Source organism: Staurois parvus, unplaced genomic scaffold (assembly GCF_062004578.1).
Source record: "Staurois parvus isolate SC_StPar_1 unplaced genomic scaffold, SC_StPar_1.0 ptg000059l, whole genome shotgun sequence".
NCBI classification, from domain to species: domain Eukaryota; kingdom Metazoa; phylum Chordata; class Amphibia; order Anura; family Ranidae; genus Staurois; species Staurois parvus.
This window is the reverse complement of record NW_028317855.1, coordinates 10,426,944-10,571,122: the sequence shown is the minus strand read 5'-3', so window position 1 is coordinate 10,571,122 and position 144,179 is coordinate 10,426,944.

The following is a 144,179-nucleotide window of genomic DNA, read 5'->3' as shown; positions in this document are numbered from 1 at the left end:
TAGAAAAATAATTGTTATTATCAACAGCTTGCTGATCATACCATGAGCTGTACATGGGAACATTATTTCAGGGGTTCACGAGATCTCAAACTTTTTGCCAGGGGTTCCTGAAAAGGTAAAAAGGTTGAGAAACACTGGTATAAACTGTAACAACTTAAATTTATTGACTATGTGTCAGAACTACTATATGTTATGATTGTGTAACAAACCTATACAAAACCTGGTTTTGCAGATATATGCACCATATTTTACTGTTCCATGGTATGATGTCAATAAAAAGAAATCCCTGTCTGTCTAAAATTCATATCTAAACATGCGTTAATTTAACTGACAATTGGGCGGTCATGCAACACTGTACATAAATGACATTTGTCTTTTTTTCCCACAAATCTTTACTAAAAAAAAAATGCAATACATGTAAATTAATTGGTTTACGTGACAGTTATAGTGTCTACAAATGGCAGTATATATACTGTAATTTTTATTTTTTTATACTTGTAATGGCTGAGATCAGTGACTTATAGCGGAACTGTGGGACGGTGTCAGGCATTCTGAAACTGGGTGGGAAATCAATAACTGCCACTGACATCCTAATGACACTAATACAGTGAACAGTGCTAATAAAAAGCACTGACACTGTACTAACGACACTGGGCAGGAAAGGGTTAACATGTGGGGCGATCAAAGGGTTAACTACAGTATGTGCTGTTTTACATAATGTGCTGTGTGTGTTTTACTAGAGAAAAATGCTGCTGTGTATTTCTCTGCTGTGCAGAGAAATACACAGAAGCATGTTATTGATGGCAGCAGAGAGATCTGTGTTGTTTACACATAAGTCTCTCCCCTGTCAGTGTTACTCAGCGATCGCCTAGTGCTGGCGGGGAATCTCTGGCTGTGACCCGGTGATTGAGATCCGTAGTCACCAATGGCGCCAAGGGTAGGGAGGTGAGCGAGCGCGCCCCTTTTCTGGAAAAAGCAATTCACATATATACGAGAGTTTGTGCAGCCCTGCTGCCCTGTAGCAGTAATACTACTATAAGGCTGCGGGCAAGCTGTTAAAAACCTAATCCGTGATACTTTTTCCTAAATACTACTCCATACATTGGAGAAATAAAAAGATAAAAACTGTATGTCGATTACCAAGATAAATTACCAATACATGGTAAGTGTTTCAAAATATTTAAATTGGAGGACTACTATTGCAGTTAAATGTAACAAAACTGGAAATTGAAGCACCACACCACTGCTAAGAGGTTCAAACACAACTTTATACCAATATAAAAGTCAGGTGGCAATCCAAAAAGTATCCAACATGTTTCAGGTGTCCAAGAGCTACTTCTTCATCAGGGTTAGAAAAAACAAAAGGAAATATCCATGTCAATTCAGTATCAATACAATATCCCCTCCTTGGCATCATATTTAAAATAATAACAATAATAATGGTATTCTTCTTCTTCTATATATTATTATTATTCTGTATATATTTTTTACCTAATTGATCAACTTAAATGGTATGGTTTAATATTCATGTTCCCAAATCTGTCTGAGGTTTTTGTATATTGATTATCTTTTCAATGTAACCTGACATTAATAATTATACTTCCATTACTGTTGGTTATTGGGTATTTGGCTTTAAACATGACCACAAGGAGGTGATATTGGGGTTGATTTGCTAAAACTGGAGAGTGAAAAATAATGTGCAGCTGTGCATGGTAGCCTATCAGCTTCTAACCTCAGCTTGTTCAATTGAGTTTTGGCAATAAAACCTAGAAGTTGATTGGTTTCTATGCAGTGCTGCATAAGATTTTGCACTCTCCAGATTTAGTAAATCAACCCCATTGCACTGATATCCACACACGTTGGGTACTTTTTGGATTGTCTTCCTGACTTTTATTGGAATAAAGTTGTGTCTGCACCTCTTTGCAGTGCTGCAGTTTCCATGTTCATTACATTTCGCTACAAGCCAAGGAGACCATGGAGATCCTCCAGGGTGTAGAAACTGTTTGTCTGGAAAGCAATACCAGTGAGATAACTCTGCAGGTCCAGCACTATTTTGCCACTTTCCTTAGTTAATATTGCAGTGAGGTAGGATACATTTGGCAACATTTGTTATGCAGAGGCCAGGTTTTGTAGGACAGTCAGAGCAATATTATAGTGTTTCTCGCCATATTGCATTTTTTTGCATGCATAATTTTTGAGATGCCCTGTCTGTAGGAATGAAAGCTGGTAAGTGCCTCTCAAGCAGCCTACTCACTGCAGTGAATTGAAGCCTTGGAGGCATATAATCTGCTTGATAAATTAATGATGGTATCATCTTTTGTAGGTATTTCAGAAAAAAGATAGACTTTCCTGAAGATTGTTAAATGAATTGGTAATTGAACACAGCGTATTTATATAAATAGATAGCTCGTAGATCAAAGCACTGGTACACAAAGTGTCTATCAGGTAGGGTTTCATTTTTTGGTCATTTAAATCTTCCATCAATGGAATGAACTTTTGGATGCATTGGCATTTTTTTTATAACTACAGAGTTCACTTGCACTGGCACTTAGATTTTAATGCCAGTAGTTCCTGGCTCTGCAGTCTTGATGACGCTCACTTTCAAAAATTTGTATTAACAAGGACTTGTGAAAAGTCCTTCCAGATTTGTTATATGGTACTGCAAGCCATGTTATTTTTTTGCAAACAGGTTTCCTAAAAGAGTAAAAATCATCAGCGTAGAGGTGATGATATCCGAGATGGAAAAAGTAGAAAATGAGTTCCCACACTATCTCTCTGTTGACACCAAGGTAAGATGGACATTTGGGTGGCTCCTTCTAGCTCTCTTTACCTTCATAAATTTTATAACAAAAGTGTAACCTCTGCCACACTCACATACTTTATGCAGCTTAACACCATATCTGGCATAGTTTCTGAGGATGTATTGTTTTATACTGAGTTCACCAGTAAAGTTAATAAGGAAATCATCTACAGTGATAATGTTTTGAGGAATGTAAAGTTCTCTTAGAGTTTGTCATATGTGGGGTCACTGCCGGAAGGGCAAAGAGAATTGTTATTAAAATGTAAAAATTGCAATATAGCTTGGTAGCATGTCCTGCATTTGACTGTAGATTATATTGCCACCATGTGGTGGATTGGGTCTGTGGATCACTATATTGACAATTGATTATTTTTAACTATTCTAATGTTTAGTGTAAGGCTTAAAAAATGTTAGTTCAGTTAAAGTGATAGGCCTCCACATACATTTAGTTGCATAAATTGATGGTGTATTGCTAGCAATAAACTGTTGGGCATAAAAGTACAGTTGGTCTGTTCAAAAACCAAAATTAAAAGCTCATCAGTAAAACATATATCAAATTGTATGGGGGATGACTGGTTGTTCTAAATTGGGGGGTGCCAACAAAGGGTTTTCAAAGACATAAGGAAAACTAGCATGGACTCTCTGGAACAGTATTGGTCTACTACTTTTTGGTTGGTGTTGCCACACCACACTACACCACTGTTGGTGCTTGCTAGCCTAGTGTGTCTGAATGTTTTTTCATGGACTGCTAAATCTTCAGAACCGGAGGTGGTAAAGTGTCACTGTAAGCCTTGCATCTAATGGGGTTTAACACAGTGATACTGATCAGGGAAAACCACTGATGATAGCTGCCTGTCATCATGGTGTAATGCCTGCTTCTATACAACAGGTCAGAGAGTCTAGCTGGTTAGTGTAGCTTCACCTATAGCATCCTCTGTTAAATTAAAGGATAAGTTCACCTTTGCAGGAAAAAAACATGTGCATAGGAGCCTTTAAAGCATTGCACCAGCGATCAGCAGATCACTGATGCCATGCAGGTCTCCTGCAGACCTATCAGTGTGTCTGCTTGCTCGTACTCCAAATGGGCAAACCGATACTGACAGGAGAAATCAATGAACTACCGCAGTGATCATTGCACTGGATCAATGGTTTGGTAAAAGTTTAGGGGGGGGGCACACTTCCATTTTTGGGGGGTGGGGTTCCACTTAAAAGTCCTACCAGGCCTAAAGGGTCTTTTAGGGGAAACCCCATGCACTTTAAAAAAAAAAAAAACATTTTACTGTGGTGTCCTTCCTAACCTTCCTACCAGACCTAAAAACGGGGGGGGGAGGGGGCGGCCTGTTGTTTTTTTAATAAAAATGTAATTTGTAAAAAAATGTCAGCCCTGCTGTAACAGGTTCTTAACATCATGCAGATGTGCAACTTTGCAGGTAGTTTAAGGGGACCCCTAGGCATGATATTTAAAGGAATTTTTCTTTTTTTTTTACTTTCAGCAATGAATAGTGACTGCCCCCTTAAAAACTGTACTTTTTGCATTTTTTTTCACTGATTTATGTCTCTTAGGGCAGTACTCGAGTTCCCATACTCCTATTATGGCCAATAACTTGCATATAATCCTTAAAAATGGTTCATGTCCCATAGACTTGCATTGACTTTGAAGTTCGCTTTAGAACATTCACTAGGTTCAAGTGTTTGACCGCGAACTGAACATGGGGATGTTTGGCCCATCACAATTCCCCACTAATTTGCAGTTAGCTCCCCTGTTTATGGTGGTACCTATTAGGTATACATGGTTTCCAAAATAAGGATTGTAGATTTAATATATTCGGATACTGATACAGATACTGATCTGTGCCATAGAGAGACCAGCCACTTAACAGATACTAAATAGTAAAAGCTAGAGTAATAAGAAGGTTATTTAAGAGAGAAGTAATTTATATATTTCAAATAGTGATCCAAGCAGAGCAGACTAAAGCAAAAATTGTTGGTTGTCAGGGGTAGTTCAGAATTAGGTGTTTACGGTATTACTACCCTACAAGAAGATACAAGTTCTCTTACTGCTGACCCTCTCCTTGCTCTGCTGAAGAATGTATCATTGGAATTATACAGGCACAACTGAGCAAAAAATTACTGCACATAGATTTGCCTACAGCAACTGCAGAAGTAGCATCTTAAGACCCTGAGGAAGTCACGTGATAACGAGACGTAATGCGTAGGAACGTGGTGACGTATTTCCAGCGCAGACGCCATCTTGAATTTCTTTTTCAGCTTTATTCTTTATATAAATACTTTTAATTTTTTGTATATATATTTATCATTATCCAAAATTAAGGGATAGTGATGTTTCTTATGCATATTTGGTATAGCTTATTGTGCTGTGTTTGAAGTGATATCAAAGGATTTGTGACACTCTTTTATTTATTTTTTTCACTTTTATTCAGTCCCATTTGGACTGTATAGATTCACAGTATTCTCTTATCACTATGTTTTTCCACTTTTTGGATATCACATTGGATTCCTGAGTGGATCAGTTCATGTTATACAGCTAATCTCACTCCTCCTTTGAACCTGTTTGATTATATCACTTATTGATATCACATTGGCTCCCATTGTGGATCAGTTCACTTTGTACACTTGATTTTAGTCCCATTTGGATTTATTGTTTAATCATTATGTTTAACCACCTATTTTTCACTATAAGATCCTATTAAGGATCAAGTTCACGTTTTTTCACATTTATTTTACTTATTATAGGTTAAGAGTTTATTTATAGGTTAGCGCTGCACCATTATATTTAAGATCTAATTGCCAGAGTTGTCAGAAGACCCAGGAAACTGAGCAAGAGACTCTGGCACATGACAAAGGTACCCAGGTCCAGTGTATCATATGTTTCATATACACTCCAAAGATTTAGCATATTGTTTAACAATGTAATTAAAGTGTTACTAAACCCACAAAAGTAAAATCAGTCTGTATAGGCAGTAAAGCATGCTTGTTATTCTCACTGTGGAACTTAATCCTCCACATTGTGTAAAAAGGATGTTTTATCCTGTCTTCTCTGATCCTCCCCTTCTTCAAGTGTCTCCTAAATATCTCTTGATCGAGCATGTGCAGCTTGCCCCTGAGCCTCTATTCTGTTTGGCGTGTATTGCTAGAGAGTTTTTTTTCTTATTTCTTGGAAGAGTGCATGTGATCAGCACAGGGCCAATCAGCACTGTCCAGACAAAGGTCAGGGGTTCTGCATCTTCCTACAGGAGAATGAAAACTCCTACTACAAGCTGTAACCAGTGCTCTGCTGGACACAGGTAGAAGTCACACGACTTCTCTAACTGCTAATGAGAAAAGGTATTTAACAGTTTATATTTGCTATAATAATTGCACTTTCGTGTTCTATGTACTGTAGGAGACCAGACATAGTGAATGCAGGGTCCTGGGTTTAGTAACACTTTAATTCCTTCAAATTACCAGCCTGATAGCAGTGCTTAACACACTTTTTGAAAACACTCCATGCTTGTCTTTAAAGTGTTACTAAACCCACAACAGTAAAATCAGCCTGTATATGCAGTAAAGCATGTTTGTTATACCCACTGTGGAACCTAAGGAGTTAATCCTCCACATTGTGTAAAAAGGATGTTTAATCCTGTGTGGAGTTCACATATACTTTAAAGTGTATTTAAAGTCAAAACTCTTTTTTTTTTAAACCGCTGAGTTAGAACAGCTTATTTATTTCTTTTGTCTTGTGTTTTTTTCATAACTATGTATCCATGTACCACTGTAATCTTTTACTTCTTACTTACTCAGTTGGAAAGTAGCAAATACTGTATGTGGTCTTCTGTCTGACACTATGAAAATGTTAGTACCTCTGCCAATCTCCCGATTATTATATCATGTTAACTGACAGCCTAGCTCATAAAACGCAAAGCAGGTGAAACAAATATAGCATAATTTCTGCTTTAGATCTATGCAGCTAGGTTATGTGATTGTGTTAAAATGAGTGAACATGCACACCATCTGTATTTTTAAACTTCCTTAAATCCAACAGGTAGGATTTATTTTTTTTAATTCTGCCTGTGAGGCTGCCATATATTGTTATACAATTTTTTTGTTCAATTTCCTTTAGATTTACCTACAACTACTGTATGTTTTACAAAAGTCTGTATGATTACATACAAATTTAAAGTGTTTAGATTTAACCCCATATATTATATGGTTTTGGTAAATTTAAAGGAAAATTGTAAACTAAAATGGTATAATGTATGGCCAGCCTAAGGCCTAAAGGATCCTTTCTGGGATTTTTTTGGGGAAACTGGTTTTTTAAAATTGTTTTGGAGATATGTTATATTTCCAATTCTCAGTCCACCAAAACTTATATTTCAGTTTTGCAAAAAAAATTATGCTTTGTTATATCACTTATGTACTGGAAGACTTCATCAAAATTTCATCATAAGGAATGTGAAAGTATGTGGTTTTGATGAATTTATAGGGTGCATTAAGTTTTAACATCTAAGAATACTAAGACTTGAAATAGTTCATTTGGACCAAGCTGGCTCAAATGAACGATATCCCTTACTAATACTAAAAGCAGTCAGCACTGTATAAATTATATGTAGCACCAGCTACATACAGAGACTTCCTGTCTTATTCCTAGAACAAAACTAAGTCAGCCTGAGCACTGCACAGCCATTCACAAGAAGCCTTGTTTTTATATGAATGAAATCTAGCCTTCCTCTTATTGGCTGAGGTGGAGATTGTGACATTGTGCACCTGCCTCTTCAGAAGAGATGGTAAAACACACAAAGGTGGATAAGAACCCTGAAAATGCCTAGAACTCCCCAAAATATGGGAAGGGGATCTTATTGTTAGAGAATACAAGGTATATAACTACTTATATTTTAGTTTTTATGGGACCTGGAAGTTGTATAACTGTTACGAGGACTAAACAGAAAGTTATTTTATCATTCATAAATTTAATAACAATCCATAATACATACAAATGTACTGTATATGCATAAGGCATTACAAATAAGCAAAATTGAATTTAAAATTAATAGGATAAGTTCTTAAATATCAGCACTAACATGTTGTTAGATTTATAAATGGTATCATTTATTTTGTCGCTCAAGGTAACAATATTTTGTAAATTACGAAACAATTTATTGAGTTACTTTTGCTCTATAAAAGCTTTAAAGCTAAAATTAAAAATTAGAATAAATCATTTTTCTATGAAATTAGACATATAATAGATTGAACACAGTCACTGTTAAGACCTTCAAAATTACCCTGAAATATTATTGCTTCAATTAAACATATTAACCCTTTGGCATTATGACTTAGTAAAGGCACTGTTCCTAGCTTGAATTTAGAAATTTATATCCTCTTTCAGCACTGGAAAGAGATTTCCGCAATATTAACATAATGGGACCTTTTCATTTAAATGATGAATTGTACCTATTGCAGACACGTGAAGTGAGGATAATTTAGTGTAGATAATTTAACACAAAAAAAGTAATTTTCCTTCCCACCAATGAACTGTATAATTGTTACATTGCATTACTAAGGCATTCACTTAATACTATTTACAGATGCATATATTGTGTTTGTATATATATATATCTATATCTATATATATATTTATTTCAGCTGCAATGTATGTGTCTCTTTTGGTGGTTTATTGTTTTTAAAGTCTCTATTGGCCCCTGATTACCTCTAGGGTAAGAGCTGGGATTGCTTCACCATTCATCTCTTCTGTGTAATTCAACTTTCTAGCTTCAAATTTCACAATTTTCTGTAGAACACAAGCATCCTATTTGATAAAGATATATACATTTTTTTAATCTATAACATTTTCTGTCCTATTGCTACAGACAAAATCGGGGCTAAGAATAAAACTACACAAATACACTGTAAACACCCCATATCCTAAATACCCTTGCATCTCTCTCTCTCTCTATATATATATATACACAGTATATCTATCTATCTATCTATCTATCTATCTATCTATCTATCTATCTATATAGAGAGAGAGAGAGAGAGAGAGAGAGAGAGAGAGAGAGAGAGAGAGAGAGAGGGGGGGAGGGAGAGAGCGATGCAAGGGTATTTAGGATATGGGGTGTTTACAGTGTATACATATTTTTCAGTAAAATGGTTTTATTCTTAGCCCGATTTTGTCTGTACCATTAGGACAGAAAATGTTATAGATTCAAAAAAAGTATATATCTTTATCAAATAGGATGCTTGTGTTCTACAGAAAGTGAATGTGAAATTTGAAACTAGAAAGTTGAATTACACAGAGGAGATGAATGGTGAAGCAATCCCAGCTCTTACCCTAGAGGTAATCAGGAGCCAAAAGAGGCACATACAACATTGCAGCTGAAATTATTATTACAGGTACTTATATAGTGCTGTCAATTTACACAACGTTTTACATATACAGGTGAAACTTGAAAAATTAGAATATCATGCAAAAGTTCATTTATTTCAGTAATGCAACTTAAAAGGTGAAACTAATATATGAGATAGACTTATTACATGCAAAGCAAGATAGTTTAAGCCGTGATTTGTCATAATTGTGATGATTATAGCTTACAGCTCATGAAAACCCCAAATCCACAATCTCAGAAAATTAGATTATTGTGAAAAGGTGCAATATTCTAGGCTCAAAGTGTCCCACTCTAATCAGCTAATTAAGCCATAACACCTGCAAAGGGTTCCTGAGCCTTTAAATGGTCTCTCAGTCTGGTTCAGTAGGAATCACAATCATGGGAAAGACTGCTGGCCTGACAGTTGTACAGAAAACCATCATTAACACCCTCCATAAGGAGGGAAAGCCTCAAAATGTAATTGCAAAAGAAGTTGTGTCAGGGATCCAGGTATGACCAGAGATGTGTGGACTGACACAGAGAAATGCAGGCTTCAAGTATGGTGTAAAACAATATATTTTATTGAGAGTATATAGTACACACAGTGCAAAACCCAAACCTCCAACAAATCACAATATGTGCGGGAACACAGATGCAGCCAGGCAGGCCAGGTCGGTAACTATCCGTCAGACAAGGTACAAAGGAGCAGGCAGGAGAGTGGTCAGGAATAGCCGGGGTCGGTGCAGGCAGAGTTCTAGCAGAGTCACGATCAGGCAGGAATATCAGACAGGAAGCAGACAGGATGCAGGTACAGGGGCTCATGGGAACAAACACCAAGGCACTGACTGCAGGCCTGGCCATTGCTTAAATACACCTCCTGCAATCAGCCTCAGGTGATGGCTTGACTGCAGGAGTGAGATTCTGGCTGCTGAGAGCACCCGCTGGCCAGCACTGGTACTGCAGGCGACAAGGCAGGTGAGCCCCAGCACCACCTGTGGTGAGTCCATTCCTGACAAGTTGGATGTTCCCAAAGTGCTGTATCAAAGCACATTAATAGAAAGTTATGTGGAAGGGAAAAGTGTGGAAGAAAAAGGTGCACAAGCAGCAGGGATGACCGCAGCCTGGAGAGGATTATCAGGAAAAGGCCATTCAAAAGTGTTGGGGACTTTCACAAGGAGTGGACTGAGGCTGGAGTCAGTGCATCAAGAGCCACCACACACAGATGGATCCTGGACATGGGCTTCAATTGTCGTATTCCTCTTGTCAAGCCTCTCCTGAACAACAAACAATGTCAGAAGCGTCTTACCTGGGCTAAAGAAAAACAGACCTGGTCTGTTGCTCAGTGCTCCAAAGTCCTCTTTTCTGATGAGAGCAACTTTTGCATCTCATTTGGAAACCAAGGACCCAGAGTATGCAGGAAGAATAGAGAGGCACGCACTGCAAGATGCTTGAAGTCCAGTGTGGAGTTTCCACAGTCTGTGTTGATTTGGGGAGCCATGTCATCTGCTGGTGTTGGTCCACTGTGCTTCATTAAGTCCAGGATCAATGCAGCCATCTACCAGGAGATTTTGGAGCACTTCATGCTTCCTTCCGCAGACAAGCTTTATGGGGATGCTGACTTCATTTTCCAGCAGGACTTGGCGCCTGCCCACACTGCCAAAAGCACCAAAATCTGGTTCAATGACCGTGGGATTACTGTGCTTGATTAGCCAGCAAACTCGCCTGACCTGAGCCCCATAGAGAATCTATGGGGCATTGCCAAGAGAAAGATGAGAGACATGAGACCGAACAATGCAGAAGAGCTGAAGGCCGTATTGAAGCATCCTGGTCTTCCATAACACTTCAGCAGTGCCACAGGCTGATAGCTTCCATGCCACGCCACATTGAGGCAGTAATTGCTGCAAAAGGGGCCCAAACCAAGTACTGAGTCCATATGCATGCTTATACTTTTCAGAGGTCCGATATTGTTCTATGTACAATCCTTGTTTTATTGATTGCATGTAATATTCAAAATTTCTGGGATTGTGGATTTGGGGTTTTCATGAGCTGTAAGCCATAATCATCACAATTATGACAAATCACGGCTTGAACTATATTGCTTTGCATGTAATGAGTCTATCTCATATATTAGTTTCACCTTTTAAGTTGCATTACTGAAATAAATTAACTTTTGCACGATACTCAAATTTTTTGAGTTTCACCTGTACATTGTGCATTCACATCAGCCCTGCCCTCGAGGAGCTTACAATCTAAGTTTCCTAACTCACATTCATACATACACATACTAGGGTCAATTTAGACAGAAGTCAACTAACCTGCCAGCATGTCTTTAGAATGTGAAAGGAAACTGGAGTACCCAGAGGAAACACATGCAGGCACGGGGAGAACATGCAAACTCCAGGTAGTTCCATGCTTTGGATACAAACCAACGACCCTATTGCTGCTAAGGGGAAGTGGTAACCACTTAGCCACTGTGCTTAAATAATAAGGTATGCAGGAGATCAGTTCTATATTTACAGTATGTTAACCTACAGTAATTATCTGGGAGACAGAGTAAAATGTCAGATCACTATAGTACAGCAAAGCTTTGCTACATAAAAAGTATGATAAAGCAGTGTGAAAATTGTAGTGACATATTCTTGCTTAGTGTTTTGTGCTAGATTTTATCACATGTTTTTAGTATGTAATTGACATCATTTTTGGAATAGGTCCTAGCAGACTAACAGGGCAACTAACATCTAAGAACTTTGCTAGACAGGTTTCAATGGTGAGGCAAACCTTATCAAAGAATTCTGATTTTAATATTAACCACTTAGGGATTTTACATGTAGAAAATACATTCTGAAAACTTCAACAATGTTTCTAGAATGTATCTACTGCAGGCCACTTGTTATTGGTTGTCAAAATTACAGCAGGGAGCACCTATGTATTCTATAACAGGGGCATCTGTCAAAATAAAGGAGCTCCTGTGTAAAATGACAGTTGCAGATAACTTACAAGTTTCATTAAGTAATATAAAGTATTGTTTTGTATTTACTATTTCCTTCATATGTAGATCAGAAGGGTGACCTTTTATCTGCATATGATGTCTGTTAAGGAAACCTTTACAAGTAAAAAACAAATCTTTAAATAAAATGTATTCCTATGGAACCCCTTACTAACCTTAGTTGAATCACCCTGATTGGTCAAATGGAAATAAATACCTGGAAGAGCACTTCAACAAAGGAAGTGTGTGTGGAACTTCAAACAAAAATGCAACCTAAAATAAATAAAATCGGTCACTTTTCCTTCTGGATTTACCAAGGGAGCTTTCAAATTAGACAGTAAATGACAAAAAGAGGAAATAATTATTGCCCAAATGGTAAATATCTGCTCACTTCATTGTTATCCTACACGTGTGTTGTCCCAAGCATGGCTAAGAGGCCATGTTGAGAGTGTGTCTCCACTTTCTTTATCTTCATGTGTTTGTTTATTTCTTTTCTGTGTTGCAGAAAGAAAGTGCAAAATTAAAAAAAAAAAAAAAAAAAAACAAACACAATTTTCATTTGGCATGCTTTGCATCATAAACGTAATTTTGGTATTATTTTAAATTGGACAAATTATAAAATAAGTTGTATACTTTACATTAAAAATAAAGCTACTTTTCATCTCTTGCTGTCCACTTATTCATGAACGGAGCTCTGCGATTCTGTGTAGAGTGCATGTCAGTGAAGAAATCACCAACAACTCCGAGTCACTGTTGCGATCAGATGTGGCTGCTGTGGCAGTCAAACACATGATCAGAGAGCCACCTTTGCCTCCCAGCATTAAACCCACATAAAGGGCTTCTGGGAGGCAGCAGGAAGGGGATAAAAAAATTAACACTGTTCAAAGTAGAAAAAACACATTTTATACACCTTTTTGTCTACAGATTACATAGAAAATAAAATAGTTTTTTGCAAGACAATATTGCCAAAAGAAAGCCAGTTTGTCTCTTTAAAAAGAAATGTATTTCTTATTTAACCACTTGCCTACCAGGCACTTATACCCCCTTCCTTACCAGGCCAATTTTCAGCTTTCAGCGCTGCCGCACTTTGATTGACAATTGCGCGGTCATGCAACATTGTACCCATATGAAATTTTGATCATTTTTTTCTCACAAATAGAGCTTTCTTTTGGTGGTATTTAATCGCCACTGGGCGCTTTACTTTTTGCGCTATAAATTTAAAAAAGTGCAAAAAATTTGAAAAAAAAAAAAAGTTTATTTGTTTCTTTTATAAAATTTTTCAAACAGGTATTTTTTCTCCTTCACTGATTTGCGTTGATGAGGCGGCACGGATAGGCGGCACTGATGGGCACTGATAGGCAGCACTAAAGGGCACTGATAGGCAGTACTAATGAGGTGGCACGGATAGGCGGCACTGATAGACAGCACTAATTAGGGGTCACGGATAGGCGGCACTGATATGCAGCACTGATAGGCGGCACTGATAGGTGACACTGATGATGGGTACTGATAGACGGCACTGACTGGCATCACTTCTGGGCACTGACTGGCGGCACTGACTGGCACAACCCCTGGGCACTGACTGGTGGCACTGACTGGCAGCACTGCTGGGTGCAGTGGTGGGTGGCACTGGTGGGCAGCACTGGTGGGTGGGCACAGGTGGGTGGCACTGGTGGGCACAGGTGGGTGGCACTGGTGGGTGGGCACAGGTGGGTGGCACTGCTGGGCACATGTAGGTTGCACAGGTAGGTGGCACTGCAGAGTGGCACAGGTGGGGGCACTGCTGGGCACAGGTGGGGGCACTGCTGGGCACAGGTGGGGGCACTGCTGGGAACGGGTGGGCGGGGCTAGTGGGCGCACTGCTGGGCGGAACTTGCGGGTGTCACTGCTGGGCACCGATCATCAGGGCACTGATCATCAGTGCCCTGATGATCGGTGCCGATCCCCGCTCTGACAACTGCCGGTTCTCGGCAGTACTTTCCTCACGATCTGACAGCGTGAGGAAAGTGCAGACGAGAACCGGCACTTGCATTTCCCTGTGATCAGCGTGTCTTTGGACACCGCTGATCACGTGGTAAAAGGCCGGTGGGATCGGCCTTTCACCACATCACGTGATCAGCTGTGTCCGTAGGACACAGCGATCACGGAGATCGCCGGGTGCGCGCCCCCTGGTGCGCGCAGGAGAGCGCATCCTGGGAGGACGTCATATGACGTCCACTCAGAACTGGCCGGCCGCGGTGAAGCCGTCATTCGGCTATGCGCGGTCGGCAAGAAGTTAATTACAATGTATGTATGTATGTATTACGTTGTCTTTGTTTTATTGCTGTCTGTGTTCCTGATGAGTGTATTTCGATTCACTAGCTCTCAGGGCAAGAAGTTATGGGGAATCTTTTCAGTGGGGACACAAAAAAACACATATTTTTGTAGAATGAGAAGCTTTATTACATTAGAGCAAACTGCGGCCCTTTTATCTGGCTCTTCAAGCACTTTTTTTTCCCACTGATGCAAGACACTATTCCTGTCACTGACACCAACAAAGGGGCATAATTACTGTTATTAACATCAACAATGGGGCACTATTTCTCCCATTGACATCAACGTTGGGACACTATTCCTCCCCCTAATGCCAAAGATGCATTGTTTACTCCCACTGACGGCAGTACAATTTATACTCCCAATGGCCACAGTCTGGCCCCCCTAAAGTATGAAGGACAGTAAACTGGCTCTTTATTTAGAAAGTTTGGAGACCCCTGCTTTAGAGTATGCTTTTTGCTGTCTGTACCTCCATGTCTTGTGCTTTCCAGGTGTCAATGGGACAGGAAATGAGAAAATATCCCCCAGATAAGGTCATAAAAAGTATTAACTCTTACTCACACTATCTTATGTACAAAAAAATGCCTGGAGTTAGGTTTTAAGCTTGGTTCAAACAATTTTATGAAAAATAGTATATACATTTAATGGTGTAAACCAACTTTGACATTAATATAAAGGTCATCAAAAGACTTAAACAATGAAGTTGTAATAGACCAGAAAATCACACTTTAGGTATCTAGGATCACTGATAAACTGATGTTAAGCTAAATAGTATGAAACAAGATTAAAAGGATAAGTGTTCACCTTTGGGAACATGTTAAATGTTCCAACCATTTCTAGGGTGGAACATGTAACATGTTCCTGATTCTGCAGCTGCCGCCCAATCCTCCCCTTCCTCCCTGGGACAGCAGTATAAGGATAAGTTCCCCATACTAGCTGTCACTTTTAAAAACCATGTGGCCATGCAGGGTTCTGCCCACATGGCCACCTCATTCATTCCCTGGGTTCTGTGAATAAATGAACTACAAGTCCAGAGGGCCTTAGTGACTGTCTGCTTGTAGCTCTTAATGAACTACCATGGCACTGTGGAGCACCCTGGAAGCTCATTAAATCTTCCTGTCAGCATAGCTGCTTGCCTGTACTTCCCATACAGACAAGTAGATATACTGACAGGGCTGCAGGTGACCTGCATGGCACCAGCGATCTGCTGATCGCTGGTGCAATGCTTTACAGGCTCCAGCAACCGAAAAAAAATAACTGCACAAATTTTATACCTGCAAAAAATGTGCATTTATTATTTTTGGTAAAAAAAAAAGGGGAACTTAACCTTTAATAAAATAATATGTAACAGGAAGTACTTAGGTTATCAAAACACACAGTCCCAGCAGAATCGTAAAATGAGTGGTGGCTCAATGATCTGGATAATGACATCATCAAATGTGGATCTACTAAGAAGATGCTAAAGGCAGATAATAAGGATATTTTTTAGATCAGATTTAGTATCTGAAATTAAAATTAAAAGAACAAAAGCACTTAGAAAGGATGCAAGAAAATAGGTATTAATTTGTAAATCAGAAATATACATGAGAAAGACAAGCCTAGGAGGAAGTGAATGGAAGAAGATGAAAGATTAAAGGGAGGGATCCTTAGATCAATGAACAGGAGGTCTGGGTTGGAATTTATCAGGGGACCGAAACTGTACTGGGCTTCAGTGCCAAGGAGCATATAAGTAAACTAAAAACGAGCTTAAAGTGTTACTAAAACCACAACAGTAAAATCAGTCTGTATATGCAGTAAAGCATGAATTTGTTTTCACTGATTCATGTCTCTCAGGGCATTACCCGAGTCTCCATACGCCTTTTATGGCCAATAACTTGCATATAAGCCTTCAAAACGGTTCATGTCCCATAGACTTGCATTGAGTTTGAAATTCGAGGTCGAACATTCACTAGGTTTGAGTGTTCAACCACAAACTGAACACGGGGGTGTTCAGCCTATCACAATTCTCCACTACTTTGCGGTTAGCTCCCCTGTTTATGGTGGAACCTACTAGTTATACTTGGTTTCCAAACTAAGGATTGTAGATTTAATATATTCAGATACTGATACAGATACTGATCTGTGCCATAGAGAGACCAGCCACTTAACAGATACTAAATAGTAAAAGCTAGAGTAATAAGAAGGTTATTTAAAAGAGAAGTAATTTTCAAAACAGTGATCCAATCAGAGCAAACTAAAGCAAAAATTGTTGGTTGTCAGGTAGTTCAGAATTAGGTGTTTACAGTGTTACTACCCTAAAAGAAGATACAAGTTCTCTTACTGCTGACCCTCCCCTTCCTCTGTTGAAGGATGTATCATTGGAATTATACAGGCACCACTGAGCAAAAAATTACTGCACATAGCTTACAGCAGGGGTCCTCAAACTACGGCCCGCGGGCCACATGCGTATCTGCCGCGAGGCAAGGGACTAGGGTTTGGCAGGTCGGGAGAGCTCGGCAGGGCTCGGGCGGGAGGCAGGAGGGCGGCATCAGCAATTCTAGAACAGGGGAAGGTGGGCTCGGCTTATGAACCCGCACCACTCACCTGGCCTCTCTGCAGCCAGCCGGTCATCTATTCTGATCAGTGCATGCAACCGTCATGGCCGGAGGGCGGGGCCTAGAGCTGATCATGAAGAGGGGGAGCAAGAGAGGAGACTCCATCGCTGCATGTCGGGTATCACAGCCACGGACCCTAGATAAGTGCAATAGATTATCAATCTCCTCCCTCTCTCTTTCCCCCCTCTCTCCTCTCCCTTCCTCTCTCTCCCCCCTTCCTCTCTCTCTCTCTTTCCCCCTCCTCTCTCTTCCCCCTCCTCTCCTCTCCCCCCTCCCCTCTCTCCCCCCCCCTCTTTCTCTCTCCCCCTCCTCTCTCTCCCCCCTCCCCCTCTCTCCCCCCTCTCCCCCCTCTCTCCCCCCCCTCTCTCTCTCCCCCTCCCCTCTCTCTCTCCCCCCTCCCCTCTCCCTCTCCTCTTTATCTCTCTCTCTCCCTCCTCACCCTCCTCTTTCCCCTCCTCTTTATCCCCCCCCTTTCTCCCCCCCCTCCTCTTTCTCTCTCCCCCTTCCCCCTTCTCTTTCTCTCTCCCCTCCCCCTCCTCTTTCTCTCCCCCCTCCCCCTCCTCTTTCTCTCCCCCCTCCCCCTCCTCTTTCTCTCCCCCCTCCCCCCTCCTCTTTCTCTGCCCCCTCCCCCACCTCTTTCTCTCTCCCCTCCCCCTTTCTCTCTCCCCTGCTCCCTCCTCTCCCCCCCTCTCTCCCCCCTCTCTCTCCATCCCTCCCTCCTCTCTCTCTATCCCCTATCCCCTCCTCTATCTCTCTAGCAATAAAATGCAGGTCCCCATTTTTTCTTTCCCACCTTCTCTTTCCCATATCCCTCCCTCCCTCCCTCCTTAACCACTTGCCCTCCAGAGGATTTACCCCCCTTAATGACCAGGCCTCTTTTTGCTACTCGGCGCTGCACTAATTCAACAGATAATTGCACAGTCATGCAATGCTGTAGTCAAATGAAATTTACGTCCTTTTTTCACACAAATAGAGCTTTCTTTCAGTGGTATTTGATCACCCGTGCACTTTTTATTTTTTGCGCTATAAACAAAAAAAGACTGAAAATTTTGAAGAAAGCAATATTTTTTTTATTTCGGCTATAAACAATATATAGTGTACTCAAAGTTAATTATAAATTTAGGCCAAAATGTATTCTGCTACAAGTTTTTGGTAAACAAAATCCTAATAAGTGTATATTGATTGCTTTGTGTGAACTTTATAGCGTCTACAAACTATGGTATAGAAACTGCATTTTATGCCATTTTTTTTGCTAGACAGCGCTGCACTAGTTTAACAGACAATTGCGTGGTCATGCAATATGGTACATAAATGAAATTTATGTATTTTTTCACACAAATAGAACTTTCTTTTGGTGGTATTTGATCACCTGTGGGCTTTTTATTTTTGGCGCTATAAACAAAAAAAATTTTGAAGAAAAAATATTATAAAAAAAAAATATTTTCTCATTTCGGACATAAAAAATATTCAAAAAAACTAAATTTTTGTCTTGAATTTAGGCCAAAATGCATTCTGCTACATGTTTTTGGTTAAAAAATCCCAATAAGTGTATATTGATTGCTTTGTATAAAAGTTATAGCATCTACAAACTATGGTATAAATAATGGAATTTACACAGCTTTTACTTTCTAACTGCTTATCACATTTCTTGAGCAGCTAAAATACCAGGATAGTACAAACACCCCCAAATGAACCCTTTTCGGAAACTAGACACCCTAAGCTATCTGCTGAGAGGCATATTGAGTCCATGGACGATTCATTTTTTTTCCATAAGTTTCTGGAAATTGACAAAAACATTGATTTTTTTTTTACACAAAGTTGTCATTTAAGTGATTTATTTCTCGCACAAGCCACGGGTATATCTGGAATTACACCCCAAAATACATTCTGCTACTTCTACCGGGTATGAGGATACCACATGTGTGAGACTTTTAGGGAGCCTAGCCACATACAGAAGCCTGAAATCCAATGACCACTTTGAAAGCCTGAAGGTGCGTAACTTCCTCATTTCTCTTCCTCACTACCTATCACAGTTTCGGAGGCCCTGAAATGTCAGGATAGCACCAAACCCCCCCAAATGACCCCTTTTTGGAAAGTAGACACCCCAAGGAATTTAAAAAGAAGAGGCATGGTGAGTATTTTGTAGATCTCATTTTTTCTCACAATGTTTTGAAATATAAAAAAAAATAGAAAAAATGTTTTTGTTTTTTTTTCTTCATTTTCCAAAAACGTGTGGCAACAAATGAGATCTGCAAAATACTTAGCATGCTTCTTATCAAATTCCTTGAGGTGTCTACTTTCCAAACAGGGGTCATTTGGGGGGGTTTGGTCCTATCCTGGCATTTCAGGGCCTCTGACCCTGTGATAAGGAAGTGTAATGAGGAAATAAAGCCCTTTTAAAAGCCTGATGGTGCTTATTGGATTTTGGGGTCCTGTACTTGGCTAGACTGCCAAAACGTCTCTCACATGTGGTACCCCCATACTCAGGATAAGTAGCAGAATGTATTTTGGGGAGTAATTCCACATATACCCCTGGCATGTGTGAGCAGCAAATCATTTAATTGACAATTTTGTGAAAAAAAAAATTGTAATTTTCCAAAAACTTGTGGTAAAAAAATAAATTATTCTACTGATTCAACATGCCTCTCAGAAAATAGTTTGGGGTGTCTACTTTCCAAAAAGGGGTCATTTTGGGGGGTGAGGGCATTTCATGCCCATCATTAGAAGTTTATACCATACATCACTCACTCTTCTAACTACTGTACCTGAAGATCAAGACTTTTCTGACACTTTTTGTTCACATAAAAAAAATCAGTATTTTTTGCTAGGAAATTAATTTAAACCCCCAAACATTATATATTTTTAAAGCAGACTCCCTAGTGAATAAAATGGTGGGTGCTGCAATTTTTTATGTCACATAGTAGTAGCGCAGCGATTTTTCAAAAGCAAATTAAAATTAAAAACATTTTTTTTTACTTTTAATGCACAAAAACACAATATATTGGCCAATTATTTGGTAAAATATAAAAGATGCTGGTATGCCGTATAAATACATACCAAACATGACATGATTTAAAACTGTGCATGCCCCGTGCAATGGTGACAAACTGCATACAATTCTAATATCCATAGGCAACGTTTTGTGGCAATACCTCACAGGCATGGTGCAACCACTGTTTACATACTGGCACAGGGTCAACGCTCGTGCACACAGGTGTGCGCACATGAAGAGGGCAAGGGTTTTTTTTTTCTTTAAGTTATTTTGATTTTTTTTTTTATTATTTTTACACTGTCCCTTTCATTTTTTTTTTTTATCACTTTTAATGCTATCACTATAATGCTATATTTTAATGCTATAACTTAAATGGGCATTGTCATATATTCTTTTTTGAGAAATCTGAGGTCTCCTCTGCCCTAATAAAACCAAGATCGGTGTGATCAGATGTTTTCCCAATTTACAAATGGCACTGTTTATATCCTGCAAAACTGAAGTGATGAAATGCTCATAGCTTCCGATTTCTTAGACTATAGAGATAATTGGCACCATTCTGGTCTCCAATCAGCTCTATGGTCAGCTGGCAGAAACACTGCATTCTCAGGTTCCCCCAATGGCACGGGACTCCCCGAGAAGGCCGTGGAAGGCAGCGGGGGAGGTGGGGCATCATCTCCCGCTGCTTGTAAAAGCAATCCTGCAGCTAATTACACACTAGGATTGCTTTTACATAAAAGTCGATTGCCAGCTGAAAAAAATTATACCAGGGTGATACCTGCAGCTGTAGGCATCATCCTGGTATAACCATTCAAAGTCCAGTGATGCACCAGTACATAGCTGATCCTTGTTGGGTATATATGCTATGTTCTTTTTTTCTCTGTATGCAGCCTGTGGGCTGAATGAAAAACAGAGAAGAAATCTCTGCTAGAAAAAGTGTATTTTATGCCCATTAGAATATACCACCCTGCATCCACCCACTTCTAATGGTGGGCACACATTAGGTCACACTTTGCCACATGCGTCAGTTCCAAGATTGTACAAATGTCTAAATAGTGGCACGCTTGAATAAAAATTGTCTACGTATAAGTGGTACCCCATATGGAAAAAGGATGACAACAAATCCCAAACTATCTTGCCACTGCTCCCCATGTAGTCTGGGCATCCGGGGGCTCTACATGACTATCTTTTCCCTCGTAAATCTGAAACTTATAAGTAGAGCCTGTTGCCCTCTCACAGGTCTTCTACATCTTGACCTAATATCTGGCACACTTGCTGGGGAGAAATTGTTTGAATGCAAGGCAGCCAGAAAAATTAATGAGGGGCTCACCAATGCAGATTTTTTGCTAGGGAGTATAGACATCTGCAAATTTTTGATTAAGGTGATTTTGTGCAGCCGATCAAATTCAGGGTCACCTTGAGGACGACAGAGTGTATTGTCGTTGAAATGCATAAAACACATTATACTCTCATATCTATGCCTGGCCATGGCAGCAGAGAACATAGGCATATGAAGAATCGGGTCTGTGGACCAATACAGCCGCAATTCATTTTTTTTAGTAATGCCCATGTTGTGGGTTAGGTCCAAAAAAAATGTAAATTCAGAAACTGCAATGGCTTTGCATGCAAATTGTCTGGCAAGGTTTGAATTTGGGTTGGCGGCGATAAATTGTTGAGCATATAAATTGCTTTGATCCAAAATCAATGCATACAGATCTTCCATGAAAAACAGCTCCAAAAAATCAAGGGGAGTAGTAAATTTGCTGTTTCCACCTGAATTCTGGATTGGGCAGTGAATGGGGAAAGTACAGGTGCTGCAGAATTGGTGGGCTGCCAATCGGAATTTGCAAGCACATCCATAAGGATATTAGGGGCTCTACGGGCCTGTGTGCGAATTCTTGGTGGTTGCGGGACAATACTTGTGCTCGCCACCGCACCAACTTGTACTGCACTTATGGGACTCGTCACGTCGCAAAGTCATACTGCAGTGCTGGTATTATTATTATTATTATATAGGATTTATATAGCCCCAACAGTTTGCTCAGCGCTTTACAATATACCAGGAGACAATACAGCAACAATACAGTTCAATACAAGATGGTTAGGAGGGGCTGATCCTGGGAGCTTAAAATCTAAGAGGTATGTGAAAGACCAGGATGCACTAGGCCACTAGTGCTCACCAACAGTGTGCTGGAAACTGACAGGGAGGAGAGCTGCAGTGTAAACACTGCAGCCTTCCTCTCTGTCACTGTTTGCCTGTAATTGTCGGGCTTCGGTGGGTAATCATAATCATGTATATATATGTGATTTTGCGCAGCTGGGCTGCCCTGCTGCAGTATATGCACTGTGGCTGGTCAGCAACCGGTTAACCTGCCTAATCTTCCTCCCCCCACACATTATTCACTCTATGTTCCAGTTTTGTATCTTGAAATATTTAACCCTTTGCTTCAAAGTTACAGAATGTGTATATTTTATATACAGCAATGTATTGAAACATATGTATACTTGGAGCCCTCTTGTGATTACTTGTGTTGTGAATGCAGTATATTGTACTTGTAAAACCAAATAAAAACTATTGAACAAAAATAAAATGCACATCCAAACAATCAAGAGATACAAGTAGGGGCATCCAAAGTTGTATGAAACCTCATGTTTTCCTGTACAAAATAAAGTGGAGCTTAACCCTCTGTGACAGTGTGAGACTCTCACTGCGGAAAGGTAAGGAAAAGGACACAGGGTTTGCACATTTTCGGAGTGCAGGACTACAGAACATTTATTTTGAGCAAAGAAAATTGCTTTTGCAGCTTTCTCTGGATTTTGGTATTTCCAGATGGGACTCCATAGACATTTCAATGTGCCTTGGGAGGAAAGAAATCTCCAAACCCAGTTTCCAGGTTTTGTGGACAACCAGCAGGCTGTGTGCCCAGGTGGGCTGGTGAGGCCATTTGCATGTGAAGTCGGTATTGGAGTTGCAGTTGCTGCAGTCAGGAGGGAGGTGTGCTCCTGTCTAGAGACCAAGGCAAATCACTCGATGCAGCACTCCATATGGGAGAGGTTCCAGGTCAGTGAATTGTAAGAGTTTGGCCAGCTGAGAAAGTCTGGGAGACTAGAGCTGAGGCAACTGTGAAAGCTCAGGGGACCAGAGGAGTCTGGTAGTCTCAGAGAAGTGAAAGAGCCTGGGGTGTCAGTAAATCACTACCTAGGAGGCCAGGAGTGGGCATGTGCAGTGAGGTACTGTGACCGAGGCTCAGTGAGCCTCAAGACCCAGGTGGCTTGGCATTTTCACTGTTGTGTATTTTGTGTGAAGCTGAAACTACCTTGAGTTGGAAACCTGGTGTTGGAAGGATTTACCTTTTAATAAAATTGGACTACCAGGCCATTAAACACAGTTTGGTGTAATGTGAAGTCACTGGAAAAATGGATCTACCACTAGAGCTAAAACACTCCTCCTATATGCTGAAAACTGTACCATTTTATCCTCTATCCAGATCTGCAGGTATCATGTTTTGTACAAGTGACAAGTTATGACACTAGCCATTTGAGGGCTAGAAATGAGAGCTGATATGAGCACACTGTCAAATATGACATTTATCACTAGAGGCATGCTTTAAATGTAGCATAAACTGCACATGCACTAGAAGGCAGATTTTAAATAAGAACACTGCAGAAAACAACATTGGTATTCATATGTATGTAATAACATTTATTGAACATTTCTAACTTGTGCTTTTTTTTGGAAACAGATAAATTGGTGGGTTTTGTTCTGCTTTGAACTGGATGCTACCTACGCTCTCCTGAACTTCTTTATTTGTCCTTTAATGTAACAACGGTCAGCCCCAAAGACTAATAGGAAGGCTTGGAAGACAGAAGGTGACAGTTCTGGGTCAACCCTTACAGAAAACGTCAAAGTATATACACCACTTAAGATAAATGCTGCTCTGTAACTTTATTTTTGTTCTGTAATAAAAAAGGATGTTTCCCCTTAAAAAGAGCAAAATTGTATTTTCACTATAGATTTCATTCATCTATTCATTAAATACATTCATTAGTTTCTATATACAGCAGTATAAGTGATACCTTGCTAAACGATGGGGTTGAAATAGAAATCATATTACGGTATATATCATTTAAAATATTCTAAAAATTACTTAATATAAAATCTTGTATGTTCCATGGATATTTATTGCTTGACACCATTTATAGTCTCTTTTTAGGAATGTGGAACCTGCTTAGGTTTGGTTTGTGAACAGTTTTGCAAATCTTGTTCGAAGTCTGACATCTGCAGACTTTGCAGCAACCCCTAATAAAATCTATGCATGCAGAGTGAAACCTTTTATTCAATTTTAGCCATTTGCAGGGTTATTAAGCAATCTATTGTCAAAAAAGGGAATGGAAAAGTGGGCAAAGTGTGGCATGCACCAATGCCAACATTAAAAAATAAAAAAAGTATCTCTCTCCACACAGAAATTGTCTCCCTTAAGAATTCTAACACACACTGACAATGGCTGTTGTGAGCTCACCCTTTTATAGAAGGGGATCTGGGTTATCCATTCATTTAAATTATTGGACTCAGTTTAACAGAAGCAGTCTATGCATTTCATTAAAGGTTTTATCCTATTTCTGGCAGTGAACTTGCAAAATTTTCAGCCAAAAGTACACATTTTCCAAATTTTGCGAATACTTGGGATTCGCCGAGGACCCAAAACTCACCCCTATTGCTAGATATGCTTGTACTTATGGTTTTATAGAGACTGGAGATGCATTATTTGTCTATTCACTTATTTGTCTGATATTTATTAACTTGATCACAATTTGTTTACCTTTCCTCTGATTCTTTATTCTTTTCCACTGTTTGCCACATTTTTTTTACAGCTCTATAAAAGTTGAAAAAAATGGTGAATCCAGGTGAAAGTACTAATAGTGGATTCATCTGCTATGTTTAAATAGGACCCCTTTAGAACAGTTGTTTTCTATTTTGGAGAGCGTAATAGTCCCAAGTTAGGTACTAAACTAATAAAGATGCAATGCATAATAAGTGTACCTTTATGGCATTTACTGTATGTAAATGATGAAATTTTTTCACAGATGTGACTTTTGATATGAAGCTCAACACTTTGAATAGTCTCATCCCCTGTCTTAGGTTTTTACTGTTTTTACCTTTAGGGTTTCCATTTGTCAATTTTTCTCTTGGCAGTTATTGATTCATACAGATCATTTTGGGTATAACAATCTATGTTTTTATTATATCTAAATAGCAAGATTTTATTGTTCGCAGGACAAAGCAAGACAAAAATATATTTAAAAAAAAGAAATGTGCTAAATCACAAGCTAATAGTACATTTTGATATTTATTTTATCTGTTCATGTGTATAATTTTGGTTAAGTGGATAGCCTGCTCTAAAATATTTTGCTCCCTGACACAATAAATTCAAAGTCAGTCATGGGCAAAAGTCACTGCATAATATTGTGGTTGTGCTACATGATGCACTTGAAAAAGAGTAGCAGAAGTTCATGTCTCAAAGCATAAACATAGATTCTGTTGCTGGGGGGGTTTGTGTATGGATCAGTGGTTTATTTTGTGTTACACGGCCACCGAACTTAAATAACTACAGTCAATTGTAAAATGTAAAATTAACATAACGTTAACCTCAAGTTGTATGTATGTCTGTAAAGATATACAGTACTATGCAAACATTTTAGGCAAGAAATGCTGTAAAGTAAGAATTTTTTTTTTAGTTTTTATCAATTTACAAAATGCAAAGTTATCAGACAGAAGAAAAATCTAAATCAAATCAATATTTGGTGTTACTACCTTTTGACTTCAAACCAGCATAAATTTGTATACTTGCACACTTTGTGCACTTGCACAAAGGCAGGGATTTTGTAAGGTTAGACGCAGGTGTATGATTAACAAATTATACCAAGCAGGTGCTAATGATCATCAATTTCATACATAGGTTAAAACACAGTCAATAACTGAAAAATGTGTAGGAGGCTTAAAACTGGACGAGGAACAGCCAAACTCTGCTATTTAGGTGAGGGTGTGGAAGACAGCTTCATGTCACAGGTCATACACCATGGCAAGACTGAGCACAGCAACAAGACACAAGGTAGTTACACTGTAGTGCATCAGCAAAGTCTCTTCCAGGCACAGATTTCAAAGCAGACTGGCATTTCAGGATGTGCTATTCAAGCTCTTTTGAAGAGGCACAAAGAAATGGGAAACATTGAGGACCATATACACAATGGTCAGCCAAGGAAACATAATGCAGACACATCATGCTTACTTCCATTTGACTTCAGAAGATAACCAGCAGTGCCATCAGCATGGAACTGGCAAAAACCAGTGTTACCCAGGTACACCCATCTACTGTCTGGAGAAGTCTGGCCAGAAATAGATTTAATTGAATACCTCTGACGTGGAAGTAAGGCTAACTGATTCAACTATGCATGAAAACATAGGAACTGGGGTGCAGAAAAATTGCAGCAGGTGCTCTGACTGATGAGTCGAAATGTGAATAATTTGGCTGCAGGAGGAGGCAGTTTGTTTGTCAAAGGGCTGGAGAGGTATAATAATGAGTGTCTGCAGGCAAGAACATCTCAGTGTTCCTAAATATGTGAATTCACAGTTCTGAGATAGAAGGTTGGTTTACTAGTAATTCTCCTAGGTGAGAATGTTCACAGGATTGCAAAAGTTGACTTCAATTATCCAATCATGTGAAAAGAAAAGCTTTGTTTACTTAATTATTTTATCTTCACATGTGTGAATATTCATTTCAGTTATCCAGTCAATTTTCATGTGTGAACATTCGCTACTCCATTAGTAAAATCATCCTCAATCAACAACTTAACGCTTACCTTACACAAACATTATCTGATTACTCCCCAATGATATTGACTTGGTTAATGGGTCATAAACCTATCTTATGTATTTTGGAGTCCCATCTGGATCTCCACTCAAGAAATCTTATACCAAGTTCTTATAGATATGTTGGACTACTGAAAGCATAATTTATATACAGACCATTAAGGCCCCATCTGGGACACTTTAAGGCAGTAGTCTGAGATTCGTATATCAACCGTATAGTATCTCATTGCACCCCTAACTGTGAAAACCTACATGTAGAAACAGTTTTGGAAACCTCCCACACTAACTATCTCTTTGATAAACCTGGATCAGTCTGGTTTTATGCCAGGAAAGAGCGCATATGACAACATTAGACGCCTCTACTTACATATTCATAGTGCCATTAAACACCAGAACAGTAGACTTGTGTTATCACTGGATGCCCAAAAAACTCTGATATGGATATTCGGGCATTTTTGTGGGTAACTATGTCATGTATGTGTTTCGGTCCATTCGTTATCAATTGGGTTCACCTACTATATTGTAATTCCCAGGCAATGGTTTGTACTAACAATGATGTTTCTTTATTTTCCCAGCAAGGGTTCCTGCTGTCTCCAGTTTTGTTTGAAATTGTTACTGAATCTCTTGCACTGTCAATCTGACAGACTCCAGAGGTGTTGGGTGTATGCTGGGGCCCTCTGGAGGAAAAAAATTCCCTATACGCTGATCACTCATTGATTTATTGAATGGCTCTGAGAATTCTTTTCATATTTTGATGGGGGTGGTGGAGAGCTTCGGAGAAGTCTCAGGGCTCAAAGTTGGTTGGGGCAAGTCTATTGGTTTTCTGTTGGCCCCAAGATGTCCCATGCTTAATTGCACACCTCTAATTTTGAGATTATCTGATACATTATTTGGGGGTCCATATTCAGCTCTTGCTGATTATGAATCACTCTATGTTACTTCCATAGTGACCAAAATGAAAGGGAAATTACATACCTGGTCCCCTTTGCCAGTTAATCTCATAGGTCGTATAAATATTGTAAGAAATATTTATTTGCCTACATTACTGTATGTTTTGAGGGGGCGCCCCCCATTTTTCTTCTTGAAAAGTTGTTTTTTTTTTATACGATAAAATTATCCAGAGCCTAGAACATACATGCACACCAAGCACATTTTCATCGAGAGACAAACAGTATGGTACAATAGAGCAAAGTGCAACAGCGCTAGGTGTCTGATGATTAATCGGATGAATAAATGAATATATAAATAGATGAATAAATTAATTAAATAAGCTGCTAGCATAGAAAGTAAACCTCAAAAAACTTCGGATAGTATGTAATAAAAATATGCAGCGCTCATATATTAGAAATTAACCTGATCGCATAAATTAAACATAAATTAAGCAAGATTCATGATTAAAATAAAGCAATAGGATATTAAAATATTAAACTTGTGACTCCTGTGGTGCATCCGAGGTTGAGAAACCAGAGGGAAGTTCGTGACTCTTGTGGTGAAAAAACTGAGAATAGCTTGCACTAACCAGATGTCTCAGCACATGGAGCATGGAGTAATTAAGACCTACTCCTGGTACTCTGAAAGGAAGCCACTGAAGAGGATGATGTCATCTTATCTCTCGCCAAAAATTCAAATTGCAGGAACCATAGGGCAGCTAAGTAGTAAGTCCAGACAGTTGGGGGCACCTCACTGACGCGTTTCGTGTGACACACACATTTTCAAAGGGGGTGCATTGCAGAAAAAAGATCAAATTTAAAGCCCGCAGTGCGCATGCGCAGTACGCACCGATGACGTCATTGCGGCACAGCCGCGCATGCGCAGTACGCTCATGCGGCGGCCATTTTCTTGAAGTGCAGTACAAATAGACACATTGAACCAGAACCCCATGTTAAAGGATTCAGCAGGGGACATTATGCCTGTGCACCATAGAAGCGGCCACAATATAGGAGAATTTCTATTTGGCATATGAATTAGCATTCTTGGAACAATAGACCAGACACCTTACTAATTAGAAGTGCCTATATGTAATCAAAAAGGATAGATACTATGAAATTAGCATACATAGCAACATGTCTAAACAGGTAGACCAGGTACCTTGCCAATAAAATACATTCAGGGAGGTATTGCACCATATGAGTATATATAAAAAAACGCATGTAAAATTAAAATTAAAAGATCATCCAGTCAATGGAAAGATCATAAAATATACAGTAACAGATTGGTTGATGAAAGACCACATATACAATATATAACCGTGTGTTAAAAAACATACTAAGGATATATAACAGACATAGTATATATCATTTTACTCCCTAAAACATAGTCACGAAGTGGTGATATTGGAAAAAGGTGGAATAGTACCACTATAACATCAAAAGTTATATCAGAAAGTGTCACCTTCTATATATGCATAAACACATGTGACCGAAATGTATACATAAAAAATTAAATGAGATAAATATATGTGATAGGAGTAAACAAGGGTGGAGAACAGGAAAATCCGCTACAATAGATAAGCTATAATAAATTAGATAAAATCCACATAAAAACGCATCAATATACAAAATATGAAATAGCATAAAAAGCAACCAAACCTCATTTAAGACTCATTTAAAAGAGCAACCAAACCTCATATAAATGAATTAACAAAAACGCATGCCACAAATATATATGGTAAGAATAATAAATTATATTGTGACGCAGATTAACTGGTATCGATAAAACAATTAATTTCCAACTCTATATTAAGGCCTAAAGGAGATGATGTACGTAACAAATAGATCCATTTTGTCTCTAACATGGAGACAGCCCTTCACTTATAAACTCCTCTCCAGTGTCTATGAACCATATCTATGCCGATAAACTTGAGGGAATGTGGATCCCGATTGTGTTGTTGGCGAAAATGCATTGATAAAGAGTGTTCTTTAAAACCCTTTTTAATATTTGTAAGATGCTCACGCAGCCTATCTCTTAATCTCCTGGTGGTCCTGCCAATGTACTGTTTCCCGCAGGAACATTCAAGGAGATAGACTACGTGGAGGCTATTGCATGTAATGGTGGAGTCTATTGTATATTGCTTACCAGTAGAGAGAGAGCAAAATGTAAAGATCGGTGTTTTGTGGGTGCCATTGTGGACACACAACATGCATCGGTTACATGGGAAGAATCCTTTCCGATTAAAGAACGTGAGTTGTCTCGGGGGATTTACCACATTTGGAGCAAGTTTATTCCTAAGGGAAGAGGCTCTCCTATAGGTGATTTCTGGTTGATCGGGTAACGAGCTTCCCAATACTGGGTCACTTTTAAGGATACACCAATGTTTTTTAATGATTTCACAGGAGAAGTACAGCCAATGGAGCTTAAAGAGGAGAGTATCAGTAAGTTATTATTGGTAATGACAAGGGAGATCCTAGCGTGTAGGTGCAGGTCAGGTATAGAAAGATGTAGAGCGTGTAGGTGCAGGTCAGGTATAGAAAGATGTATGGACTTTAACTTTATCAGTGTCTCATTAATTTTATAATTTGTCACGTTAAGATTGATTTTTGCTCACAGCGCCACTGAATCACCTAGGGTTCATTTATTGTTTATATGGTGATTTAAATGACTGGAGAATGGCCAGGGGTTGTAATCAATAGAGAGAAGATGTATAGTTGGAATATGGGAGCATTCTATTCAGGCGTATAGTTTGGGGGAATCTTTGGCATATTTCATTATATTGATAATGCACCTAGTGGCATCAGGGGACTGGCAGCCTTTAACGAAATCTACCTTATCATCATGAATTAGAAGGGTAATATCCAAAAGTCTTTAAGAAATTATTTTGGCATAAACTTTTACATCAACATTTAGAAGAGTTATTGGTCTAAAATTAGAGGGTGAAATTGAATCCTTATCTGGTTTTGGTATAGTTATAATCACTACTTGTAGCAGTACTTTGGGAAAAGATTCAGTAAGCATTGCTGTATTACAGATTTCTGCCAGGTGGGGTAATAGTAATGTTTTAAAATGCTTGTAGTATTCATTAGGTAGGCCATGTGATTTCACTGAGGGAAGATGATCAATGATTTTCTCTGTGACCGTAAAAGGGCTTGATATGCTTTGGATCTGATGAGGAGTGAGTTTATTAAGATGAGGAACTGATTTCATTGGTCAAAGATGGGTTGTGGGGTTGAGGTGTCTGATTGAAGACAATTGGCTCCATCTGGCGGTGTGTTCCCAATGGTCATGGACAAAGGAACAAATCAAGAGACAGGACTTAATAAAGGAAGAGTACCTAGGAATTGGCTTAGCTAGTTTCCTAACAAGGAATAACAAACCAAAAAAACTAAACCATTTAAAAAAGAACCAGAGAAAATTCCAGTAAACATGAGCAGTATCAGCTGCTTGAACATCAGGGGTGAAGAACTCATTCAGCTAATGAACCACCAAAAAGAGAAAGCTCCAAGAGTAGGGAATCCTGGAATAAGAGGCCTGCAAATACAGTTTGTGTCTGAGTAGGAGATACCTCAGGAAAGTCAAACTGTGAGGATGTTAAGACCAGTCATCACTGAGCTTTTAAGGTGCCTGCTTTCATGTGAATTAGAGATTCTGGTGAGAGAATGCACCATTCATTTAGGAACTTAAAGCCCTTCTGGTGGGTAGACAGGGATGGACTTGCCTTGATGTGACACCATCAATGTTGGGGGAAAACCTCACTTGTAGGTAATTTTATGATTCCTTAGAGCCTTGGTGACTGTGAAAAATTTCTTCCAGTTTTGTATAGTGGCTTGTGACAAAACCACATAAAATGAGATTCCTGTAAATTTTGCCAGCTAATTGGGGATTTTTCGTAGCCACAGGCAAGGCTTTATCCTTAATAAGGTAGTAATGGATTCTAGACAATGCATAACGTGGCACTTCATCAGGTAGGAAGGAAAACCTAAGTAGTCCTTGAACCCTGGCAATAATGAGTTTGAAATCTTTTGTGTCAGGGACCAATTCTGATAGCAGCTGGGGAAAGGTGCTAAGAGTTAACAAATAACTGATTCTTGGAATGCCGCAAAATTTGATATTGTTGCACCTTGACCTGTTCTCAAGATCAGCAAGTTTGGATTATATAGCACATATATCAGACTGTTGGTCAGAGTATGCACCAACAAGATCATTGTGAACTTTGTACACATCAGACATTTTAGATTCAATGTGGGAAACTCTTTGCTGTAAGTCCTGCACCAAGGAATTCTCTTTAGTAATCACTTTTACCATATCAAAGTGCAGAGAGTCACTAAGATATCAGCATGTCCTTGAGGTCTGATATAAACACAGGCTGTGCAGAGGCAGGGAATTGCCCTAATAAAGATTATTGAATAGGTGAGACAGAACTCACAAGGGGAAGCAGAGGAGTGGCAGAAATCAGTGCCAGTGGAAGAGGAGGAAGAGCTAAGGAGGTATTTCCTAGTGTCTGGCAGAAGAGATCCATAGAGCAGTAACTACTCATTGTGACAAACCTTCCCCAATGGTTCTGTGTTACTTGACCTGGATATCACACCACATGTTCCCCTGTGGTATAATTGTAAATTCAAGGAACTCTATGGACAACCCAATGCACCCTGGTGGCTTGACATGGGGGTCATGCATACATCCCTGTTTAACAATAACCAGTTTCTTTCCTTTGAACTTTTGAGACATGACATTAAAGCTCAATTTGGTGTTGGCCAGGCTGAAGTATCTCTCTCCCTTCTGCAACATCTCATGCATGTCTCTAGTCACGAAAAAGTGTTTACCACCATCTATAAAAATCTATTACATATTGAGGGCTCAAATCTATTTGCAACTCCCCACAGAAAATTACGTCTTTATATACCTGATCTCATGGAGGACGGATGGGAGGAGGTTACCAAAACATGCTTCAAAGATATCATCAGTACAGCTGACTGGTTCATCCAGTTCAAAGTTGTCCACCACCTCCACCAAAATCCTGAAAAACTCTGTCTCAGGCTTGTTGCCTGAGGTGTGGCAAATCATCGCAAACCTCCTGCATATGTTTTGGACTTTTCCCTATAAAACGGCACTTTGGTCCACAATCTGCTGAAATCAAATCTGGATTTCCCTTCACAAAAAATTCAAGATGTGTGTCTGCTCTATATCCCTGATTATTGCTTCACGTACTCATAGTTGCTCAATATTCAGTCTGCTCTTTTTCTATGCTCTGAAAGCCATTCTACTATACTGGGAGAAGGTGATCTTACCCACTGTGCAATATGTTTGTTGTCTAGTTAACTGATCTGCCTAAATGTAAAATAATTTACGCTGGCAGACATTGCTGGATGCTTCTGCCTCCCCGATAGCTGGCCTATCTACAGTGAAGGAAATAAGTATTTGATCCCCTGCTGATTTTGAATGTTTGCCCACTCACAAAGAAATGATCAGTCTAAAATGGTAGGTGTATTGTAACACTGAGAGACAGAATAGCAACAAAAACTTCAAAAGAAATGCATGTCTAACAAATGATGCACTGACTTGCATGTTCATGAGGGAAATAAGTATTTGATCCCCTATCATTCAGCAGGATTTATGGCTGCCAGGTGTCTTTCATACAGGTAACAAGCTGAGATTAGAAGCAGTCGCTTAAAGGGAGTGCTGCTAATCTCATTTTGTTACCTGTATAAAAGACACCTGTCCACAGGAGCAATCAATCAGATTCCAAACTCTCCACCAGGGCAAAGACCAAAGAGCTGTCCAAGGATGTCAGGGACAAGATTGTAGACCTACACAAGGCTGGACTGGGCTACCAAACTATCGCCAAGCAGCTTAGTGAGAAGGTGGCAACAGTTGGTGCAATCATTCACAAATGGAAGAAACACAAAGCAACTGTCATTCTCCCTAGGTCTGGTGCACCATGCAAGATCTCACCTCGTGGAGTGTCAATGAATATGAGAACAATGAGGAATCATCCTAGAACTACACGTGAGGATCTTGTCAATGATCTCCAGGCAGCTGGGACTACAGTCACCAAGAAAACAATTGGTAACACACTACGGCGACAATAGTATGCATTCATGTGAAGGATGGCATCTGGGCCCCCCTTATTACTAAGGGGGGGTTTCCAGATTTCAGTTAGCCTCCAAATACCACAGCCACTATCCAGGATTGTAAGGAAGAGACCCTTGTGCTCATCAACATAAGGTGCTTTGCCTTAGGCTATATATAGGCTGTATGCTTGGATTATGGGTCTGGTATAGATTTTTAGGGGGTCTCATACATTTTTTTGCATGGTTAATCTTCCAAAAATCCAATAAAATCCATACCAAATCCAGAAAGTTTGGTATTGAATTTCTGTGAGATCTTATGTATTTTTTTGGCATGAGATACTACTTTACAATCTATACCAGATTAAAAAAAATATTTTTTTTTTCATTCTTGCTGTAGATTCTGCAAAGGTAACATCTACAAAAAAAAAGCACAGACATGTTGAAAGGTCTCCCCAGATACATAACAGATCCCTAGAGGGTGTGTGCGTGCGTGTGTGTGGTGTGTGCGTGTGTGCGCGTATGTGTGTGCTGTTCTTATTTATTTAGTTTTTTATAGACAGGCAATGAGATGTCATTTGCTGGTAATTTTAAACACTTTTTTCCTTTGTAAATCTCAAAGCTGCAGCAGCACTGTCTGTACATCACAGAGATGTGCCCCTTCACAGACAGTGTTAGGGCACCACCCAGGCATTATATTTAAAGGGATTGGTAATTTTTAATGTTTCAGTTTAATCATGTAAAAAACATATCACTATTACTGGCAAAATGGAATTAAAAAATGTTTTTGCATTGGTATATGCTGCCCATTCTTTTTTTTTTTTTTACACACCCTTGCCCATTAGTCCAGAAAATGTGCATTTTTAATTTGACAGATTCAGCTCCAATTGATTTCAATGGGATTCAGGTTCTGCAACCAAACTTCTTTGAATTTCACAGAACAACGCTCAAACCAAACCCAGGGCAGTTTGGCTCATCCCTAACAAAGACAAGCAATACTATCTTCAATATTATCTAGCATATTGAATATCTGTATCATCATACAAATTATTTTCAATACAATCTCAATATACACTACTAATTCCTCTGTATAATCCATTTATTCCACTTCGAATGGATATGACTGCATTTAAATGGTGGCTAGATAAAATATGTACAAAACAGGTAATTTTATTGATCATAAAGGTATTCTCACAAATGACCATTTAAAAAACACTTATTTCATGAAAAAAAATTCCTTAATGCTAAACATTTAGATCAAATCAGATTATGCAGGTTATACAGAAAATTCATGAAACAAAGACCATTTCTGCTATGACATTTTGAACATGGGTACTTCACTTCAACGGGACAAAAAGGGAGTATTTAATTCCTATACACTCTGAAAAAACTACAGAAATCAAAGAATTGCACAAAGGGCTATACAAGCCGACTATGGGATAACTATTATGTCTCTCATTGAAGCAAACTTTAAGGTAATCTCCAGGTGATATACAGTGTATTCAAAAACATCCTTCCAATTGCAAGCTTCCAGAGCTCCAAGAATAGCAGTGATGGTCAGGTGATACACAGTAACAGGGAAAGATGATACCACGCTCAACAGCCTTGACCACTGCTCAGAAACAACAGGATACTGATGGCAAAGTATAAGACCTATGAGGGACCCTACAAACTGGCTAATTTTTTCAGTACAGCTTTTGTGCATGAGACACAAAATGGAGCCAGACCAAGACAGTCTCCTGCATCATCAAGAGCAGGAGTCTCCAAACTATGGCCCTCCAGGTGTTGAGGAACTGCAAGTCCCATGAGGCCTTGCAAGACTCTGACAGCCACAGTCAAGACTCCCAGAGGCAGAGGCATGATGGGACTTGTAGTGCTTCAACAGCTGGAGGGCCATAGTTTGTAGACCCCTGATCAAGAGCAAGGGTCTCCAAACTATGGGCCTCCAGCTGTTGAAGTACTATCATGCCTCTGCCTCTGTGAGTCTTGCCTGTTGCTGTCAGAGTCTTTCAAGGCCTCATTGGACTTGCACTTCCTCAACACCTCACCCAGGTGAGAATCTTTACAAAATACAAAAGGACACTACAATGTTAACATCTTGTATAAAATGTCAGCAGCCTTGCAAAGACAAGGGTCTGCAGATAATTTCCTAGTTTATACAAGGGAACACATGGAGCACACATATAACTTTCCTATGATGGTACAACAATTGCTGGTCACTAGTGTAATCCATTGAAATGTTATTACTTACAATATTTTTTTTTTAAATGGACATTTATTATATGGCTGTGGTCTGCCATTTAGGATCACTCACAAGGACAGAACTTGTATGCTGCACAGGAGGACTCAGCTGGTGAGCAGGGCAGGCAAGGACTACATATCCCAAGAGGGGTAGCATGTGGGCAGGGGCATATAAATATCAAAACCTGGGAGATTGGCCAGGAGAGTGCGGGAAGAGACTGAAGGAGAAGGTAGTGTGCTGACGGCTGAGGTGCTGGACTGGGCAGCAGAGCCAGGGTTGGAGAGAGAGGAGGAGCGGAAAGAGCCTACTGAGCACCCAGCCTCCCACGCTGCCCAGCAGGCCAATCTGACAGATAGAGACTAGACAGGAGGCTGAGACTGAGCTGGCAAGTCCATGGACTGACCCTGTTTGCAGAGAAAAAAAAGACTGCTATGATCTGACAGATTACTTTGATTGGGTGAGAGAGACCCATTGTCAGGGCTCCCGGGTATGACCAGAGGTGTGTGACTGACGCAGGGAAACGCAGACTTCAGATATGTTATAAACAATGTAATTTATTAACACTAACCATACAAACATAAACGCAGTGCAATACTAAAACATAACACAGTGCAAACCAACCAACCACCCACAGATAACAGTACATACAATGCAAGCGTCGTCAGGCAGGCGGGGTCAATATCAGTCGGGCAGGTAGGTACAGGGGGAGCAAGCGGAGAATGGTCGGGGTCACAGGCCAGGTTCAGCAGGTAGCGGGCAGCGTGGTACAGAGGGTCAGGCAGAGGAGAATGGTCAGACAAGCCAGGGATCAGAGCAGGGTCAGCAGAGAATCAGACAGGAACAGAGAGCAGGAACAGGATACAGGGCCCAAGAGAAACACAACACCAAGGCAGAGTCTGCAGGTCTGAATGTCCCTTAAATACACCAGTATAATTAGTTCCAGGTGTTTGACTGGCTGCAAGGTTGAGTCTCTGATTGCTGGGAGCACCCGCTGGCCAGCCCTGGTACTGCAGCTCATAAGGCAGCTGAGTCCCACTATTGCTGGCCAGTCCATTCCTGACACCCATGCACTCACTAACTTAGTGAATACTGATAGTTTGCCACCTCAGCTATCTACCTACACATAGTTGAGAACTTTACATATAGTTGCCTCAGTTTGTGGCCTACTTCTCGCAGCCACCATCATTGAGATACATCTACATTGCGGTTTATTGTACAAGCTAACTGCAGGACATACAGTTGCAAGCCAGGATATAGCAGTGCCAACTAAAACAACAAGTTTCCCTTCTAAAACCAAGCAGGATTCCCATGACTGTTTATTTTTGCCTTTGATGTACAAAGGGAGCTGTCTTTACCTATAGACATTTATGCTAATTGTTGCTATTCATTGCTTCAAGTCGGCCCCATGTTTAGTGCTTTAAAGAGGACCCTGCTTTAATTCGCTACCATCTCAAGGAACTATATGGCACACCTCAACTCAACTTCATACCAACTGGGCCCCAACGAGCGTGCAGAAGGCACTGTAGTGTTTTTACAGGGACAGTGCTCAATTTCAAATGAGAATTCTCTTTCCTTCACATCTAATCCTTGTCATCTACTTCTGAGGACCCACAGTGAGCTTACCTGTTTCTTGATAGTTGTTTTCTACTCACTGGGGATTCAGCAGTCCCCTCAGATTGGAGGCAGTGGATTACTTATAAAAGCAGGCCTGTTAACAGTTATTGTTGCTTTATGGTGAATGTTGTTACTTTTGCTCACAATTACCAAAAGTGATTATATTTTTTGCATATATTACAAACTAAATAAAAAAAATTGCAGCTTTTAGTACCAGAGTTCATCACATAGAACATAAAATGCAGGAGTTTGCCAAAGCTCATAATGAGCTAACTGATGTGCTCAAGAAATAGATGGCAATTTCCAAAAAACTATACTGAAAATGGCGGATATAGGAAACAGATTCTGCGGAAATCACAAATCAGGGGAATTACTGAATCTGTCTCACTAGCAGATCTCAGGCAACATATACAACACATGATTACAGCATTATTGTCCTCTACTGCTCCTCAGGAAGTAATGGTAGACAGGGCCAGTGGACTGCCTAAGCTTTCATACATCACTAAAAGATTACCTAGGGATATTCTTACTAAAATAAATTTTTACCACCTAAAGGAAAAACGAATACAAATTGTTTATAGATGGGGTTATCCCTCAAAGATTATTAGTACCAAAGATTAATCCACACACGCAATCTCCTCTATGAAATACTGTCTGTGCCACATGAAAAAATGGGGAAATCTACTACCACCTGAAAATAACAACCCTCCCGAATTTTCCCCTGGCAGAATCTCTCCACAATAACAAACATGTCCTGACTGCACAAAATTCCTTTTCTAAATTGTTTTGAAGCTCTAATCTTGATGTTTGTGAAAAAGATATACTGTAAATCCCCACATTTTCATTCCTCTAAACACATACAACAATAAAAAGTTCCTGTCATCCAACGTGATGACATCACAAGCTCTGTATAAAGGCATTTTGTCACAGATTACATGACTTCTTCAAAGTGTACCAAGATACATTTTCAACTGCAAGAATTTTGACCAAACAGACTATTATACGGCTGCAATCACCTCAACCAAACAGACTCAATGGAGATGTGGGACTCCCAGTTCTGAGGGATTATTTTAGGAAGCCTTTATTAGACCAGTAAGCATATGGTTTTATCTAACAAAAAATAAATTGTGGAATGCGCATGCACGAGGCCTCAGGGACACATGTTGTCAGGGGCTACCACGATCCACGGCTCGGAGCAGGCGAACTGTGCCTGTTCACTCTAGTGTGCGGGCACTAGGTCCTGGCCAGCCGCGGCGGAGACGGAGTCCGCGGATGCGCACTCGGAGCCACGGGTGCGCACCTGGCACCAATGACAGCGCAGGGAGCAATATTTATTTCAAATAGTTTTTATTGAAACATTTTTAACATCTAAACAGTATATACAAACAGTCATATGGAGAGGTTCACATATGAAAAGTTTACCGCATATAAGGGGTAAGAAGGGGTGACAAATCCCCACCATTTGGCTGGGGAATCAATTATCGTAGTCATATTTACAAGGGAGCAATATTTAAATCGCCCTGCACTGACAGCTGCTGCCGTTTGGTCTCCCTGTGTTCCTGATCTTGTTCTGTGTTTCCTGCTGACTCGGATTTGTTGCTGACCTGGCTGTTCTCTCCTGCTCTGACCCCTGGCTTTCCTGACCTCCCTTCTGGATGCCCCCTTGTGGATCTGTTCTTCTTTTGCTGACCTGGCGTGTGACCCGACCATTCTCTGCCTGCTGCTTTGTACCACACTGCTCCCACGGCTACCGACTCGGCTTGTCTGACCACGCTCTTGCTCATCCATCCATCCACCTTGCCTTGGCATATCCGCCTCTTCACATCAGGCTCTCACCCTGCAGGAACCTCTGGCGGATTCCTCTACCACGGGTGGGTGTACTCAGGAGCCGCGACCTGGTCTCGGTTCGCTACAAGTCCATCCCCACCATCAGGGGCCCTGGTGAACAAGTGGACCGGGACTTAGACTCCGCGCTCTGGGGAAACCTGACCAGTGGGCTGCTAGAGGTACTGCCAGGCGGTTCCTTACACATGTAGTGACCAAGGTCCACAACTCACCGCATTACCTGCTTGCATAGTCTTTGAGGGACTGGGGTTACTTTCTCACACACATCCCTAAGATCGAGGGGCAGCGATGCACTGCAGGATGGAAGTAGAGGGGAAAAAGAAGCCCAGCCTGCCCGTTTAGCAGCCCCTATCCACGCGTGCTTCACAGCCTCTGGCAATACTAGCAAAGATGGTGCTGGGGCAGCTGGCTGCAGCACACTGACCCGCCGACTCTCACCATGGCAATCGTCCACTGCACATGAGAGGGGTTGCAGGAGAGAGATCCTGGCTCCTCACCCTTCCAGGACAGAATGGCTACCACACAAACGTTTGAGAGGGGGGTGGAGCCTGAGCATGGCGGCACGGGAGAGTGTGGTTTAAACACTCCTCGCAGCCTCCCCCCGTGTATCCTCCCTGAGATGTCCCTTCTACCCTGAGATGTCCCATCTACCGTGACTGGCTGTATCGGAGAGTGAGCGCAGTGTTGCACAGCTGGAGAAGGGTCTTGGAGACGGCGTGGCGGCGAGTTCATAGGGAGACGTCTGAGCTCCTGATCCCCTGGTGATTACTGCGACAGCTCCGGACGAAGAGCAGGGTTGCCTAGGAGACGGCAGCACAGCTGAGCAGACACGTGGGCTACCGCGGAGGAGCTCTGGGAGTGGGGGAAAATGCCGGCGTCCCGGCGTCCAAGTCAGTCGGGTGATTGAAGGAAGGGGGAAACGCCGGCATTCCGTCTACATATTTAGAATACAAACCCCACACTGGCTCCAAAACTATATCCAGACCCATACCATCGTCTCCATAGTGTCGACATACTACCTCCATACCTTAACAACGTCTCCACATTGCCTCCATACTATCTTCATACCTATACCAGCATCGCTATATTGCCTCCATATTGCCTCCATACCTATACTACCATCCTCATATTGCCTCCATATTACTCTCAGATTGCTCTTATACCAACACCTCCATACCAACACCTCCATTCCATCTCCAACCATATTACCATCTATAACCCAGGAGAATACGGAAAGGAAGACAAGGTTTAAAGAGACTCTCATAAGAATCCCACCAAGAGAAGATAGGAGAGGCCAGCATACCCCAACGTGGAGGGTGAGTGATTAATGGGACCTCCCTGCAGGTCTCCTTGAACTCCTTATACATAACTCTCCATATACACTGGATATATTTGCTGGATTCTTTGTTTTTTTCTTTTTTCCTTCCTTCTCACATATATGGGATTTGTGCATTGGATTTCCTTGTGTTTGTAATAAGACATTATATATATATAGCAGCTAAGTGGAAGTAAGGAAAAAGTGGTCCCCTGGGGAGGGCCTGGAAGAGCTGAAGATGAAAGGTAAAAATATCAAAGGGAGCGGGCCTAAGAACATCCAAACTGGCACGATTAAGAAGTATGTGTCACAAGGAAATGTTACCCCAGAAAGAAGTATGGATAATAGTCAGAGACTTTCCCTGGGCCCAGTATACAATAATCAAATGGAAGGTATTGAACCGAGAGAGTTGGAAAGAGATATGCAAATACCTAATAAAAAAGAAATGGCGGAGATGTTTAAAGGTTTGGAAAATTCAATAAAGCAAGAGATGGGGATGATCCGGGAAGATCTGGGACAATTGTTAACTAGGGTGGAGGAAATGGAGGAGAAGGTACAAGCCCAAGCTCAGACCATCCCAAAATTAGAGAAATGGATAATTGAAGATAGAAAAGAAGATATGAGATTGCACTATAGGATGGAAGAACAAGAAAATAGAGAAAGGAGAAATAATATCAGAGTAAGAGGAGTTCCGGAACTAACACAGGGGGAAGATCTAAAAGAGCTATCTGGTAAAATCTTGAACTTTATAATGGATAAATCGGATGAGGAGATGTTTAAATTGGATGAAGTATATAGGATTGGGAAGTATCAACAAGGAAAAGGGGTAGAAAAACCAAGGGATATAATTGTTAAATTCCATAACTATGGAGACAGAGAAGAGATATGGAAAAAGATTAAAGGAAGAACAAATATTACATATGGAGGGAAAAATATCCAAATTTTTGCAGATTTGACAGCAGAGACTCTGAGAAGGAAGAGATCACTGAAACCCCTACTAGAAGAGATGAAAAAACAAAGTGTGAAATACAGATTGGGCCGTGACTTAAGTTTAATTGGGTGGAGGGATGGAACTACAGCTATCTTAAGATTGCCGGAGGATATGGAAAAATTTTGTGATAAATTTGGACTGCAGAGACAAGTGATACCTGGTTGGGAAGTGGAGGAGGGAGAGCTGGACATTTGTGGGTCAGGAAAGTGGAAGCTGGTTAAAAGGGGAAATAGAGAATCAATAGATAAGGGGACATTGGGGAGGAGGGGGGGGGTAAGCGGTCATGGGCAGAGTTGAACCCCTATAGAGGGATCAAAAGTGGAACATGATCCAAAGGCATAAAAGGCCTGGGGGGGTGGGGAGGCGGGAGGGAGGGGGGGGGGGAGTTGGCAGGGGGGGAGGGTTGGGGAGGGTGGGGGTTGGGGAGAGGTGAGGGTGGGAGGGAAATGGATGATAAGGGTAATACTCTGCAGGATAGAGAGAGGTACTAAAAGCAAGGGTAAAGAGAAGGAGGATAGTTATGAGATCTCTAGTTAAAAGGGAAAAAAGATGGATATAAAAAGGATGGAAGATTTACAAGTCATCACTTATAATGTAAAGGGGTTAAATTGTCCTGGGAAGAGATTTAGGTTATTTAAGGAATTACATCATCAAGCAGTTTTGGTGGTTTTTTTGCAGGAGACACATTTTGAGATAGAATCAAAGGTGAAGCTGAAATCTAGAGATTACCCAACATGGTATTATGCAGATTCCCCGATTAAGAGAGCTAAAGGGGTGGCAATAGGGTTCAGAAAAAATATAAGATTTGAACTGAAGGACAGGAAAGTATATTTGTTCTTGAAGGGTAAAATACAAGAGGTGGAGTGCACAGTAGCTAATATATATTGTCCAAATAAAAAAACAGAGGAGTACTTGAAGGGTGTGTTAAAAAAGTTGATGGATTTTAAAGAGGGGTGTACAATAGTGGCGGGAGATTTTAATTTTTGTATAGATCCACAAAATGATACAACTTCTAATGTGCAGCGAGAGGGGAGTAGATCTCTGAGACTATTAAAGAAGGTGATCCATGAATGCCAATTGGTAGATGCATGGAGAATCTTGCATATGAAAGATAGAGACTACACATTCTTCTCAAATGCACATCAGATGTACTCAAGGTTGGACTATGTATTGATAGAACACCACTTCATAGACTTAATGGTTAAAGCAGATATAGGAGTAATGACTCTTTCGGATCATGCCCCTGTTGTATTGAGGATGGGATGGGGAAAGAGGAGAACAGAAGGGGTAGGTTGGAGGCTGAATGAAGCACTTCTCAAGGACAAGGATATTGCACAGAGGATTGGGAAGGAAATTGAGAGATTCTTTAGAGAGAATGAGACTGAGGATGTGTCTAAGGCAACAGTATGGGAGGTTCACAAGTCATATATAAGAGGAATTCTGATTGCAATTGGGGCAAGAAAGAAAAGAGAAAGAAGAGAAAAAATTAGTGGATTCTTAAAGGATATATCGGAGCTAGAACAGATACACAAAATAGAATGCTAAAAGAAATTAAGCAGAAGATAATAAAAAAGAAAGAGGAACTGGAAACTCTGATGGAAGAGGAGAGAAGGAGAGTGTATAACAAAGTGTTAAGTGAAAACTATAAATGGGGAGATAGGCCGGGAAAATATCTAATGAGAACCTTAAGGAAAAAAAAAAATAGGAATTATATAGATAAAATAAAAAGCCCTAAGGGAGAATTGGTCCACTCAAATAAAGAGATCGCAAAGATGTTTGTGGAGTATTACAGGAAGTTGTATAACATCACCCCATACGATGAAGTAAATAATATGGAAAAGGTAAAAAGGGAAAAAAGGAAGATTTATCTAAAAAATGCGGGATTACCGAAAATAAAAGAGGACCAACTAAATTCCCTTGAAGCAGAGATTACACAAGAAGAGATAAAGGTAGTAGTAAAAAGCATGGAGATGGGGAAGAGTCCAGGACCAGATGGTTATACAGCAGGGTACTATAAAAAATTTAGTGAAATATTAAACCCCAAATTGGAAAAATATATGAACACCCTGGGAGGAGAGATGGACATGAGGGGAGAATCTTTACAAGCTCATGTGGTACTGTTACACAAAGAAGGGAAGGACGCCTCGCAATGTTCGAGTTATAGGCCCATCTCACTGTTGAATTTAGACACTAAGATATATGCAAAGGTCCTAGCGAATAGGTTGAAGGAGTTTATGCCTGAATGGATACATGGAGATCAGGTGGGCTTTGTCCCAGGAAGAGAGGGCAGGGACAATGGGCTGAGATCCCTGATGCTGATACAGAGAAGTAAAAAAGGGGAGGTACCGGTGGTGGCCCTTTCAATTGACGCAGAAAAGGCCTTTGATAGAGTAGACTGGGGCTTCATGATGGACACCTTAGAAGACCTGGGAATTGGAGGTAGAATGAGGGAATGGATTGGAAAACTGTACAGCAAACCCTCTGCAGTGGTAATAGTAAATGGGGAAAAAACAGAGCCCATCGGGATGTCAAATGGAACAAGGCAGGGATGCCCTTTGTCCCCCTTATTATATGTTTTGTCATTAGAGCCTCTTTTATCAACAATAAGGAAAAATGGAAACATAAGGGGAATTCAGATAGGAAGTGTAGAACATAAACTGGCAGCTTTTGCTGATGATCTGCTGTTTTATGTGGGGAATCCCAGGACAACACTCCCAAATCTTATGAAACTGCTGAAGGAATATGGAGAATTATCAAACTTAAAAATCAATCCAACAAAAACTGAGATCTTAAACATAAATATCCCAAAGAGTGAACAAGAAAAAATACAAGAAGAATTTCCCTTTATTTGGAAAGAAAGAGATATAAAATATTTGGGAGTAAGGCTTAGCGCGTCGTATAAAAACTTGTATAAACTAAACTATATTTCTTTATTAAATGAAGTAAAGGGGGAATTAAAAGCATTAGAGAGAGGAATCCCATCGTGGTTAGGACGTATAAACTTGGTAAAAATGATAATTGTACCAAAAATCTTATACAGATTCCAAATGATACCAATTAAACTCCCGGAAGCTTTTTTTAATGTATTAAAAAGAATGATAACGGGATATATCTGGAGGAAGAAAAAACCGAGGGTGTCCCACGAAATACTAAGTAGAGATAAAGAGAAGGGTGGTCTGGGAGTTCCAGATATAAAGAGATATTATAAAGCAGTATTATTAGGGAGAATTTTTGATTGGACGTTTAATTTAGAGGGGAAAAGTTGGGTAAAAATATAGGTAAAAACACTTTGAATAGAATAATATGGCTACCGACACAATATAGAGGATTGAAGGAGGATTTAAGTTTGTACACTGTAAATGTATTAAGGGAATGGGATAAAATACACAAATATATGAAATGGGAATTTAATTCTGTACTTATGCCACTAAGAAACACAGAATTTTTTCCACCAGGTAGAGAAGAGATAACAGGTAGATGGTTTATAAAGGAGGATGTCCAACTCAGAGATATAATGGGGGATGGGAAACTGAAGACCTTTAAAGAGTTGGAAAAGGAAAAGGGAAATATATTCACTAGGCTAGATGAGTGGCGTTATTATCAATTAAAACGTTTTTGGGGAAACCTCCCAAAACCCCTGAGAACGAAAAAGGATTGGAATATGTTTGAAAGGTTGTTGGATTCATGGGGTGATGGGAAACATGGAATAGCTAAAGTATATGGAATTCTCACAGATCTAGACACAAACACTAAACCATTGCACATTGTGAATTGGGAAAGAGATATGGGGGTGGTATTAGATGAAGGAAAACAAAAGAAAATAAATAGATTAGTCCACGGAAAGGTAAGTTTGAGGGATGTAGAATTAAATTATAAATGTCTGACAAGATGGCACATTGTTCCGAGTGTGGAGGGTAAGATAAGTGCGGAGAAATCACAGTGGTGTTGGCGAGAGTGTGGGGAAGTGGGGACAGTTTTTCATATTTGGTGGGAATGTCCAAAGATTCAAATATTCTGGAAAAAAATAATATATTTAATAGAGAACATCATTGAAATGAACATCGGGTTAGATCCTGGGTTGTGCCTGTTACACAGTTCAGAGATATCAGTTAGTAAATATAAGAAATTAGGTTTAGGGTACCATCTGAACGCAGCAAAAAGCCTGATCCCCAAATATTGGAAGAAAAAAGAAATACCGAAAGAGGAAGAGTGGATAGAGAGAGTAAACTGGACTAGGGAGATGGAGAAGACATATTATATACAGGAAGATAAGCTGGAGATATATCTCGCGAAATGGGAAAAATGGGAAAATTTCGTAATAAGTATGAGAAAGTGAAGAGTAGAACGTTATAGAGAAAAATTGGGTAGGATATGCTTGCTTTGGATACAAGCCAAGGAAATGCACAGTGGGGGGAGAGGGGTCAAGGTTTTAAGAGGGGGGTAATTGAAATAATAAGAAAAAATCGTATATTTATGATGATTGAGATGAATTTGTTTATTGTTATTTCTGTGAAAATTATTAATAAATATTTAAATAAAAAAAAAGAATGGCTACCACACCACAAGTGATACTATTCCTCTCCTCCCTCCTCTGCCTCCCCAAGAGGGAGAACAGACTGTGTCACATTCCCAGCCTCCTACATAGATCTCCACATGGCGGAACTGGCAGAGTCAGCCCTCAGCTAACCATGCTCTACACCTGAACAACCACCTATCTATTCAGGCGATGCTGTGCTGATAGCCAGATTTTCCACTTTACTCCAGCAGGAACTTAAAGGAGACCTACAGACCATTAGTGAGCGGCTGTACACCATTGAATCAAAAATGGATGGCACGGTCCGCCGAGTCAATAAAAACTCCAAAATCATAGGTGGCCTGCAGGCTCAGTTAGACCAAGGAAACACAAACATTGAAGATCTGGAGAACAGATCCAGAAGATATAAGGCGTCCCATTAGATGATGAAAGAGCTTATCCCCAATATTTCCCCTTACCAACTTGAGATTGATCCATTGGGCACTCACTGCTCCTATACAATATGGCCTACCTCAAGATATCATTATGAAGCACCACCACTACAGCATATAGGAGAAGTTGTCTGCTGCCAGAACCTCTATGGAACTTTCCTTGCGGGGACACAACATCCAATTGTTGGCAGTTCCTTTTTAAGTTGGCATTCACATATAAGGGAAAGTCTCACTTGTTTACAAATTTTCAAGATGGCGAGGAAGCACTCCTGAATCTGGGTTTTATCTCTAAAGAACCATCCACCTTACGTTCACACCGCTCTGACGACCAACCCCTGTCGCCAATCTGGACCCAGCAGTCAAAATAATCTACCAGCAGATCACCACCTGCAACCTGAACTCCTGTTCTTGAGACCTGCAAAATATCATCACTCCTTCTCAAAGGGACACTACACCACTTTAGTGTGTCTTATCCAAGATATCACAACCTTACAACTGTACGCTTCAACCCATTAACCTCTTATACGGGACTGCTCACTTGCAGAAAGGCTGTGGAAAGACTTGTCCATATGACTCTTCCCTTCAGCCCCTCCCTTCTCACTCTACCCTTTTTCCTTCACTCCTTCCATTTTACCCCAACCTTCTTCCCTACCCTCAATTTCCCAATCCCCCTGGACCCAAACAGCTGTCTTCATAAGAGATGAGTAGCCAGTGGCTACTGACCCATGTCTATCCGCTTCCTGTCCCCCCTTCCTAATCAGAATTGCTACAGGATTATTTCGGGGGACTGTAGGAACCCAGTTTGCCACCTTGGAGGCCTCTCATTGAGCCCCCTTGAACCCCATTCCTTAGAGCATTATCCCCCCTACCCCCAAAGTTTTACTCCAGTTTATTAGATATGTGCCAGTGGAGTAACACAGGCCACTTGAAGTGCACTTGTCACCACCCCTGGTAATGGTGACAACTCTACTACTTCATATGGGGAAACACCCCACTTTTCAAAGTTTTTCGGACGACAGTTATTTTTAAAATTGCTGGTCAAATTTTGGTTCTTCACTGATGTTATAATTTTGTCTGTACTTTCCCTTTCTTTGACCTTTGGTTTTTCTCACTACTGCTCTACTTTTATCCTTCAGCGGTCCCCTCATGAGCTTTATGATCTTTCGGGTAATCCTATTGCCCTCATTGAGATTGTGATTTTTTTGGAGAATTATGCCCAACAAGTGCAACCTACATGTCATCTATGAGGAAGCAACACCCATCTCAATACAAAATTATATCCCACAATGTACAGGGTTTTAATTCCCCTCTCAAACGGACCAAAGCCTTTCAATTGTATTATAAACTGGGAGGAGACATCTTGCTCCTCCAAGAAACCCACTTCACCAGAACTTCTGCTCCAAAATTCTTCCACGCCAAATACCCTGCTATTTATCTCACCAATGGTTCAAAGAAAAAACAGGGAGTAGTAATCTGTATAGCTAAAACGGTCCCCTTTACGCAAAGGGAAGTCACAAAGGATAAAGAGGGAAGGTATATACTGTTGAGGGGAAAGTTAACAATTTGGCTGTCACCCTAATATCCTATTATGCCCCGAATATGGGACAGCATTTTTCCGTGACATGTTGAACATCCTGCTGCCTCACACAATGGGCCATGTGCTCCTGGGGGGAAACAGCAACACCTCACTGGATCAAATATTAGATAAATTGAACCCCATCAGGTCTTCTCTTAAACATGTCCCTAAACAAGGCTGTGCCTTAGAGAAGTTACTACACTCCCATGACCTGGTAGATGTATGGAGGGACAACCAGAGATTATACTTTATATTTTCATGCCCACAAGACCTACTCAAGAATAGACCACCTTTTTACTTTTTCTCCTCTGCTGCCATTTATCTCTGGAGCACAAATTTCCACTACTAAATAAAAGTTAGAAAAGCGCCACACTTTAACCTTCTATCAATAATAAGATCACTACAGCCGCAACTCCCAACCTAAAAGAAATTTTTTGGCGTAAATGTAGAAAAAATATATATAGGAATGCGCTAAATTTAAATATCACCATATGATAAAGTGTCCATAATAAATCTGTAAAAGTCCAAACACCATAAATAACTCAAAAATTCATCTCACCGTGATTAATCCACCACAAAATAAATTGGATAAACTCACCAGAGCTAAATGCTGATCAGATTATAGACCAGCAACAGCGTTTTTGCTCTGGGAGCGATGAATAAACGGTACAGATGTAGATGTCAGACTACCTCTCTAAATACCGCACGCACTCTGCATAGCGGCACCAACTCAACCAATTACAGCGGCGCTATACTGACACAGCGCCCCTCGATTGGTACAATTACAATATAAACCATATACAGTGAATACATGATCGGTACCTATTTAATATATACTTTATTCTAAAACCGGAAACAGAAGTGTCAAAAATGTGTGTATATAACCCAACATAGCATACCTGCCAATTAAAGGGCCATACACACAGATTAAAGTACCACTCTGCCCCCAAAACATAAAACATATAAAAATGTTTTTTTTTTTGTATAAGAAAAACCATAGTATAACATATACTGCATACAACCTGCTCCAATTACAAATATAGAACATAGTATCTCTTCAATCAATTACTGTCACATACCCCCAAATCCAAGTAAAGCTATATATATTTTTTCTACGGGTATAACAACCCATTTCAATACAGGAAATGAATAATTGTGCAAAATTCATTATACCCACTCCTAATAATCCACTATATCGATATTAAACTAAAAATTAGTCAGGAAACAATTCAGATCAATGTCTAGATTTAGACCCCTCGGTGTCAAAGAATCTAATTCATATATCCAAAAAGTCTCCCTCTTGTATATCTCATTAATTAAATCGGAACCCCTCCAAAGTTTTTTTACTCTTTCAATCCCGTAAAATGTCGCTAAACTTGGGTCACTATTGTGTTTTAATTTAAAGTGTCTTTAAACACTATGCTTATCAAAGCCTTTTTTTTATATTGTTGAAATGTTCACCTATTCTGGTCTTTAATAATCTCCCTGTTCTGTCCACGTACTGAAGCTGACACGAGCACTCCAGGACGTATATCACATTAGAAGAGTTACATGAAATTAATTGATCGATCTTATACTCCTTCTTTGTTGGATTTGAAACAAACTTTTTTCTTCTTATTCTTGAAGCTCTATTAACTGTTTTACATGCTTTACATTTATTGCAATGAACAAAGCCTCGAAGGTCAGGGAAGAAATTGATTTCTTTTGGTAGGTCTAAAACATTCTGCAGCAATCTCGTCTTCAACGATCTATTTTTCCTATAGATGAATTTCGTTTTTTTAGGAATAATTTTTTTCAACGTCTCATCTTTAAGCAATATAGGCCAGTATTTTTTAAAAATACCTTCGATGTTTTTATACTGATTATTGAAATTGGTGATAAAGGCAACATCAGTTCTTTCATTTTTTATTCTCCTATTAGATAAAAGGATGTTTCTATCTTTTTTATCAATAACCTCTGTCTCAGCTGTCAAAAAAGATTTTTTGTACCCTTTATCTATAAATCTATCTATCAGTTTGATCAACAAAATCCTTCCGTAAACTACAATTTCTTTTAATCCTAGTAAACTGACTTCTTGGAGTATTAAATAACCATTTTGGATGATGTCCACTAGAAATTGGAATGTAACTTTTATCGATGTCCTTAAAAAAAAGACCTGGTGTAAATATGTCCTTCATATTTATATAGTGTTAGGTCCAAAAAATCAACACTTTCAAAATCATTAACAACCGTGAACTTCAGACCATAATGGTTCTCATTGATACTATTTGAAAATACATCAAGAACTTCTAATGAGCCCCTGCAAATTACTACAATATCATCAATATAGTAATTTGGCCATCTGTCAAAGATACACTTTTCTTCCCATTTATCCATAACAATATTGGCCACACTAGGAGCATACTTAGCTCCCATTGCAACACCCCTACACTGTTGGAAAAAGGTGTTATTATACCAGAAAAAGTTGTTCGACACTTCAGCAACTCAATGATAAATCGTCTTTGGGTCCTTTTAATATTCAATTTATGTTTTAACCCCCATTTAACTGCTCTAATCCCATCCTCTTGGTTGATACTGGTATATAGGGATTCAACATCAATAGTGACCAAAAGAAAATCATCAATATTTGCTATGGATCTAAGAATATTAATAAGTTCACCACTGTCTCTCAAGAAGGAACGATTATTTCTTACTATCGGCTGTAGAAATGAATCTATATACTCCCCAATCCAGGAAAAAATGGAATTAATCCCACTCACAATGGGTCTGCCAGGGGGTTTCTTTTTGTCTTTGTGTAATCTCGGTAAATAATATATAGTTGGAATTTTCTGATTTTTTATATATAAATATCTTGCCTCTTTTTCATTTAGAACTCCTGAATCTTTGCCCTTATTAATGAAATATTTTAGCTTACTTTTCAATCTCTTTGTTGGATTCAATGTCAAAATATTATAGGTATCTTTGATATTGAGCAGTCTGCTCATCTCTAATTCATAGTTTTTTTTTTTCAAAATTACAATACTCCCTCCTTTATCAGCGCCTCTGATAACAATCTCTTTTCTTTCTTCCAATTCTTTATTTCCCTGTCTGATATCCTTTAAGGTATAATTTTTATTCTTTAAATCCATATTTTTAATATCAGTCTCAACCATTTTTTTAAAAACTTCCAAAAATTCATTCCCTGTATTTTTCGGATTGAAGGTAGAAGAATTCTTTGAACTACTATGTTCATAAATACTCGCTGATACTTTAGAATTCCCATCATTCTTTTTATCATTATTCCATTCAAAAAATGTTCTTATATTACATTTTCTTACAAATTTCTGTATATGGATAAAAACATCAAATTTATTAACATTCGTCCTAGGTATATATTTCAGACCTAAATCTAATACTTTCAATTCACTCTCTGTTAGAAAAATCACTTAAATTAAAAATCCCAGTGCCTATGGATCTCTTTTCCTTTTCTTTTTGTTTGCCCCCTCTCTTGCCCCTATATCTTCTCCATTGTTTCTTGTCCCATATACATCCTTCCATCCCCTGTAATTGGGGCTGTAATACCTCATCTCTGGATCCCATCCTCTGCTGGGGTCTTTAAAACCCTCCCTGGTGGAAAAATTCCCTTGATGACCTCCCCTTCTAAACCAATTACCTCTATAACCACCTGGCCTCCTGTGGCTAAAGGTGCCTCTGTTGAACCTCCCCCTTCCTTCATAATAAGGTCTCTGGGTGGGATTGTTCCTTTCAAGGGTATTCATATGCCCCTTATTATACTCTTAAAATTGTATCTTGTGTTTGTCCTGGGGGACATTAGGTCTCTTTGCCTTGGCTGGAGATGTAAGATCACTGCCAAGTATTTTTTCTGGTGTTGATTCTCTAGAATCAACATCCGTATTGATCACACTATCCTGCCATTTGTAAACTTTATTGTTTTTATAATCATCTGTGTCTCTATTATATTTCTTCACTTTTTTATTTTTAGTGTCTTCAAGACTAAGGTATATATTAAATAAGTACCGATCATGTATTCACTGTATATGGTTTATATTGTAATTGTACCAGTACCAGTGTGTCAGTATAGTGCCGCTGTGATTGGTTGAGTTGGTGCCGCTATGCAGAGTGCGTGCGGTATTTAGAGAGGTAGTCTGACGTCTACATCTGTACCGTTTATTCATCGCTCCCAGAGCAAAAACGCTGTTGCTGGTCTATGATCTGATCAGCATTTAGCTCTGGTGAGTTTATCCAGTTTATTTGGTGGTGGATTAATCACGGTGTTATGAGTTACACAGATATATTTTTGAGTTATTTATGGTGTTTGGACTTTCCTATATATATTTTTTCTACATTTATGCCAAAAAATTTATTTTGGGTTGAGAGTTGCGGCTGTAGTGATCTTATTATTGATAGAAGGTTAAAGTGTGGCGCTTTTCTAACTTTTATTTAGTAGTGGAAATTTGTGCTCCAGAGATAAATGGCAGCAGAGGTGAGAAAGTAAAAAGGTGGTCTATTCTTGAGTAGGTCTTGTGGGCATGAAAATATAAAGTATAATCTCTGGTTGTCCCTCCATACATCTACCAGGTCATGGGAGTGTAGTAACTTCTCTAAGGCACAGCCTTGTTTAGGGACATGTTTAAGAGAGGACCTGATGGGGTTCAATTTATCTAATATTTGATCCAGTGAGGTGTTGCTGTTTCCCCCCAGGAGCACATGGCCCATTGTGTGAGGCAGCAGGATGTTCAACATGTCACGGAAAAAAGGTTGTCCCATATTCGGGGCATAATAAGATATTAGGGTGACAGCCAAATTGTTAACTTTCCCCTCAACAGTATATACCTTCCCTCTTTATCCTTTGTGACTTCCCTTTGCGTAAAGGGGACCGTTTTAGCTATACAGATTACTACTCCCTGTTTTTTCTTTGAACCATTGGTGAGATAAATAGCAGGGTATTTGGCGTGGAAGAATTTTGGAGCAGAAGTTCTGGTGAAGTGGGTTTCTTGGAGGAGCAAGATGTCTCCTCCCAGTTTATTATAAAATTGAAAGGCTTTGGTCCGTTTGAGAGGGGAATTAAAACCCTGTACATTGTGGGATATAATTTTGTATTGAGATGGGTGCTGCTTCCTCATAGTGGACATGTAGGTTGCACTTGTTGGGCATAATTCCCCAAAAAAATCACAATCTCAATGAGGGCAATAGGATTACCCGAAAGATCATAAAGCTCATGAGGGGACCGCTGAAGGATAAAAGTAGAGCAGTAGTGAGAAAGACCAAAGGTCAAAGAAAGGGAAAGTACAGCCAAAATTATAACATCAGTGAAGAACCAAAATTTGACGTTGTGTCAGTATAGCACCGCTGTGATTGGTTGAGTTGGTGCCTCTATGCAGAGTGCGTGCGGTATTTAGAGAGGTAGTCTGACGTCTACATTTGTACCGCACCATGAAGACGTCGTGGTGATGAAACGCATTGGGCGTGGCCTACTTGATGTTGACATCAGGACATTTTCCCTGTGACTGTCGGCGATGATCCGCGGTGAGCGGGACTCGTCCATTAGCAGTGCTGTGTTTATGCTGTTTAAGCTGATGTCTGTCTGGACATCTCACTTGTGAGTGCTTTGAGTTAATAAATGTTTATTTGTTTTAAACATGCTGCACCATCATTTCTTTTCCTTTGTCCCTGAGTGTGGCATCTACATTTATGGAAATACGGTGGTACATGGAAAGGCTCATCCTGAGATTTTTGGCTGCAGAGTATTGCTCCTTACATTGAGATATTGTCCATCATTGTGGAATATTGCTGCTGATTACCTGGATATGTGAATATCACTGCAGAATATTACATCTACAGTCTGGATATCGTTTATTCATCACTCCCAGAGCAAAAACGCTGTTGCTGGACTATAATCTGATCAGCATTTAGCTCTGGTGAGTTTATCCAATTTATTTGGTGGTGGATTAATCACGGTGTTATGAGTTACACAGATGAATTTTTAAGTTATTTATGGTGTTTGGACTTTTAAAGATTTATTATGGACAAATTTCCACTATGCCATGGTCCGACCATTTCTCTGTGACTGTGAACATATTAGATTTATGGGCTAGACCCAGACCCTCTACCTGGAGACTAAATGCTTCCCTTCTAAATTACCCAATATATTTAAAGAAGTGGAGTAGGAAATAAAATTTTTCTTTTGTGATAACGCATCTACAGACATTCCTGGTACAACGACATGGGCGGCAAATTGACGCAGCACTGTTGCTCTAAGTCTCAGCCTCACAACTAAGACCAAAAAGAGTATTCACTGGTCTAGACATAAATTCTACACCATTGGGGACAATCCCAACACCCTTATGTCAAGGAGACTTGTTCCCAGGCCTTTTAATCCATATTTGACAAAACTTTGCACGCGTAGTGAGACTCTCACTCAAAACCCACCTGGCGGAGAAATTTTTCCATGATCCGTCATCTGAATAGAGATCACATAAACTTAATGGAGATGAAGTTCACGGAAACTGAGATAGTGGCAGCAATCAAAACCATAAATCCAACCAAAGCACTGTGTTCCGATAAACATTCAGGACACTAATACAAACAATGCACCGAAATATTAACACCTAATTTATACTCATACTTTAACACCCTCCGAGCTGGGACACAGATACCCCCACATGAAAACCATGCAACCATCCATGTCCTACCCAAGCCAGGAAAGGATCATGGGGATTGCGCTAACCACCGTCCCATCTTGCTTATCAATGTAGATCTTTAAATTATGACAAAAGTTTTGGCCAACCAATTAAATTCCTTTTGTATCAAAAGTTATACAACATCATTCCCCGACGTCAGGCCCCTCACTAAACGAGGAGACTTTTTTTACATTATCTCTGACATACACTCCGACTGGGACAGAGAAGGAAGGAGACGTGGGATGCTCCTATCCCTGGACCTACACAAAGCGTTTGATTCCATGTCCTGGGAATATCTATTTTATATCTTACACAAATACGGTTTGGGGCCAAATTTTATGACTCTCTTACAGACACTATACAAGACACCCACAGTTAACATTCTAATAAAGGGATATACCTCCCCCTGCATATCAATTCAATGGGGGAACCTTCCAGGGATGCCTCTGTCCCCAATACTGTTTATATTGGCTTTGGAACCCCTGGCTACCAAACTCCACAACAATCCTGATGTACAAGGCATACCATACGGGGGACGCATTCACAAATGTACCTTGTTCGCGATGACATCTTACTGACTCTTTCCTTCCCGACCACATCCATCCCCAATCACTATTCTGACTTGCGTCTGTTCTCATCCATTTCAAGGCTGCAAGTAAATCCTAAAAAAATCACAAGTTCTGAACATCTTCTTAGAACATCAAATGGTCCAGGTACACTTTTCATTTCCAGTGGCAGAAGGCAGCTCTTCAGTATTTAGGTATCTACAGTGGATATAAAAAGTCTACACACCCCTGTTAAAATGTCAGGTTTCTGTGATGTAAAAAAATGAGACACAGATAAGTAATTTCAGAACTTTTTCCACCTTTAATGTGACCTATAAACTGTACAACTCAATTGAAAAACAAAACTGAAATCTTTTAGGGGGGAAGTAAACATAAAAAACTAAAATAATGTGGTTGCATAAGTGTGCACACCCTCTTATAACTGGGGATGCAGCTGTGTTCAGAATTAAGCAATCACATTCAAAGTCATGTTAAATGGGAGTCAGTACACACCTGCCATCATTTAAAGTGCTTCTTATTAACCTCAAATAAAGTTCAGCTGTTCTAGTAGGTTTTTCTTGACATTTTCTTAGTCGCATTCTACATCAAAAGCCATGGTTCAAAGAGAGCTTCCAAAGCATCAGAGGGATCTCATTGGTAAAAGGTATCAGTCAGGAGAAGGGTATAAAAATTTTCCAAGGCATTAGATATACCATGGTACACAGTGATGACAGTCATTATCAAGTGGTGAAAACATGGCGCAACAGTTACATTACCAAGAACTGGACGTCCCTCCAAAACTGATGAAAAGACGAGAATAAAACTGGTCTGGGAGGCTGTCAAGAGGCCTACAGCAACATTAAAGGAGCTGCAAGAATATCTGGCAAGTACTAGCTGTGTGGTACATGTGAAAACAATCTCCCATATTCTTCATATGTCTGGACTATGGGGTAGAGTGACAAGATGGAAGCCTTTTCTTACAAAGAAAAACTGTCATGTACCTGATTGGAAACTGAAATGACGAGGTCGGCCTCACTTGTGTCACTAGCCCTGACCCCACTGGAAGTGGAACAGAGGGTGTCTAGGGACCAGGGGGACAAGAACGCCAGGAGATGTTGTTTGCAGCTCTTGCAGTTGGAGACTTTGGAAGACTGATGAACCTCCGATTCAGGCACAGTAGTAATATGCAGAGCTGGTATGGTAGATCGCCAGGTGTGCACCAGAGCAAGGCAGGAAGCAGGGATAGGAGACAGGAGCAGTGTCAAAGGAATAGCCAGGGTCATCAATGGGCGGACAGCGAGGTACCAAATCATAAGCAAGCCAAAGTCAGGAGCAGAGCCGAAGTCAGGAACCAGTATCAAGCAGGAGAGGAATCAGAGTCAGGTCAGGAACAAGCCGGGTCAGCAACAAGGAAATCACACACAGGAACAAGCAGGAAACAGGGATCAGCTAAAGACCAGTCAGCACTCAGCACAGGCACTTCTTAAATAGTCCGTCTGGCTCCAATCTTCACCGTGTGTGTGCACGTGGGTGTGCATGATCGTGCATTTCTGTGCACATGTGCACGTCTATTCACCAGCCATCTCACAGGAATTCCCTTACAAAAACATGCAAGCCCAGCTAAATTTTGCAAAAACATATCTGAAGTCTACAAAAAGCATGTTTGAAAACATGTTATGGTCTGATGAAATCAAGCATGAACTTTTTGGCCATAATTCCAAAAGATATACTTGCCGTAAAAACAACACTGCACATCACCAAAAGAACACAATACCCACAGTGAAGCATGGTGGTGTAAGCATCATGCTTTGGGGTGGTTTTTCTTCAGCTGGAACTGGGGCCTTAGTCAAGGTAGAGGGAATTATGGCTTCTGCTAGAAAGCTGAACATGAAGAGGAACTTCATCTTTCAGCATGACAACGACCCAAAGCATACATCCAAATCAACAAAGAAGTAGCTTCACCAGAAGAAGATTAAAGTTTTGGAATAGCCCAGCCAGAGCCCAGACCTCAATCCGATGGAAAATCTTTGGGGTGATCTGAAGAGGGCTGTGCACAGGAGATGCCCTCGCAATCTGACAGATCTGGAATATTTTTGCAAGGTAGGGTGGGCAAATATTGCCAAGTCAAGATGTGCCATGCTGATAGACTCATACCCAAAAAGACTGAGTGCTGTAACAAAATTAAAAGGTGCTTCAAAAAAGTATTAGTTTAAGGGTGTGCACACTTATGCAACCGTATTATTTTAGTTTTTTTATTTTTACTCCACCTAAAATATTTCGGTTTGTTGTTCAACTGAGTTGTACAGTTTATAGGTTACATTAAAGGTGGAAAAAGTTCTGAAATGATTTATCTTTGTCACATTATTTTACATCACAGAAACCTGACAATTTAACAGGGGTGTGTAGACTTTTATATCCACTGTACTTAACTCCAGACCTCCAAAGTTTGTATCAGTGAAATTATCCACCACTATATATAATATTATCTGATGATCTACAGAGATGGGCTAAAAATCCTCCATCCTGGTTAGGAAAGGCTGCACTCGCTCAAAATGAATATCCTACCAAGGTTATTGCATTTTTTCCATGCACTACTGGTTTCCCTTAGCCTGTCTGACTTGAGGAAATTTCAACCAAAAAATTATGACATATGTATGGGGGATAAGAGACCCCAGGTGAATAATCGCACCATGTTGTCACACTACTCAAATATTTTGAGGCTGCTCAGTTGGCATCACTGATCTCGTTTCATACTCAACATAACGTCATCCGCTATAGATGAGGCTAGAATTGTCTATCCTACCCATGAGGTCAGTCAGCCAGCTATTATGGTTGCTGGCCCCAATACTTTGTCCAACACTTTCTTTTTCTCTCAGCCTGTGGGACAGGCTGATCCAGAAACACAGTTTTAGGTCCACTCATACCCCTCTGACCCTTCTGCTGGAGAACCTGAACTTCACCCCAGGTCTCACACACCAAAATGTTTCATGGTAGAATAACAAGGGCCTCCTGAATATAGCAGACTTTTATGATCATAGAGGCGCCCTGCCTATACAATACTTTTGGGAAGAATATGATATGCAACCCACAGAAAATTTTGGTTATATCCAAATCTCATATTATATTCACTCCCTGAAAAAAGTATCAGATCTCTCCACATCTATGTAATACTTGTGCAAAAATATTGATAAGCATTCTGGTTATATTTCACAGCTATATAATATCCTGTCCTCCAGTGACACCAAATTGCCATACATGGACAGATGGGAACAGGACATGGGGGAAACATATGATATTGCAGAATGGGACAAATTGGCCCGGAGAATCTCTACGTTAATATTTAACACTTCTAATTGAAGTCAATTATAAAATGCTTATATACAAAAATGCAGCGCTATTAATATATCATGGATAATAATGATGAAACACAGTCCAATAAAAGGTGCTCCTTGATTCCCGGTGCAAATGTTAAGAATGCGCACTAACCAGAAAGCGTATAGGTAATACGCATGTGAATAAATATCCTGAAGATTCCCCTCTCCTTTCTGGTCTGATCACGGGAATAGCTGGAAAGAATGAAGATCAAGCGCCCTCGTGTGGTGAAGGAGTGGTCCAGCGGGTCAAAGAAAACTCAACCAAGATAAAGTTCCCCCTCTCAGGAGCTGACACAGGAATCACTCGGGGCTGTAAAGGTTGAAGAAGCTCCTCGCAGGAGACACAGGGAAATACTCATAGTGTAGTAGGTAACAGACTTTATTTAGAAAAGCATGGGTGCATAATAAAACACAATGGTGCCAAGTATGGGTGAACACACTGACCCTTTAAATACCAAGATTCTAATAAGTAAACAACATATCTGCTATTGCAGCAAATTAATTTATCAATGTATGATTTCCTGGTTTGGTTGGAGTTCCTCAGACTTAGGAGGAATTGTACTGATATAGACACTTACCATACACAGGCCAACATTCTCAAGAAAGAGATTCCTTGAAAAAGGCTACAATAAAGAGAATTTGACCAATATCGTGGAATCAGTAGCCAACATGGATAGACAAGAGTTATTGGGGACCCAAACTAAATCACCTAAAAATCTGGTCTGTCCATTTATCACGACATTTTCGGTTCAACACAGATCCATCAGACACATAATTAATAAAAACTGGGGGATTCTGAAGGCAGATTCCACTTTGGCAAGAATACTCCCAGAAAAACCTGAAGTCATTTTCCGAAAATCAACCACCTTGAGGGATAAAATAGCTCCCAATGTTGTTATAATGCCTACACCACCTCCCACTCTGTTTAATTACACGGGTTTTTACCCGTGTAATAAGTGCATTGCCTGTAAGTGCAATGGCGAGAGAAAAAGAAGGACAGATACTTTTATCTCCAACCAAACCAGGAAATCATACAACATTGATAAATTAATTTGCTGCAATAGCAGATATGTTGTTTACTTATTAGAATGCCCCTGCCTAAAGCAATACGTAGGGAGAACAACCAGGAGGCTTAGGGATCGCCTCCGCGAACATATCAATAATATAAAGAAAGGATACAAGGAACATTCCCTGTCCCTCCATTACAGGAAACACCACAACAGAGATCCTACTAGTCTGAAATTTGTAGGCATAGAACTTCACATTGGAGAGGAACCTTTAAAACCAGGGCCGTCTAGCAACTAGAGACAAAATTCATTTACGAACTGGACACTTTATACCCTGCAGGTCTGAATATTGAACTGGACGTCAACTGCTTTATTGACAAGAGTTGAGTTCCCTTTGTTCAGCCAATCATATTTACCTGCACCAAGGTCCTTTCTTTCGTATGGGCACTATTTCTACATACAATAGATGGGTAGATCTAATTATTTTTAATTTTTAATTTTTTCCATTTTTTATATATATATATATATATATATATATATATATTATCATGATCTTTTATTGTGTACATATAAGCTCACGATATATGCTTTGAGGTTATTGGATTAGGCCTTACCTTTGGCTTTACCACATCATGTGAGATAGTGCAGTATGCATTCTTTTGTTATTCAGGGTATGCGTTTACTAAACATGCGTTTATCATCTTTAGATATTTTATATATACCTATGTTTTCAGCCGTTGTATATGATTTCTGCTTAACCCACTTTTGTGGGGTATGTTCCATTTTGATCGATTGATGCTGTTTTACCATGTTGGTTTCCTTCTTCATATGCATATTCCCCTTTTTATATATATGTTTTAATACATAATTTGACCAACATTTTCCACTTATTTAATTGTGATTTTATTTTTCTATACATGTATCAGGGTTCATAAGTATAATAACTTCCCATACCTGATATACGTATCTAAATACTTACCTTCACATATGTTGACCCTTATTTTTATTATCTATGTCATTTTACACAATTTTAGTGCAGGTTTTTATTCCCCTCTTTCATGCACTATACATTTGCATTGCATGCCTCCACTAAGGTATCACCCTTGTGATATTAAACAATACAGAGTCGCTTCAAAGCACCATGTATTTTTGGCATCATTAGCCACCCACATACGATCCGATTTTTTTGTCTCTGACATCCTCGGTATGATCGTATTCTATTCCCATGGTAAAATGGCGCCCGCGCATGCGCACTTGTGGAATACAGCCGTTCGGACTCTAGCAAGATGGCGCCGTATTAGTGCGCATGCACCGTTTACGATATATATAGACGAGGAGAAGTGCGATATATATATAGACTTAAGAAGTGCGTGCGCACGAAACGCGTCAAGTGGAGCTTAGGACGGCGGCCATCTTGGTATTTAAAGGGTCAGTGTGTTCACCCATACTTGGCACCTTTGTGTTTTATTATGCACCCATGCTTTTCTAAATAAAGTCTGTTACCTACTACACTATGAGTATTTCCCTGTGTCTCCTGCGAGGAGCTTCTTCAACCTTCACAGCCCCGAGTGATTCCTGTGTCAGCTCCTGAGAGGGGGAACTTTATCTTGGTTGAGTTTTCTTTGACCCGCTGGACCACTCCTTCACCACACGAGGGCGCTTGATCTTCATTCTTTCCAGCTATTCCCGTGATCAGACCAGAAAGGAGAGGGGAATCTTCAGGATATTTATTCACATGCGTATTACCTATACGCTTTCTGGTTAGTGCGCATTCTTAACATTTGCACCGGGAATCAAGGAGCACCTTTTATTGGACTGTGTTTCATCATTATTATCCATGATATATTAATAGCGCTGCATTTTTGTATATATATATTTCTTGGGACTTTTATGCGTTTTCCTTGAATGTTCAGCTGCTAAATCACTGAGAGCGCTCACTATATTTTTATATTTTTCTTATCCAATTATAAAATGCTGCTGAGGTGGTATCTGGTCCTGGCCAGGGTGGCTCGTTGGGTACCAGGGGCATCCCCCCTTTGTTTCAGAGAATGTGGACAAACAGGCGTGGCAAATCATATCTGGTGGACTTGCCCGAAGGTCTGCTGATTTTGGATTCGTATTTATAACTTTATTTTCTTACAGGAACCAATCTACCCCAGACAGACACTGCTTGGCCACCCTGCAGAGGGTGCCCTGGGCCCACACAGCACCTAATAATGTTCCCTTTCCCAGATCTTGGAAATCCCCCATGATACCTTTAGATCTCTTGAAAACTAAATTATCTTGGATTATGTTGAGAGTGCCTCTCAGCCATTCTACAAGATAAAATACCCCTATTCGAGAAAACACGGGATCCCTGGATCACGTATCTGACAGACAATACTACCTAGCCTGAACACAAGATAGATGCCAGTGGGTCCCTCCAGCAGCCTCACACTGCATATCTTTCTAGTTTCTCTTCTGCCTTTTCATCATTTCCCCGTTTCTTTCTTTCTTTTTCATCTTGGCTCTCCAACCTGTTTGGAAGGGCCATAAGGCAGTTGTTTGGCATCCCTGAGATTACTAATCCCCGACTGAGAGGACAGACAATAGTTTTGAAGAATTACATTTGTTTATCTGTTTATTGAAATTAGGACATTTGAGGACTCCCTGGGACCTGTTGCTCATCATTCATTCAACATGTATTCAGCAAAAACTCAGGATGCGACGTACTGATTGTATGTTTTTGTGGAATGCAGCACATACGTGTGGTCTTAAACAACTTATAAGGCCTGTTACTTTAGTGCTCATTACCTCATTGTGGTACTCTTGCTCTTCTTCTTTGTACCTTTGACTTGTTAAAATTTTCAATAAAGAGATTGGGAAAACAAAAGATAAATTGTGGTTCAATAAAGAACAAGCAGTCATCCCTGGCCATGATCCTAAATCCTTATTAATGGAATTGGTAATTTCCACCCAAGTTAAAATACCCAAATATCCCATGATAACTTAATCAATAGATGCTAAGCGATCCTTACTGACAATCTTACAAAACCTTCTAACAAAAGTCGATAGTCCATTGGGAGAAAATACACTTTTAATCCCAACATACAGGACTGGAGTCTTAGACAACCTTAAAAAACTTACCAACATATTTCAGTGGAAGGGATATTTAAAAAGAATATCAAATTAGACACTTCCACAAAAATAAATTAATATTAATCCTACAATCTGGAAATTTTACTCATCTGTGGCAATGCAGAAAAAAAGTTTTATTGTTTTTCTATAACATGCATCAATACAAACATGCATTAATACAAAATAAACTTTTTCTAATTTCCCCTCCTTGCTTAGGTGGGGAACAGATCTCCAAGAAATATTTTCTCTGCTAATAATATTAGGTCTTCTCTTTGCATGCCTATTGAGAAATGGCTAAAAAAATGTGATACCCTTGATATTTGACCCATATTAACGCTGAAAACTTTTCCCTATGCATTCCCTAGTATGCTGGAGGGATTGCATGCAAATAGGTAGTTTAATATATGTTCTTTGGAGTTACAAGAGTATTAGAAGCTTTTGGACTTCGTGTAAAAGTAATCTCTAAATTTACTGATATTCTTACTCCACTTTCCCCAAAATTATGAGCATAGGAATTGACATACTGTATATCCTCTTGAATAAAGAACCACTGTATCCCATATTTTACTTGCAGTTACATGACAATGACATTTACCAGAAATGTATTGAAGCACCAGTACTACCAGTACTGCATAGGCTTATTAGACAATGTCAATCTGAAAATGTTAGCATATAAAGAAAATGCAGTTGATAAATGTATTAAAAAATGGGGAAATTTGTTGACACATTCCTAAGGCTTCGAAAACAATATAGCTATACTGGCTCATTAACCACATAATGAAAATATGCAATTTATTGCTTTTGTTCCGGCTGTTCTTGCTCTTTTATTTTTATTTACCTATATCTGACAGTATTTCTATTTTATTACCAGATCCTTCCCTTCCAATATTGTATAATTCTTTATTTGTATCAGAATGAAATTATGCCACTTCATTCCTTACCCTGGGACTACCTTAACTAAGTCTTGCGAAAATGGGGTTTTGGGGAGTATATCCTCACCTGGATTTCAGCTCTTTATTGCTCCCCTATGTCTTCAGGCAAATATATGCAGGCTATAACTCATAGACAGAGGGACCAGGCAAGGTTTTCCTTTGCCCCCAAATATTTTTATGCTAGTGATTGAGCCTCTGGCCAGTGCCATTAGGTGTAACCTAATCGCCTTATAATGCTCCTGAACCTTCAGAAAACCCTCCTACAATTTGCCACCCTCTTTGCAGCCTTCAAATAAATCTGGCTTTATCCACCCCCATTCAATCTAACTTCTCATTCCAGTGGTCATCGTTTACATTGGAATACGTAGGTATTCACCTGATCCACCTAACAACAGCTCCTTGTTTGCGACCAAATATTACCCCTACTATGAACCCTCACCTTCTTCATGCAATCCTGGTCATTCACCTCCTTTTATTGGGATATATCATGAAAATGACTATTCTACTTGTACTATTTTTGCATGCTGCCAATCGGAGTGCCCTCCTTCTACATTCGGTTTCTTCAAAAAAGGATCCTCTCCTTTATTTGGGCATACAAACCAACCAGAATAGCCCAAGGTATGCACTTCACTTACAGATTACAGGGAGGCCTGGGTGTCATGAATATAGCTAAATTTTAACAGGCAGCCCAAATCTCCCAAATGTCTCTTTTGCACGCTACCTCTGAAGTCCCACTTACGGATATTGCTCAAGATCCCAAATTGTGACTCCACTCTGATTTTGGCCCTTCCACGGTTGCCCCAAAGGAAACAACCACCATCCCTGAGCCCTCTGATGCAACACACCTTGTAACTATGGGAGACCAGTGCTCTGGCAAGGATGTTCACTCCTCACAGCATATATTTCAAACACAGTTAGACAGCAACTTGGTAAGCTTCTTAATGCAAATCTTTATTGGCTACATGATTACAAGATACATAAATCTGATGCATTTTGGCTTCACAAAGCCTTCCCCATAGCATTTAATACATTACCAAAAATCAGTATACATATGCTAATATTACCCACAATGCTCTTATGTGGGAATGGAGCAATTAAAATCAATTAGAATGATTACTAACACATGGAGAGCAAGGAAACAGTTAAAAAACAGCAATAACTAGAATGGAACTTAAAACCCCCTAGACAATGAGCATAACAATTGCATGGGAGTTATATTGTATATACAAATTAACATCAATACTATTATTTAACCACTTGCCTTCCTGAGGATTTACCCCCCTTAATGACCAGGCCTCTTTTTGCTACTCGGCACTGCACTAATTCAACTGATAATCGCGCGGTCATGCAATGCTGCACCCAAACGAAATTTATGTCCTTTTTTTCACACAAATAGAGATTTCTTTTGGTGGTATTTGATCACCTGTGCGCTTTTTATTTTTCACGCTATAAACAAAAAAAGACCAAAAATTTGGAAGAAAAAACAATATTTTTTACTTTCAGCTATAAAAAATATATAGTAAACTCAAAGTTGGTTATAAATTTAGGCCAAAATGTATTCTGTTACATGTTTTTGGTAAAAAAAATCCCAATAAGTGTATATTGATTGCTTTGTGTGAAAGTTATAGTGTCTACAAACTATGGTATAGATACTGCAATTTACGCCATTTTTTTGCTATACAGCGCTGTGCTAGTTTAACGGACAATTGCGCGGTCATGCAATACGGTACATAAATGAAATTTATGTCCTTTTTTTCACACAAATAGAGCTTTCTTGCGGTGGTATTTGATCGCCTGTGCGGTTATTTTTTGCGCTATAAAAAAAAAAGGCTGACAATTTTGAGGAAAAAAAAACAATATTTTGGACTTTTTGCTATAAAAAATGTCCAGTAAAAAAAAATTAAAAATCAAATTTCGTCATAAACTTCAGCCAAAATGCATTCTGCGACATGTCTTTGCTAAAAAAAAAAAACAATACATGTAAATGAATTGGTTTACGTGAAATTTATAGCGTTTACAAATGGAGGGAAAGATACTGGGATTTTTAATTTTTTTTTATACTAATAATGGTGGCGATCAGCGACTTATCGCGGCAATCAGCAACTTATGGCAGGATTGCGGGACTGCGGCGGACATTCTGACACTGGGGGGAACTGACTTGGGGTCACTGACATCCCCAGTGACACCAATACAGTGATCAGTGCAAAAAAAAACCCACTGACACTATACTAATGGCACTGGGGAGGAAGGGGTTAACTTTTTTATTTACTGAAAGAGTTAACTGTGTGAGGGGAGTGTTTTACTAGGGGGCGAGGGTGTGTACTGCACAGGGGACATGCTGATCGGGAGAGAGAAACTCTTCTCTCCGGCTCAGCATGTCAGGAGCTGACAGTGAACTGACAGAAAGCAGAGCTACTGCAGCCCTGCTCTCTGTCAGTAACCGGCGGGATACAGCCGGTAATGAATGGCTGTGACCCGGCGACTGACATCCGCGGCCAAGATCAGCAGGGCAGGTAGGGCGGTGGCGTGCCCCCTACCTGTTTTGCAAACACACGTTTTAAAACGTGGTTTTGCCCAGCCGTGCCGCCCTGCCGCCGTATTTCTACAGTGGCTGGGCGGCATGTGGTTAAACTGTGTGGGGACCTAGTCTGAAGTGAATGGATCCACCACAACTCGCACTGGAGCAAGATGTGGTGTGAGTCAACTACTCTCAGTGATCTCTTGTTCTGTTCAATGCCAAAAAATGAAAAATTAATTGAGATTACCTTGATGTGCCTCTCTAAAATGTCTGGATACATTAAATAGAGAGTGGATTGTACATTCAACATATTGGATTTGACAGGTGCTACATTCTATGATGTATACTACCATTTTACTATTACAGTTAATGTAATGTTTTAATGAATACATTTTACCTGTCAAAAAAAGATGTAACTGTAGAGTTTTTTTAAGTCTTATGCATTGTCTGCAAGTGTTCAATCCACAAGAATCCCAACACCCGCAGCCATGTACCAGACCTACGATGTTCTTTAGAGCTGTACAGGCTAGGTGGCAAAATTGTGCCCAGATTGGGAGCCCTGCTGCTTAAAAAATTATAGCCATCTTTCAGAATATCATAAAGCATCTTATCGGCATATATTTTTATGATATCCACAATACAGTTGTATTCAGAGTAAAAAAGTTGTAACAAAATGTACTTTGTTTTTCTTTTTAGATCTTACACAATCTGTTTTTAAAACTCCAAATAAAGTGTTTCTTTAACATTTATTTATTTATTTATCGAGTTTATATAGCGCCAAAGGGTTTGCTCAGCGCTGTACAATAGAGGGGGGACAATACATGAAACAGAACAGTAACATCAAACAGCACACGAGGGGTTAGAGGGCCCTACTCTTTCGAGCGTACAATCTAGGAGGGAGGGGGTAGAGGCACAGGAGGAAACGGCTGTGGGGGATGGAGTGGTAGGAGGAGGGAAGGGCAGCGGCTGTTAGGTGAGGGTGGGGTAGGCTTCCCTGAAGAGGTGGGTTTTCAGGGAGCGCCTGAAGGTGAGGAGGGAAGGTGACAGTCTGATGGATTGGGGTAGTGAGTTCCAGAGGATGGGGGAGGACCTGGAGAAGTCTTGCAGTCGTGCGTGGGAGGAGGAGACCAGGGAGCAAGATAGAAGGAGGTCCTGTGAAGAGCGAAGGGTACGGGTAGGGTGGTACCTGGGAATCAGGTCGGTGAGGTAGTTAGGGGCAGTGTTGTGAATGGCCTTATAGGTCAGGGTGAGCAATTTAAATTTAATGCGTTGGGCAATGGGGAGCCAGTGGAGGGAGAGGCAGAGGGGGGTGGCAGAGGTGGAGCGGCTGGTGAGGTGGATGAGTCTGGCCGCTGAGTTCAGGATGGTCTGAAGCGGGGAGAGCCTGCACTGGGGTAGACCGGTGAGGAGGGAGTTGCAGTAGTCCAGGCGTGAGATAATCAGGGAGTGTACTAGTAGTTTAGTGGTGTCTGGGGTAAGGAAGGAGTGTATCTTGGCGATATTGCGGAGGTGGAGTCTGCATGTGTTTGTGAGAGATTTGATATGAGGTTTCTAATGAAACGAATGATATCCAGAATAGTGGAGAAAGTACCAAAGTGGTAAGTAGGGAAAAGACAACCTAGTTATTTGAATTCCTCATACGTTTGGGATACTTTTCCGTCCTGCTTTGTCTGTATGTCATCCCCGTCTTGCCCTTTTTTTCATCTTAAAATTTATTGGATAGTAGCTTCGAAGTATTTTGCAGACCATTCAGGAGATTCTTCTCTGGAAAAAAATGAACCTGGAGAGATTCTAAAGGTGTTAGGAAATCTCAGCTCAACCGTACCTGGAAATTCTGATTGACTATCTGATGCTTCTGGTAAGCTGAAGTTAACCCTTTTATCGGCTGTAGATTGTGAAGCCCCCACAACGGAATACTCAAAGTATTCACAGCTTCTGCACTGTATTCTATCCATACATAAATTGTCCAATTTTCCATATAAGACGGTATTCAAGCACCTCTGTCTTCAGGGTCTCCTAGACTGATTTCCATTCTTTACACCACACTCAATAATCGAGGCCCTCTTAAGCTCCTTTCATACATAACAAATTGGATACGCAACTTGTCAACTTCCATCAGTTTAGAGATCTGGATTAATGTCTGGTATAGGGTGGCAAAGCATTTTTTAAATACAACAACCCTAGAATCAGCCTATAAAGTTTTTCTTAGGAGGTACTAGGTTCAGGCTTGCTTCACCTTAGCTATTCCAAACTACTCTGACAGATGCTTCTGAGGCTGTGGTCAATGAGGCAACATACTGCATACACACAATGGAGGTCATGCCTTTTGGTCCAGGTTTTTTGGACTACTTCAAACCTTGTTTCCTTTAACTGTTTCCAGGGATGCTAAGTATGCTCTGCTTCATTACCCAATCCCAGGCCTCTCAGTATGCCAACAAAGACTGGCCATGTATCTTTTCTTATCAACAACACAAATGATAGCTAAGGCATTAAAAGAGCCTTCAGTTTCTTTACAGGAAGTACCGTATGACTCAAATGCTAATCAACAAGGAACTTTCTAGTATCCCAACTTATATTTTTTTGGACTTGGGTGGGCTAATTATGCCTTTCTTTCTTTGAATCCGCCAAGCCTATCATATCATTAACCTCTTATCTGGATTGGGTCCAGAGTTCATGGGGACCTCTTCCCCACCCTCCCCCCCATACCCCAGACCTACTTTTTTACTCCTTTTCTCCCCTCCCATCTACAGTATATCCCACATTCTTTCCCACCTGTCAGGGAATTCCAGTGAGACATTATAAGAGAATTCCATTACGACGACTGGTGCATAACATCGCTCATAGAAATGAGCATAGGCACATCGCTAATATAAATAAGCATAGGCTCATGCATGCATGCAAGAATGCATGCATATGGGAGTGTACCCACAGTTTCTGGTGCCAGATGGGCTATTTAAGGGATGCTGGTGCTCAGTGTCAGTGCTGGCTGGTCTTCAACTGTTCACTGTGTCCTGCATTCTTCCAGTATGTTCCCTTGTTACTTACCTGGCTTTCTCCTGACCAGATCTTGAACTTTCTCTTGACTTGGCTTGTTCCTGACTTTGGCTCTGTTTGTGGTTTGGTACTTTGCTGCTTAGCTGTTGATGACCCTGGTTAATCCTCTGACCTTGCTTCTATCTCAGATATTGGCTTCTTGACCTGTTTGAGTGCCTGCCTGGCTGTCTGCCATTGGAGATCTGCACCTTGCTCAGTGTCCCAGCTGCCATTCTGTTGAAAGCTCTGACAAGCCATGTCCTGGGTCTGCAGAACAAGTGGCGTGTCCCATTAACCTCATCTGGGCTACTGAGCACGGCTACTGTTTCTGACCTGATGTTTCACCAGTCTCATTGGGACCACATATCCTGCTGCAAGGTTTCCTATCAACATCTGCTGGCACTCGTGTTCCTCCTGTCCCCCGGCACCCTCTTTCAACTCTGAGTGGGGCCTAGGCTGGAGATACAAGAGAGGCCAACCTCGTCATTTTATTCTCCTCTCAGGTACATGACACCACCCTCATTGATTCTGAGTATTTAACCTTCTTGAGGCTTCCTTTATACTGTCTGTTTATAACCTTTGGTATGGATCTGGCCCCTTATTCATTGTTCTGATTTTCTTTTTTTTTACAGCTAGTTGTCATTCAATGTCATTGCCTGTGTGGGTTTAACAGCTGTTAGGATTTCTATACTTGAAATTCCCAATACAATAATTGAACCAGAATGGATTTATGCACTTATTGCTGTGGCACAAATCAGTAATTCCTTTACTGAAAAGCAAATCATTTTTTTCCAAACCTACTATGCATGTTTGTTGATATATGACATGATCTAAATATGAACAAAGATATGAAAGGATACTATACTGCATACCTTACATATGTCATGTAATATTGGTATGTTTTGAATACATTGAATGATTAAAATGTAAATTCTTTGAACACACTTGTGATATTATTCACAATATCTCAATTACTGTATTACAATTGTGAATGTATGGATCCATTATGACTACTTTGTATCTTGTTCCTCTATTTGATTCAACAAATAATTGAAATAAATTATTGGTGTTTTTTCCATGTTACCTTTAGGGGGAGATGGGCAGCAGTGGTGGACAACACTGCAATATCCCCATCTGGACTGAGGATTTGGTCAGTGGCTGTTGTGTGTCCTTATACCATTCCTTTATTAGTCATCTTGGATTAGAGACCACTTGAACTATTACCTAGGTAAGCCTGAAAGCCTGCTCTTGAGTGCGTGGCTACTTTATGGGGGACTGGATGTATTTCTATTCAGCTGAGGTTTGTAATCATGCATCTTCTTGTCTTTGTCTAGTTCCTCTTTTTTTCCCTCCTATTGCTATGGGCTCACATCAATTGGTGGGAGGTGGTTGCCCTCTGGAGGTTTGGTCATATCTTTAATGGATTTAGGGCTCCAGCTATGGAGGTTTGTTGCCCTTTTCCTTGTTTTGTGTTTTTTTTCCATTTTATATAGATAAGCATATAGTCACTTCCATTTGGTCCTCCTTATGTACTAATACATACAAAATTACCTTATAATTATAGATCTGTCATTCTATGAATTATTGAGAAAAAAGGGGTCATCCACAAGACAGGATATGTTGGTGTTCCTGTTCTTAAAGGCATAGATATCTTTATTTTATACATATACAGTGCTCAGCATAAATGATTACACCCCTTTTGAAAAGTGAGATTTTAATCAACATCTCAATGAACACAAGAACAATTTCCAAAATTTTGACAGAACTGAGTTTTATAGAAAATGTATTTAGCTCATTACATGAAAGTAAGGTTAATAATATAACTTAGATTACAAAATCTTCAGTTTTACTCAAATGAGTTGATGCAAAAATGAATACACCTCACAACAAAAACTACTACATCTAGTATTTTGTATGACCTCCATGATTTCTAAGGACAGCACCAAGTCTTCTAGGCATGGAATGAACAAGTTGGAGAAATATTGCAACATCTAACCATTCTTCAAGAATTACCTCTTTTAGAACCTGGATGCTGGATGAAGAGTGATGCTTAACTATTCTCTTCAGAATTCCCCGTAGGTAATCAATTGGGTTCAGATCAGAAGACATACTTGGCCACTGCATCACCTTCACCCTGTTTGCCTTAAGAAATGCTACAGTAGCCTTAGATGTGTGTTTTGGATCATTGTCATGTTGGAAAAGTGCACGACGACCAAGGGCATGGAGTGATGGTAGCATTTTCTCTTTCAATAGAGAGCAGTACATCTGTGAATTCATGATACCATCAATGAAATGCAGCTCCCCGACACAAGTAGCACTCATGCAGCCCCACAGAAGGACACTGCCACCACCATGTTTCACTGTAGGCACCATGCATTTTTCTTTGTATTACTCACCTTTGCGACACCATACAGTTTTGAAGGCATCAGTTCCAAAAACATTTATCTTGGTTTCATCACTAGAGAGTACAGAGTCCCAGTAGTCTTCCTCTTTTTCAGCATGGGCCCTGGCAAATTCTAGATGGGTTTTTTTGTGCATGAGCTTTAGGAGAGGCTTCCTTTGTGAATGACACCCATGCATGCCATTCCTCTGCATTGCCCATTGTGCCACGAGAAACAATCACCCCAGTTTGGCTTTCTAATTCTTTAACTAACAGTGAACTTGCATGGCGATTTTAGTCAGCCTTTCTCATCAGAAGATGCTCCTGTCGAGGTGTTAACGTCTCTGGACAGCCTGGGCATCTCTGTGAAATGCAATTGTGAATAGGTAGGCGCTGTGCAACAAAAAAAACATATAATCAAAACAAAACATCTCTCTATAGTTTGCATCCAATATCAATGGGTTAAATCCTCCCAATAATGTATTATCAATGTTATACCATTTATCAATAATAAACGTGATATCACATTAGTAAAGTGACAGTTCTTTTAAGGTGCAATGCTGTAGACCAAAAATCTGTGTGCCTTCACCACGTGCAGGCTAAAAATAAGTGAATTGCTCACTCACTAAACTTATTTGAACCCAGTTAAGGTGGCCAAAAGGACTGGACTGGACTGTTAGGAGTGATTCATTGGGCTCTGTGACTTGGTCTCTTTGATGATTGTATGTGTGTGTATGGTGGGAGGTGTTCCAGCTGTGATCCCACATCTCCCCAACACTCTGCTCAGACTTGCTGCTTGGAATATTCCTATAATGGTAAGGAGAGCCTGATATAGAGCATCCATCTACTGTTGGTTCACTTGGAATCCTATGACTATTCCCCTGGGGCCATTGTCTACGGTGTGCTGGTGACTGGGAGGAACACCTTAGGATAGCCAGAGGTGGATCTTTCTGCATATATTACAACAATGCGCCTTTGACCACCTTAACCGGGGTCAAATAAGTTTGGTGAGTGAGCAATTCATTTATTTTTAACCTGCACATGGTGAAGTCACACAGATTTTTGGTCTACAGCATCACATCTTAAAAGGACTGTCACTTTACTAATGTGACACATTGTATAACATTGTAATATATTATTGGGAGGACTTAACACTACACCCATTGATATTGGATATAAAATATAGAGAGATGTTTTGTTTATATTTTTTTGTTGCACAGCGCCTACCTATTCGCGATTGTATTTGTATAAGTGTTATCTCACTTTTTAGGGGCAGCTGTTAATCCACACTGTTGGTACAGTGTGGGCACAATATTAATATTATTTAGCACATTAGCACAAGGTGCCATAATAATAAGATATAATTATATGTTACCTCTGTGAAATGATTGCAGTTCCATCAATATACATACATACAACTGAGTATATTTATTCTGTGCTTTATATTGTAATTGTGAATATATGACTGTTGACGGTCTTTACCTCCTTCTCCCTCTATCTGGCTCATTGTCCAACAGAACAAACCCCCCCACATTGTTATGTGGGGTTGGGACTTTTAAGACCTTCTATGTGGCATCTTCTCAAGAACCAATGGTCATCAGATTGATGTTGTGGTAAGCTGTTAATGATTAGTACTTACTGGTAATGTTTGTATAAATCTTTATAAACGTGGTAATTTGTACTGTCAAAATTGTATTTTACATACCGTATTTTTCGCTCCATAAGACGCACCTGACCATAAGACGCGCCTAGGTTTTAGAGGAGAAAAACAAGAAAAAAAATATTCTTAACCAATGGATTGCAAACATAGTACAGGAAGTGACCAGACACTGCGGACACAGTACAGAAGATGACCAGAGACTGCAGACAGTACAAGAGATGACCAAAGACTGCGGACACAGTACAGGAGAAGGAACAGAGACTGCGGACACAGTACAGGAGATGACCAAAGACTGTGGACACAGTACAGGAGATGGACCAGAGACTGCGGACATAGTACAAGAGATGGACCAGAGATGGACCAGAGACTGCAGACACAGTACAGGAGATGACCAAAGACTGCGGACACAGTACAGGAGATGGACCAGAGACTCTGGACACAGTACAGGAGATGGACCAGAGACTGCAGACAGTACAGGGCATGACCAGACACTGCGGACCTTTAGGGAGGGAGGGGGAGTGGGTACCTGAATTTGACAGGTACCTGCTCCCACTTCCACGGAGTTCTCCTTCCTATACTGTGGGCACCCGACTTTGACAGCCGGGTGCCCACTGCGCATGAGAAGCTTTGTGAATGGCCCAGCATCTTTTGGGACCTGTCATGTGTCCCAGAAGACACCGGACCATTCACAAAGCGCAGCGCTTCTCGCGCATCCGCAGCGGGCACCCAGCTTTCACAGATGCAGGGGCGGGAAGAAGCCGGTGCGGGAAGACTACAGCGCTGGACCGAGGAACAGGTAAGTTCCTGCCTCAGAGAACAGCTGAGCGGCCAGCCCGGTATTCTGATATGTGGCGGCGGAAATACCAGACCGGCAGCTTTATATTCACTCCATAAGAAAAATGGGGGGGGAAAAAGTGCGTCTTATGGAGTGAAAAATACGGTATTTTAGATGGTCCCGTAACAACCCTGATGAAGCAGATGTGAACTGCGATGTGAACTGCGAATTGTGTCAATATCTTCTAGCAGGAAACTACAATGTTGGTACACTTTTATGTGATTTTATGTAACTGATATGTAATTACATGTTCATTTGTCCATATTTGGTGGCTATGTATTGGTTCACCATTTTTAATGGATTATAATAAATACATTGCTTTTACTAAGTGTATTGATATTCAAGTATGGTGCCTTTAATCACTTTACAACTGCAATATAGCCAAATGACGGCTACAGCGTGGTTGTCCAGTTCTGGAAGGGTGTCATATGACATATGACAGGGGCTTTAGAATAACACTTAGATTGGTGTCACTGGGAAGAATATCACTTTGTGTCAAGTAAAGGAAAACTGCTCCTTATATTGGTGATCAGTGGGGATAGAAATGCCTTAGCATTGATGTCAATGGTTGATTTCAAGAGAAATGGGAGAAGACACCCAATCAGCTTCCAGGTTTCATTGCCAAAGCTTCATTGAACAAGCTGAGGTTAGAAGCTGATTGGTTTCTATGCAGAAGGGAGTCTGATTTTGGACTCTCCAGCTTTAGTAAATAAACCCCCCTATGTCTGGCCCTCGCTCTGCTGAGTGACATTGGAGCTAGGGCAGGGGCTCTTTCTGAAAGCAGTGGGTCTGTGTGCAAGATAATATGGGCCTATTGTTTGAGAGAAAATAAATGTTGCAACAAGTGGGTTTTGTTTTTCATTGCATGGAATATTGGGTATAGCTTATTTATACATACTGTGTGTATATATATAAACATATACAGAAAGTGCAGCGTTTATGTGCAAAGCATAAGAAGAACACAAAATTATTCCTGTGTGAACTTATATAGGAAGTAATTACACAAAAATACTGTATATATCAGATTAACTTAAATCAGAAATAAAGTCCAAAAAGTGCAGTGTCCAATGGTGTTGTAGAGATCAATCATGACCAGTGGTATAAGGTGACATCTGTGAATAGTGCATCTGTGACAATCCTCCACCACTATGCACTCACCAGAAGTAAGAGGCAACTAGGCTCTGTACAGAAATCCCTCCGAAAGATGTAACCTTTCCACTGCAGGGATAGATGGTCAAATATCCAGCGCAGCTGGGCTCTATATAGGGATCCCTCTAAGGAAGATGTATCAGCTCCAGTGCATGGATAAGCAATCAATCCGGAGATAGTAAATGCTAGATAAAAGAGAGCTATTAGAGTTCATTAAAGAACCCCCAAAATCTCTGTTACACACCCTGAGACTGTTGTCCATTAGGCTCCATGTACACAGGATGTTTGGAAAACACTTCTGAACAATGGAAACTGACTGCTGGAAAACGTATGTTAAAAAACGTCTGTTTAGCCGCGTTTGCATACCGCGTTTATGAGCGTTTGCGTTTAGAAGTGTTTTTTAAAGATAACATGTGGAGACCTTCCGAAATTCCCAGAATGCACTGAAAAACAGTAAAAAAATTAACTATTTCAGACATTTTGAGCGAAATAGAGAGCAGAAGTAGAGAGAGCAGTATTTGTTGAGATTAGCTGTTTTTTTTTTTTTTTTTGTGGTGTTTGGATGTGTTCCAGCTCATTTTTGTGCAGAAATTATTGCAGCAGTGTCTAACATATTTTCTTTCATGAGAAACCTCAAAGTATGATGTACCAGGTCCATTTGAGTACCGGGAAAATGCTTTGCATGCATTTTTCATGATGAAAAAAAAGCTCTGAACAGCATCTGGAAATAGAAGAGTTAAAAAACATTTTCAAATGTAAACGCTTATAAAAGTTGTTTAGCCACGTTTACACGCGTTTACAAGCGTTTGGCGTTTGAAATGCTTATAATATCTACACCTGAACGCAAGTTTGGTGCATTAAAAAAAACGACTGTAAACACAACTGCCTGTAAATCACTGTAAATGACATAGTGCACATGGACACATAGGAAAACATTAGAAAGAGTTCAGGGGCTGCTGAAAAATACACAAAAAAGCTTCTAAACATGAGTGTATCAGCTGCAGTGTACATGGAGCCTAACAAGAATGAGTTACTGCAGAATAGGAACTTTACAGTGCAGTGTACAGAATGAGGAGGTGAAGATGCCAAAGCACTTATTTTGAATTACTTCAGTGCATTGGGAAGCCCATTCAAATGAATGGGCTACCCTAACACAGTGCACATTGCTGCATGTAAAACACACATGCCCTGTCACCCATGCATAGAGGTGAACAGAGCCATAACCCTTGCCTGGACAACGCACATAATTATGAGGAATTTCTGAACCTTTACTTTATCCAGTCCCTCACCTTTTTCCTTGCCAGAGTCCAGGTGGTACACGTGTACCGCAAGCTTGGAAGTAGCAGTAACTCTTACAAGCAACTCAGTCTGCTCAACTGGTAAGCCTTTAAATCCCAGTGTTGCTAAGATTGTGAAAGACCTTGTGTACCCCTGGACACTCCAAGAACAAAAATGATTTGGCAAGCATAGCAAACATTTGGTATGGCCTCACTGCACTAATGGTTAAAAGGGGCATATGTAATTAGTGCTTATATACTGTTTTGTACTATTACAAAGTAATAGTCCACACAGACGCATATAAATCTCAGTACATTCATTTTTAAAAATGAAACTAGTGCATTATTCATACGTTTTCATACACAGACTATAGCACAAACGCTTTGTCTAAGCCTACCTTAAGAAGCAATTCATTAAAATAGTTAGGACTTCTTGGCAACTGAAAACTTTTGAGACAATTAACACTTTTGTCAGGAGTATGTACAGTAAGTACAACATAGCATATATAGTGCAGGGGTCAAGTGTTTAATATTTACAGAGTGACGTGGTCAGAAGTATGTAATGTGAAATTAGAGTACAGCATGCAGCGGACATAAGTATTTAAGATACAACAGTAAAAGGTATTTACCACACAGCACAGCATAGTGAATATGGCTATGAGTATGTGATGTACACTACTAATGTAATGACTACTATGATCTGTATGCTGCATTGTATGTTGCATATTTCTTACCACTACCCCTCACCTTTGCACCTGCCTTTTACTGTTCCCTGATCCACAACTCAAATTTGTGAATCAAAATCCTTTGTAGCATGCACTGTGTGTCAGAGCACAATGGGTCTCAACTCCCCTCTGGGCCTGTGTGTCCTTCACAAATTGCACCCATGGAGGAATACCGCAGTGAGTTGGAACTTTGCAGGTACCATGGAGGGAGAGGGATTTAAAGCAAGCTAGGCAACACTGTCCACCCCGGGTGCTGAAGTCTAGCAGCACCCATGGTCCTAGATACAGATTTTTTTTTATCTTTTCTTTCATTATATGGGTACCTATCCATTAATGTGTATTCATGGTCAAAATTTAAAAACAGAAATATATTTCTACATTGTGTTCCCAAAATGTATAGCCTACTCCGATTAATCCTATTAATACTTCAAGATCTTTGTAAAAATCCCCAACACATTTACTTCCTGGAATTCTTATTGACACATATTCACCATACCCTATGAGTAAGCACTTCTATGTCAGGCATTTCACAGGAGACCACCTTCTGAACTACAGAGGTGCTAACAAAAGGAGTTTCAGTAGGCACAGTACGTACTGTGATTACTGCTTGCAGTCAGCAAGGTACTATGTGATATGTAGTCCTTAGAAATTTAAAGTAAAAAGAAGAATGTAACGTATCCATAAATTCATGGAAAGGGATGGCCAGAAGACAGGCAGCACTCACAACATGAGGGGAAATTTTTCAAGCAAGCTTATATTAGATTGTCGAAAATAATTATTGTTTTTATTGTTATTACAATGCTGAAGTTATAAAATTAAAGTGTATGCTATGACCAAAGTACTACTTTATATTCCAATCATTTTATTAAAAAGACCAAATGTACAAACCGAAAGTATGAAAAGATGAGAGATAATGAGCTCTCAGGACAATATTCACATGTGAACATAGGTAGCAATGGCATTGTACTGAAAGATTGAAGAAATTAACATTGCATATGTGGGACCAAGAAGTCCCTCTAGAGTTACCCACAGACAAAAAGGGCGAACAGCAACAATGATCAGAGTTCCAGTACATATTTCACTATGAAAAATGATTAAGCATGACCAAACAGCAGTCAGGTACTAAAGTCAGATACATCAAAAGGTAATAATGGAAACAAAAAGTATGAAGAAAAAATAAGAGAGGAAATGAGAAAAAAAAAGAATCCCAAATTCTGTTGAATTTTGACATATTGTTATTGAGAATGCAGATGAGTTTGTCATTAATCATGATCCAATTCAGTTTATTTTTAACATAGTCAAGTGCAGGGGTGGACTGACAACTCATGGGGCCCCCGGGCAATAGGGGATCATGGGGCCCCTGTGTTCTTGCCCAAAGTCAAAAAAGGCTATGATAAAGGTACTAGGGGCATCTCATGGGGCCCCCTGCTGACCCCGGGCCCTCGGGCAGTGCCAGCGTTTACAAATGGTCAGTCCGCCCCTGGTCAAGTGGTATCACTGATCTCTTCCAATGTTTATCAATAGTGATCCTTGCAGCCAGAATCATATAAAGGATATGAAAAAAGTTTATAAAATTTAGCAAAAAAAATAACCCTTCTTCAAAAATTTAGGCCAGTAGAGTGGAGTAGAGAATACAAACCGTGATATCTATATTTGAAAATGATAAATCCTGATATTCTGTCTGCTTATCTCATTTCTTCATGCCCTAAAATATAAAATCAGTACAAATACCTCCAAATTGACAACCTTTTGGAAAGCAGACTGTCTGAGGTATATATCAAGAGGCATAATAAGTTTTTTGAAGTTGTATTTTTTTTTTACAAAATTCTTTGGAAAATGATTAAAGTAAATAAAATTGTTTTTTTTCACAAAATTGTTATTTTAACAAGTTAAATCTCACACGCAATATAGGGACACTTATAAATACAAAACACATTCTGTTACTTCTCCCAAGTATGGGGATACCACGTGTGAAACTTTCTGACAGCCTCGCCACGTAGTGGGGCTCAACATTCAAAGAGCACCATAAAGCTTTCCAGGGGTATAAATTACTGTATACATCTAATTTCCTGACTACCTATCACATTTTCTGAAGCCCAGGAGCACTAGGATAGTGGAAACACCCGAAAAATTAACATATTTTGGAAAGTAAACACCCCAAGGTATTTTTTAAGAGGCATATTGAGTCTTTTGGAAATGTAATTTTTGCCACAAGTTTTTGGAAAATGTGGAAAGAAAATGAAGTATTTTTTTACACAAAGTTGTGAATTAAGAAGACATTTCTAACACACTGCATAGGCAAAGGCTTAAAGTACTAAAATTACACCTAAAAACATTGTTTGCTATTTTTCTTGAGTATAGGGATACTGCACGTATGAGAATTTTTCAGAGCCTATCCACACAGAGAGGCCCAAAATCCAAAGAGCACCGTAAGGCTTTCTAGGAGCATAAATTAAGCATTACATTTCCTGGATACCTATCACATTTTTGGAGGCACTGGAGCACTAGCACATTGGAAACAATTGGGGACACTGGCTCTGTTGATACTGGTACTGGTATGACGGTGATCAGGACACTGGTATGGCAGTGATCAAGACACTGATGTGGGGTATGGCAGTAATCAGGACACTAGTATGGGATATGGTGGTGATCAGGATGCTGGTATGGGTTATGGTGGTGATCTGGATGCTGGTATGGCATGTGGTGGTGATAAGGACACTGGTATGAGGTATAGAGTGATCAGGATACACCAGTATCCTGATGTATGGGGTATGGTGGTGTTCAGGATGCTGCTAAGGTGTGTAGTGGTGAAGACGTGTACTGATATAAAACTGCTTGGGCGAGGCTTAATTGTGATGTCATTGCACATGCCGGACACTCAACGGTGGTCGCACATGTTTTTGGAGTAATGCCTGCTATGTCTTCCTTTGTGAATATAATCGCTGATTAAAAATCTAGGCAATCTGTAATCTTGGGCCATAGAGTTTTTTATGTGTTTCTTTTGAGTTATACAGGGATGGTGATTTTGTTGATAGTCTACTGGAGATTTTGTGTAGTTGCTGGATCCATTATATCAGACCAGATAATGGCTACTAGAGGTGGATCCTTGATTTGAGCTTGCCCCCAGGTTGTTGTTGTCTTTTGGATTTCTTCATACTAGATCAACCTATAATTTAGAGGTCTGATCATTCCATTAAGGATTGCCTCTTTGGGTGGTAGGATACTTCACAATGTTTTCCTTGTGGAACTTATCATCACACAATGAGTTAAATAAGTTGTTGAACTTTGGACCTTTTATTTTAAATTTTTGTATCCTATTTTTTTTGTGTGTGTATGAATTCCACATTGCACTTTAAGCATTATTTTGCATCATTATTTATTGCACTATATGAGTGCATTAATGTATACAAATTTTGGTGATTAGTTAAGCAAATATTGAGTTTATTTTCATTTAAAGAGACAGTACGCTGTTTGCACTTAGCACTTTCTCAGCTTGGAAGTTGCACTTATTTGTTGAATTAATCATATATTTAATTAAAGACAAGGAACAATGATATCCCAAAAGAGCTTTGAGAGTTTGTGGATACCCAGACTGGGCCTTTAAGGTCAAGCCAACATGTGTCACCATCAAACAGAATTGGGAAGCAGAACACACAGAGTAATATGGTCATCCCACATGTAGCTGTGGTTTTGCAAAACCTTAGAATAATCTTAAATAGCCATTACATCCCTGTGTCCTTGAAACCCAGCAATAAGCTAAATAAACCAGAAGCTTGTACATCTTAAAGAACCTAATGTAACTTAGCAGAAGCAGTGAAGTGTAGTGAGGAATGCAAAAACTATATATTGTACATTGTAGAGAGAATACATCTTCTCCACAAATAAATGGAACAACATAATAGGGCACATTATACTGGAAAAAACTCTGCAGTTTTCCTGCACTTTTAGGAAAATGGATATTCATTTGAAAAGATGTTTCTTACACCCACTGGAACTGAGGGCATGCTTAAAAAAGTACAAAAAGTATGTAGTAATTTTCAAGAAGGCTTTAATAGATATAAAATTTACTTGAACTTCAAGAAAATACAAAAACACTCTTTATCCCAGCCATATATTATTAAACATTTTATACATGTATTTTTAAGTACAGCTAGTATAAGTATTGTGTTACGTTTTTGTTGTGTTACGTTTTTGTTGTGTGATATTTCTGTCTCGACTTCAGAACAGTAAAAGCAAATGATGCTGTACAAACTTTTTCTCCGCCCACTGGAATACCATTTGTCTAGTGGTGTGTCTAACAAACATTGACAGTGGTTGAAGCATACATGGTATGCAGTACTTGGATAAGAGGTCTGCTAAATCCCATGCGATTCAAGACAGATAACAGCCATCCATGTTGTACATTATCATATTGCTATTGCTATTAATTTAGACAAAATATTTTGCATTGATGTTGGCAAGGGAGGTCAATCAATATGATTCTGGCTTAGTGAGGGCTCTGGGTTTTTTTTAGTAGCACTTATGCAGCACCATATAGACCTTGTTGGCAATTGAAAAAATATGTCCCTGCTTTCCATATATTGTACACCACCTGTAATGTGGGTGTTATGTGGTCTTTTAGTTCCACAATCCAAGTGTTGTACAGTATACACAACTAATTAATCACACAGTACTGGAATTTTAAAGTACAACTAAAGTTAAAACTTTTTTTATTTTTAGTTTTGGATAGAGGGGAGATGGATTGGGACACCTTGTTTTTATTGTAGTCTGTGCCCCCATTAGGTAGCTTCCCTTTCTCTATTTGTCTTGTTTATCATTATCATTGAAAGTTAAAGTAAACAAATCCCCAAATTTTGGGTTGTCCCCAGAAAAATAATATAGGGGAAATTTTCCCAATGGGGACAGTAGTTCTGGTGTTCTGAGAGTCCCCAAGGAATTCACTTAATTTGCAGAGATTATCTCTCACGTCTTGATTAGGCTATGGGACAGGAAGTGACAGTAACTTTATCCAATGGGACACAGATGGCAATAAATAAACTGCCAGGGATTATAACTCTCCTTTACTCTATCCAAAATGGGAAAAAAAAATTTGCCCATAGTTCTACTTAATTTCCATAATATACACCATTGACAACATTCTGTATATATGCAACTCTTTATGGCACAGTTTGTTTTAGAAAAATACTCATTATTTATTTAGTACAAAAGTAAAATATCAACGTATGTATCCATATAGGGCAGTGGTTCTCAACCTTTCTAATGCCGCGACCCCTTAATACAGTTCCTCATGTTGTGGTGACCCCCAACCATAAAATTATTTTCGTTGCTACTTCATAACTGTAATTTTGCAGTGGGAGGACTAGCGCCCCATCACTGATGTCAGTGGGATGAATAGTGTCCCATCGTTGGTATCAGTGGGAGGAATAGTGCCCCATCATTGGTGTCAGTGGGAGGAATAGTGTCCCATCATTGGTGTCAGTGGGAGGAATAGTGCCCCATCATTGGTGTCAGTGGGAGGAATAGTGCCCCATCATTGGTGTCAGTGGGAGGAATAGTGCTCCATCATTGGTGTCAGTGGGAGGAATAGTGCCCAATCATTGGCGTCAGTGGGAGGAATAGTGCCCAATCATTGGCGTCAGTGGGAGGAATAGTGCCTCATCATTGGCGTCAGTGGGAGGAATAGTGCCCCATCATTGGCGTCAGTGGGAGGAATAGTGTCCCATCATTGGTGTCAGTGGGAGGAATAGTGTCCCATCATTGGTGTCAGTGGGAGGAATAGTGTCCCATCATTGGTGTCAGTGGGGGGAATAGTGTCCCATCATTGGTGTCAGTGGGGGGAATAGTGCCCCATCATTGGTATCAGTGGGAGGAATAGTGCCCCATAATTGGTATCAGTGGGAGGAATAGTGCCCCATCATTGGTATGAGTGGGAGGAATAGTACCCCATCATTGGTATCAGTGGGAGGAATAGTGCCCCATCATTGGTGTCAGTGGGAGGAATAGTGTCCCATCATTGGTGTCAGTGGGAGGAATAGTGCCCCATCATTGGTGTCAGTGGGAGGAATAGTGCCCCATCATTGGTGTCAGTGGGAGGAATAGTGCTCCATCATTGGTGTCAGTGGGAGGAATAGTGCCCAATCATTGGCGTCAGTGGGAGGAATAGTGCCCAATCATTGGCGTCAGTGGGAGGAATAGTGCCTCATCATTGGCGTCAGTGGGAGGAATAGTGCCCCATCATTGGCGTCAGTGGGAGGAATAGTGTCCCATCATTGGTATGAGTGGGAGGAATAGTGCCCCATCATTGGTATCAGTGGGAGGAATAGTGCCCCATCATTGGTATGAGTGGGAGGAATAGTGCCCCATCATTGGTGTCAGTGGGAGGAATAGTGCCCCATCATTGGTGTCAGTGGGAGGAATAGTGCCCCATCATTGGTGTCAGTGGGAGGAATAGTGCCCAATCATTAGTATCAGTGGGAGGAATAGTGCCCCATCATTGGTGTCAGTGGAAGGAATAGTGCCCCATCATTGGTATGAGTGGGAGGAATAGTGCCCCATCATTGGTGTCAGTGGAAGGAATAGTGCCCCATCATTGGTATGAGTGGGAGGAATAGTGCCCCATCATTGGTATGAGTGGGAGGAATAGTGCCCCATCATTGGTATGAGTGGGAGGAATAGTGCCCCATCATTGGTGTCAGTGGGAGGAATAGTGCCCCATCATTGGTATCAGTGGGAGGAATAGTGCCCCATCATTGGTATCAGTGGGAGGAATAGTGCCCCATCATTGGCGTTAGTGGGAGGAATAGTGCCCCATCGTTGGTGTCAGTGGGGGGAGGAATAGTGCCCCATCGTTGGTGTCAGTGGGGGGAGGAATAGTACCCCATCGTTGGTGTCAGTGGGGGGAGGAATAGTGCCCCATCGTTGGTGTCAGTGGGGGGAGGAATAGTGCCCCATCGTTGGTGTCAGTGGGGGGAGGAATAGTGCCCCATCGTTGGTGTCAGTGGGGGGAGGAATAGTGCCCCATCGTTGGTGTCAGTGGGGGGAGGAATAGTGCCCCATCATTGGTGTCAGTGGGGGGAGGAATAGTGCCCCATCATTGGTGTCAGTGGGGGGAGGAATAGTGCCCCATCGTTGGTGTCAGTGGGGGGAGGAATAGTGCCCCATCGTTGGTGTCAGTGAGGGGAGGAATACTGTCTCATCGTTGGTGTCAGTGGGGGGAGGAATAGTGCCCCATCGTTGGTGTCAGTGAGGGGAGGAATAGTGCCCCATCGTTGGTGTCAGTGAGGGGAGGAATAGTGCCCCATCGTTGGTGTCAGTGGGGGGAGGAATAGTGCCCCATCGTTGGTGTCAGTGGGGGGAGGAATAGTGCCCCATCGTTGGTGTCAGTGGGGGGAGGAATAGTGTCCCATCGTTGGTGTCAGTGGGGGGAGGAATACTGTCTCATCGTTGGTGTCAGTGGGGGGAGGAATAGTGCCCCATCATTGGTGTCAGTGAGGGGAGGAATAGTGCCCCATCGTTGGTGTCAGTGGGGGGAGGAATAGTGCCCCATCGTTGGTATTAGTGACACCAATGATGGGGCACTATCCCTCCCACTGACACCAATGATAATTACCTTGCTGACTCCTGCTCCAGCCTGGGCTCGCTCTCTGCCTCTCCCATCTACAGCCTGCATACCTGGCTGCAGCAGCAAAATTTGCACTTACCTGTCAGCTGTCTTCCTTCTCTGCCTCTCTCTTCACTCGTTCCTGCAGCTCCCTCGATCTTCTTCGATCTCCGCACGCTGCCGCTCGGCTCCTCCTCTCCAAGCTCCACCTTCTCGCCGGTGATTGGCCGCCTGTGTGCCTCTCCTGAGCTACAGTTCCGGTGGCCAATCAGCGGCGAGGAGGCGGTGACAGGGGCAGCATATCATCCCGCCCACACATCGCCGGAGACAGCAGCGGTGTCTCGGTTCCTAAGACCATCGGAAATATGTGTTTTCCGATGGTCTTAGGCGACCCCTGGGAAATGGTCGTTCGACCCCCAAAGGGGTCGCGACCCCCAGGTTGAGAACCGCTGATATAGGGTATCATTTGCATAGATTATAAAACACAATCCTTCATATATTGTGGTCAAACAGTAACAAAGATCACTAGTCATGGTTTCTATTTTTTGTCATTTTGCCCGTCCCCAATTCGTAGGATGAGTAGATTCTGCTTGACTGCAGTGGAGCAAACAGAGATTACACTGCACAGGCTATAGTATTTGACAGGGATTCCTGGATTACAAGATTGCTGAACAGAATTACAGTTTTCAAATATACAAATTACCATGTTCAAATATATGTGTTCCAGTTGTATTGTATCTGTTTGTCATGAGATCAGCTTTAGTTGAAAAAAAACAAAACAATAGAATACTGAAAAAAGTAACTTGTTAGTTATGGTTAAAATACCATACAAGTAAGCAATTTCAGTGTGATTTTATAGCTTCTTTATAGCCAAATCTACATCTCAAAGACATGATTGGCTGTTAATTAGATCAACTGAAGTTAAATACATACAAAATAAATAGTATGGCTTTAGTCAGTTGTCATTAGCATACAGCTTTGATTTGAAATCTGTACGGAGTTGATAATAAAATCTCTTTTATAATAATTTCACGGAGTGTTTTCCCCTTGCTATCTACAATTTAACATAGACCTTGCTGGCACTCTTCATCAGACACCCTTCTTTAGTTGTTAAGCCAGGAAGTAAGTTTGACATATTGCTTTTTAAAGTATGGGAATTAAACTTAACATGCTCTGTTCTTAATGCCAGAGTCCATGAAATATGAGAATTTTTTCAATTTTGAGAACACAAGGGGGCTATTTTAAATAAGCTGTTTACTTGCCTTTGTCATATTAAAGAGAACTTTGTGATAAGAAAACTAATTTTGAAAAAAATGACCCTATCTGCTACTGGAGGCAGAAAAGCTTTACCCAGAATACAAATTAATAAAAAAATCAGAGCCTTCATGTTAGCGAACATTGAATTTATAAAACCAAATGGAAACTGTTAAATACCTGCATAGTATGAGCCTAAAATGCATGCCATATGTGATTATATCATTAATTTCACAATACTTTTATTATATTTACAATGAATTATTTTTTAGTGTTCCATGGCCAGTAACATTGTTCAAAACTGCATCCAACATGCAGAGAGAATGTCAGTTTTACTTGTATCATAGAATGTCTCTTTCTCTGCATTTTTAAATATTCCTTGTGTTCATAAATGCAAAAGTATACAGTCCAATATAAAGGGCCAGTTCTACCAGTACTGATATTTCTGTTTTTGTCAGCTGATTGAGAGTCAAAATGACAATGTCTCATATATCTTAGATACACCATTGGAAAGATATTTGTTTCTGAGTTCCTAGGTATGCACACCTGCTGTGGCCATTATGAGGGCATCCCCATTCTTTCTGTTGTCTTTCTATTGGTGTGATGTTACAGAAAATACAACAAAGGTGCTGGGACTTGCAAAGGAGGGCAGGAATAGCACAAACCCTCAACCCTTGCTGTCCATGTTCCTTTATGGACAGTAGCAGTATCGAACATTATGCCAGTCAGATCTTGCTATTGGAGTGTCAGGAACTAAAACAGACAATGAGGGACTTACTATAACTAAAATACTACATCAGAAACAACCAGGCAACTAGCATTTCATAAGCAGACTGGTATATACTGTATATACTCTAATATATGATTATGTGACATCATGGATGTTCACATACCAGATGACATACTAGAGTCCAGATACTGCTTGGAAAGGGGATTCACTCCAACAGCCAGGCATGCAGTTTTTTAACCCCGCTTTAGGCCTCATGTACACCGCTGCTCCTAAAACATGAGTTTAGGACTTTTCAGAGTTTTTTTTGCCAAAGCCCCTAAACTCAATTCAGTGAAATGCCTATGTGTCCATGTACACACAGGCTTTTACCAGAGTTTAGGGGCAGTTAAACGTTACTCTCCTGAGCGTGATTTTTCTGCATTCAGGAGAAGAACGCTTATGCGAAAAAATGCTAAACGTGGCAAAAACGTGTGTAAGCACGTCTAAACGTTAGCCGCGTTTGGACATTTATTCATGTCAACTGAAAATACTGTGGCCAATCAAGTGAATAAATGCTCAAGTGCTAAATGCGGTAAACACGGCTAAACATGGTACCGCATTTAAGTATGTTTTTGCCGCATTTTGCATTTTTCTGCTGTCAGGAGAGCTAAACATCTAGGGGAGTGTACACAAGGCCTTATTTCTTGGCACATGTTTATTGTGTTAACCTCCTTGGCGGTATTCCCGAGTGTAGCTCGGGGTAACATTTCAGTACCAAAAGCGGTAACCCCGAGCTACACTCGGGCTTACCCTGCGGCACTGCTCCGGCAAGTGTTCTTCACTTACCTTACCCTGCGCTCCCACGATGTGTCCCCTGCAGCGTCCCCGGCCATCTCCTTCGGCCGATGCCGGCATCCGGCTTCTGTGTCCTGTCCCTGTGACGTCGGGACGTACGGGCGCCGCCGCCGGCGGCGGGAAATTTAAAAATTTTAAAAAATGTCATTTTTTTTTTTTTACATTTTACATAGTAAAACATTGCTGTCTCAACCAATTTCACATACATATTGTCCCTAGTGCTTTGTCCTGCGCCCTGCCTGCATTTTGTCTGTTCTTTCTGCCTGGAAACTGAGAAATGTCCATGGCGTCCAAAAAGTGTCCCTTTAGGTCAAAAGCGGTTTAGATCAGCTAGAGAACAGCGATAGTAAATCAGAACCACTTGCAGAATTGAGTGATAATGATTCGTGGGGGAAATTTGTCATCAGACACTGAAAACGATTTTGCGACTGAGCTCAGCAATGTGCGAACTTGGCGCTCTATTTCACATTTCAGTGTTTTTGGTTTGATTATATTATTGAATTAAATTTTTTATTATTTTTATATTATTTTTATGATTATTTATTAAATTATAATTTATGATTTTGTGTTTCAAATTTTATCATACCCGGGATGCTTACTAGACTCTTGTTCGGACAGATTTCAGTGAGTTTTTCCTAAAAATTACAGCCTACAATAAAAAAAATACATATTTCCATGCAAAAAAATGGTACCGCTTTCAGCACCAAAAATCTGAAATAATCATACCGCCAGGGAGGTTAAGGACCAAAAAGTCTTTCCACTTTCCTTCTTGCTATACATGTTTTGGACCTATAAGTGCATCCCCTTTAGGGAATAAAAGCACAGAGACAATAGAAAGAATCTTAGAAACACCACTCCTCAATGAAAGGGAAGGTCTGTCTAGGTACAGTTTCAATTCCCTTTCCTTCAGCAGGGGGGTAGACATGCAAGCTTCTGTCCTCTTTGACAAGGGCAAAAGTATGTATTTGCTAATGTGATACCTTTTCTGATATAAATTAAAAATCATGTCCCAGCATATTTTGGGATTCTAGTTCTCACTAGGAATTAGGGAGTCTGCCCAGATATTTTGAGTTGGGTTCACTGAATCTAGCTAGAGGTCCATGAACCCCAAACATAGTGGCAAAAAAGTCTAAAGGAGGCATGACTAGCTATTCTTTCCCCTTTTTCAGGGCTAATAGAGTCTTTCATGGAAAAAATTGCATAGAGAGCTCAGCACTGCCATGCCATTTTTTTAAGAATACCATTCAACAGGGAGAGTATTTTTTCATACAAAATAAAGAGCAACGGTGGGAATAAACAAGCAACATGGCTGGAGAAAGCCTTGAAGCACTTGAACATACAATATATATTAGTGAAGAGTCAATGGTTTGGTCCAAGGTGACAACTCTGATCCTAGGTTCAGACAGATATTTGTCTGTTTGACGGGAGCCAAAAATCATATATAGAAGTGATATTTCTACTGCTTCTATATATGACAGCTCCCCAACATCACTGGTTCCTAGGGAAGCAAGTACCAACAGCATCTCTATAAACCACTGACATCACTGGGAATCCCACTACAGTTGCTCTAGATCTGAGGGGAACATGAAAGGAAAATAAAAAAAACAGCATTTTTGCTTGCACATGATTGGATGAAAGAAATCTGCAGAGCTTCGCCTCATTTTAGAGCTTACCCTTGGATATAAAGCAACTGCACTTGCAGTTCACTTGACGTGCACTAGCAGGTGCACTTGCGGTACACTTGCAGTGCACAGTATATTTACCTTTAGTAAATCAACCTCATAGAGTTCTACCATAAATGCAGCTACACACTAATAAACACTGCCATCCACTGGTTGAAGAATATATCTCTACTGAACAATGAAGTAGTTGTTGCAAAATACATGAACATTGTATTCCAACACCTCCACTCAACAACTACTCCTTATATTAGTTGCATTTCAGATCTCAGTTCTATAAATCTGTTTCAGTTCATGAAGAGATGTCATCTCCTCATCAGCAGGTTTGATCCACTTTTGTTTCACATTAGTTGAAAGTCTTTGCATCTCATCCCATAAATCTGACTCTGGTTTTAATGCTATGTGAGCAACATAGGAGAGATAAAAACGAGTTGTGTAGCGAGCGCTTACTGTAGTGAAAATTTGGTACAAGCCGCTAGAACACCAAAAAAGGTAACCAACATAACCTTCCAAGATAATATATAGACAAAAAGGTGCAGCGCTAATAATTAGAGATGAGCGAATCGAACCAGGCGAACCGGAATTCGAGTCGAATTTCAGGAAATATTCGATTCGCGGCGAAACCGAAATTTTGCCTACTTCGGGTGCGCGAATCGAACATTTCCCGATCAGCCGGCAAAAGTGTCCCTGCAGTGAGCTCCGCTATTTCTGACAGTTCTCTGACAGAAGGAACACATGTTTAGCGGTTGAAACATTGTATCTATTAGTTTACATTTAGGATACAGATGTTTCAACCACTGTACATGTGAAGAAGCTGTGAGAGAACTGTCAGAAATAGAGGAACTCTGCACATACACTTTTTGCCGGCTTGGAATTATTCTTCTTTTCATCCTACTTCTTCTTCTTCTTCATCTTCATCCTCAGAACTGTCAGAAATAGACTATTTCTGACAGTTCTGGGACAATCACTCCATACAGCTGTTTCAACCGCTGTATGGAGGGAATGTCATGGAACTGTCAGAAATAGACTATTAATGACAGTTCTGGGACTGTCCTTCCATACAGCGGTTGAAACATTGTATGTATTTGTTTCCATAAATGGATCCATTTATGGATACAAATACATACAATGTTTCAACCGCTGTATGGAAGGACAGTCCCAGAACTGTCATAAATAGTCTATTTCTGACAGTTCTGGGACATTCACTCCATACAGCTGTTTCAACCGCTGTATGGAGGGAATGTCATAGAACTGTCAGAAATAGACTATTAATGACAGTTCTGGGACTGTCCTTCCATACAGCGGTTGAAACATTGTATCTATTTGTTTCCATAAATGGATCCATTTATGGAAACAAATAGATACAATGTTTCAACCGCTGTATGGAAGGACAGTCCCAGAACTGTCATTAATAGTCTATTTCTGACAGTTCTATGACATTTCCTCCATACAGCGGTTGAAACAGCTGTATGGAGTGAATGTCCCAGAACTGTCAGAAATAGACTATTTATGGCAGTTCTGGGACATTCACTCCATACAGCGGTTGAAACATTGTATCTATTTTTTCCATAAATGACATTCTGCAAATACACTTAGAGGAGCGCTGCAGATACACTTTTTGCCGGCTTGGAATTAATCTTATTTTCATCCTACTTCTTCTTCTTCATCCTCATCCTCATCCTCATAAGAAGAAAAAGAAGAAGTAGGATGAAAATAAGAATAATTCCAAGCCGGCAAAAAGTGTATCTGCAGCGCTCCTCTAAGTGTATCTGCAGAATGTCATTTATGGAAAAAAATAGATACAATGTTTCAACCGCTGTATGGAGTGAATGTCCTAGAACTGTCATAAATAGTCTATTTCTGACAGTTCTGGGACATTCACTCCATACAGCTGTTTCAACCGCTGTATGGAGGGAATGTCATGGAACTGTCAGAAATAGACTATTAATGACAGTTCTGGGACTCTGACAGTTCCATGACATTCCCTCCATACAGCGGTTGAAACAGCTGTATGGAGTGAATGTCCCAGAACTGTCAGAAATAGACTATTTCTGACAGTTCTGGGACAATCACTCCATACAGCTGTTTCAACCGCTGTATGGAGGGAATGTCATGGAACTGTCAGAAATAGACTATTAATGACAGTTCTGGGACTGTCCTTCCATACAGCGGTTGAAACATTGTATGTATTTGTTTCCATAAATGGATCCATTTATGGAAACAAATACATACAATGTTTCAACCGCTGTATGGAAGGACAGTCCCAGAACTGTCATAAATAGTCTATTTCTGACAGTTCTGGGACATTCACTCCATACAGCTGTTTCAACCGCTGTATGGAGGGAATGTCATAGAACTGTCAGAAATAGACTATTAATGACAGTTCTGGGACTGTCCTTCCATACAGCGGTTGAAACATTGTATGTATTTGTTTCCATAAATGGATCCATTTATGGAAACAAATACATACAATGTTTCAACCGCTGCATGGAAGGACAGTCCCAGAACTGTCATTAATAGTCTATTTCTGACAGTTCCATGACATTCCCTCCATACAGCGGTTGAAACAGCTGTATGGAGTGAATGTCCCAGAACTGTCAGAAATAGACAGAAACTGTCACAGAACTGTCCTTCTTCTCATCCTTCTCCTTCTTCTCATCCTTCTTCTCATCCTTCTTCTCATCCTTCTCCTTCTTCTCATCCTTCTCCTTCTTCTCATCCTTCTCCTTCTCCTTCTTCTCATCCTTCTTCTCATCCTTCTCCTTCTTCTCATCCTTCTCCTTCTCCTTCTTCTCATCATTCTCCTTCTCCTTCTTCTCATCCTTCTCCTTCTCCTTCTTCTCATCCTTCTCCTTCTTCTCATCCTTCTCCTTCTCCATCTTGTCATCCTTCTCCTTCTCCTTCTTCTCATCCTTCTCCTTCTCCTTCTTCTCATCCTTCTCCTTCTCCATCTTCTCATCCTTCTCCTTTTCCTTCTTCTCATCCTTCTCCTTCTGCTTCTCCTTCTCCTTCTCCTTCTTCTCATCCTTCTCCTTCTTCTCATCCTTCTCCTTCTGCTTCTCCTTCTTCTCATCCTTCTCCTTCTTCTCATCCTTCTCCTTCTTCTCATCCTTCTCCTTCTCCTTCTTCTCATCCTTCTCCTTCTTCTCATCCTTCTCCTTCTTCTCATCCTTCTCCTTCTTCTCATCCTTCTCCTTCTCCTCATCCTTCTCCTTCTTCTCATCCTTCTCCTTCTTCTCATCCTTCTCCTTCTCCTTCTTCTCATCCTTCTCCTTCTCCATCTTCTCATCCTTCTCCTTCTCCTTCTTCTCATCCTTCTCCTTCTTCTCATCCTTCTCCTTCTCCTTCTTCTCATCCTTCTCCTTCTTCTCATCCTTCTCCTTCTCCTCATCCTTCTCCTTCTCCTTCTTCTCATCCTTCTCCTTCTCCTTCTTCTCATCCTTCTCCTTCTTCTCATCCTTCTCCTTCTCCTCATCCTTCTCCTTCTCCTTCTCCTCATCTTTCTCCTTCTTCTCATCCTTCTCCTTCTCCTTCTTCTCATCCTTCTCCTTCTTCTCATCCTTCTCCTTCTTCTCATCCTTCTCCTTCTTCTCATCCTTCTCCTTCTCCTTCTTCTCATCCTTCTCCTTCTTCTCATCCTTCTCCTTCTTCTCATCCTTCTCCTTCTTCTCATCCTTCTCCTTCTTCTTCTCATCCTTCTCCTTCTTCTCATCCTTCTCCTTCTTCTCATCCTTCTTCTCATCCTTCTCCTTCTTCTCATCCTTCTCCTTCTCCTTCTTCTCATCCTTCTCCTTCTCCTTCTTCTCATCCTTCTCCTTCTTCTCTTCCTTCTCCTTCTCCATCTTCTCATCCTTCTCCTTTTCCTTCTTCTCATCCTTCTCCTTCTGCTTCTCCTTCTCCTTCTTCTCATCCTTCTCCTTCTCATCCTTCTCCTTCTTCTCATCCTTCTCCTTCTTCTCATCCTTCTCATCCTTCTTCTCATCCTTCTCCTTCTTCTCATCCTTCTCCTTCTTCTCATCCTTCTCCTTCTCCTTCTTCTCATCCTTCTCCTTCTTCTCATCCTTCTTCTCATCCTTCTCCTTCTTCTCATCCTTCTCCTTCTCCTTCTTCTCATCCTTCTCCTTCTTCTCATCCTTCTCCTTCTCCTTCTTCTCATCCTTCTCCTTCTTCTCATCCTTCTCCTTCTTCTCATCCTTCTCCTTCTTCTTCTCATCCTTCTCCTTCTTCTCATCCTTCTCCTTCTTCTCATCCTTCTTCTCATCCTTCTCCTTCTTCTCATCCTTCTCCTTCTCCTTCTTCTCATCCTTCTCCTTCTCCTTCTTCTCATCCTTCTCCTTCTTCTCTTCCTTCTCCTTCTCCATCTTCTCATCCTTCTCCTTTTCCTTCTTCTCATCCTTCTCCTTCTGCTTCTCCTTCTCCTTCTCCTTCTCCTTCTTCTCATCCTTCTCCTTCTCATCCTTCTCCTTCTTCTCATCCTTCTCCTTCTTCTCATCCTTCTCATCCTTCTTCTCATCCTTCTCCTTCTTCTCATCCTTCTCCTTTTTCTCATCCTTCTCCTTCTCCTTCTTCTCATCCTTCTCCTTCTTCTCATCCTTCTTCTCATCCTTCTCCTTCTTCTCATCCTTCTCCTTCTCCTTCTTCTCATCCTTCTCCTTCTCCTTCTTCTCATCCTTCTCCTTCTCCTTCTTCTCATCCTTCTCCTTCTTCTCATCCTTCTTCTCCTCATCCTTCTCCTTCTCCTTCTTCTCATCCTTCTCCTTCTCCTTCTTCTCATCCTTCTCCTTCTCCTTCTTCTCATCCTTCTCCTTCTCATCCTTCTCTTTCTTCTCATCCTTCTCCTTCTTCTCATCCTTCTCCTTCTTCTCATCCTTCTTCTCCTCATCCTTCTCCTTCTTCTCATCCTTCTCCTTCTCCTTCTTCTCATCCTTCTCCTTCTCATCCTTCTCCTTCTCCTTCTTCTCATCCTTCTCCTTCTCCTTCTTCTCATCCTTCTCCTTCTTCTCATCCTTCTCCTTCTCCTTCTCCTTCTCTTTCCTCATCTCCAAGGGCATTTAAATTAAAGGTACAGTGTTCTGCACTAATTTAAAGGCTCTCTGAAGCCTAGAAACCCTTTTTATAAGTCATCTTCGTAGCGAAGAAATTCGCATCGAATCGAATTTCACACTGGAATTCGCCGAATCAGCCGAATCGAATTTTTGAGAAATTCGCTCATCTCTACTAATAATGAAAAGGTGAAATGTCAACATACACTCAATTTCAAGAGTAGAAAGATGAGGACATTAGATCATAAATGCGTCATAAAAATAAATCCGATGTTCAGTCTAATGTCCATAAACATATAAAAAAGGGATGTGATGTGCCAATTCTGCCAGGTCTCCTTTGCCAATCAGAGTGAATGATCCAAAAGTGAGCAGGGAATAAATTAAATTAAATGCGCACTCACCAGAAGTGCGTTTAAAATACGCATGAAAGAAGTTTCCTTTCTCATCAGGTACATCTAGGTTCTCCGCACTCAGGTAAAACTGCGCTCACTGGTCCTCACTGGTCATCCATCCTGGTTAGGTTCCCTGGTTCATCAGACATTCATACACCTCTGGAGTCCCTCCTTAAACTTGGTACTGTGAAAGGGTGGCGCTCATAAAGAGCCCAATAAGGGACATCACATAGCGTGATACTGCATAAAGCACTTTATTTCAAGAGTAATGGTGTAACATGAAGATAAAATACTGACTGCAATCTTTAAATGAATAGCCACCAGCGGTGGTTAAGATGTCCAGGTGCTGTAGCCCCCCTCTGACGCATTTCGTGCTGTACCCTTTGAGGACATGCATAGCATGAAACGCGTCAGCGGGGCTACAGCACCTGGACATCTTAACCACCGCTGGTGGCTATTCATTTAAAGATTGCGGTCAGTATTTATTTTTTTTATAATAACAATTTTTATTGATTTTCAAAAATATACAAACAGTATGTTTAAGGAAAAAAAAAAAAAAGGATAAGAAAAGAAAACAAGCAAAATAGAAAGTTACATCGATGGCAAAACTGCGTAAGGACAGGACCAACAAAAACATAAAATAACAGTGTGAAGGTTATCAGAACATGTACAGCAAGTTTTCCGGATGGTTTAGGTAGACCCGGAAATGGTAGACCTAGCAAAAAATGTAGTGGATCAAGTGGGAGAGAGGTACGCATTAGTGATTGTAACAGGGAGAGAACATCTTTCCAGAAAGGGGTAATGGAGCTGCATGTCCAAAATATATGATAGAGAGAACCCTGGTCTCCACCACAGCGCCAGCAGGCAGGAGAAGCATTCGGTTTATAAGCATGAAGAACTTCAGGTGTTTTGTACCATAGCATCATGAGCTTGTATATATTTTCCTTAAAAACCACACAAACAGAAGATCTAGATGCATTTTCCCAAATTTTCTTCCACGTTAATAGATCAATATCACATTGTACGAATTGAGACCACCTACGCATGTAAAGGTGAGTGTCATTGGATAAGGAGGGGGCATCTAGAAATAGTTTATATGTGTTAGAAATAATACCCCTTTGGTGGGGACCCTGCATACATAAACGTTCAAAGGAAGTAGGCTTCCCCAGGGTTAATGAGGGTGATAAGGTGGAAAAGAAGTGGCGTATTTGAAGATAAATATATAGGTGTTGAGAAGGTAGAAGAGCTTTTTTCTGGAGATCTGGGAATGATTGTAACTTACGAGTCACCGGGTGTACCAAGTGACGCAATTGAAAAAGGTTAGCTGCTACCCAAAGAGACATCCGGGACATGGCCATATTATCTGGAAGATTAGGGTTATGGAGGATATTTGTCAGTGGGGAGCAATCAGAGGCCAGTGTAAATTTAGCCTTACATTTCTGCCAAACAGCCAGAGAAAAGTGCATGGGACCAAGGAGTAGGTGGCGAAAAGAAGAGACATCCACTGCTGAGGTCGACCAAAGGAGGGAGCATGGATGAGCCGGAGACAATTGTAAAGATTCGATCTCTGCCCACGTGTTGGGAGGATAGTGAGTAGACCATGACATGAGAAAACGAAGTTGAGTTGCATAGTTGTATGTTATTATATCCGGTGCCCCCAAGCCCCCCCCCTAGAACACGGAGAAAGCAAAACAGAACGTGCAAACCTGTGCCGCTTGTTGTGCCAAATAAAATGCAGGAAAGATTTCTGGAGGGAGTGAAGTTTGGACATAGGAACGGGAACGGGGAGGGTCGCAAACAGGTATAACAGTTTGGGTAACACAGTCATTTTTAGTACGTTAATGTGTCCGAGAAAAGAAATGGGCAGGGCATCCCAGTGTTTCAGAGAGCGAGAAATTGCTATAAATAATGGGGGGAAATTGGCCTCATATATGGATTGGTAAGAGGAAGTCAGATTAGTACCTAAATATTTTAAAGAGTGGGTGCACCACCCGTGGGAAAGGCTTCCTGAAGCGAGGATAAAACGCCAGAAGGGACATGTATCGGGAGTGCCTCAGTTTTAGACGTGTTAACTTTGTAGCCAGATATGGCCCCAAATTGTTTCAAGGTCTTATGCAAAATTGGTAGGGAGGTATGGGGACTCGCAAGCGTGAGGAGGATGTCATCAGCAAACAGCGCTAATTTGTATTCATAGTTATGGGATCGTATCCCGCGAATATCCGGATTCGACCTGATGGCGATGGCTAATGGTTCCAGACAAAGAATGAACAGTAAAGGAGAGAGTGGGCAACCCTGACGTGTACCATTTGACATCTGAAAGGGGAGTGAAAAAAAAGAGGGAAGAATAAAGGGCCTTCAAGGCTGCTACAAATGGACCCCTGAAACCAAATCTTTCCAAGACCATGAACATGTAAGGCCAACTTAAACGGTCAAAAGCTTTTTGAGCATCTAAACTTAATAATATAGCGGGAGTGGAGGATCGGTTAACCAAGTCTACCAGATCAATGGATCGCCTGGTGTTATCTGCAGCGTGTCTGGCAGGTACAAAGCCTACTTGGTCCCTATGTATGAGTTTGGAAATAATTCCAGACAGTCGGTTGGCCAAGATTTGAGTGAAAATCTTGTAATCGGAATTAAGTAGGGCAATGGGGCGGTAGTTGTCTACTATAGAGTGATCTTTATCGGGTTTGGGGATAACTGAGATATATGCTCGGGAGAATTCAGTCTGGGGTGTGACCCCCTTGAAAAGATCTCGATAAAAGGAGAGGAGATGAGGAGCCAGGATACCAATAAAAGATTTATAGTAGGAGTAGGGCAACCCGTCCGGTCCCGGGGCTTTACGAGAGGGAAGATGTTTAATTGTGTCAAACAATTCCTCTGGCGTAATATCAGCGTTAAGGGTAGCAATGTCTGAGGGTGAAAGACTCGGAAGTGACAGGGGGTCAAAAAAATTATCGAAAGATAACTGTGCGAGGGACGGGTGAAGGTCTGGGGTCAAACAGTTATAAAGATTCTTATAGTATGAGCCAAAAAGGGATGCCATGACCTGAGGATCATAGGTAGGGCTTCCTTTCGGTTGGATCAAAAGATCAGGCATCGTGGAAGGAGACTGAGCTTTGAGTCGATTGACTAACATACGATGAGGTTTGTTGGAAAATTCATAAAATTTTTGCTTAACCCATAGGAAGGATTGCGCAGACTTACTAGAGTCAAGAGTTTTAATTCGGTCACGTAGAGATGTTACCTTCCGGAGCCCAGAAATGGACGGCTTGGCCAACAACCGTCATTCTGCCAAAGATAGTTGATGGACAAGAGAAGCCCTAGCACTCGCTGAGGATTTTTTTAAATGAGAACCCATAGAAATACAGAGTCCTTGAAATACCGCCTTATGAGCCTCCCATAGGGTTGAGGAAGAAGCTACGGAGCCAACATTGTGGGTGAAATAGGTATCAAGTCCCCGTGACAGTTCATCCCTAAGATGTTTTGTGGAAAGAAAGGTCTCATTAAGGCGCCAATGACATGGTTTGGGTATAATAGGAGGGAAAAAAAGGTTTAAAGTCAGAGAGGCATGGTCAGACCAGGTAATGGGGTTGATTTCAGAGGAGACCAGGAGTGGAAGAAGTGGGGCAGAGATAAAAAAATTATCTAGGCGGGAAAGACTACGGTGAGGGGTGGAGTAGAAAGTAAATTGTTTATGGAGGGGGTGTTTAATCCGCCAGGCGTCGAAGAGACGATGCTCCCTTATCAGTCTACGGAAAGATTTTGAAGAGGAGCACTGCCGCTTCGAGGGTGTGGACTCGAAAAGAACTTTCCTGTCTTTATGGGGGGAAAAAACCAAATTGAAATCACCCCCAACAATCACATGCGAAATGGAAAAGAAATCTAAGTTGGCGAGTGTTTGTGAAAGAAATTGCAATTGACCCGAATTTGGGGCGTATAGATTCAACCCTGGAGGAAACAACCCGAAGGGTGCAGTGTGACCTAATCAAAATTGCCACCCCGGCCTTTCCGGAAGGATCAAATGCCGAATAGGCTTGGGATAAAAATCTTGAGGCAAAACGGAAGGAGCCAGTTGATTTGAAATGGGTCTCCTGGACAAAAATAATGTCTGCTCCTGAGGATCGAAATTCCCGCAAAGCCATCCAACGTTTTTGAATGGAATTGAGACCCTTGACGTTATATGACAAAAACCTCAAAGCCATTATAAAATAATAATGAAATAAGCACATGTATTAGCATGAGAAATGAATAATATACCATCGATGTAAAAGAATGGAGAACAAAAAACATTAAACTAACACAAGAAAGAACAAACACAGTAGTTGACATAAGTATCCGTAAGGATATAAACTTGGGAGCAACAATTTGGCCCAAGTCGTCTAGGCCTATGGCTAGACAAAATCGGGAGCAACACGACAACCAAGACATCAGGAAGATCGCCAAACCCGGCCAGAAAAAACAAAAGTGAAAAAGAAAAAAAAAAAAACCACCCAACAATGGTCGGCCGGCCAGAAATTAAAAACCTGTGGAAAAAAACATGTATAAACCAGGAGGGAAGGATCGGCACCGAATTCACATCGGAGAATCACCCCAGGGAGTCATCAGACAGGCGGATCAGTTGTCCGAGGATGTCGTGGACGTTGTGGGGTACGTGAGAGCCTCCTCCGGCCTCTGTGGACTGGAGTCCAGATCTTGTTGGGGGTGGCAGATGGACGGGCTGGAGTGGGTGGCAGAGGGGTCACGTCATCTGACAAAGGTGGAAGTCCCAGGCGCTTAAAAAAAGAATCCGCCTCATGAAGATCACGGAGCACAACTTGAGTATTGTCCCTAGTTACAATCAGCCTGAAGGGGAACCCCCACCGATAAAGGACACGGTGTTGCTGAAGGTGTAAGGTGATCGGCTTCAGAGCTCGCCGCTTGGCCAGGGTAATCGGGGACAGATTGCAGAAGAGTTGGAGTCTGTCACCTTTAAATTCCAGAGATGGCTTGTGGCGAACTGCTGATAATAAGGCTTCCTTGCTTTGAAAAAAATGGAAGCGAACAATGACGTCGCGAGGTCTGGTGCCTTCAACAGGTTTTGGGCCCAAGGAGCGATGAGCCCTGTCCATATGCCAATCAGCTTCTGGAACCAAGGGAGCAGTTGCAGTGAAAAAGGATAATAGGTGACAGTGTAGTTGTGCATCATCAATAGATTCGGACATACCGCGTATACGGATATTTTGGCGCCGTTCCCTGTTTTCCAAATCCTCTTGTTGGAGCTGCATTTGGGACATGGAATGTTTCAAATACGCGTTGTCCTCTTCCAGAACATGAACGTATTGCACCAAATCATCAAACTCATTTTCCAATTTATCCGTTCGGTCACCAATCTGCTCTATTTCCCCTCTGAGATCCAACGCCAGTTTTCCAATTTCAGTGGAAATGGACGCGGTGATATTGCATAAGAATAGTTGCAATTTATCATCTAGCGCTGAAATTGTGAGAGATGATGATGTGATGGCCTGCTGGGAAATTTGGGTGGAGGGGTGTTGATTCCCTGAGGCAGGGTGAACTATTGCCCCCCCAGTTATAATCTGGGGATCATGATCCTCCATCTGGGGCTGTATCAGGGCAGAGGCAGGCAGAGGAGCTGTGATGCTGGAAGATGCAGTACCCTCCGTGACCACCGGGGGTCCGGGATCGCTCCCTGGGTTCCTGGACATGCCAGAGGCCGGGGATTGCGGCCTAGATAAGAACCGCCGGGGCGGTGACGGCCGCGGATCCTGTGGCTGCGGGGAGGGGGCTTCCAGCGCCCTATCTTCCCCATAGAGGACTCGTTCTGGTGCTGTACCGGGTGCAGAGGGTGTATGACTCACCCGGAGCTGAAGGAAGGCAGTGGCGCGTGGCGGGTGACTCCGTGCTGGCCGGGGATGAGCGGAGCTCAGGGACTACACAGCCGCCATTGTCCTTGGTCGCACATGCACCTCGCGGTCAGTATTTTATCTTCATGTTACACCATTACTAGAGATGAGCGAATCGAAGTTGGCGAAGTGGAATTCGTTTCGAATATTAGGAAAATTTCGATTTGCGTCGAATCCGAAAATAAGCAGACTTCGGATGCGCGAATCGAAATTTTTCCTAAAATGGCGGCGACATGTGCGGCGACGGAGCGGGGATGTCTGGGAAGGCGCGCAGACAAGGCGCGCTGACCCATAATGCATTCATTCATGACATGTGATCGCATTAGCCAATCAGCAGCCAGCCAGCCAGCACAGTGTAATGGTCGAGCTATAAATGGCGGCCATTTTAGAATTCTCCATTTGCCTCCAGTCATTCAACAGAGGCAGACCTGGCTGTATGCAGGGAGAGAGTTAGGGACAGAGAAACGTTACTTAGGGACACAGAAACGTTAGTTAGGGCCACAGAATCGTTACTTAGGGCCATAGAAACGTTACATAGGGCCACAGAAACGTTACTTAGGGCCACAGAATCGTTAGTTAGGGCCACAGAAATGTTACTTAGGGACACAGAATTGTTACTCAGGGACAGACAGAATTGTTACTGAGGGATACAGAATTGTTACTTAGGGCCACAGAATCGTTACTTAGGGCCACAGAAACGTTACATAGGGCCACAGAATTGTTACTTAGGGACAGACACAGAATTGTTACTGAGGGACACAGATTTGTTACTGAGGGCCACAGAATCGTTACTTAGGGCCACAGAATTGTTACTTAGGGACAGACACAGAATTGTTACTGAGGGACACAGATTTGTTACTGAAGGCCACAGAATCGTTACTTAGGGCCACAGAAACGTTACTTAGGGCCACAGAATTGTTACTTAGGGACAGACACAGAATTGTTACTGAGGGACACAGATTTGTTACTGAGGGCCACAGAATCGTTACTTAGGGCCACAGAATTGTTACTTAGGGACAGACACAGAATTGTTAGTGAGGGACACAGATTTGTTACTGAGGGCCACAGAAACGTTACTTAGGGCCACAGAAACGTTACTTAGGGCCACAGAATTGTTACTTAGGGCCACAGAAACGTTACTTAGGGCCACAGAAACGTTACTTAGGGACACAGAATTGTTACTCAGGGACAGACAGAATTGTTACTGAGGGATACAGAATTGTTACTGAGGGCCACAGAATCGTTACTTAGGGCCACAGAAACGTTACTTAGGGCCACAGAATTGTTACTTAGGGACAGACAGAATTGTTACTGAGGGACAAAGATTTGTTACTGAGGGCCACAGAATCGTTACTTAGGGCCACAGAATTGTTACTTAGGGACAGACACAGAATTGTTATTGAGGGACACAGAATTGTTACTGAGGGCCACAGAACCGTTACTTAGGGCCACAGAAACGCTACTTAGGGCCACAGAATTGTTACTTAGGGACAGACACAGAATTGTTACTGAGGGACACAGATTGGTTACTGAGGGCCACAGAATCGTTACTTAGGGCCACAGAAACGTTACTTAGGGACAGACACAGAATTGTTATTGAGGGACACAGAATTGTTACTGAGGGCCACAGAACCGTTACTTAGGGCCACAGAAACGTTACTTAGGGCCACAGAATTGTTACTTAGGGACAGACACAGAATTGTTACTGAGGGACACAGATTTGTTACTGAGGGCCACAGAAACGTTACTTAGGGCCACAGAAACGTTACTTAGGGCCACAGAATCGTTAGTTAGGGCCACAGAAACGTTACTTAGGGACACAGTATTGTTACTCAGGGACAGACACAGAATTGTTACTGAGGGATACAGAATTGTTACTGAGGGCCACAGAATCGTTACTGAGGGCCACAGAAACGTTACTTAGGGCCACAGAAACGTTACTTAGGGCCACAGAATTGTTACTTAGGGACAGACACAGAATTGTTATTGAGGGACACAGAATTGTTACTGAGGGCCACAGAACCGTTACTTAGGGCCACAGAAACGTTACTTAGGGCCACAGAATTGTTACTTAGGGACAGACACAGAATTGTTACTGAGGGACACAGATTTGTTACTGAGGGCCACAGAAACGTTACTTAGGGCCACAGAAACGTTACTTAGGGCCACAGAATCGTTACTTAGGGCCACAGAACCGTTACTTAGGGCCACAGAAACGTTACTTAGGGCCACAGAATTGTTACTTAGGGACAGACAAAGAATTGTTACTGAGGGACACAGATTTGTTACTGAGGGCCACAGAAACGTTACTTAGGGCCACAGAATCGTTACTTAGGGCCACAGAAACGTTACTTAGGGCCACAGAAATGTTACTTAGGGCCACAGAATTGTTACTCAGGGACAGACACAGAATTGTTACTGAGGGATACAGAATTGTTACTGAGGGACACAGAACCGTTACTTAGGGCCACAGAAACATTACTTAGGGCCACAGAATTGTTACTTAGGGACAGACACAGAATTGTTACTGAGGGACACAGATTTGTTACTGAGGGCCACAGAAACGTTACTTAGGGCCACAGAAACGTTACTTAGGGCCACAGAATCGTTAGTTAGGGCCACAGAAACGTTACTTAGGGACACAGAATTGTTACTCAGGGACAGACACAGAATTGTTACTGAGGGATACAGAATTGTTACTGAGGGCCACAGAATCGTTACTGAGGGCCACAGAAACGTTACTTAGGGCCACAGAAACGTTACTTAGGGCCACAGAATTGTTACTTAGGGACAGACACAGAATTGTTATTGAGGGACACAGAATTGTTACTGAGGGCCACAGAACCGTTACTTAGGGCCACAGAAACGTTACTTAGGGCCACAGAATTGTTACTTAGGGACAGACACAGAATTGTTACTGAGGGACACAGATTTGTTACTGAGGGCCACAGAAACGTTACTTAGGGCCACAGAAACGTTACTTAGGGCCACAGAATCGTTACTTAGGGCCACAGAACCGTTACTTAGGGCCACAGAAACGTTACTTAGGGCCACAGAATTGTTACTTAGGGACAGACACAGAATTGTTACTGAGGGACACAGATTTGTTACTGAGGGCCACAGAAACGTTACTTAGGGCCACAGAATCGTTACTTAGGGCCACAGAAACGTTACTTAGGGCCACAGAAACATTACCTAGGGCCACAGAATTGTTACTCAGGGACAGACACAGAATTGTTACTGAGGGATACAGAATTGTTACTGAGGGACACAGAACCGTTACTTAGGGCCACAGAAACATTACTTAGGGCCACAGAATTGTTACTTAGGGACAGACACAGAATTGTTACTGAGGGACACAGATTTGTTACTGAGGGCCACAGAAACGTTACTTAGGGCCACAGAATCGTTACTTAGGGCCACAGAAACTTTACTTAGGGCCACAGAATAGTTACTTAGGGACACAGAATTGTTACTCAGGGACAGACACAGAATTGTTACTGAGGGATACAGAATTGTTACTGAGGGCCACAGAAACGTTACTTAGGGCCACAGAAACGTTACTGAGGGCCACAGAAACGTTACTTAGGGCCACAGAAACGTTACTTAGGGCCACAGAACCATTACTTAGGGCCACAGAAACGTTACTTAGGGACACAGAATTGTTACTCAGGGACAGACACAGAATTGTTACTGAGGGACACAGAATTGTTACTGAGGGCCACAGAACTGTTACTGAGGGCCACAGAACTGTTACTTAGGGCCACAGAAACGTTACTTAGGGCCACAGAAACGTTACTTAGGGCTACAGAAACGTTACTTAGGGCCACAGAATCGTTACTTAGGGCCACAGAATCGTTACTTAGGGCCACAGAATAGTTACTTAGGGATACAGAATTGTTACTCAGGGACAGACACAGAATTGTTACTGAGGGATACAGAATTGTTACTGAGGGCCACAGAAACGTTACTTAGGGCCACAGAAACGTTACTGAGGGCCACAGAAACGTTACTTAGGGCCACAGAAACGTTACTTAGGGCCACAGAACCATTACTTAGGGCCACAGAAACGTTACTTAGGGACACAGAATTGTTACTCAGGGACAGACACAGAATTGTTACTGAGGGACACAGAATTGTTACTGAGGGCCACAGGACTGTTACTGAGGGCCACAGAACTGTTACTTAGGGCCACAGAAACGTTACTTAGGGCCACAGAAACGTTACTTAGGGCTACAGAAACGTTACTTAGGGCCACAGAATCGTTACTTAGGGCCACAGAAACGTTACTTAGGGACACAGAAACGTTACTTAGGGACACAGAATTGTTACTCAGGGACAGACACAGAATTGTTACTCAGGGACACAGAATTGTTACTGAGGGACACAGAATTGTTACTCAGGGACACAGAATTGTTACTCAGGGACACAGAATTGTTACTCAGGGACAGACACAGAATTGTTACTCAGGGACAGACACAGAATTGTTACTCAGGGACAGACACAGAATTGTTACTCAGGGACACAGAATTGTTACTGAGGGACACAGAATTGTTACTCAGGGACACAGAATTGTTACTGAGGGACACATAATTGTTACTCAGGGACACAGAATTGTTACTCAGGGACACAGAATTGTTACTCAGGGACAGACACAGAATTGTTACTGAGTGACACAGAATTGTTACTGAGGGACACAGAATTGTTACTGAGGGCCACAGAACTGTTACTTAGGGCCACAGAAACATTACTCAGGGACACAGAATTGTTACTCAGGGACAGACACAGAATTGTTACTCAGGGACACAGAATCGTTTAATTAAAGAGTATGTAAGACAACATACAGAGGAGTGGCAGAGGAGGCAATGTTTTAGGAGCGAGCAGACGTGGCAGCAGAGGAAGGGGTCGAGGCAGCACTATTCGCAGCCAGAGGCCAGTGCTCCCGGTGTCATCCAGCGGTCCTGTCTCCACCGACAACCCTGCCGTCATCGATTGGTTGGCTCGGTCGTCTTCCTCTTCCCAGGTCACCTCTGACACCTACAGCCAACGGTCGGTGGGTACGTCAGACACAACCGTTAGTTGGCATGGCCCGGGACCAAGCCCACTGAAATCACGTGTCCTCTACCTGCCCCTGTCCTTTGGTGTTCCCTCACCAAGCGAAGTATCGCATGCTGTGGGCTCAGCCCCACTGTACAGTGAGGAAGAGCAAACAGAGGGCGGTCAGGAACGGGGGGAGACATCCGCCTCTTCAGCAGGCAGGCGAAGAAGTAGTGGCGAGGAGAGTGGCTCGGTAGCCGGTCTAGAGACAGGTCTGTCTCCTGACCCACACGCAGCCGAGGGGGCTAGTAGTGAGGCGGAGACCCTAATTGATGATGAGGAGGCTGATCGCACTTGGCAGCCTCGTCGTCATCAGGCTATTGCTTCCGCATCATCAGGAGAAGAGGGTGGCAGCTTGGCAGCGAGCAAAACAGTCGGTGGGTTGCCCAGGAGGCAGCAGGGTCGCAGCAGTGTCAGTGGAGGCAAACGGCCACGGAGTACAGCACCAGCTCCACTGCAGCCTACCACCACGGCCAGTAGTGGTGCCGGTGTGCACGGAGGAAGCAGCAGTCAGCCAGTGAGGAGTATCGGGGGCAAAGTTTCCTACTCGGCGGTGTGGCAATTTTTTGTCAAGCCGCCCGAGGAAGTAAACGTAGCCGTATGTCGACTATGTGGCCAGAAAGTCAAGCGTGGCCAGGGGGCCCATGTTGGGACTACAGCGTTGCGGCAGCATATGCAGCGTCGCCATTTGGTGGCCTGGGAAAACCGTGAAAAAGATATGGCGGTTCTGCCCACCCCAGCCCCCACTCCATCACCCGCTCCGTTACTTGCTCCGTCACCCGACGTCAATCGCCCTCTATCAGCCAGTCAAGGCTCCAACACCTCTGCTGAGGGGAGTTGTCGCTCGTTGCCATCTTCCGCTCGTTCAGATGCTCCTTCTCCTGCTACTCCTCTTCACGGATTCCGTCAGCAGTCTTTCTTGGAATCCGTTTCCAAGAGACAACAGTTTGCGAGCACGCACCCGACGGTGCAAAAGCTGAACGTCCTCCTGTCCAAGTTGCTGGTGCTGCAGTCCCTCCCTTTCCAAGTGGTGGACTCAGCACCTTTCCGAGAAATGATGGCTTGTGCCGCGCCGCGGTGGAGAGTGCCAAGTCATTTCTTCGCCAAAAAGGCAGTGCCAGCCCTGCATTCACATGTAGAAGAGATGGTGGGCCAGTCTTTGAGCATTTCGGTCTCTGCCAAAGTGCACGGCAGCGCCGACGTGTGGAGCTGTAACTACGGTCAGGGACAGTACATGTCATTTACGGCCCACTGGGTGAACGTGGTGCCGTCACAGCCGCACCAGCAACTTGGACAGGTCACGCCGCTTTTGCCTCCACGTTTGCACGTCCTTGGTCCACAAAACATGTCCGCCTCTACCACCTCTTCTTCCTTCGTGTCCTCAGCCGCCACCCCCGTGCCAAGTCCCATTACCCGACCGGCATATCACATGTGCAGGGCGCAACGGTGTCACGCTGTGCTGCACCTGGTATGCCTTGGCGAACGTAGTCACACAGGGGAGGAACTTCTGAGTGTAATGAACAGAGAAATCGACAGATGGCTGTCTCCGCGCAAACTGAAAATCAGAACCATGTTGACCGACAACGGAAAGAACATGGTGTCTGCTCTGCGTCAAGGAAGGTTGTGTCATGCGCCATGCATGGCTCACGTGTTCAATCTGGTTGTCAAGCGGTTCCTAAAATCCACCATCCCACTGCAAGACATCCTTAAAATGTCACGTAAACTTTGCATGCATTTCAGCCATTCCTACACCGCAAAGCACACCCTCCTTGAGCTGCAGCGGCAGAACGGAATTCCACAGCATCGCCTGATCTGCGACGTTGCAACAAGGTGGAATTCAACCCTACACATGTTAGACCGCCTTTACGAACAGCGAAAGGCCATCACCGATTTCCTGATGTTACAAGCGGATAAAGGTACTCCCCTGTGTAACTTCGATGTCAGCCATTGGCAGCTCATGCGTGACACCTGCCGCTTGCTCAGGCCCTTTGAGGAGGCCACGCTATTCGTGAGTCGCCAGGACTATGGGATGAACGACGTCATTCCTCTGTTGCACGTCCTGGAACAAATGCTGTTAACAATGGCTGGTCAGGGTGCGGTAGACGTGGCGCACAGATCTCAACGCCACATGACCCCTGTGGGGGCAGGACAGGAAGAAGAGGAGGAGGTAGAGGAGGACATTTGTGCTCAGGAATTATTGAGTGAAATGGGTGGTTTTTCCACTCAGCGGACAGGAGTGGAGGAGCAGGAGCATGTGGTAGAGGAGGAGGAGGAGGAGACAGAGGACCCAGACGCACCGTGGCAGTATGCTGTGGAGATGGAGGCAGGGAGTCCCTCGCATTCCTTGGCTCAAATGGCCCATAGCATGCTCGGTTGCTTGCGTAGCGACAGCCGAATAATAACCATCAGGCAGAGGGATGACTTTTGGCTGTCCACCTTGTTGGACCCTCGCTACCATTCAAAAATGGTGGCCTTTTTCACACCTGCTGAGAGGGAGGCCAAAATAACGTACTATAAAAACCACCTATGTAGTCAGTTGGTCTCTGCCTTTGTGCGCCAACGTCCATCCTCAGACACTGTGGGCCCTGTGCGCTCGCGTTCCGCTGCCATGGCAGCAGGGGAGGGGTGGGGTGGTAGGAGCAGTGGTAGCTCCACCAGCAGCGGCTGCCTCAGTCTGCAGTCGATGATGAGTAGCTTTCTTCACCAGCGCAGTGAGGAAACTACTAACCAGCCGCAGCAGCAGCAGCATCAGGTGGACCTGGAGCAGGACCTCAAACAACAGGCTTGGGCCTACTTGGACAGCACCCTGCCAACCGAGGTAGACAATCCCCTTGACTACTGGGCAACGAAACTTGACCTTTGGCCCCAACTAGCTGAATTTGCCCTTGAAAGGCTGTCATGCCCGGCCAGTAGCGTGGCATCGGAGCGCGTGTTTAGTGCGGCAGGAGGTATTGTAACTCCGCGGAGGACACGACTGTCCACCCAAAGTGTGGAGAGACTCACGTTTGTGAAAATGAATCAGGCGTGGATTAGTCTGGATTTCAAACCACCAGTTCCTGACACAACTGACTAAATCCGCCATGAATCATGCCCCTGCCATGTGCCACTTTCAGGTCTACTCACACTGCTGGTGTGTTCCATTTTTTGTCATAGGGTGCTGGCAGATTACGGGCCTCCCATAGCTGCTGCCAGGCCCCTAATCTGCCATGGGACCCTATACCGCCTCCTCATGCTGCTGCCAGGTCCAGAGTCTCTCATGGGTCCCTGTACGACCTCCCATTGCTGCTGTCTCCATCGCCACACTCTGCCATGTGCCACTTTCAGGTCTCCTCACACACTGCTGGTGTGTTGAATTTTTTGACATAGGGTGCTGGCAGATTACGGGCCTCCCATAGCTGCTGCCAGGCCCCTAATCTGCCATGGGCCCCTATACCGCCTCCTCATGCTGCTGCCAGGTCCAGAGTCTCTCATGGGTCCCTGTATGGCAGTGGTTCTCAACCTTTCTAATGCCGCGACCCCTTAATACAGTTCCTCATGTTGTGGTGACCCCCAACCATAAAATTATTTTCATTGCTACTTCATAACTGTAATTTTGCAGTGGGAGGAGTAGTGCCATGTCATTGGTGTCAGTGGAAGGAGTAGTGCCCCATCACTGATGTCAGTGGGATGAATAGTGCCCCATTGTTGGTGTCAGTGGGAGGAATAGTGCCCCGTCACTGATGTCAGTGGGATGAATAGTGCCCCATCGTTGGTGTCAGTGGGAGGAATAGTGCCCCATCGTTGGTGTCAGTGGGAGGAATAGTGCCCCATCGTTGGTGTCAGTGGGAGGAGTAGTGCCCCATCGTTGGTGTCAGTGGGAGGAGTAGTGCCCCATCGTTGGTGTCAGTGGGAGGAGTAGTGCCCCATCGTTGGTGTCAGTGGGAGGAGTAGTGCCCCATCGTTGGTGTCAGTGGGAGGAGTAGTGCCCCATCGTTGGTGTCAGTGGGAGGAGTAGTGCCCCATCGTTGGTGTCAGTGGGAGGAGTAGTGCCCCATCGTTGGTGTCAGTGGGAGGAGTAGTGCCCCATCGTTGGTGTCAGTGGGAGGAGTAGTGCCCCATCGTTGGTGTCAGTGGGAGGAGTAGTGCCCCATCGTTGGTGTCAGTGGGGGGAGTAGTGCCCCATCACTGGTGTCAGTGGGGGGAGTAGTGCCCCATCACTGGTGTCAGTGGGAGGAGTAGTGCTCCATCACTGGTGTCAGTGGGAGGAATAGTGCCACATCATTGGTGTCAGTGGGAGGAGTAGTGCCCCATCATTGGTGTCAGTGGGAGGAGTAGTGCCCCATCATTGGTGTCAGTGGGAGGAGTAGTGCCCCATCATTGGTGTCAGTGGGGGGAGTAGTGCCCCATCATTGGTGTCAGTGGGGGGAGTAGTGCTCCATCACTGGTGTCAGTGGGGGGAGTAGTGCCCCATCACTGGTGTCAGTGGGGGGAGTAGTGCCCCATCACTGGTGTCAGTGGGAGGAGTAGTGCTCCATCACTGGTGTCAGTGGGAGGAATAGTGCCACATCATTGGTGTCAGTGGGGGGAGTAGTGCCCCATCATTGGTGTCAGTGGGGGGAGTAGTGCCCCATCATTGGTGTCAGTGGGGGGAGTAGTGCCCCATCATTGGTGTCAGTGGGGGGGAGTAGTGCCCCATCATTGGTGTCAGTGGGGGGAGTAGTGCCCCATCATTGGTGTCAGTGGGGGGAGTAGTGCCCCATCATTGGTGTCAGTGGGAGGAATAGTGCCCCATCACTGGTGTCAGTGGGGGGAGTAGTGCCCCATCACTGGTGTCAGTGGGAGTAGTGCCCCATCACTGGTGTCAGTGGGAGGAATAGTGCCACATCATTGGTGTCAGTGGGAGGAATAGTGCCCCATCATTGGTGTCAGTGGGAGGAATAGTGCCCCATCATTGGTGTCAGTGTGGTGGAGGGGAGAATAGTGCCCCATCGTTGGGGTCGGGGGGGGGGAAATAGTGTCCCATCGTTGGTGTCAGTGGGGGGAGGAATAGTGCCCCATCATTGGTGTCAGTGGGAGGAATAGTGCCCCATCATTGATGTCAGTGTGGTGGAGGGGAGAATAGTGCCCCATCGTTGGGGTCAGGGGGGGGGGGGGGAAATAGTGCCCCATCGTTGGTGTCAGTGGGGGAAAGAATAGTGCCCCATCGTTGGTGTCAGTGGGGGGAGGAATACTGCCCCATCGTTGGTGTCAGTGGGGGGAGGAATACTGCCCCATCGTTGGTGTCAGTGGGGGGAGGAATACTGCCCCATCGTTGGTGTCAGTGGGGGGAGGAATACTGCCCCATCGTTGGTGTCAGTGGGGGGAGGAATACTGCCCCATCGTTGGTGTCAGTGGGGGGAGGAATACTGCCCCATCGTTGGTGTCAGTGGGGGGAGGAATACTGCCCCATCGTTGGTGTCAGTGGGGGGAGGAATAGTGCCCCATCGTTGGTGTCAGTGGGGGGAGGAATAGTGCCCCATCGTTGGTGTCAGTGGGGGGAGGAATAGTGCCCCATCGTTGGTGTCAGTGGGGGGGAGGAATAGTGCCACATCGTTGGTGTCAGTGGGGGGAGGAATAGTGCCCCATCGTTGGTGTCAGTGGGGGGAGGAATAGTGCCCCATCGTTGGTGTCAGTGGGGGGAGGAATAGTGCCCCATCGTTGGTGTCAGTGGGGGGAGGAATAGTGCCCCATCGTTGGTGTCAGTGGGGGGAGGAATAGTGCCCCATCGTTGGTGTCAGTGGGGGGAGGAGTAGTGCCCCATCGTTGGTGTCAGTGGGGGGAGGAATAGTGCCCCATCGTTGGTATTAGTGACACAAATGATGGGGCACTATTCCTCCCACTGACACCAATGATACTTACCTTGCTGACCCCTGCTCCAGCCTGGGCTCGCTCTCTCACTTACCTGTCAGCTGTCTTCCTTCTCTGGCCGCTCTCCTCTTCACTCGCTCCCTCGGTCTTCTTTGATGTCCGCGCGCTGCCGCTTGGCTCCTCCTCTCCAAGCTCCACCTCCTCGCCGGTGATTGGCCGCCTGTGTGCCTCTCCTGAGCTACAGTTCCGGTGGCCAATCAGCGGCGAGGAGGCGGAGCTGCTGAGCGATCTTGGAGGTGTGGCCGGGTGACAGCAGCGTATCATCCCGCCCACACATCGCCGGAGACTGCAGCGGTGTCTCGGTTCCTAAGACCATCGGAAATATGTGTTTTCCGATGGTCTTAGGCGACCCCTGGGAAATGGTCGTTCGACCCCCAAAGGGGTCGCGACCCCCAGGTTGAGAACCGCTGCTGTATGGCCTCCCATTGCTGCTGTCTCCATCGCCACACTCTGCCATGTGCCACTTTCAGGTCTCCTCACACTGCTGGTGTGTTGAATTTTTTGACATAGGGTGCTGGCAGATTACGGGCCTCCCATAGCTGCTGCCAGGCCCCTAATCTGCCATGGGCCCCTATACCGCCTCCTCATGCTGCTGCCAGGTCCAGAGTCTGTCATGGGTCCCTGTACGGCCTCCCATTGCTGCTGTCTCCATCGCCACACTCTGCCATGTGCCACTTTCAGGTCTCCTCACACTGCTGGTGTGTTCCATTTTTTGTCATAGGGTGCTGGCAGATTACGGGCCTCCCATAGCTGCTGCCAGGCCCCTAATCTGCCATGGGCCCCTGTACTGCCTCCTCATGCTGCTGCCAGGTCCACAGTGTCTCATGCCATGTGCCACTTTCAGGTCTCCTCACACTGCTGGTGTGTTCAATTTTTTGACATAGGGTGCTGGCAGATTACGGGCCTCCCATAGCTGCTGCCAGGCCCCTAATCTGCCATGGGCCCCTTTACCGCCTCCTCATGCTGCTGCCAGGTCCACAGTGTCTCATGCCATGTGCCACTTTCAGGTCTCCTCACACTGCTGGTGTGTTCAATTTTTTGTCATAGGGTGCTGGCAGATTACGGGCCTCCCATAGCTGCTGCCAGGCCCCTAATCTGCCATGGGCCCCTGTACCGCCTCCTCATGCTGCTGCCAGGTCCACAGTGTCTCATGCCATGTGCCACTTTCAGGTCTCCTCACACTGCTGGTGTGTTGAATTTTTTGACATAGGGTGCTGGCAGATTACGGGCCTCCCATAGCTGCTGCCAGGCCCCTAATCTGCCATGGGCCCCTATACCACCTCCTCATGCTGCTGCCAGGTCCAGAGTCTCTCATGGGTCCCTGTACGGCCTCCCATTGCTGCTGTCTCCATCGCCACACTCTGCCATGTGCCACTTTCAGGTCTCCTCACACTGCTGGTGTGTTCCATTTTTTGTCATAGGGTGCTGGCAGATTACGGGCCTCCTATAGCTGCTGCCAGGCCCCTAATCTGCCATGGGCCCCTGTACCGCCTCCTCATGCTGCTGCCAGGTCCAGAGTCTCTCATGGGTCCCTGTACGGCCTCCCATTGCTGCTGTCTCCATCGCCACACTCTGCCATGTGCCACTTTCAGGTCTCCTCACACTGCTGGTGTGTTCAATTTTTTGACATAGGGTGCTGGCAGATTACGAGCCTCCCATAGCTGCTGCCAGGCCCCTAATCTGCCATGGGCCCCTATACCGCCTCCTCATGCTGCTGCCAAGTCCAGAGTCTGTCATGGGTCCCTGTACGGCCTCCCATTGCTGCTGTCTCCATCGCCACACTCTGCCATGTGCCACTTTCAGGTCTCCTCACACTGCTGGTGTGTTGAATTTTTTGACATAGGGTGCTGGCAGATTACGGGCCTCCCATAGCTGCTGCCAGGCCCCTAATCTGCCATGGGCCCCTGTACCGCCTCCTCATGCTGCTGCCAGGTCCACAGTGTCTCATGCCATGTGCCACTTTTAGGTCTCCTCACACTGCTGGTGTGTTCAATTTTTTGACATAGGGTGCTGGCAGATTACCGGCCTCCTATAGCTGCTGCCAGGCCCCTAATCTGCCATGGGCCCCTATACCGCCTCCTCATGCTGCTGCCAGGTCCAGAGTCTGTCATGGGTCCCTGTACGGCCTCTCATTGCTGCTGTCTCCATCGCCACACTCTGCTATGTGCCACTTTCAGGTCTCCTCACACTGCTGGTGTGTTCCATTTTTTGTCATAGGGTGCTGGCAGATTACGGGCCTCCCATAGCTGCTGCCAGGCCCCTAATCTGCCATGGGCCCCTGTACCGCCTCCTCATGCTGCTGCCAGGTCCACAGTGTCTCATGCCATGTGCCACTTTCAGGTCTCCTCACACTGCTGGTGTGTTCAATTTTTTGACATAGGGTGCTGGCAGATTACGGGCCTCCTATAGCTGCTTCCAGGCCCCTAATCTGCCATGGGCCCCTATACCGCCTCCTCATGCTGCTGCCAGGTCCAGAGTCTCTCATGGGTCTCTGTACGGCCTCCCATTGCTGCTGTCTCCATCGCCACACTCTGCCATGTGCCACTTTCAGGTCTCCTCACACACTGCTGGTGTGTTCAATTTTTTGACATAGGGTGCTGGCAGATTACGGGCCTCCCATTGCTGCTGCCAAGCCCGTAATCTGCCATGGGCCCCCGTACCGACTCCTCATGCTGTGACGTTGCAACAAGGTGGAATTCAACCCTACATATGTTAGACCGCCTTTACGAACAGCAAAAGGCCATCACAGATTTCCTGATGTTAAAAGCGGATAAAGGTACTCCCTGTGTAACTTAGATGTCAGCCATTGGCAGCTCATGCGTGACACCTGCGCTTGCTCAGGCCCTTTGAGGAGGCCACGCTATTCGTGAGTCGGCAGGACTATGGGATGAACGACGTCATTCCTCTGTTGCACGTCCTGGAACAAATGCTGTTAACAAATGGCTGGTCAGGGTGCGGTAGACGTGGCGCACAGATCTCAACGCCACATGACCCCTGTGGGGGCAGGACAGGAAGAAGAGGAGGAGGTAGAGGAGGACATTGGTGCTCAGGAATTATTGAGTGAAATGGGTGGTTTTTCCACTCAGCGGACAGGAGTGGAGGAGCAGGAGCATCTGGTAGAGGAGGAGGAAGAGGAGACAGAGGACCCAGACGCACCGTGGCAGTATGCTGTGGAGATGGAGGCAGGGAGTCCCTCGCATTCCTTGGCACAAATGGCCCATAGCATGCTCGCTTGCTTGCATACCGACAGCCGAATAATAACCATCAGACAGAGGGATGACTTTTGGCTGTCCACCTTGTTGGACCCTCGCTACCGTTCAAAAATGGTGGCCTTTTTCACACCTGCTGAGAGGGAGGCCAAAATAACGTACTATAAAAACCACCTATGTAGTCAGCTGGTCTCTGCCTTTGTGCGCCAACGTCCATCCTCAGACACTGTGGGCCCTGTGCGCTCGCATTCCGCTGCCATGGCAGCAGGGGAGGGGTGGGGTGGTAGGAGCAGTGGCAGCTCCACCAGCAGCAGCTGCCTCAGTCTGCAGTCGATGATGAGTAGCTTTCTTCACCAGCGCAGTGAGGAAACTAATAACCAGCCGCAGCAGCAGCAGCAGCATCAGGTGGACCTGGAGCAGGACCTCAAACAACAGGCTTAGGCCTACTTGGACAGCACCCTGCCAACCGAGGTAGACAATCCCCTTGACTACTGGGCAACGAAACTTGACCTTTGGCCCCAACTAGCTGAATTTGCCCTTGAAAGGCTGTCATGCCCGGCCAGTAGCGTGGCATCGGAGCGCGTGTTTAGTGCGGCAGGAGGTATTGCAACTCCGCGGAGGACACGACTGTCCACCCAAAGTGTGGAGAGACTCACGTTTGTGAAAATGAATCAGGCGTGGATTAGTCTGGATTTCAAACCACCAGTTCCTGACACAACTGACTAAATCCGCCATGAATCATGCCCCAAACATGTGCCACTTTCAGGTCTCCTCACACTGCTGGTGTGTTCCATTTTTTGTCATAGGGTGCTGGCAGATTCCGGCCCCCCCATAGCTGCTGCCAGGCCCCTAATCTGCCATGGGCCCCTATACCGCCTCCTCATGCTGCTGCCAAGTCCAGAGTCTCTCATGGGTCCCTGTATGGCCTCCCATTGCTGCTGTCTCCATCGCCACACTCTGCCATGTGCCACTTTCAGGTCTCCTCCCACTGCTGGTGGGTTCCATTTTTTGTCATAGGGTGCTGGCAGATTACGGGCCTCCCATAGCTGTTGCCAGGCCCCTAATCTGCCATGGGCCCCTATACCGCCTCCTCATGCTGCTGCCAGGTCCAGAGTCTCTCATGGGTCCCTGTACGGCCTCCCATTGCTGCTGTCTCCATCGCCACACTCTGCCATGTGCCACTTTCAGGTCTCCTCACACTGCTGGTGTGTTCCATTTTTTGTCATAGGGTGCTGGCAGATTACGGGCCTCCCATAGCTGCTGCCAGGCCCCTAATCTGCCATGGGCCCCCGTACCGACTCCTCATGCTGCTGCCAGGCCCGTAATCTGTCATGGGCCCCTGTTGTCGCTTGTTGGCATATTCCACTCGTTCAGATGCTCCTTCTCCTGCTACTCCTCTTCATGGATTCCGTCAGCAGTCTTTCTTGGAATCCGTTTCCAAGAGACAACAGTTTGCGAGCACGCACCCGACGGTGCAGAAGCTAAACGTCCTCCTGTCCAAGTTGCTGCTGCCAGGCTCGTAATCTGTCATGCGCCCCTGTACCGCCTCCTCATGCTGCTGCCAGGTCCAGAGTGTGTCATGGGCCCCCGTACCGACTCCTCATGCTGCTGCCAGGCCCGTAATCTGTCATGGGCCCCTGTACCGCCTCCCCATGCTGCTGCCAGGTCCAGAGTGTGTCATGGGTCCCTGTACGGCCTCCCATTGCTGCTGCCAGGCCCGTAATCTGCCATGGGCCCCCGTACCAACTCCTCATGCTGCTGCCAGACCCGTAATCTGTCATTGGCCCCTGTACCGCCTCCTCATGCTGCTGCCAGGTCCAGAGTGTGTCATGGGTCCCTGTACGGCCTCCCATTGCTGCTGTCTCCATCGCCACACTCTGCCATGTGCCACTTTCAGGTCTCCTCACACTGCTGGTGGTTTCCATTTTTGTCATAGGGTGCTGTATGGCCTCCCATTGCTGCTGCCTCCAGCGCCACACTGTGGCTCCACACTCTGGTTTTGGCCCCGTGACTGCCCAAATGAGTGAAGTGTGCGGTGATTCTAAGATCGACGGCACTCATCTGCATGTCATACTGACTGTCAGTATTATTTCTCTTCCCCAGCAGACTCCAAGGGCATTTAAATTAAAGGTACAGTGTTCTGCACTAATATAAAGGCTCTCTGAAGCCTAGAAACACCCTTTTATAAGTTAAATTCGCAGCGAATATATTCGACTCGAATCGAAATTTTTCCACGAATTCGCCGAATCAGTCGAATCGAATTTTTGAATACTTCGCTCATCTCTAACCATTACTCTTGAAATAAAGTGCTTTATGCAGTATCACGCTATTTGATGTCCCTTATTGGGCTCTTTATGAGCGCCACCCTTTCACAGTACCAAGTTTAAGGAGAGACTCCAGAGGTGTATGAATGTCTGATGAACCAGGGAACCTAACCAGGATGGATGACCAGTGAGGACCAGTGAGCGCAGTTTTACCTGAGTGCGGAGAACCTAGATGTACCTGATGAGAAAGGAAACTTCTTTCATGCGCATTTTAAATGCACTTCTGGTGAGTGCGCATTTAATTTAATTTATTCCCTGCTCACTTTTGGATCATTCACTCTGATTGGCAAAGGAGACCTGGCAGAATTGGCACATCACATCCCTTTTTTATATGTTTATGGACATTAGACTGAACATCGGATTTATTTTTATGATGCATTTCTGATCTAATGTCCTCATCTTTCTACTCTTGAAATTGAGTGTATGTTGACATTTCACCTTTTCATTATTAGCGCTGCACCTTTTTGTCTATATAACATAGGAGAGATGTTTTGCTGGGATGCTTTTATTTCTTCTGGTGAATTTCCTTATTGAAGCTTTTTGAGGCCTGGTTTCTTCTTTTACTGTATTTGTGTTACTACATGAAATTTTGAACACAATGAAGTTTCATCAACAATCATACTTGTACTGACGGTTGCTTTGTTTGTGCCTTTGTGTAGAATTCTGCATCCCTTTTTGAGATTCACTGTACCCCAGCACATAGGCTTTGCGTCCCAAAATTTTTAGATGGTTAAAATTTGGGGCTTTTCCATTGTACAGTTCATATGGAGTTTCTCCAGTTGATTTTGGTAGTCGATTTTGGACATAGCATGTGGTTATAATTGCCTCCCCCCAGTATGTGGTTGGCATATCTGCATCAAACAGCATGGTTCTTCTACTTCCAACCTATTCTATCTGCAACCCATTTTGTTCTGGGTTGTATGGTACAATTTAAAATATTATATCATGCTTTCTGAGAATCACCTTGTGTTATCACCTGTATATTCAATTCCATTGTCTCTGTGCAATACACTTGAGCCAAACACTGTTCAAGTTTCTCAGGGACTTCACTTTTGTTGTGTAACAGATATAGTGTAGTATACCTGGAATAATTATCTATAAAAGTGAGAAAATACCCCTTTTTACTGGATTCCAATTTTTTTCATTGGACTGCAAAGATCTGAATAAATTATGTCCAGAGGGTTTTTCTTTTTAACTCTGCTGTTACTGTGCTTTGGAAAGGCTTTTATTGTAATTTTTCCTTTTATACAGCGAGTGCATTTCATTGCTTGACCAAAAGGACTCATTTTTTTCTTCTTGCATAGTCGTTTGCAGTTAATTTTGGGGATCCACCCTACTGACGCCTTTGCTATTGAGGATCCACTAGCCACCAGGGAACTGCCTTACCAGACCTGGATGAGTATATCTGCATTACCCTTACATTTTATGACTATGTACTTATGATACCACTAGCCACCAGGGTTTCATTTATTGGACCTGGATCTGTATGCAGTGCATGTTGTATTAACCACTAACCACCAGGGAGCCTAACCATTTGGGCCTGGATGTATAGTTTGTCGATGTAAGTTCTGGTCGTTCTGCTTACATCTTGTGTTTTTAATAAACGTACTTCACTATAAGCGCTTTTTTGCCTCCTGGCTCGTTTTTTTAATGAGCTTATGTAAGGTGACGTTTTGGATTGGAAAGCCAGAGGGAGCTTGGTTAGCGGTGTACCTGTGTCCTGGATGTTCGGATATGACCAGAGGGTGCCCAGGCTATTGACCAGACCATGATGCCCGGTTGCTGTTGAATTGCATACAATGCTCATATTGTGTGTACTTGTGGTAAGCGCACAACCTCACTATCTTCCTATATCTCACCGAATGTGATCTGGAGCAGCATTGGATCATCTCTGTTTTGCTTCTGACTGATATATATGAGTTATTATATGAACTTCTATGTGATTATTTCATATTACAACAGTCCCTGTGCTTGTCATCTGTTCTCTAGCGCTACATACCCCATTTATAAAATTTATTTATTATGTCAGGACTTCTGTGCACAAGTCATCTGTGCAATGTGTGATTGCAGTTTGAATGTTTTTCCTCCTTGGCAGCATTCACTATCTCATTGCAGTTCAGCTGATACAGTTCAGTGTTGGATAGTAAGATATCCCCTTTTGTGATGGCACAACTGTCATCTTGGAAGGCCACTACATTGCCTTGTTTTGTGAACTTCTTCACTGACAAAGGATTAGTTTCAAGAGCGGGGACATACAGGGGAACATACAGGACATACAACTGTCTCCTAGTCCTTTTGATTTCAATATTTGTCCATTATCTGTGGTGAATTCTGTTTTACTCTGGTCAAAGTGAATAAAGAAATCTGTCATTTGTCATTTGACTTGTAGCTCCTGTATCAACACACCATGCCTGCAAAGATGAGGTGCAAATTTTGGATTGAAAATTATATTAATTATCCAAAGACAAATCAATGTCTTCCTTCACACTTTTGGCCTTTTGTAGTTTAGTAAACAAGGAGTGTCAAAAAAGGCCTGATCCTTAAGTGGATATTTGTATAAAAATATGCTGTGTTGATTCATATACCAAAAAATCATTAACCACTAGGGGACCGCCCACAGTACATATACTGCAACAAGGTGACCCCTGTGCACAGGATCACGTATATAAACGTGATCCTGCATTTCCGGGTAGGGGGCGCACACCCACCCTAGCCATGCCCCGGTAGATGCCCCAGGAGTCAATCACCGTGTCCCAGCCGGTGATTACCTGCCGGCGTCTGGTGATTACCAGCAAACACCGACAGGGAGGAGAGCTGCATTGTTTACAATGCAGCTCTCCTCCCTGTCAGTTTGGGCACACTGCTCTGGATGGCTGAGTACAGCTGTCCCGATCAGTGTGCTTACAGTGAAGCACACCTCTGCCCCCTAGTAAAATACTCCCATCACACAGTTAACCCTTTGATTGCCTCTCATTGTTAACCCCTTCCTCTCCAGTGCCATTAGTACAGTGTCAGTGCATTTTTTTTTAGCACTGATCATTGTATTGGTGTCACTGAGGATGTCAGTGACCCCAGGTCATTTCCCCCCCAGTTTCATAATGTCCACCGCAGTCCCATTATAAGTCGCTGATCGCTGCCATAAGTCGCTGCTTGCTGCCATAAGTCGCTGATTGCTGCTATTATTAGTATATTAAAAAAATCCAGTATCTATACCTCCATTTGTAAACGCTATAACTTTCACGTAAACCAATTAATTTACACTTATTGGGATTTTTTTTAGCAAAGACATTTTGAAGAATACATTTTGGTCTACAGTTGCAAGAAAAAGTATGTGAACCCCTTGGGATTATGTGGAGTTGTGCATGAATTGGGCATAAAATGTGCTCTGAACGTCATCTAAGTCACAACAGTAGAACAACACAGTCTGCTGAACATAATACTACACAAACATTAGATGTTGCCATGGTTTAATTGCACATAACATGTAAACATTCACAGTGCAGGGAGGAAAAAGTATGTGAGGCCCTAGCTTAATGACTTTTCCCAGAGCCAATTGGAGCCAGGAGTGAGCCAACCTTGACTCCTATCAGTGTGATGATATTGAATGTGTTGCTGACAGCTGTCCTGCCCTTAAAAAAATACACACCTGTTTTGGGTTTAATGGTTTCAAGAAGCACTGTCTGATGTGAACCATGCCTCGCAGAAAAGAGCTCTCAGAAGACCTACGATCAAGAATTGTTGACTTGCATGAAGCTGGAAAGGGTTACAAAAGTATCTCCAAAAGCCTTGATGTTCATGTGTCCACGGTAAGACAGACTGTCTACAAATGGAGAAAGTTTAGCACTGTTGCTACTTTCCCTAGGCGTGGTTGTCCTGTAAAAATGACTGCAAGAGCACAGCGCAGAATGCTGCATGAGGTAAAGAAGAATCCCAGAGTGTCAGCTAAAGACCTACAGAAATCTCTGGCACATGCTAATATTTTTTGTTGACACATCTACGATAAGGAAAACATTAAACAAGAATGGAGTACATGGGAGGACACCACGAAGGAAGCCATTGCTGTCCAAAAAGAATATTGCAGCACGTTTGAAGTTTGCAAAAGAGCACCTGGATGTTCCACAGCACTACTGGCAAAATACACTGTGGACAGATGAAACCAAGATTGAGTTGTTTGGGAAGAACACACAACACTATGTGTGGAGAAAAAAAGGCACAGCACATCAACATCAAAACCTCATCCCCACTGTAAAACATGGTGGAGGGAGCATCATGGTTTGGGGCTGCTTTGCTGCCTCAGGGCCTGGACGGATTGTTGTCATTGATGGGAAAATGAATTCCAGAGTTTATCAAGACATTTTGCAGGAAAACGTACAACCATCTGTCCACCAACTGAAGCTCCGCAGAGGATGGGTGATGCAACAGGACAAGGACCCAAAGCATACAAGTAATTCAATAAAACAATGGCTGCAACAGCACAGAATACGCTTTCTGGAGTGGCCCAGTCAGTGTCCTGACCTCAACCCGATTGAAATGCTGTGGCATGACCTTAAGAGAGCGATTCACACCAGACATCCCAAGAATATTGCTACACTGAAACAGTTTTGTGAATAGGAGTGGTCCAAAATTACTGCAGGTCTGATCTGCAACTACAGGAAACATTTGGTTGAGATTATTGCTGCCAAATGAGGGTCAACCAGTTAAGTACAAAGGTTCACATACTTTTTCCTCCCTGCACTGTGAATGTTTACATGTTATGTGCAATTAAACCATGGCAACATCTAATGTTTGTGTAGTATTATGTTCAGCAGACTGTGTTCTTCTATTGTTGTGACTTAGATGACGTTCAGAGCACATTTTATGCCCAATTCATGCAAAACTCCATGTAATCCCAAGGGGTTCACATACTTTTTCTTGCAACTGTATATTTATAATGAAATTTGATTTTACATTTTTTTACTGGGCATGTTTTATAGCAAAAAGTCCAAAATATTGTTTTTTTTTCAAAATTGTCAGTCTTTTTTTTTATAGAGCAAAAAATTAAAAAACGCACTGGCGATCAAATACCTCTGAAAGAAAGCTCAATTCATGGGAAAAAAGGAAATTTAATTTGGGTGCAGTTTTGCATGACTGTGCATTTGTCAGTTAAAGTAACTCAGGCCGCTTCTGTAACCACTGTCTTACAGCCCTATAGCAGAAATACTGCTACAGGGTGGCACGGGTGCGCAAAATCATGTATATACTGTATATACATGATTCAAACTCCTGCAGTTTTCACTCCCCTCCCAGATAGCGTCAAATTGCCCTTCAGTACACCAGTAATCACATTTAACCCCTTGATTGCCAGGAACACGCTCATGCACAATAAACCTCCATTGCTAGTATAGTGTCTGAACAGATCAACATCTTTGATCAGATCAGCACTATACCAGCGTTCACATTAGTATAGTGTCACCAAATACGCAGCGTACATCTCACTACTTGGAGAGGAAGGAAGAACCAACAATATGGTTGCTATGACACTGCATTTCAGAGGTGTGGCCTTCTTTGTCAAATCACTACTTGAAAAAGGTAGTGACTTGATAAAGGAGGTCATGCCTCCAAAACACATCATCATAGCTACATAGTTAGTCTGGCTGAAAAAAGACAAAAGTCCATCCAGATCAACCATTAAAAAAAAAAAGTTACAATACTACACCCACAGTTGATCATAGCAACCATATTGACATCCCTTCCTCCCTTCCTCTCCAAGCAGTGAGATGTACGCACTGAGTGTGTGCCGGCTGGTCCGGGTCCACATGCGGAATGCTCTGCCTAGCAGCTGTAGGATCCAGGGAGCTGACAGCACACAAAAGCACTGTGTGAGTTATGCCATCAGCGCAGAGAGAAGCTGGGGAGGATTAATATCATTTAGAAGTGCCTCATCTGTGACTATACCCCATGTGAGTGCAATTGGGTTTATGATTTTTATTTTAATAAATGGAGTTGCACTAGGGTGGTTGTGCGCTCTCTGTCCTTTTATCTTGTCATCCAGATCCTCAGCCACCCTGTGGAGATATTGGAAAGCTGCAATACCTATCTGTGTACTCCCTGCATTGCAAGTCCTAACCAGCCTGAGGGTCTGATAGAAGATCAGAGCAAAAGTGATATTAAGTGCTTGCTTTCATAAACGTAAGAAAGCTTTTCTACATTATAAATGTTTAGGAGCTAAAGTACTAATGCTGCAGGAGACACACTTTTCAATGCATAGTCATCCACAGTTTTTTTTATAAAGCCTTTAACCAGGCTTGTTATGGAGTAGCCATCTTTATTCATCATTCAATTTCTTTTCACTTGCAACACATTTATTGTGACCCTGACAGCAGATTTATTATCATCAAGGGTTTAATAGCTGGTCATGAAGTATCCTTTGCAAATCTTTATGACTCCAAAGCTTCTTTTTTCACCTCCTTTTCTCAATCATTTGGATCGATACTCATCCCCTTATGTAAATTTAGGAGGTTTTATTTCTGTTGCCAATCCATCACTAGACAGAAGTTTTCATACCACCTCTTCCAAAATATTTCCTAAATCCCTTTCTAAACTTCTCCTTACTAACCAATTAGTTGATTCCTGGAAGACACATAGGGGTCTGGAGAGCCCAAAATCAGACTCCCTTCTGCATAGAAACCAATCAGCTTCTAACCTCAGCTTGTTCAATGAAGCTTTGGCAATGAAACCTGGAAGCTGATTGGTTTCTATGCAGAAGTGAGTCTGATTTTGCACTCTCCAGCTTTAGTAAATAAACCCCATAATATTGGAGCCAGGGAATATACTTTTTTTTCACATCCTCACATCCTCGTGGGACATTCTCCAGATTAGACTACTCGATTGAAACCCACATTTATCCATGCCCATGGTTAGTCCATCAGATTAGTTTATTCTCTACTAAATGTATTGGTTTATCTGGTACCCCCTTTTCCTAGCATTTCAATGATTCCCTCCTTTCAGAGTAAGACACCCGACTGGAAATCGCTTTAATAACTCAAGAATATTTTCAGTTGAACTCTACCCCTAACATGTCCATCTCCACTCTATGGGCTGCTCAAAAGCAGGTACTATGAGGCCGTTTAATTCATTTAGCGGAAGCTCAAAATAAACAAAGATGACAGTAGATGTATTTGACCTCCAGAGACTCAGAGCATCTGTGCAAATTACATGCCTACAACCCATCAGATGATCTTGCAGAAGAGGTTGGATTTGAATACCCTTTTATCCTCTAAGACTGAAAAAAGTGCTCCATTGGTCTAAGGCTAGATTCCTTCTTCATGGTAAAGAGGTGATTCTGGAGCACAGAGATGAAGTAATATATAAACAATGAATGTATAGAAAGTGATGCAGGAGATGGCAATAACATAAAACACTGTACAATGAAAATATAATGTTTATAAGTACAAAAAGAGTCTTATTAAGAGTCCCTAAGGCAGTCGCACAAAATAGCAGCAGCTATCCTCGGAGCAAAGCCAGCTCTATATGCAAGGACAAAATAAAAGAAACAGGAGGTGCCCATCTAAGTGCAGCTGTCAAATCTGTATTTAAGAAAGAAGAAAACAAGCTCATCTGTGTATATAGGATGACCATTCCTCATCATTCTGTAGGCACCACCTGTGGTATGGGGAATGTATGCTGGGCTGATGGAGTTGTATGAAGGCACAGTAAGAGTCAATCCTGCAGTGTGGTAGTGTTGTGAGCCTGATCCAGTGGTATCTGTACAGCAAGGGACTGTGCAACAAGCTTGGAGCACACCAGTGGAAGTGACGTCACTGGAAGAGGCGGAGGGTCAGTAGGATTAGACGACACAGACGTGGGACAAGCAGGATATGCGCTCAAGCTGTAAAGGTCATCGTCATAATGCCCTTACATTGTGGAAATCTTTCCCTACATCATTTTTAGGAAGAATTATGGCAGTTAAAATGAACATCCTACCTAAACTTGCTTTGAGCCCTTTCTCATATAATACCTAAACAGTTGGTAGACAAAATGCAGTGCAACATTAACAAATTTATCTGGCAGGACAAACATCCTAGATTTTCTAGACAAATTCTGTATCTTTCCCAAAGTCGATTCAGTCTTCCCAATTTTTGGTTCTATTTTCTGTCAGCTAGATTTAGCCAAATAGCTCAGTGGCAGATTTTCTCTTCAAACGTTTCATGGATTCAATTTAGGACCAGCTCAATATATCCTTATTATTTACCTGGCCTATTGTGGTCATCCTCTATATCTTATCCTGCCTTGGCCCCCTATAATACATTAGTCTCCCATACTCTGGTCCTCCTATAAAACTAAATTTGGTCTAGCTTATTTGATTTCTCCTTTGACTTCTTTCTTAGGTGATCCTGCTTTCCCTGCAGCCTTCCCATCAGACCAACAGTTCTCTTGATAGAAAGATAATCACCTGGTTACACTAAGAGCATTTCAAGATGACTCAGCTTTCACCTCCTTTGCAAAGTTACAACAAACAAAGACCATTCCCCAACAAGAACACTTATGTTATATTCAAATTAGACATGTTATGCTTCTAAATATGCCTTTACTCCTCCTTCCACCAAGATGCATCTGTAGTTCCGCCCCTCGAGGTAAAGGCCTGATCTCTGATATTTGTAGTTTACTAAATTATACCACTACCCCTGACACACTCTCTTATAAATCCAAATGGGAAGGGGATTGTATTTTACATTGTAATCCACAAGATTGGGATACAAGGATAGATAACCTTCAAGCTTGTACACTTTCTTTCTCTGTTAGAAAGATAACAATTGAACTCCTTACTATCACTGGTATAATAACCCAGTACACATTCATGCTATCTTCCCTAATTCTTCACATTTCTGTTTTTGAGGTTGTTCAACTCAAGGCACACTTTACTATATGTTTTGGACCTGTCTAATATTACAACCAATTTGGTATAACATTTCTGACATAGCTACCAAAATTTTGGGTCACTCTCCCCAATTAACTCCTTCTATGTGTTTATTGTTTGACCCTATTCCTGAGGCTACACGGCATGAGAACATCTAATTCACACTATTTGTGTTGCCACTATTTGGGCTATAGCCCTACAATGGAAATCCACCACAGTCCCATTCTCTCTTATTATTGATTGAGTCGACTCCATTATGCTTATGGAATGTATACAGGATATGTTATTTGATACAATGCTGTTATTTGATACAATGCTGTTCCTATTGTCTATGACAATGAATAATTTGTGATATTTATAAGTTCCAAGCTGTACTCACAGTTATGACTTGTATTTATAGTCTTTTTTTTCTGAATTAATCTCTATATGTACAACCAAGTTTTGTAATGGATATACTGTATTGCTAACTGGCTACCTTTCTGTATATTGCCTCATTTTATTTTTGTGATGGAAGCTTCATATTGCTTATGTTATTTTGTAAGTTACAGATGCTGACTCTATGGGTCATTTGTATTCTTTTTATATTCTCCAATAAAAATAGTTTGTAAACAAAAAAAAATACATAGCAGACTCATTGGAGGGGCCTGTGTGCTGTTTTTTTTACAAGAAGCCAGCTATGAAATGTAATTTGCTGGCAATTTTAAACACTTCTTCTAATTTATCTTCCCAACTATAGAAGTTAAACTAACCAGTCTGTAATTACTTGGTAAAGACTTTTACCCTTGTTTTTTAATAAATATTTTTCAGTAAATCACATTACATCTTTGAAAAAAAAAAGAGAATCCCCCAACCCACCCATTCCTGCCCCCTTACCCCCTCTGTTCCCTGATATTTTTTCTCCCTGATTCTTTTTTCTCCTTGCTCCACTTCTTTACTCTTCACTCTCAAGGCACCCTTCTCTTTCTTCCTGTCTTATCTCCGCCCTATCTTTCTTTAAATTCCTCTTTAAACTTATCCCATTTCTCCCACCTTTCTCTGAATCTCACCATTCTTTCTTCCTGATGGGAGTTCCTCCATCCTATATACATAGTCAACCGTACTTATCCAATCTTTTTTTTTGATAATTCCTGCTCTTGCCAAAATTTAGGTATTATCCCCTTTGCGGCATTTATCAGATGAAATAAAAAAGTTCTTATGTTTTTCAACTGTAGTCTCAGTTTCATGGAATAAGCATATGCCTGGATCTTTCAGGACCTCAACCCCTGTTATCTCCTGAATGAAATAAATTGTTTCTTCCCAATACTCTTGATTTTGGGGCACTCCCACCATATCTGTGCCATTGTGCCCTTTATCCCACATCCTCTCCAACATAAAGGTGATTTATCTATTTATTGTTTATGTGACACACTTGGTGTAGTATACCACCTTGCCAATAACTTATAAATCATTTCCACCACCCTCATATCTACTGCTCCATGTGTTAATCTAAACATTTTATTTTTTTTGTTGCTGATCAAATGCTATTCCTAATTCCTTTTCCCTTTGCTCTATGGGGCGACCCCCACCATTTCAGTTTTATAAATCTGGGAAGTACCCTGTTTCCATATTTTATTTGTATTAAAAAGTTGTTCTAGTGAGTTTAAATCCATCATTGGTCTTAAGGGCTTAGGAAGTGAACTAACAAAATGTTTTAACTGAAGATATCTCCACTTGTTTGAGGAAAACAACTCCTCCTTTTTTTTTTATAATTTACTTTTTATTGATTTTCAAAATGTTTACAGCAAACAGAATTGCATAGAATAATAACAATAACAAAACAACAAAAGAACAGAGAAACATGATCATCGATGAGAGGCATAGAGGTACATACAATGTCAATTCGTTGTATTGACCTGTATCCCTGGACCCTGTTCCCTTGCACATACTATGGTCACCCTCTGGCTCTATCCTTCATTCTTTAACTCATATCTTCAATCTCTCCCTTTCTACTGCTATATTCGCCAACTCTCTAAAACATGTGCTAGTCACCCACATACTTAAAAAAGCCTCACTGGACCCCACCAATCTTGGCAACCTAAGACCCATCTCCTTACTCGCTTTTGCCTCCAAACTCCTTGAACGTCTAGTCTACAACTGGATGAGCTGCCACCTTATTGAAAATAACCTTCTCTATCCCCTTCAGTCTGGATTTCACCCACAATACTCCGCAGAAACTGTTCTCCTAAAACTCACAAACGACTTACTAACCACTAAAACCAATGGTCACTATTCCGTACTCTTACTCTTGGAACTCTCCGCTGCCTTTGACACAGTTGACCACCCCCTCCTCCTCAAAAAACTTTATTAACTTGGTCTCCGTGACTATACTCTCCATTGGTTTGATTTTTACCTATCTCACCACACCTTCAGTGTCACTTACAACTCTACTTCCTCCTCTCCTACTCCTCTTACTGTCAGAGTCACCCAAGGTTCTGTCCTTGGACCTCTCTACACTTCTTCCTTGGGTCAGCTGATAGCTTCCCATGGTATTCAATATAATTTCTATGCTGATGGCACACAAATCTATCTCTCTACTCCTCAACGCACCCCATCAGTTTCCACACGTATCACTGATTTACTAACAGACTTATCAGACTGGATGTCACACCACTTCCTAAAACTCAATCTATCCAAAACTGAGCTCATAATATTTCCACCCCCACGTGCCTCTTCCCCTGATTTGTCAGTCAGGATCAATAGCACCACTATCAACCCATCCCTGCATGCCAGGGTGCTAGGTGTAACCCGGGATTCTAAACTATCCTTTCAGGCCCATATCCAATCCCTGTTCAAATCATGCCGCCTCAACCTCCGCAACATCTCCAGAATATGCCCCTTTTTAACCAATGATACCACAAAGCTCCTAATTCACTCCCTGGTAATCTCTTGCTTCCTTTACAAAGGCTATCCCCCCTCCAGTCCATCATGAACACTGCTGCCAGGCTCATCCACCTTACCAACTGTTCAGTTTCTTCTCTTACTCTCTTTCATCCTCCAACCCAGGGTACCATAAACTGTTTAAAGGGGCAAGGAGGGGCTTCTGTATAATTATCCCTCCCTATCCCTCCCTCTCTCCCCCCTACCCCTATTTGTTACAAGGGAGTAATTGCTAGCAGATCCATTTGCCCCCCTCCCACTCTTCCCCTCATCTCCCCCTCTCCCCCTTCCCCTGAACCCTTGGACCTAGGTTTTGCCCTTGAATCTGTCGTGGGACCTTGCCACTCTCAATTCCTATATTGGGGTGGGGCTCTAAACATGCACAACTGTTCTGCTTACCGTCTCACAACATGGGGGATGTAGAGTTTGGCAGCGCATTCAGCCTCCAGACAACCCACCCTCACATTCTCATCATCTGCCTAGTTCCTGCTGCCCATCTAACCCTCCTGATATCTCCATACATGAGACCTGCAACCCCGGCGTGGGGAAAGAGAGCTAGGGGAGGAGGGGGTGAAGAGAAAAAAAAAAAAAAAAAGAGAACGTGGGAGGGTCATCTCCCACTCATCCCTCATCTCCCCCCTCCCCCTCACCCCACACCAGTTTACCTTCTCTTTTTATTTACCATCTGCCAATTTTCTTTTCCCAGCCTTGAATGCTCAAAAGATCCCCCTGACCACCCCACAATGTCTATATCCTGTAAGTCTGATTTTCAGTCTTGCCAATTTTCCATCTTTCTACCCATTCAGGCAGACTAGGCAACCCCAGTTATATCAAATTTTTTTCTCCCTCATCTGCTCCAGCCATGGTTTCAGGGATCTTCTCCTAGCTAGCGTCTCAGATGCAATGTAAGAAAATATTTGCAGCTTTATCTCTCCATATTTTATTTCAGGAATCTCTCTGAGTTTTTTCCATATTTTTTCGCTGTCTTCGTAGTGATGGAACCGAACAATTACATCTCTAGGCAAGTCTGTTGGCACTCCTTGCAATCGCCTTATCCTGTGTACTCTTTCTATTTTTAAATGCTCTATTGTGGATCTACCCATCAATGGATTAAGCACTTCCTTTATTTTATCTCCCAAATCTTTCCCTAGAGACTCTTCTGGCAACAGCAAATCCTTAAATTATTTATTCTTTCTCTGTTCTCTTGATCTTCCAATTTGAATGCAAGCTTTTTATGTTTTCTTTTCATCTCTTCAACCTGTGTTTCTAGTTTAGTGATCAAAAGCATCTGTGTTTCCATTTTTCCCTCTTCTTCCAATCGTGTCAACGTGGCCCAGGGTTAAAGGGTTACATTCCCTGGCTTTTCTCCTGCAAAGGTAGATATTTCCTTATTGTGCTAGTATTTGCTTGAGGGCTTTTTACCCCCCACTTTAGCTGATCTATTCTTCAGCTCTTTAAACTTTGCTGCTGATGCTCCGCTGCTATATTATCCGACCCCAGGGAAAAAACTTTCCACCTGATGACTTTAATTTCTCCTATTTGTTACTTTGGGAGCAGGAGTAATCTAGCCAGTTCCGCCAACCACAAAGGACCACTAAGAACCCCCGTAGGTATAGTCTTCCATCCCCTGTAATGCTCTAGAGTGCGTTTAGACTGCAGCAATAACATTAGATGTATCACAATATAAGATGTCCTGCTGTTTCTCATGGCAACTCACCACCACCTTTTGTGCTGGAAAATCAGGATCTCTCTGTCCCAGAGCACACTCAGTCCCAGCCATTGTCTCCGAGCCTGACTCCAAGTGAGATCAGAAGAATCAGTGAAGGGTTGCTGTATAATAGACTTCTAAGGTATCTCAGGGTCTCCCATGGTTGCTGTCTCAATCCAGCATAAATCACCTTTAATACACAGCCTGCTCTTCAGTCATGAAGCCACATCAAAGTCCTGGACTTTAGGACAGCTTGTCACTTTCACATTTGCCGCCAGACATCACATGGGCTGTAACCTGGGAAGTCACATGGGCAGTCACATGCGTGGTCACAGAGACACTCTCACCATCCCCTTCTCCGATGCCACCACCTCCTGCTCCCATGGATCCACTGAGCCTCTGTGACCTGCCGTCTCTCCCGGGTACACAGGGCCGGGCTCCACCGACACCTCCTCCAGCCGCCACTGGGACCACCACCAGGATGTCCAGGCTCCGCTCCTCACCCAAACTCAGGTAAGACAGGGCTCCAGGCAGACAGCATGGCAGGTCAGGGCAGGGCTGTACACATACAGTAGCTTGCGGGTGCCTGGAGCTCATGCTGCTCACGGCGCCATGTTCAGGCTTCTCCCCCCTCAGGACATTGTATGCTTTTACCCTTTTTTAAATATAAGGACCATATCAGTGTTGCACTAGTACTGAGCCAATCATTAAAAAGTCTCTAAAAATTAGAAACAATAACAGAGCTCAAATCTTTGAAGGCACGTGGGTGTCAGCCATCTGGTTCAGGTGCTTTATCTTACTTTATTTTGTTATTTTCAATTTTATTTACCCCTATTATGTTTCTGGACCATATCAATTTGGAGTTATTGTGGTTAATTTCGGGCTATGCCTATACTATCCCGATTATGGACATGAGCACCCTATTTTCTTTTGTATACACAAGACTGAAGAAGGTTTTTAATAAATTTACCTCTGCTTTGTCGAACTCTAAATTATCTTGTTAAGGGTCTACATGCTCAGCCATGACTTTTTTTACTATTAAAATATTTGAACTATTTTGGGGAGTTTGATTGTTCTCGCTTTTGAATCCTGTCATTTGTTTTGAGTTTTGCAGCCTTTATTTCCTTTTGATATATTCTGTTATATTCTTTGTAGCTTTCAAATGATGATAGTGTTCCTTCATCTTTATGCTTTTTTAAATGCACTTTTTTTATTCCTTTTAACTTTATGACATCAGCCACATAGGTTTAATTTTTAGCCTTTCAAACTTATTGGCTATGGGAATATATAGTATTTTGCAGTATGTTTGCATGCAGTTAATCTTAAACATTCCCACGTTCTGTGTTTTTTCATGGCAATATTTTCTCTTCTTTGAGAACAGTCCCCATCCTTGGAAAAGGTGCTCTCCCAAAATTAGGTGTTTTTACTTGTTTCCAGTATGTTCTTTTATGCAGCTTACTTTAAATGAAATCATGTTATTGTCACTGCTACCTCAATGTTCTTTTATGATCATTATCCCTTTGGGACCTTTTTGTGCTGCAATGTACTGCAATGTTAGATAACTGAAGAGATGTTTGGCCTTGGTACAGACACATAAGGTGACACACCCAGGTTAAAATGGCAGTTAAAGGTTAATTTCACACATCCATTGCTTTTTAAATTGCAATTAGTGTCTTTTTATAAATAGTCAAGGAGTTTGTTAAATCTCATGTGGATGCACTGAGCAGGCTAGATACAGAAAATAACTCTCAAAAGACCTGTGTAAAAAGGTAATGGAACTTCAAAAAGATGAAAAAGTATATAATAAGATATCCAAAGCCTTGAAAATGCCAGTCAGTACTGTTCAATTCCTTATTAAGAAGTGGAAAATTCAGAGATCGTTTGATACCAAGTCAAGGTCAGGTGGCCCAAGAAAGATTGCAGCCACAACTGCCAGAAGAATTGTTTGGGATACAAAAACAATTCACAGGTAACCTCAGGAGAAATAAAGAGTGCTCTGGAAAAAGAGTGTGGTTGTTTCAAGCAACACACTATTACAATACTTGAAAAAAATTAGACGCATAGTCGAGTTGCCAGAAAGAATCCTTTACTGTGCCAATGCCAAAAAAAGCATGTTACAATATGCTTGACAACACCTTGACACCCCTCACAGCTTCTGGCACACTGTAATCTGAAGTGTCAAGACCAAAATAGAGCTTTATGGTCAAATCCATAAGCGCTATGTTTAGAGAGGTGTCAACAGAGCTTATAGTGACAAGAATACCATCTCCACTATGAAGGATGGTGGTGGCTCACTGAAGTTTTGGGGGCTGTGAGATCTAAAGGCACATGGAATCTTGTGAAAGTTGATGGATGCAGCATGTTATCAAAAAATACTGGCAGACAATTTGCATTCTTCTGCATGAAAGCTGTGCATGGGACGCTGTTGGACTTTCCAGCATGACAATGATCCTAAGCACAAGGCCAACTTCACCCTCCAGTGGTTACAACCAGTAGTGTATTTAGTTTTTGTGCTGCCCTAGGCAACTCAAAAAACACTGATTCCCCCCCAAGCACAGACTAGCCCCATATACACTGATTCCCCACCAAACACAGACTAGCCCCATATACACTGATTCCCCACCAAACACAGACTAGCCCCATATACACTGATTCCCCACCAAACACAGACTAGCCCCATATACACTGATTCCCCACCAAACACAGACTAGCCCCATATACACTGATTCCCCACCAAACACAGACTAGACACACACACACGCACACACACACACGTTCCTGGCACTTCTAAATTCCGGCTGATAGGAACACCAACAACACAGAGTATGACAGTGATCATCGTACATTTCCAGGCTCGTTTCTGTGTTTACTTTCTCCGAATTCCTCACCTTCTGACCTCCTACTACTCCAGCAACTGCAGGACTGTACCCCGGATCTCCTTTTTTATCCTCGGCGGCAGTCGGTACACTGGGAAGTATCACCGCACTGACATACTAAGCCTAACATGTCTCCATCCTCACCTCACCTGCCGACTTCCCATCGCTCCAGCAGCAACGCAATGTCCGCAGGACTGTACCCTGGATGTCCTTCGTCCTCCTTCTCCTCGGCGGTGGCCGGTACACTGGGAAGGCTCACCACACTGACACACTGAGCCCAACATGTCCCCATCTTCACGTGTGTCCCTTCTTCCAGGACGGCACCCTAGGCAAACGCCTTGTTTGCCTTGCGGTAAATACGTCCCTGGTTACAACTGAATAAAGTGAAGGTTCTGAGTGGCCATCACTCCTGACCTTAATGTCATCGAGCCACTCTGAAGAGATCTCAAACGTGCGGTTTATGCAAGATGACCAAAGACTTTGTATGACTTGGAGGCATTTTGCCACAATGAATGGGCAGCTACCACCAGCAAGAATGTGGGGCCTCCTAGACAATCATTACAAAAGACTGCATGCTGTCATTAATGCTATAGGGGGCAATACACAGTATTATCTAAAGGTATGTAAACTTTTAAACAGGGGTAATTTCAGTTGTTTCGTTTTTGCCATGTTTTGTTGTATGATTGTGCCATTCTGTTAAGACCTACAGTTGAATATGAATCCCATAAGAAATAGGAAAAATGTGTTTTACCTGTTTACTCATGTTTTCTTTAAAAAATTATACTGTATATTACTAATACTCCAAGGGTATGCAAACTTTTGAACACTATACTTCATTACAGGTAAGTTAGGTAACTGCAGCTCTAGCAAAATAAATAAATAAATAAATACAAATAAACTTCAGCTTGATTATATGACTAAAGAATATTAAACATGTTAGTTGGTTACATGTACTTAGTTCAGGGAAGGGGGCCAATGACAGTTGTATTTTCTGTTTACTGTATTTCATGAGGAAAGGTGATTTAATGACAGAAAACTATTTAAAAATTTTCCGAAAAAAAAAGTACTCATTCCAAACAAAAGGGTAAATTAATTTGGATACAAAACACACAGTAATGCTCTCCAAATATGTTCATTTAAAAATGTTAGAATATTTTTCTCAAACTGAAAAAACTACAAAAATAAATCTGAAATAAGTTACTGTATATATAACCATTTAATATACAATTTATAATAGTTTTCCTTTTATATGTAAAGTAACTAAACATGTATACAGTATATCTCTTTTGAAAATTTTATTTTTTTACTATTGCATTTCTATATTTTTTTCTTGAACTAATTGTCTCATTTTTTAAAATGTTATTTCTGTTTATATTGTTAGAGAACACTCTAATAATACACTCAGCTAGTTTCCTCTACCTAGTGTATATGCAGTAATCAAAGATGAAATGACAGGAAATACTGTCAAAATATAGTGCTGTCTGTATTCTTCAAAGGAATGTATGCAAAGATAGAAAAATTACACCCTTGTATGGAGTCCTATCTCAGTAACTCACATCGGTTTTGATGATGAACTTTACTGGATCGTGCAAAGAATCAGTTACTCTCTAAATTATGATAAAAAACTGAATACTGAAAAATTGCTACATAAAAATTAGTTTAAAGATGATCTCCAGGCACATAATCTTTAATTTAAATATTTCCCTCAATAGCCACAGTGTATATAAATCTACTTTGTGTGCACCAAACACATTTTCAAACTAAGATATTACCAAATAAAACTAGCAGTGATATTATCACTATGCCCAGGGCTGCCAATAAGTGGGTACAGCCAGGCCTCCTCTACGGGGCCTGGGCCCCATAAGTTCAAGAATAGGGCCCAGGCAGAAGAGGAAAGGGGATTGTGGGCTGTGTACATTCATCACTGTGTTTATTCATCACTGAAATTATGTTTACTATGCTTCAGTTTGTGAATGAACAGGAGCCTCTGTACAGAGTGCCTCCTGTTCATCCGTTTGCAGTGCAGCTGAGGTTGCAGATAAAGGACTGCTTATCTGTGTTCTCAATTCTTTTCTCTCAGATACACAATCAAAATGTTCAGGCAATATAGTTTAATACAGCATATATGTACCGCAAATATAGAGTCCACCATATCATATAGAGAAAAAAAAGAAAATAAACATAAGCATCAGCCTGAAGGGCCCCACAGGAGTCACATCTGGACCAGCTCCAGAGGACTAAGTTCAGGGGTATCCAGCCAAGGATCCCATAAGTTCTCAAATTTACCAGGCGACCTCTATGTTGATATATGCAGGGAGTCACCAAGCGCGTGAATCCATTCCTGCAGGGAGGTAGGAGCAGCTGATTTCCAAAGAGTCAGAAGCAAATTATGTATTACAAACAGAGCTCTGGAAATAGCATGCTGGGCAAATTCTCTAGGTTCTGCATTTCCCAAAATATTCAACAGGTAACACTTAGGATATAATGGTATGTTAGCCTGGAACACTGAGTTAAGGGTATCAACCACCCCCTTCCAACTGAGATGAAGTATCAGACAACTCCAAAGTATTTAACATCAACATCATCACGCTAAAACTTAGGAAACAGGGGATCAGTCTGGACACCCATTCTATGCAAACACAGTGGGATATAGTGGACTCTGAGCAGGATATATAATTGCAAAGATTTCTGGGACACATTAAAAGAGCAAGTAGTAACCACCTCAAAGGCTTCTTTCCATTGATCACCTGTCATGGGGCCCAGATCTTTTTCCCATTGTACCAAAGCCATCAAGGGATATTTCTTAAGGTACTCAGTCAAAAGCATTGAGTAACATTGTGAGATAAAAACCTTGGAGTACTCAACAGTAAAGACCAATTTAAAGAGTGGTGTAGGAGATAAACAATAATCATGAGTATCCCCCACTGCCCTGAGAGCATGCTGTAATTGTACATTGTAATAATACATATATCCATAAATGTATTTTACAACTCAGAGAATCAGAAAAAAAATCATACAAGTGGGTAATACCAAAGGTCCCCTACTGTAGTTTAGCAAGCTCATTATAGAAGGCATTATACCAGTTTGGACTATATTTGCCTGTAAAGCCAGTTAGTTCCTGCAGGTACCTAGTCTTATTCCAAATCTTTTGCATTAGGTTGTAAGTGGAGAAGCATTTATTGGGTTTACTGAAAGCCTGAGATTCCAGCTCCTCAGGAATTGAGTCACTGTGTGTATAGGAATGGGTTATTTGGGCTGTGGAACTGAGACATGAGGGATCTACCTCTGCTATAGATGCCATGCTGCCCACCAGGTGCTGTAGTTGTGCTACAAGGTCATAGAGCCATGGACTGGGAAGACCGAGGCCACCATCATCCTTGAGGAACTGGAGTTGTTCCAGATGGACCCTATGGAGGACGGTCATTCCATAGGAGGGAATGGAAATGGAATTCACAAGTCTAAATGTTTTCAATGGGATCACGACAGGGGTATTGTGCAAGAAGTATAGAATCATCTTTATCAAATGTATTTTACTTACTACAGACAACTTTAATTTTGACCAGACCTTAGTGTGTCTTGGAATCTAGTGAGAAGTGGGAAGATATTAAATCTACAAAAATCTGTAAGGACCTGGTAAATATGAATTCCAAGGTGATTAAATTGGGTGGTAATTGGTATTTGGCAAGAAGGAGCCACTGGCTAACTCTCATCCCCATCTAATAACATGAGGGCAGATTTGGTCCAATTAATGGTTAGACCCAAAAAGGTCCCAAATTTAACTATAGTTGCACTGGCCACCTGTAGGGACGATGATGTGTTGCCAAGCAGCAACATCACATTGTCAGCGTTTAACATGATATTTTCATGTAAAGGGCCATGTCGAAAGCCAATGATGTCAGGATTAGAGCAAATAAAAGCAGTCAGTGGTTCAATGCCAAGGGCAAATAGGAGGGGTGATAATGGACAGCCCTGCCTAGTTCCTCTGTCTAAAGTAAATGGATCCCAGATTCTGCTTGATACCCTTATTGTAGCCTGAGGGTTACAGTATATTAAATGAACCCAGGAAATAAAGACTTCACCAAACTCAAATTTTCCCAGTACAGCCCAAATGTATTCCCAATCAATGCTATCAAAAGCCTTATTGGCATTGAGGGATAGCAAGGACATCAAGGAAGGAAGGAAGACACTAGGAAGTGCAGGCCTCATTGTACACCCTAAGCAGAAATGGTAGGATCCATGGGTAGACCATCATCCCCAGGTGATTTGCAGTGTGGGAAAGAACTGCCCCCTATTGCATTTTCTCTAGCAAAATGGGAGCATATAATTGTCTCTTCTGTGTATCAGAAAGAGGAGGGAGGTATCCTGTAAGTATTGCGCAGTGTCAGTGTTTATTGTATGGCCAAGTTTGTACTTAATAGCCCATGTAGTAAGGGAAGCCTGGTGTGAATGCACAAGTCTACCTAAAAGGTGGCCAGTTTTCACCCTCTTTTCTCCCTCTTCTCAAAAAATGGCAGTTTGCTAAAAAAAAAAAACAGCTTACGTTCATATGTGGATGTTGTCAAGAGATCCAAGTCAATCTGGGCTGACATCCATGCCTCTAACACATCATCTAAGGAAATAGAAATATATTCCAGCTTGAGCTGTAGTACATGCTGTTCCACCTATTGCCCATTAGAGGTCACTCGCAGTCGGGCTGGATACAACATAGTAGAGGAAGCTCTGTAAGTGTTATATTAAGTAAGATATGGTATACAATTGGCGCTGGAGGAGTATTGGTTATAATAGATAAAAGTCAATATAGTCCAAAAATTAACACTAAGCGGTAACCATGGGAGCACCCTTAAGAGTAAAGCTGGAACTCTGTAAGTATAAAAGGGAACAGAGAGGTGCCAGGCTAAGTGCAGCATAAAAGTAATGTGCTTTATTAAAACACATACAATTGGCAACTCACTAGAACATGTGTCAAACACAAGGCCCGCGGGCCGAACGCGGCCCTGCAGGCCATTTCATGTGGCTCTCTCACCCCTCCTGCTGCTCTAACCTAGCTGCTTCCAAGAAGCAACACAAGGTAAGGGAGGGTGATCTAAGGAGGTGTGGGGCACTCTAGACATTTTATAATGATTAAAATACTACAATTCTATGCCAGTTTAAAAGGAGGGTTGCACACTGCTGGTATCATCCACAAGAAACCTTATTGGAGACTGCTCAGCAAAGAATAGGTGCAGGAACTCTCCCCTTCTGAATCCCCGTGTCCCCACCCCAACTCACCTCTGAGCACTGTTCCTTGGTTCCACTACCAACCTTCCAGAACTTCCCCTTTTAGAGAACACAGAACCAAGTATCTTTTTGTGGTGATAATTTGTATGGAATTTGTTAATGATAACAATAAAGGCTGTAAAATATATCCCCTGGAGCTAGAAGCAATAGACCTCCCCCGAAACAATAGAGCCCCAAGTAACAATAGATCCATCACCAGTAGCTAGCATAAATAGACCCTCCAGCAGTTAGCAGCAATAGACCCCTTCCTCAACAGTTAATTTCTCCCTGCAAGGATTGACCTCCCCAGCAGCATAAGGTCTATCCCTAGCAACAATAGACCCTGCCGCAAAAAAAGATCCCCTTTAGAGAAAATAGATAACCCCCGGCAAGCAATACCAATAGACCCTCCAGCACAACCCAGCACCCTTTTAACAAATACATACATTCAGAACTGGAGGTGACGGAACTGCGTTCCCCCACGTTCACCCTGAAAAAAAAGCCCTGCTGCTCAGACAGAACACTATGGCAGGACTATGTTCCATCTGAGCAGGCGCCAATAAAATTTCTTGTGGATGATACCAGCAGTGTGCAATCCTTATTTTCAGTCTTGCATCATCTGCTACAAGGCTGTGAGTGGGCTCCGTGCCAGTCTGCACCTGCCCTTCACAGCTTAAGTCTTAAGTTATTGCTAAAACCAGTAATAATTAAAGGCAGACAATTATTTATTGTGATAAAGGGTAGATCCTATTGTATAGTCTTACAGATACAACCGGTCCTTTGAAACCATAATGTTGATGCGGCCCACAGTTAAAATGAGTTTGACACCCCTGCAGGCATGTCTATAAGTCGTCCAAATGTCTCCCCTTAAGGTTCCTGCTTCCAGGGAGGTCAGGGTAGTCTAAGCGTGGCTAGGCTGTGGGGCTGAAGCATGCAAGCATGGCCATTCACTGTGATAGCCAGTGTAAAACCTAAGATGGTGCCGGACCAGACGTGACGTCAACGGGAAGCGTGATGACGTAAGAGTGGATGATAACGCTTTTTAACGGTTCCGCTTCTTCTTCAGATCTGATTGGCCAGCAGGAATGGCCATCTTTAACTGGTTCAAATGAGGCAGGACCAGTAGGGGAATGGAATTACAAAGGATGTTAAAGGGGAACATTGTTTTCACACCATATAATAATGGAATAATATATGCCATGAGTATATATGATTGGGGCATGTAAGAATGCATAAAAATAAAGCAAAAATAGTTGCATATAACTATCTCTAAACATATACTTGTCCATATACACACTCATATACAGGGACACCCACATACAGGTACAGTTACAAAATGTAACACAGAGTGGTATTTAAAACCGCTAAATAAAAATGGGATCTAAAAAGCAGGTAAAAACAGAATTATAAAATGTATAGGACAAGTAGATATGAGCGCACAAATTAAAATGAGAGCAGCTAAGCACAAGGTAACCAAATAAAACCTTTAAATAGACAATATAAATAATGATGTGCAGCCCTAAAATTGAAAAGGTGTATAAAAGGACTAACTTATAAATCACTAAAATACAAGATACAAAATTTGTAGTATATATTAGGTCATATATGAGTTCATCAGGTGACTAAGGTGCTCGTTATTCTTGTGACTTCCTGAAACCGGTGGAGGTGCATACAAGTGTATAAGCAATGCGCACTCACCAGAATGCGCAAGCTAATGTGCGTATTAGTAATATATCCTGATGTCATCAATGGTCATCATGGGGTGAGACAGGAATCTTATGCAATCCCTCTATGGGTAGATGGGTCCTGAGATGTGGGTTGGTTGAATCAGGATAATCCAGAGTTCCCTTTTATGGGTTAGGGGGGTGCAGCCCGCTGGATCTAGCGGAGGCTCCCTCTCTGGAGGTTAGGATCGCTGTGAAATCAATACTCCCCAGGGGAGTCAAAGCAAAAATATACCCATAGTGCAGTAACTTTAAAAGTATTTATTGCAGATATCCAAGTTAAAAACACATCAAGAGCACATATAGAGCAGGTAAATCAGTGTGGACTAACCGTCCAAGGTTAAAGATGGCCGCCGGAGCTCTACGTTGCTGACACTCCACTCAGACGACGTGCGGGAGCACAAAACGCTTAAGCAGGAGCCAGCAACCTCCATCGGTTCAAGGAAGTCACAAGAATAACGAGCACCTTAGCCACCTGATGAATTCATATATGACCTAATATATAATACAAATTTTGTATCCTTTATTTTAGTGATTTATACGTTAGTCCTTTTATACACCTTTTTGATTTTAGCGCTGCACATCAGAATTATAAAATGATTGAAAAAAATGAAATTAAAGAATAAGAATATATCTGTATGCGTCTTCATACAGATATGTATACATATGGGCACTCATGGGTGCATAATTGGCATACATATACTGTACATATGAAAATAAAAACAAAAATAATAACAATAACCAAAACAACTTCAACAAAAAGAATCCAAATGTTTCAGTTCTTTCACCATTACTACCAAAGCCTTGGTTCATGTATCTGCTACCCCTCCTTCCTTTAGAGCTAATTATGTAGACCCTTTTTTTAGCCAATATCCCCACTACAGCCCCAGCAAAAGAAAACATGACAGAGAGGCAGGAGGGGGGGTAGATCTAAACATAAAGATCAGGAAACTGTAAAAAGCTTTAAATTGTCCTCCAAAGATCTTACCAGTCATGAAACTTCATTACAGAAGAGAGGATTAAACTTCGCTCCTACTACCACACCTAACCCATTTGTTCTGTTCAGGGACTTAAACAGGTTCATTACAAATCTAACTTTAAAAGAGATTTTAATATACAGGCCCTTAAAACCTGTACCTCCATAGACAATACCTTCGTAGATAACAGCTTGTTGGATCTTGACATCTCCATAGATCTCTGTGTCCCTGGTGAATTGGTTGAGCTATGGTATGACAGTGAATATATGGAGTCAGTTCTCTGGTCTCAACAGTTGGCAGGGTTGCTCCCCATCAAGAATAATTATTTTAAACCCAAATTTGTCTTCAACCCCACTAACAATAAAGACCCCTACCTGGAGATGTTCAACCAAGTTGGTTCATGCCGATCTTACTAATGTGTGTAAAGAACATTCACATATTCCTAAAAAAAAATTAGGTCCAATCTGAACCAGTTAGAACGCGCTGCTTTAGATTCACTTAGTCATAAAAACAATATCATCATAAAAATGGTCGATAAGGTGGAGGAATTGTGATTCAAGATAGTGCAGATTATCTGAAAGAAGCTATCCGCCTCCTGTCAGATACAAACACTCATGTAAAACTCTAAACAGGAGGCAGCCTTCTTTTATATAGATTTTTACAATCTCCCTAAGGTGCACAAAAGTCTACAAAAACCACCAGGGTGCCCTAAAGTAGATTCCATAGAGAGTATTACCACAAGTTATTCCTTATATATTGATAGTTTTCTTCAATCATTAGCACAGACCCTTCCGTCTTACATCCGGAACAGCACCCATCTGCTAGAACTATTACAACATATCCATACATCTGGAAGCCCACATATTTATAGGTCTCCTTTGATGTATGTTTTTTATACACCTCAATATCCCATGAGGTGGGCCTACAAGCTGTTCTGCATTTTGTCTCCAATGAATCCCACCTCAATTCCAAACATTCCAATTTCATCTTTACTGCCTCCAGATTTTGTCTCGAACACAATTATTTTCAATTTGAAAATGAGTATTACAGTAACTGCAAAACACTGGCATGGCAATGGGGGCTATTTTTGCCTCCAGTTATGCCAACTTGACCATGGGGCTCTGGGAGGACAGATACATTGGGAATAAAAATTATTTGTGGCCCATTTAGTGTTTTTTAGCCAATTATATTGATATTATCATCATTTGGGATGGCCCTGCCCAGTCAGCGTGAGATTTTGTCACCTATTGTAACTCAAACTCGTTGGCCTTTTACCTCTGTAGTAGATTCCACTTTCATCAGTTTCCTAGATCTTGAACTTGGCTGCCTCAATTCATCTATTATTGCCAAGAATTATGCAAAGCACACAGCGAGCAACTCCTTTTTACATTTTACCAGCTGTCACCACCCAAGGTGGGTAAAAAAATCCCTAGGAGACAATTTTGTAGACTACATCATAATTGTACCAGATTAGATGACTATATACAACAAAGTCTACTTTTAAAACAGAAGTTTGTAGATAAGGGATACCCAATAGAAGTCATTGATCAAATTTATCATACGTATCTTTCTGATGAGATTCCTCCACCGAAATCACATATGCAGGAACCTCAAAGTGTTAGATTCATTATGCAATATCATTCATGCCATTCCAGAATGGAGGGCAATTTAAAAAAACATTGGCCCATCTTGAGCCAGGATCTCCACCTCAATCAGTCCATCCCACCTGTCCCTACATTTACTTACAGAAAGGCCCCCAACATCAAAAGCAAGATCGCTCCCAGTAAGATCAAACCCATCACATCAGCCATTGTGGTCTGTCAACATACCCTTATTCCATTGGTAGGTATGTTTCATTGTAAGAAGCCCATTTGCCTCACCTGTGCACGTTCAACATGGCCAAAAGTCTTTCACCAATAAAGGGAAAACATACCCAATTGTGGCCTTTTACAACTGTTCCTCTACATATGTAGTCTATTGTCTTTCTTGCCTTTGTGGTATGCTGTACATAGGGTGCACTATCATAACCCTACGGAAATGGTTTTGTGAGCATCATAGGTTTGTTGAAGGGGGCTCCAAACACAGATTACCACACCATTTCTCTGAATACCATTAAAAATCATCTCAGGATCTGCAGGTATGAATTATCGAGTCCATATTTAATAGTTTCTCCCTAGCTGAATGTT